Raw genomic sequence first — 141,493 nt, 5'->3', positions numbered from 1 at the left:
GGCTACTCCAGTAACATGAACAAAAATATGCACCGTCTGCTTATCAGTGGATGTTAAACGTGTTATTGTCATTCAAAACGCATCGGTCATTGCATGTTGGTGTCACGGTCAAAATTTGGGTCATTCCAAACATTCAGAAATTACACAACGGAGTTCATATTCTTGGTTCTTTCGGTAAAGTCACGTAGATCGAAAATAAAAGAAAAAAGAAAATGAAAAATGAAAAATAAAAATAATACTTTCAAAGTAACAAAAGAAAAAAACCCACGACGTTTCGATCAAAATGCAAACGGTCTTCATAATTTTTTTGATTTTCGATCTACGTGACTTTACCGAAAGAACCAAGAATATTAATTCCTGCAGTCACGAAAGCTTCAAATAAAGTTTAAACCACCTCTACGTGGAGGATTTAAGTAAAATGTTTTACCTACGTGACTTTACCAAAAAAAACAAAGAGTAGAAATCCTTGCAGTCACAAAAACTTCAAATCTAGAATGGATTCAAGTTTTTTTTCTATTTAATTTTTTTCTACGTAACTTTACCGAAAGAACCAAAGAGTAATTCCTGCAGTCACGAAAGCTTCAAATCAAATTTGAGGACTTGCAAACGCTTTCCCATACAGAGTGCACTTGAAGGGTTTATCTCCTGTGTGTGTTCTCTGGTGCTGATTCAAGTGTCCAGTGTGATCCATGCAGTAAGGACACTGGTCGCACTGGTGTTTTTTGTCTTGAGCTGTGCTGAGTGTCTTTCCTCCATCAGACCAATTCTGCAGATAAATGTGGCAGAGAAAGATTCAACTGCATAGATAATTTCAATATCCACACCATCTAAGTCAGCATAGCGGGACACAAGCATGCATATATACACAGTCACACGTGACTTACACATCTATATAGAGGCCGACCGAAATTCGGTTTCAGTTTCAGTTTCGGTGCTGAAAGTTGTCAAATGGCCTCTTTCGGCATACTTTCAGTTTCGGCCGAAAGTCAATTTTAAACTTTCGGTTTACTTTCGGTTTCGGCCTTACTGCAGGCTCTGAATGATTAGTTTTAGATTTCTTTTGAATTAAAGTAGCATTGCATCATGACATATTTCATGAATCTTGTGTTGAGTAACTTCGGTTATATACTTTTCTGTTTCGGTCTCGGTCGAAAGTGTAGTTAAACTTTCGGTTTCGGCTTCGTTTTCGGAAGTTAAACTTTCGGTTTTGGCCGAAACCAGAAATTCAGTTTCGGTCGGCCTCTGCTTCTATACGTATTCATAAATTCATGATATATTGAAAAAGCTTCCCTAATTCACTACACTGGTTGTTGAGGCACACAATGTGAGGGCAAGTGGCAAGAACTATGCCTGGAAGCCTTGGTATCTTCAAAATGTATGTCAACCCAGAACTCCACACATATAATTTCAGCTGTCTGGCTACAAAAGGAACATTCCTTTAAACCAAATTCAGCTAACATAGCAAAGAGTATTGAAAATTTAACTATTTGTACTATGCACACATTTAGCAAAATCCCAGGTTAGAATTGCTTGAATGCTCGGAGGAACAGAAGTAATAAAATAATAAAATAATAAAACATAATAAAACAATTCTCACGACGTTTCGGCCACAACGCAAGCAGCCGTCCTCAGGTGAAAACCAGGTCTGTCGAGGCGCCTCGACAGACCTGGTTTTCACCTGAGGACGGCTGCTTGCGTTGTGGCCGAAACGTCGTGAGAATTGTTTTATTATGTTTTATTTTTGTTATTTATTATTTTATTACTTCCCTTCTACGTGACTTTACCGAAAGAACCAAGAATATGGCAGAATAACTCTGGTCAAGACGACTCAGAGCTTGGTATGGACCAACAGTTCAGGCATCTTCCAAATGGTGTGATGCAGTCATCTCAACGATAACGTTTCTCGACTAATTTGAAGTGAGTCTTTGGTGGCCAAGTCAGAGCTGGTCATGAGCACAGTAGCCAAGAATGGGAGCTACTCCACTACCTGCAGAACTGCTCGATTATTCATGAAAAGTTGAGGTGGTGGAGTGTTGAATGACATGAAATACCAAGCAGATACTCTGTTTTAGTCGAATGTATAAAAGGTCCCACCTCTTAGTAGCACACTCCAGTGAGTAGCCATTACCAGATCATGAGCATACACATCATGGTGGACCAGTAGGGAATGGTCCCTTGGCTACAAAAATGCGAATTCTTCTTATAGTGACATTGAATGATGATGAGCATACCTGTCACACCACAAGTTGAACAGGAAATGGCCTACACTCCTGGTCACGAAGCTGTGGCCAGCCCTATCCACCACCATGCCAATCATGAATTCAAGTAAGTTTACATCACGGGTCTTCCCTCAAATACTCCGGGTGGCATGACGTCACTTTTCCTTGACGGCATTCCCCCCGAGGCGAGTATGACCTGGCGTCAGCACTCCACTCCTCAACATCACCCCCCCCCCCCCCCGTAAAAAAAACTCGGCCGACCCAGCTGCAACCACCTTGCGAGCGGCCCTGATGACGACCGACGCTCGTGACCCCAGAACGCGAAGCCCGACCGGCTGCTAGAAGAACAAAACATTAGGGCAAGCCGGTGCAACACAAGGCGGGGCATAGCCGCTACCCGGCACGGCGAGTGGTGACAAGCGGGACGGCCAAGGATGGTTCTGCCGTCCGTTAGCGTATGCGCCTGCCCTGCGAGCACGTGCCCGCCGCTGGGCCATCCCCGCGCTCGGTGTCGGCCCATGGAGCTGGCGGCCCAGATGGTCCGTGGCCAGGGCAAGGCGCCGTAGGTGACCCCTTCGGCGGCGGCGCAACAGGCGCCTCCAACGGCGGCCCACCGCTCCCTGTGGCGTCCATCCCTGTAACCGGCGGTGGTCCGGATGGAGACTGGGCCTCCACAAGGATCTCCCCCGGCGGGTCCACCGATAGCGGCATCAACGGCGGTAGCTCTGGGGGTATACAGGAGGGCAAGGTAACGGTGACATCCCCCCAACCCTCAGGACCCAGCCCGTCGGACGCGTCCACCGCTGGCCGTCCCGGAATTGGGAATGAATCAAGGAAGGCGGACGGAACAACCTGCTTGAGCCGCGACGGGTGCATGGTCCAGTGGTGCCGGCCAAACCGGATCCGGACACACTGAGGCCGGCGGACACCAACCACCTCAACGGGGCCCTGCCATGGCTGATGTAATTTAGGGGAGGTGCCTACTGGCACCTGAGGGCAGTGCAGCCACACCAACTGGCCCTCCTTCCATGACCGACCCCTCGCCTGATGTTTAGGCAAGCGCTCCGTGGCCGCGTGTCAGCTGGCCGAGTTCTCCAAGGCCGCTTGAGGTGCTTTGCACAGGCGATCAAGCGCAACCTTCATTGGAAGGGGAATGGAGGAACCCCTCTTGCCTGCACCGGGGTCCAGTTGGACAAGCACCAGTGGCTCGGGTTCTCTCCCATACATAAGGTAAAAGGGGGAGAACCCCGACGAGGCATGTGGGGCCATCCTGTACGCGGCCAGTACCTCTGGGATGAACAGGTCCCAGTCCGATAGGGACGTGCTCACGTGATGGCACAACATAGACGTGAGTGTGCGGTTCAAACGTTCTACCATCCCATCGGACTGGGGATGGTAGGGCGAGGTGCGAACCTTCTTCGTCCCAAGGAGGTCACAGACCTCCTTGGGTAATCGTGAAGAAAAATTCCGCCCTTGATCAGTTAAGAGTCATTCTGGCACCCCCTTATCAAGAACATACCCTTCTGCAAATGCCTCCGTGATGGACGAGGCCGATTGGTCCACCAGGGCCCACGCCATGCGCCAACGTGTGAGGTATTCGATCCCCACCAAGAGGTATTTATGTCCCCGTTGGGATGCAGGGAAGGGCCCAAAAATATCGAGTGCCACGAGCTCATTTACACGAAAAACCTGGATGGACTGCAGTGGGGCCCGATCCTGACCAACTGGGGCCTTCCTCCGCGCACAGTCGTGGCGACATCATCCTCCACGCCCGGCCAATAGTAGTCCCGCTTAAGGGTCAACAGGGTCTTGTGGTAGCCGAGGTGGCCCGGGTCAACTTACCTCACAAGCCAATGGGCACCACCACACAATATCGTTCCAACTGGGCATCCCAATGCATGAGGAGGCCGTCATGAATAGCGATCTCCGGGGCAGCCGACGGAGCCGAGCTCCGGGCCTTAGTCCCAACATGGCGTCGCAGCCTCAGCAGAGAGGAATCTTCCATCTGCATCTGGGACCATACCTCCCGGGAAAGCCCCAGGCCAAAATCCACAGGCAACGCCACACCCAGCGCGGGCGCCGCTTCGGCCGATGCGAACAACTGGGCCGCGGTATCAACTGGGGCCTTGCAGCGGCTGGAACCCAAGGTGCAGGTGCACTTGCCCTCGGGGGGCCGCCAGGAAAGGCCATCCGCATTCCCATGCAGAGTCCCCTTCCTATGGATGATATCGAAGGGGTACTCCTGGAGCACCTCGAGCCAGCGGGACAGCTGCCCCGAGGGCTGGTCAATTCGGAGGGAATATTGCAGGGCTGCATGGTCGGTCTGGATGATAAACCAGTGACTATACAGATATGGCCTGTATAATTGGACAAAGAAGACAATGGCCAGCAGCTCTCTCTTGGTCACACAGTATCGTTGCTCGGTGGGGGACAAAATGCGGCTACCATAAGCCACCACCCGTTCCACCCCTTCGACAACCTGAGCCAGGACAGCTCCAATGCCCGTGTCGCTGGCGTTGGTGTCGAGGAGGAATGGCCGGGAGAGGCGGCGCGTCCACTAAGGCTGTATGAAGTGCCGCAAAAACGGCCTCCTCCTCTTTCTCCCAGCGAAATTTCTATCCTTTGGCAGAGTGCATGCAGTGGCTTCACAATGGTCGCAAGATTCCGGACGAACCGGCGATAGTACGATGCGAAGCCCACAAAGCTACGCACCTCAGCGACAGATGTAGGAGTCGGCCACGTCCGGACACAAGCAGTCTTTTCTGGATCCGTGGCCACACCTGACACACTCACAATGTGGCTCAAATACTTCACCGATGGTTGCAGCAGATGGCAATTCTGGGATTTGAATTTCAAGCCCGCGGCGCGCACTTTGGTGAACACTGCCTCCAACCGCTGCAACTGTTCGTCAAATGTACGACCAAAAACGATCACGTCGTCCAAGTAAATTAAGCAAGACTCCCACTGCAGCCCTGCCAGGACCAATTCCATGAGGCGCTGAAAGGTGGCCGGGGCCGAATGAAGACCCATAGGAAGCCGATTGAATTGAAACAGCCTCTGGGGTGTGCGGAACGCGTTCTTGGGTTTGGAGGCCTCATCCAGTGGCAACTGCCAGAAGGTTGAAAATAATCGCGCACCCAAGAGGGCATCGAGGGAATCGTCCATGTGAGGCAAAGGGTACGCTTCGGCCACTGAAATCTTGTTTAACTTACGGAAGTCAACGCAGAATTGGAGACTCCCATCCCATTTTTTGACTAGCACGATGGGGGCTCCCCAGGGGCTAGTGGAAGGGGAGATAATGTCCGCCGCCAACATGTCATCAACTGCGAAGCGGGCACGATTTTTTTCCGCTGGGCTAAAGCAGTGTGAAATTCAGCCGAATAGGGGCGGAGTCACCCGTGTCAATATGGTGTTCAAGAAAAATGGTACGTCTCAAATCGAATTTACCCTGGCTGAACACATCGGCGAACCTGACGATGAGATCATGGAGCCGCTGGGACTCCTTGGAGGACAACGAGTTGTTTTTGGTGCACAACGCATCAATCCACGATGCGTCAGCCCTCCCCGCGGGCAGCACACCCACTACCACCCCTCCCGGCGGCCTCCGGACATCGGGAGGAGGGCCTGAGGTGGCATGAGCCAACACCGCACCAACAGGGACAGCGATCGGCGTGGGCTCAGAATTTAGAAACCTGCAAAAAAAGATCCTGACCCGCCGCCACTGCGGTAAAAGCGCCCACCAGCCCGTCGAACCTTGAAAAATAATTGGAGGAAGACAGGAGGATGCCTGTCCCCGGGGACTCCAACATCAGCTTGTCGCGCAGCCTCAGGGAAAGTAGGATCTGTGACCCGGGTGGGACTGTCACAGATTTCGTGGTCAGCGCACAAAGTCCGCCCAGTCCCCACCCTTAGCCACAAATGGCGTGACAGGGGGCAGCTGACGCAGCTGAAGGTGAGCCGCCCCATCCCCCGGCGCACACCCACCCATAGCGGCGGTTGCCGGCGCCAGCGCGGCCGCAGCCCCAGCACCCGAATGTGGAGCCCCGGTGGTCCCGGCAGGCAGCGGCAGCGTCGCCCCCCGATCAGCGTCTGCAGCCGCAGCCGCCCCCACCGCACCGGCCCGCGGCGAGCCCGCCGCGACGTCCGCTGCGACATGCGGAACGGCGGCCCTCATGGGCGCTGCCATGACAAGCGGCGTCGCATAAAACATGGCGCCCGACTCTGGCGACGCATGAAAAATGTCGCCCGACTCCAGCGACATATGAAAAATGGTGGCCGCCGGCGGCGTCGCGGAAAAAATGGCGGCGCCCTGCTCTGGCGCAGCGGGTGCGAAAATGGCGGGAGCCTGAGTTGCGGCGGCAGGGACAATGTCGACCAAATCACGACAATCGCGCGTCCCCCTCGCCCGCTATGTGTGTGCGCGCTCCCACCTCCGCCAGCGGGATGGTGAGCTGTGCCACCGACCACTGTAGCAGCTCCAACTGGGCCGCCATGCCGTGCCAAATGTCGGCTGGTGGCACCGCGGCTCCCCCAGTCGCCGCCTCCTCCGGCTCCAGCCGGGCCACCTCTCTGGGGCACGTCTCCGGGGCCCTGAACTCCGGGGTCTCCGCCAGGCCAGCCGCAGCTTCATCCTCCCCCACCGAAGGTACGCCAAGCGTGGTCTTCCATTTCGCGTCGGATTTTGACATTTCCGCGCGTACGGAAGCCACTTCCAACACCAGTTGTTGTGTGGTAAGAACGACGCTGAAGCCGGTCGTGTAGGGGCTGATGCCGAACTGTTTAGTAAGGGCTCGTGTCTAACTCAGGGGAAGGGGTTAACACAGAGTTAGTACTAATTCCCCAGGGGAAGGGTACTGGGAGTTCCTGACACCCTACCAGGCTAACAACACTGACCGAGGGTTCATCCAACTCAGCCAGCCGGGTAAAGCAGCCCTTTGGCCTGGCTCTCTACCCTCTATCCCGGAGCCCCCTACTCCCCTACCACTCAGTCTCCTGGCTCCCCGCGAAGACCCAGTCTACGTCACGGGTCTTCCCTCAAATACCCCGGGTGGCATGACGTCACTTTTCCTTGACGGCATCCCCCCTCCTCAACAGATGTACAAACAGTGCATACACAGTATTCGTACACACAGTGTATACACAGTAGACGTACACACAGTGTATACACAGTAGACATACAGACAGCGTACACACAGTAGTCATACACACAGTGTACATAGAGTAGACATTCACACAGTGCACACACATTAGACATACACACAGTGTACACACAGTAGACATACACAGTGTGAACGTAGACAAACAAAGCACACACACGGTCGACACACACAGTGTACACACGGTAGACATACAGAGTACACACGGTACACACACAGCGTGCACACGGTACACACACAGCATGCACACGGTAGACATACACACAGCATACATACGGTAGACATACACACAGCATACATACACACAGCATACATACGGTAGACATACACACAGCATACATACACACAGCATACACACGGTAGACACACACAGCATACACACGGTAGACATACAGAGTACACACGGTACACACACAGCGTGCACACGGTAGACACTCACAGTGTAAACACAGGACACATAACACAGTGTAAACAAAGTAGACATACACACAGCGCACATAGTAGACATACACACAGTGCACACACTGTACACAGAGTAGACATACACACCATACACACGGTAGACATCCACACAGTGCACACACACACAGTGCACACACAGTAGACATACACACAGTGCACACAGTAGACACTCACAGCGTATGCATAGCCGACATACACACAGCGTACGCACAGTAGAAATACAGTGCACACACAGTAGCCATACACACAGTGTACACACAGTAGTCATTCACACAGCATAGGCACAGTAGTCATTCACACAGCGTAGGCATAGTAGACATATACACAGCGTACGCATAGTCGACATAACACAGTGCACACACAGTAGACATACACACAGCGTATGCACAGTAGACATACACACAGTGCACACACAGTAGGCATACACACAGTACATATGTGTTATGGAAGAAAGACACATCTGATACAGCCGTTAGGATGCCATGGGACAAACACATCGGTTACAGCTAGCACCCTGGGGGGCTGTGGGTTTTGGATCCCTCGCGCCCCTCCCAACGGGTGGGGGCTGCGGGGTGTGTTTGGATCCCTCAGAGTCCCACCCCTCACTGGCCAATTCGTATAAAAGGCGGAGAGCCAGAGAGCTCGAGGTAGTGTTGGGGAGCCAAAGAGTGAAGAGCCAGTGAAGACTGAAGACTGGCCAGATAAACCCTGGAGCTCCTCTGACCCGCTGTCCTTCTCAGGGCCGGGCAGAGCAAGCCAGTGGTGCGGCCCCAGAGCCTCAGAGCCGATGTCCTTCTAAGGGCCGGGTCTGTCTGGCTGGGTATCGTGACCTGCGCCTTGGCTGGGCCAGGTCAGGTAGCCTCCCCTAGCACCTTTAGCGGAGGACCTGGGAGCATAATAGTTAGGCAGATAGCCTAGGGGTATATCCCAGTCCAGCACGGATGAAGGGGCCGTTGCCCCTTCGCAGTTTTGTATAATTCCGTTGAGTTATAATAAATAGTGCTGCCTCGACTACACTGTCTCTGTCGCTTGTGAAGCCACTACAACTGGGGTCAAATGTGGTTCTAACTGCACGCTATGGACACGAGGAGGACAGTTCGCGCGCACAAACCTGGCCAACTTGACGACTCTGCGGGGACGGGTCCGCTGGACTCGGAGACGGAGTCTGAGGCATCTGAGGCCTCAATAACATCTCGGTGGCCGATGAATACCCACTTCCTCGAATAGACGAATCTCTGGACGCTCTGGCAGGGGCACGATTCTTCTCCATATTGGACTTGCTGTCAGGGTTCTGGCAACTCCCTTTGGATGACGAATCCAGGCCAAAGACTGCTTTCCGTACATAGCACGGCCTATTTCAATTTAACCGGTTGCCTATGGGGCTCCACTTAGCTCCAGCTAAGTTATTGCTGGCTTACAATGGGATGTTTGTTTGATCTACCTGGACGATGTAATCGTCTTTATCAAAACATTTGAGGAGCCAGGAAGAGGGGGCTGCTTTTCGCTCCCTTCGCGACGCCCTGGTGGGTGCCCCACCATTGAGCTATCCCGATTTTTCCCAAACCTTTCTTGCTCGATACGGACGCCAGCAATACGGGCATTGGTGGCGTGCTCTCGCAGGTTGTCGGGGGAGTGGAGCGCGTTGTGGCCTACAGCAGTAGGGTCTTGTCTCCGGCAGAGCAGAGATACTGTGTCACCCGTCGTGAGCTGTTGGCCATTGTTTTTTTCATACAACAATATCTGTACGGCCGGCACTTCACCGTCCGTACAGACCATGCGGCATTGCAATACGCCTTGCGCGTTGAACAGCCATCGGGACAATTGTCTCGATGGCTCGAGGTCCTTCAAAATTTCGATTTCACAACCACATACCGTAAAGGTGTTCGGCACACAATTGCAGATGCTCTGTCACACCTGCCACTCACCACGGAGTGCGCCTATCTCCTGGGATCGGGGCATTGTAAACCTCCAGGTGACAGCCCTGCTTTAGTTCTTGCTGCCACCACCGAAGGACCTTCGGCCGGGGGCCCTATCGAGCAGGAGGGGAGGGACTCTTTGCTGGGGATGTTCGTTTCAGAATGGGGCTGCCACCAGATGGAGGACGCATCCCTCCTTGCGTTGCGGCATCGCGCAGGGGGATCCGTTCAGGGGGCGGCAGAGATTGACACGTTGGGGTTACGTCACAGTCTCCTCATGCATTGGGATGGGAAGACCCGCCGCCACAGGCTGGTGGTACCTTCTATTCTGCGCGGTAAGGCTGTGTGGGCTGCTCATGAGCGGCTCCTGTACCTGTGAACCCACAAAACCCTTGCCATGGTCCAGCTCGATTTCTTCTGGCCGGGCATGGCAAGGGATGTGGATGACCTCCTGGGGGCATGTACCCAGTGCGCTCAACGGAAGCCGCCAGCGAGGGGGGCCTGTCCGCCGCTATAGTCTATTACGGTCACCCGGGTTAATGAGCTCGTTGCGCTCGATATTTTGGGCCCATTCCCTGCAACACCTAGGGGTAATAAGTACCTACTGGTTGGCGTTGAATATTTTACTCGATGGCCTATGGCTTGACCCCTCGCCAACCAGTTGGTGCCAGCCAGTCGGCAGCAGCCATCACCGAGGCCTTTGTCCAGGGCTATGTCCTCGACAAAGGTGCTCCTGAATGGCTGATGACTGACCAGGGGAAGAATTTCTCTAGTTCCCTTCTACACGAGATGTGTGAGCTCCTTGGTATGAACAAAAAATCGCACCTCCCCATATCACCCACAAACTGATGAGATGGTGGAACGTTTTCATAGGACTCTCACGTCCATCTTGTGTCACCAGGTGTGTGACTCCCAGACCGATTGGGACCTTCAAATTCCGGGGGTTTTGGCTGCCTACAGGATGGCTCCTCATGCGGCAACTAGATTATCACCCTTCTTTTTGATGTACGGCCGCGATGTTGATCCGCCTATTGAGGCCCAGCTGCGGATCTCCAAGTCACACGCTAAATCTAAACTGGCCGACTACATCAAATTTAACATCTTAAAGTTGGCCGAGGTGCGGGAAGCAGCCGTTCAGAACTCCAACTCTCGCCAAAAAGTGAACAAAAGGTTGCGATCGCGCCAGTCACATACACATGCATGGAGCCTGGGCAACAGAGCCCGGCTACATTGTCCTCAGGTGCCGTTGGCAACCTCGTCAAAATTACTTCGGCCGTGGAGGGGTCCCGTGGAAATTGTACAGGTCATGCGGCCACAATGTGTCCGTATTAAGTGGGGAAAACGTCGTTGGTACGTGCACCCCTCGCGTCTGAAGCCGTTCGTTGCGCCACACACTTCTTCTCCACATAACAATAGCCGAGCATGTGATGTGTTCGCTGACTCCCTGACGGTGATTTCGGAGCCTACCCCTGACCTACCACTAACCGGTCCATCTTCCGGTGCCTCGGGAATGATGCCCTCCCGGGCGCCCACACCACCTGGCAGGGACAGCGATTGCGCTTCCAGGAAGCCGGATTTTTGCGCGCCTGAACGGACTGCATCCACCACCGGCCCGATCGGTTTTTGCCCCCTATGATGGACCTGCCACACGGACACACGCCAAAACGCGGCGGTTTTTGTAATGTTGTTCTTGTTGCACTCGTTTCGTTGCCGCTGTACCCACTTACCTGTTATGTCCCTTCTTGCTGCAGGCGACGGGCATGGCTGTGCTGACGGATAAATCCGGTCGAAACGGGGGGGGGGATGTATATTGTGTACATAATGTTTTTTTGTATAGGTGGGTTGGGTTATTTATTGGGGCATTCGGTTCTTTCTTGTTGTTATGACGCATGCACGGTTCGGTTTCTTGTTTGCATCTTTATTGTAAAGTATAGTTGCAGCCGGGACGGCTGTGGGCTGTACAGGGGGGGGGGGGGTAATGTAGGGGTGTTATGGAAGAAACACATGTGTTACAGCCGTTAGGATGCCACGGGACAAACACGTCGGTTACAGCTAGCACCCTGGGGGGCTGTGGGTTTTGGATCCCTCGCGCCCCTCCCAACGGGTGGGGGCTGCGGGGTGTGTTTGGATCCCTCAGAGCCCTGCCCCTCAGTGGCCAATTAGTATAAAAGGCGGAGAGCCAGAAAGCTCGAGGCAGTGTTGGGGAGCCGAAGAGTGAAGAGCCAGTGAAGACTGAAGACCGGCCAGATAGACCCTGGAACTCCTCTGACCCGCTGTCCTTCTCAGGGCCGGGCAGAGCAAGCCAGTGGTGTGGCCCCAGAGCCTCAGAGCCAATGTCCTTCTAAGGGCCGGGTCTGTCTGGCTGGGTGTCGTGACCTGCGCCTTGGCTGAGCCAGGTCAGGTAACCTCCCCTAGCGCCTTTAGCGGAGGACCTGGGAGCATAATAGTTAGGCAGATAGCCTAGGGGTGTATCCCAATCCAGTGTGGGTGAAGGGGCCATTACCCCTTCTCAGTGTTGTATAATTCCATTTAGTTATAATAGTGCTGCCTCGACTACACCGTCTCTGTCGCTTGGGAAGCCACTACACATACACAATAGACATACACACAGCGTATACACTGTAGACACGCACACAGCGTATTCACAATAGACACACACACACACAGCGTACACACGGTAGACATATAGAGTACACACGGTAGACACAGCGTGCACACAGTATACATACACAAAGCATTCACACAGTAGACATACGCACAGTGTACAACCATCTTCTTGGTTCTTTCGGTAAAGTCACGTAGAAGGGAAGTAATAAAATAATAAAAATAAAACATAATAAAATCAAATAATTCTCACGACGTTTCGGCTACAACGCAAGCAGCCGTCTTCAGGTGAAGAATGAGACACTGTCAAGCTAGGAGCTTATATATAAGCTGAGTTGGAGGTGGAAGAAGAAGAGAGCCTTAACAAAAGAATGTGCATATCAAGAGGAATTTAGCATATTCATGGGAAATGCGTAGGAGGTGGGCGGGGGGGTTTCAAAGTCATATTATGCCCATGCATTATGCAGGATCAGCAGCACCAAAGGGAGGGGGGGTAGCATTAATAAAGGGAGGGCATGTTAATAGTATGTAGAAGCAATGAAACATGTGAATGGGAAAACGGTGGCAGGAGATCCGCAGCGGAGCAAATAATGCATTCCCTGTGGAGAACACAAGATACACAGTTAATGCCAGTGAGTGGACTGCGGTCTGAAAGTCACCATAAACGTGAACAACAATCAGTTAAGATCCGAAGTGGTTTATTACGTCCTTCCAATGATTGCTGAGCCAGAATCCATCTTCTCGGTTGAAATTGTCTCTGTGTTTGTATATGTGGATCGCCTCATGAACGAATCTCTCATGGTAGCCAGATGGCTTGCAGAGAACCTCTGTCTTGGAGAAGTCAATGTCATGTGAACCCACTGAATTGTAACAGTGATCTGCCACGGCTGAGGTGTTTGTCCTACCGTGTTTCAGGTCAGCTTTATGTTCACGGATGCGGTCTGAGACATGTCGTTTGGTTTCTCCAATGTAACTGCTACCACAGAGGCAACTTAGTTTGTAGACGCCAGGGTACTGTATGTCTGGAACCACGTCTTTTACAGACGGAACCAGATCACGGATTTTATGTACGGTGTTGAATCGTACCTGAATCTTGTGTTTAATCAGGATTTTGGAGATCTTTTTTGTGACCCCAGCAATGTAGGGTAAGGTGATGGTTTTGAAAGGCTCCTCAGCAGGATCCTTCTTGACGGTTGGAGTGATGGCCTTGCGGATTGTGTAGTCGGAGTAACCATTAGCCTTAAGAGCTTGGCGTACGTGTTTGAGTTCACTGGCAATGTGTTCCTGGTCGGAGATGCATTGGGCTCTATGGTATAGAGTCTTGATGAGGAAGTTCTTCTGGGATGGATGGTGGTGGGAATCCGGTTTTAGGTAGGCATCCGTATGGGTGGCTTTCCTGTAGACAGAATGGCTCATTGAACCATCAGGTCTCCTTTTAATTAGGACATCCAAAAAGGGTAGCTTGCCATCTTTTTCGACTTCCATGGTGAATCTGATGGCTGGGTGTATGGAATTGATGTGGTCGAGAAATTGGTCTAGAGCAGGCCGGCCATGTGGCCAGATGACAAAAGTGTCATCTACGTACCTCTTCCATAAGGTCGGGTGTAGAGTGGCAGTCTGGATGGCGTCAGTCTCAAATTTCTCCATGAAAATGTTGGCTACAACCGGAGATAGGGGGGAGCCCATTGGGGTGCCCTCAGTTTGCTTGTAGAAGGTTCCATTCCAGGTGAAGTATGTATTGGTTAAGCAGTGTCTCACCAGGGGGGGTACCCCAGCATTCAGTCCTTGATGAACCAAGTCTTCAATGACTGCGATGGTGTCAGGCACAGGAACCTTGGTGAACAAGGAAACCACATCACAACTGACAAGCAGGTCGTCTGGGGACAGGGAAATCCCCTTGATTGTCGATACCAGGTCAGTAGAGTTTTGTACCGCAGAGGTGGTTTTTCCAGTGAAAGGCCGTAGGATTTCAGGCAAAAAACGAGCCAGTTTGTAAGTGGGGGAGTTGATAGTAGAGACAATGGGACGAAGAGGTGTTGTTGTATACTAACCCTTCTTCCATAATTGAGATTAATAATATTTGATGATTTTTATATATTATCTTTTTACTTGTTTTTTTTAATGAGTGAAACACACCAAGCGCAGCAAACTGCAAAACACCAGGTGTTGTTAAGTAATGAACCGGAGGAGGGCTAGGATGGCAGAATTTACAACGTTGCTTCAAGGGAAGATAAGGCCTGATGAACGGGCACATGTCACCCGTGCAGGCGGCAGAGACAGTGGGAGTGTCAGCCAGACATAGTTAAGGCAAAAGCCCAATCATCCTGCATGGTTTTAAAGTAACGTCAAAATTCGAAATTCAACAACAGAGTAGGCTAAATTATCGATCCTCGCGCTCGCTCAAATTGGAGACCAGGCTGCGAGCTACATCAATGAACCATTGCCCATTTGCTAATCCAATACTGAATGTTAATATTACTGAAGTCAAAACGAATTCTATGACCTCAGCACATAGGCAAATAATAGGGCAGTGTCGACTCAAAGGCAATGGAAGAAACAGAGGCGCCTTTGTCTAAATCACAACCACAGAAAGCCAGGAATCATCACTGATTGTGTGTTCAGGAATTCCGAGCTAGTTAGAACACGTGCACAGGGGGGGAGCTGATGTAAACAACCCTGCGCGTCTGGATGTGAGGGGGCCTTGGACCTGGAATCAAGAATAAACACTCCCAGAGCAGAAGGTGGACAGGGGGAGAGGTGATTTAAAAGAGGGTTGTATATCTCTCAAGGCACAAGACCCAGCTGAACAACACGGCTGCGGGGGTCACCAGAAGTTCGCATTCGCCTAGTTAAGACAAAAAGCTCAATTATTCTGTATTGCTATTAAAGTAACGTTAAAGTCGGAATTTAACAACAGGGTAGGCTAAAGTTATCGATATTCACACCCACTCCAATTAAACCAGGCCACAAGTTACGCCTACTGAACCATCACCATTATTAAGTCAATATGAAATGTTATTTCCATACTTCAATACTTTCTATACAATTCGACCCGAAGCATATGACAATCAGAACCTTCCTAAGTCAAAATTGAATCGCACCCAGACAGGAGCGAATAGTCAATATAAGGTTGAAGAGGGAAGGAAATCAAGAGCACGGCGAACTGCAAACGTAAGCAAAAAGCCGGGAACAACACCAGCCCAGCAACAGCGAGTGGGGCTTCGACAGGCCATAAAGTAGAATAATAACTCCCGGGGTCAGGGGACACAAGAAGAAGCAGGCAGACAAAAACCAGAACTGACTCCAAGGTTCAACCGCCCTCACCTACTCAGGGGTGACGGAAATTAATGAGGCCTTGAATTAACGGCAGGCAACAACAACGGCGAGCAGAGATAGGGTGGGGCAAAGACTGCAGGCTATGGAATGCAACTTCGTGTCAGTAAAGCCCTGACAAACAAGTTAAGTTAAAGACATCACAATACATAATATCGCACATAACATCAATGTTAACGCTATTCACCGTAAACTATATTCCGCTTATATAACCATCCAGGCACCAAGGAATACGAATTCCTAGGATCAAGAAACTTACCCCTTAACCTAAGATATCGGAAATAAATTAATAGTAATAAGTATATGCATGAAAGACAAAAGTTAAACTTATGGAAAAGCCAGGATAACGGGATGAATCACCACCAGGTCGAATATAAATACATAATAAAAAAAAAACAATGTTAAACCCAGGGTCGGAGAGAAAGGGAGATCCCGGCCGTCTTTGTATCCCCGCAGCGCGGGATAGGAGTGTGTATACGCTCGGGGAAACCTACACTTGAGTCAAGCACCACGATGGGAAACGACAGACCTTAGGTTACATACAGAATCATAACTGTGAAATAGTAAGGGACAAATGTTAACTTAAAACTTTTAACCATTTCTTTGTGCGCCGGGTCGGAGAGAGTGTTGCCCCCCTCCAGGTTGTGCAACACGAACAAAGACGCCTATGAGACGATTTGTAACGTCTGTGTTTTGGGTTCATGAAGAAGGCCAGACAAGAGATAAATTGCACCCAGACAGAGAGACGACTTCGAGACAATTTGTAACATCTGGTTGTTTGCTCGTGGGTTTTATGGAGGGAGTTGACAACGGAATATACCGTCAGTGATGCACACAAGGACATACGGACACACACATGGACACACCTGCCTACGGACAGATCCTGACACAGCAAAAATCGGAAGCCCCGCCTTGTGGGCGGGATCCAGGGGGATTTTTCAGCATAAAGGAACGGATCCTGAACATTGGAAACCAGTGCGACGGGAGGGTCCACTCAGAAGCTCGACCGGGAGGGTCGACTCAGGAACGAGTGCGACCAGAGCGGGTCCACTCAGGAGTGCGACCAGAGAGTCGACTCAGGAGCGAGGGCGACCAGCGGGTCGACCCAGGAGCGAGCTCGACCGGGAGGGTCGACTCAGGAGCGAGCTGCGACCAGCGGGTCGGCTCGACTCATCTTCAGCTCGTCAATCTCTGCTGCCGCCGGAGGTCTCCGCTGCCGCCGGTGGTGAGCGTCGCGACTTGGCGACGATCCAACGCTGCACGCTACGAGCGAGTTGTGGGCGCCACCTACCGACCGGGTTCCGAACTGCGACAGCGTATCAACAGCCATCCGAGCCAATTCACCACGGTGACAGGAGAGCGCCTGATACGTATGACGCGCACCGCCCCCTCACCACACGACCACCAGGCGTCTGTTTGACATAAAGAATCGACTCCGAACACTGACTATTCAAGACAACTCTTACCACTCAAACACACTCGAACCCATAAGTCATCCGTGGCTGGGAAGGCATCACAACGAGACCGAGTGGTGGCCTCCGTCGTATAAGAGTATTCTTAATTTTTATCTTTAATATTTAGTGGGCTGTACTCTTAATCGCATAAATTCCCAACAGATCCATCAATACGAACTGATTCTTGGCACCTCCTTCCGCCGAGCCACGCTCACGTGGGGAGTGGTGGCCACCGGATCCTTATCAGGTGATCTGGTCCCCAATTAGTAAACTTGGTATAAGATAACGATCTTCGGAAAAGGAGCACCGTCGCAGGCCCTTACTCCGAGCCGTTCTGCTGTCAGATAACCTGCCGATGTATCTGTTGAGATTGGTGCCTTTAAGAATAGTAACTGTTTTGATTGTGTTTTTTTTTTATCGCCGTATAATCTTTCAAGTATCTTTCAGTCATAATCGCCGCACGTACTCGCATCCTCTACAGAATATTCAACTGTTCCGTGACCCAAGGTGTTAACAACGTGATAAGGGTTGCGTATGATCAATAAGGAGTGCGGTACTGCGTGAACAATATTGAGTATAATCATTCATTAACGTTAAGGTTTTCTTAGCATAGTATTTGCATGTTTTAACGACTCTCTCTCTCACTAACAACCATCGCGTTATGCGGGATCCATGTGCCGTTGTCAAAGTGAAATCAGACAATCGTTGATGATACTGTATTGATGCCGTATTGACGTTCCGGGATTGAGAGTTCGCATACTATATCATAGTTAAGGTTGAATTAGTAATAAATTGATCAATACAGAAGTGGTTGTGTGATTCTTTCCTGAAATCTATGCATAAGATCTGCTTCTGCGTTGAGATTTGAACTTGGTGACCTTAATAAACACACTAATACATACTCAGTAAATGTTAAAGCGATAACGGGGTGAACCGGGGTCTGGTTATCATAACGACTTGCGTTATCATAATTACACCCACTCGCATAATTAATACGATTACCTCTCGAATTGGCATAATTAAAATGTGCGTAATTACATAAATTAACATATTTCCGGATAATTACACATTTGGCCAAATTTCATTTAATTATTATTATTTCCACTGAATATTCATAACCCACATATACAACATAATAATTTCACCCACGCACGCATACAACATAACAAATTTTCATAACCAACATATACAACATAATGGGGGCTCGTCTTCCGGGATCTCTCGCAGACAGTTATGCATGAATTCAGGAACGAATCACTGATGTGTTAATCAAAGTGTTGTGAACTAACGTTGCCTTGTGATTGTAAACGGGGGTATACAAACAAAACGCGCTCTGAAGGGAAATACCAGAGTAGCAGAGTAACAAAGACAGCTGGGCTGAGATTATTTGCTCGAGTTAAACTGACGCATCCTGTGATACAATTGTTTATATGTGCTCTGAAAGGGAATTCTAGAGTAACTCACGACGCACATGAGATGTTAGAATTAAGATACACTCTTAAGTCTATTAACCACACTACATAATAGAGATGGCACAGGATCCACAACATTCTGAGTTTGACACACCAACGCATAACACTGATACAGAGTGGACCTCTGAGGAGGAGATGGAATCTATGGAAAAACAATATCGGGAATTTGTGTTAAAACGTACTGGACGGACTGCTAGCCAGCAGACGGAGCAGAGAGATATATGGGAGGGGAGCCATACAGAAGATGTTAAGGCCCATAGAAGGAAACTACTTAAGGACGTGATGAAATGTGGCAAAGCCAAACGTGACGTAAAAATTGCAGAAATAGCGAGGGTAGACTCGTATCTCATCGCACAGACAGACAGAGAAAGATTATGGAATGAGGAAAAATTTGAAAGGGAGAGACAAGAGAAACTGTCCTTAATGGTGCAGGTAGAGCGTCTGCACGCCCTCGTGAGAGAGAAAGAATCCGCACTAAATGCACCAGTGAAACACCCAGACGTTGATACACAGAACACATACGGGAGTAACAATTTACCACACTCCGAGCCACGGGGACGTAGCCCAGGGCCAGATCCCACAATGAGTGTGGCTACTATGCAAAGCAATTTTGATAAAGTAACACCCTCGCAAATCGAGGAGAGAGAAGAGGAAATAATAATACAAACGGGAAAACATGAGGCCGACCACCCCAACGTTAGAGAGAGACAAATAATTAACCCTAAGTCATCAGGATACACTGTAATGATAGAGCGGGAAAGGGCGGAGCTGGTGCAAGACGGGAAACATGACATAAACAGAACACCAGGCAGACGCACGCTACGCAAGTATGACCGACATGATGCAGATGACAGAGACAGCTCACCAGAGAAACGCACCTCGCACAAACACGACCAACACGACACACGTAACAAGAGCTCACCAGAGAGACGCACATCACACAAGCAGGAGCCATGGGATAAGCAGAAATCACCGAGCCAAGTTGACCCACGTAACAGGTGCAAAAGGCACTACAAAAGTTATGTTAAGCAGAGCCATCGTGATGGTGACGGCTCATCTGACACTGACTTCTCTGACAATGACCAACACGACACGGATAACAGGAGCTCACCAGAGAGACGCACATCACACAAGCATGAGCCATGGGATAAGCAGAAATCACCGAGCCAAGTTGACCCACGTAACAGGTGCAAAAGGCACTACAAAAGTTATGTTAAGCAGAGCCACCGTGATGGTGACGGCTCATCTAACACTGACTCCTCTGACAATGACCAACACGACATGGGTACCAGAGAGAGCTCACCAGAGGGACGCATGACATGTAAAAATCACCCACGCAAAACCACCCGCACAAAAATCCCAGAGACAGGAATCCCGATAACCATGAAGCACGAGACAAACATAAATTCAACACCTCACCTAGCAGGCACCACACACGTAGTAGGCAGCATGAAGGTCGAGGACAAAAACACTCACCACATAGACACCGCTCAAGGAGATCACGCACACCAACCCACAAGCACGAATCACAAGACCCACATAAGGAAAACAAGAGACACAAGCAACGGGACAGATACGAATCCTCGGACAGAGGGAGATCACGACACAGACACGGGACACATGACAACAGTGATAGTGGAGACAAGGGTAGCTCAAGGGAGCACTCCTCAGGAACCGACACCACTGATGACGAACAACACACTTTTAACAGTAAGACACTAAAACTAATGGACAAAGCACTCGTGAGAATTCCCTATTTCGATCCACATAACAAAAACAGGGATATCCACACTCACATAACTACAGTAGAACAGGAGGCTAAGATCCGGGGTCTGGGTAAATCAGCAGAAAAGGCATGTTTATTATCAAGGAGCCTACATGAACCCGCCAGACCATGGGTAGCCTCCCTGCCAAATAGGGTGAAGAGTGACTTTAAACAATTGAGCCGAGCAGTAGTTAAGAGATTTGGGGAATACTCCACACTATCCGAGGGATTGAACGCGGCAAAGTTGATGACCCAGCGTGTAGACGAAGACCCACGAGATTATCTCCTGCGCCTTAAGAAAGCATATTACGCAGGGGACGTGGACAATGCCCAGGGAGATAAGACAGTCTTAAAAGTGATGTTCTTCCAATCATTGAGACCTGAAATAGTGAGAATAGTAGGAATGATGTTGGACCCCGAGACTGCCTCCCTACGCCAGATTGAAAGCAAGGCCCACACGGCCTGGGTGAACGGACGGAAAACCACTGGCATAGCCAAAACCCACATCGTCACCAGAGATAAAGAATGCCTCGATCTGGAGGGAAGCGAATCTCCAAGGAATAATATTAGCGCCACACGGGGTAGACATGAATTCCCCCAGGAGAGGGCGCCTAACCCAATAGAATCAACACCCGTCCACAACACGCTGAATAACGTTCCACGTGAGAGGAGGAACGAGGCCAGAGGAACATGGCACCCACAGCCGCCACCACCATGGAATGCAGAAGAGGGCGGAGGCTGGAATTATGGAGGAGGAGGAGAGAGTGACGGGCCATACCTACACCGCGGAGGCCGACACCCACCAAACCAGTCACCATATCGTCCCCTACTGCCGCCTCCACCAGCAATAGAGCATAGACCACCGTTAGCTAACAGGAATCGATATGCTCACCACATTAGGATGGAAAAAGAGCTCCTAGGGAGTATGAAGACTTCCATGCAAGTAGCGAAGGGAAGAATACCAACTATACCCACACAGGAGGAGGACACACCCAGAGCAAAGGTAGCCCAAGTGAACGTAGAGAAGACAAGAAGCCTCGAAGCAATCACCGAAGTGGTACCAGAGGGAAAAGGGTACCATCTGGGGGAATTGATTCCCGTAGGACCAGTCGGACGAGTCCACGTGGAAGTAATACTGCAAGACACCCTGACCAGCCAGGGCCTTTGTGATACTGGAGCAGAAATATCCATGATATCCAGAGAATTATTTGACGAACTCCAGACTGCCCTCCAGAGGAAGAATGAAACACTACAAATGATGCCAAGTAAACTTACCTACTCAGGATGTGAAGGGACCCACATGCGACCATTGGGCAAAGTTATGACGAAGTTGACGTTCAACAAAATCAACATGAACCATCCACTATATGTCGTACAATACCCAGGTAAAGAACTGATTTTTGGGATCGAACTACTGAATCGCCTGAAACCCATTGTGAACCTTGAATCCCGACAAATTTGGGCACAGTCAATGCCGGAGAAACAAAGGGACTCAGAAGATGAAGACGTTATGAGAGACTCCACGGGAATCCAAGTGATAACACAAGAGCTCGACGACCTATCAACGACAATCAGGAACGAAGACAAGCTCCCCGCAGGAATTCGAATCACTCAGCTAATGACTAACAGACTGAGAGAAGTCCGAAAGGAAGCCGACTTAGAGTCAGTATCACCGAAAGACCGTCCCCTCATGGAGTATATACCGCCCCCTGGAGGCCAAACCGACGAACTGCAAACTGATGAAGGAGAACCCAAGGGCAAGAGCGTATTACCCTCGGATGAAGCCAAGGCAACTCAACCGATAGTAACGCAAAAGGAACTTTCAATTGAGCCGCCCGAAACCACGAAGGCCCTAGATCCAAACCAAGAGGGAAGAGTCCTTACAATAGAAGAACAAATAGAACAACAAATTGAAGCAGCAGACGCCCTCGAGAGGGAGGAGAAGTCAAAGCTCGCGACACCAGCGAAACTCACAGACGTTGAGCCACAAAATAAATATGGAAGTAACATCAAATCACTCTCTTGGGTACGTGGACAGAGTCCAGGGATTGATCGCACAAAAGTTAAAGTAAAATCGCCAGGACATGGTACACTAAGGGCAGAGGCAAAAACTGAAGGGAAATGGCAACACGAGCGACACGGCACTGGGCGCGCACACAGAAAATGCACACCACTTAAACACAGGAGACACAGCACAGACCAAAGTGACAGATTGCCTGATGATAACTTGTTTGATGATGACGCTGTCAGCAATCAACTTTCGGAATACCTGTTCACCAGTAAAACCCTTAAGTTGATGGACAAGGCTCTAGTCAGAATTCCCGATTTTGACCCCCACAATAAGACTATGGATATCCACACACATATCGCGACAGTGGAAGAGGAGGCAATGATTAGAGGGCTGAGGAGACGGGATGAAAAAGCGAGTTTGTTGAAACGGACCTTACATAAAGAATCTATTCCATGGGTAAAGTCACTACCACACAAGGTTAGAAATGATTTTAAACAATTGAGCCTGGCAGTGATTCGGAAGTTTGGAGAATATTCGACACTCACTGAGGGGTTTTATGCTGTAAAATCGATGACCCAGGGCATGGACCAAGATCCACGTGACTACCTCGTCCAATTTAAAAGAGCGTATTACGCAGGCGATGTGAATCAATACCACGAAGGGGATAAAATGTTCAAAATAATGTTTTTTGAATCCTTGAGCCCAGAGATTACAGAAAGGGTGAGAATGGTTTTGAATCCAGAAACCGCATCCTTACGCCGCATAGAGAGCAAGGCGTACATGGCATGGTTATACAGAGCTAAGAATCATAATTCGGATCCAGAACACAGGGAGAGGGATGAGGAACCCAGCCTCTCAGAGAGGAATAAAAATCACCGAGCAGTCCCACCATGCAGAGAGCAGCAGAAACGCACGCACACATGGCAAAATAACCCAGAGAGAGGTTGGCACGAGAATGAGAGCGGCACAAAGCCGAACATTCAGGAGAATCGCAGGAGGGGGAGGTTCAGAATAGAACCATACCAACACCCCATGCCCCGACATGCGCAAGGTCAAGATTACCCACAGGGATGGCGAAGTAACAATCCAGGAAAAATTTGGCACCCAAATGGGAAAAACACTGGGCCAAGGGTGCAGGAGAATCGTAGGAGGGAGAGGTTCAGAGCAGAACCATATCAACACCCCATCCCACGACACACGCAAGGTTCAAATTACGCACAGAGATGGGAAGATAACCACCTAGCGGGAAGGTGTTACACATACCGCGGAGGTATGGATGCGAACATTCACGAGAATCGCAGGATGGGAGGTCAAACACAATCGATACAATTCCGACCAATTCCTCCACCGGCTATACCAGGAGGGAATAGAGGAATAACACAGAATACGGTCCAAATACGTGATGAACCATCCACAGTGATTGAGAGCGGGCAGCCCATACGCGCCACACCCGCCGAGGTGTTAAACCCGGCGCTCAATGTGAAATACAGGCAGGCTGCAAGTGACAGGGCGGGCAAAAACGTGGACAGTGCTCCCGTAAATGACGCGCGGATCGAATACAAGGACAGGGTTGCATTGAAGCGTGATCGGACAGTACAAAAACAGACAGCAGGGACACGCCCTGAGGAGCGCAGGCATGAGCCTTTGAATGGAAAATATCCAAGGGAAACCAAAAATTATGTGGATCGGAGTGCTAAAATGGAGACGAATGTCCATGACGTATCGGGAATGGTGTTGAAATCCAACACACTAGTAAAAACAAAGAGGGCAACATTACGAGGGACAGAATTAAATCGACACACGGACTCGGCAAATGTGCATGTAATCGCAGAGAGAGCGAATGCCTCGAACCAAGGGTCAAAGTGGGTCGGGTGCGCGAATTCTGGTTATGTGCAGCACAATTTTTCACCACACACTCCCACGACACAGAGAGTGAGAGAAGAAACTACAAAAACGAACCCCGAAAACCGTGATCGAATTATCGAAGTGATAAGTGGTGAACGAGGCAACATGAGGAAAGTAACGCATAAATGCGTTCGAAACCGCTACCTAGCGTTTCCCAGGATTTAACAAAAACAAAAATGAATATTCGTCGGAGTCATGATGTGTCAGAACCGATGTAACGCAATATCGATGTTTAACGCTTGTTTAATTTTCTTTGCTCAATTCAAAATAACCATGTTAAGTTGTGACACGTACGCGCGCGTTGTAAGGAATAGCAGCAAAACTTGAGGACAATCGATGGTTCATGATGGAAGAAGGGTATACATTTTTTTAAAAATAACCCGTGGCCATTTGACCACTGGTCATTTTTAAAAGGGCGGAATGTTGTATACTAACCCTTCTTCCATAATTGAGATTAATAATATTTGATGATTTTTATATATTATCTTTTTACTTGTTTTTTTAATGAGTGAAACACACCAAGCGCAGCAAACTGCAAAACACCAGGTGTTGTTAAGTAATGAACCGGAGGAGGGCTAGGATGGCAGAATTTACAACGTTGCTTCAAGGGAAGATAAGGCCTGATGAACGGGCACATGTCACCCGTGCAGGCGGCAGAGACAGTGGGAGTGTCAGCCAGACATAGTTAAGGCAAAAGCCCAATCATCCTGCATGGTTTTAAAGTAACGTCAAAATTCGAAATTCAACAACAGAGTAGGCTAAATTATCGATCCTCGCGCTCGCTCAAATTGGAGACCAGGCTGCGAGCTACATCAATGAACCATTGCCCATTTGCTAATCCAATACTGAATGTTAATATTACTGAAGTCAAAACGAATTCTATGACCTCAGCACATAGGCAAATAATAGGGCAGTGTCGACTCAAAGGCAATGGAAGAAACAGAGGCGCCTTTGTCTAAATCACAACCACAGAAAGCCAGGAATCATCACTGATTGTGTGTTCAGGAATTCCGAGCTAGTTAGAACACGTGCACAGGGGGGGAGCTGATGTAAACAACCCTGCGCGTCTGGATGTGAGGGGGCCTTGGACCTGGAATCAAGAATAAACACTCCCAGAGCAGAAGGTGGACAGGGGGAGAGGTGATTTAAAAGAGGGTTGTATATCTCTCAAGGCACAAGACCCAGCTGAACAACACGGCTGCGGGGGTCACCAGAAGTTCGCATTCGCCTAGTTAAGACAAAAAGCTCAATTATTCTGTATTGCTATTAAAGTAACGTTAAAGTCGGAATTTAACAACAGGGTAGGCTAAAGTTATCGATATTCACACCCACTCCAATTAAACCAGGCCACAAGTTACGCCTACTGAACCATCACCATTATTAAGTCAATATGAAATGTTATTTCCATACTTCAATACTTTCTATACAATTCGACCCGAAGCATATGACAATCAGAACCTTCCTAAGTCAAAATTGAATCGCACCCAGACAGGAGCGAATAGTCAATATAAGGTTGAAGAGGGAAGGAAATCAAGAGCACGGCGAACTGCAAACGTAAGCAAAAAGCCGGGAACAACACCAGCCCAGCAACAGCGAGTGGGGCTTCGACAGGCCATAAAGTAGAATAATAACTCCCGGGGTCAGGGGACACAAGAAGAAGCAGGCAGACAAAAACCAGAACTGACTCCAAGGTTCAACCGCCCTCACCTACTCAGGGGTGACGGAAATTAATGAGGCCTTGAATTAACGGCAGGCAACAACAACGGCGAGCAGAGATAGGGTGGGGCAAAGACTGCAGGCTATGGAATGCAACTTCGTGTCAGTAAAGCCCTGACAAACAAGTTAAGTTAAAGACATCACAATACATAATATCGCACATAACATCAATGTTAACGCTATTCACCGTAAACTATATTCCGCTTATATAACCATCCAGGCACCAAGGAATACGAATTCCTAGGATCAAGAAACTTACCCCTTAACCTAAGATATCGGAAATAAATTAATAGTAATAAGTATATGCATGAAAGACAAAAGTTAAACTTATGGAAAAGCCAGGATAACGGGATGAATCACCACCAGGTCGAATATAAATACATAATAAAAAAAAAACAATGTTAAACCCAGGGTCGGAGAGAAAGGGAGATCCCGGCCGTCTTTGTATCCCCGCAGCGCGGGATAGGAGTGTGTATACGCTCGGGGAAACCTACACTTGAGTCAAGCACCACGATGGGAAACGACAGACCTTAGGTTACATACAGAATCATAACTGTGAAATAGTAAGGGACAAATGTTAACTTAAAACTTTTAACCATTTCTTTGTGCGCCGGGTCGGAGAGAGTGTTGCCCCCCTCCAGGTTGTGCAACACGAACAAAGACGCCTATGAGACGATTTGTAACGTCTGTGTTTTGGGTTCATGAAGAAGGCCAGACAAGAGATAAATTGCACCCAGACAGAGAGACGACTTCGAGACAATTTGTAACATCTGGTTGTTTGCTCGTGGGTTTTATGGAGGGAGTTGACAACGGAATATACCGTCAGTGATGCACACAAGGACATACGGACACACACATGGACACACCTGCCTACGGACAGATCCTGACACAGCAAAAATCGGAAGCCCCGCCTTGTGGGCGGGATCCAGGGGGATTTTTCAGCATAAAGGAACGGATCCTGAACATTGGAAACCAGTGCGACGGGAGGGTCCACTCAGAAGCTCGACCGGGAGGGTCGACTCAGGAACGAGTGCGACCAGAGCGGGTCCACTCAGGAGTGCGACCAGAGAGTCGACTCAGGAGCGAGGGCGACCAGCGGGTCGACCCAGGAGCGAGCTCGACCGGGAGGGTCGACTCAGGAGCGAGCTGCGACCAGCGGGTCGGCTCGACTCATCTTCAGCTCGTCAATCTCTGCTGCCGCCGGAGGTCTCCGCTGCCGCCGGTGGTGAGCGTCGCGACTTGGCGACGATCCAACGCTGCACGCTACGAGCGAGTTGTGGGCGCCACCTACCGACCGGGTTCCGAACTGCGACAGCGTATCAACAGCCATCCGAGCCAATTCACCACGGTGACAGGAGAGCGCCTGATACGTATGACGCGCACCGCCCCCTCACCACACGACCACCAGGCGTCTGTTTGACATAAAGAATCGACTCCGAACACTGACTATTCAAGACAACTCTTACCACTCAAACACACTCGAACCCATAAGTCATCCGTGGCTGGGAAGGCATCACAACGAGACCGAGTGGTGGCCTCCGTCGTATAAGAGTATTCTTAATTTTTATCTTTAATATTTAGTGGGCTGTACTCTTAATCGCATAAATTCCCAACAGATCCATCAATACGAACTGATTCTTGGCACCTCCTTCCGCCGAGCCACGCTCACGTGGGGAGTGGTGGCCACCGGATCCTTATCAGGTGATCTGGTCCCCAATTAGTAAACTTGGTATAAGATAACGATCTTCGGAAAAGGAGCACCGTCGCAGGCCCTTACTCCGAGCCGTTCTGCTGTCAGATAACCTGCCGATGTATCTGTTGAGATTGGTGCCTTTAAGAATAGTAACTGTTTTGATTGTGTTTTTTTTTATCGCCGTATAATCTTTCAAGTATCTTTCAGTCATAATCGCCGCACGTACTCGCATCCTCTACAGAATATTCAACTGTTCCGTGACCCAAGGTGTTAACAACGTGATAAGGGTTGCGTATGATCAATAAGGAGTGCGGTACTGCGTGAACAATATTGAGTATAATCATTCATTAACGTTAAGGTTTTCTTAGCATAGTATTTGCATGTTTTAACGACTCTCTCTCTCACTAAGAACCATCGCGTTATGCGGGATCCATGTGCCGTTGTCAAAGTGAAATCAGACAATCGTTGATGATACTGTATTGATGCCGTATTGACGTTCCGGGATTGAGAGTTCGCATACTATATCATAGTTAAGGTTGAATTAGTAATAAATTGATCAATACAGAAGTGGTTGTGTGATTCTTTCCTGAAATCTATGCATAAGATCTGCTTCTGCGTTGAGATTTGAACTTGGTGACCTTAATAAACACACTAATACATACTCAGTAAATGTTAAAGCGATAACGGGGTGAACCGGGGTCTGGTTATCATAACGACTTGCGTTATCATAATTACACCCACTCGCATAATTAATACGATTACCTATCGAATTGGCATAATTAAAATGTGCGTAATTACATAAATTAACATATTTCCGGATAATTACACATTTGGCCAAATTTCATTTAAATATTATTATTTCCACTGAATATTCATAACCCACATATACAACATAATAATTTCACCCACGCACGCATACAACATAACAAATTTTCATAACCAACATATACAACAGTGTATCTTCTTTATGTATCTTTGGCAAGCCGTACAATCTTGGTGGCCTGGCTGCAGAAGGTTTCAACGAGAACTGTTTGGTCTGATCAATTAATGCGGTTGAAGCAGAAATGATTTTGTTGGTTTTGGTGACGAGGCTGTTGGTGGGGTCTCTTTTTATTTTTGTATAGCTGCCATCGTTGAGTAGTTCTTGGATTTTGGTGTTGTATTCTGTTTTGTCCATGATGACAGTGGCATTGCCTTTGTCGGCTGAGAGGATGACAATGTAATCCCTCTTTTTTAATTGAGCTAATTCAAAACGCTCATCTTTGCTGATGTTACTAGCTGGCATCTTAGCGTTTTTGAGGGTTGCAGAGATTTCAGATCTTGCTACGTCTGCAGCGATGTGACTCAGGCCCTTGAGAGCTACATCTATTCTTGCAATGATATCATTAACTGGTATGTGTCTAGGTGTGACTGCAAAGTTTAGTCCTTTAGCTAGAACGGATTTCAGACCTTCAGAAATAGAACTGTTACTGCGATTAATTACGACTTTGTTAACATCTAGCTTTTCAATGTGTGGGTCCGGTTTCTTGTTTGAGAGGCGGTTGAATTTGGAAATCAAGTTGTCCTTACATTTAGTCGACATAGCAGCAGCCGAAGACGTAGTAATTTTATCTACATGTTCCCAATCCGATGTGGACATTGTTGCACTCAAAGACAAGTGTGATTTGTAGAGTGTCTTGTCTAACTGATCTAGTTCGGTGCGCGAAAGTCTGATTTTCTCTGAGATAAGAGCTAAGCTAGTACTAGACAGAATTCGTTTCGCATTAGAAGAAGTTACAGCAGCAGATGTTAGTGTAAATGCGTTTGGTATTACCTTAGAGTCGCGGCATCTCTTCAGAAAGGTGAGAAACTCGATTAGCTGAGCCTTCTTATCCCGGAGCTTGTTGAAGGATAACCAGTAGACATACACAGTGTACACACGATAGTCATACACACAGTGCACACACGGTAGACAGTGTACACACGGTAGACATACAGTAGATATACACACAGCGTATGCACAGTAGTCATACACACAGTATACACACAGCGTATGCACAGTGGTCATTCACAGTGCACAGTAGACATTCACACAGCGTGCACACAGTAGACATACACACAGCATACACACGGTAGACACACACACAATGTACACAGTAGACATACGCACAATGTACAACCAGTAGACATACGCACAGTGTACACACAGTAGACATACAGTGTACACACAGGACACAACACAGTGTAAACAAAGTAGACATACACACAGTGTACACACACATTTGTCATACACAGTGTACACACAGTATACATCCACACAGTGCACACACATGAGTCATACACAGTGTACCCCAAGTAGATATACACGCCTTCACATTGTTATTGTTGCCTTCCACGGTCACTGCTAACGATTGTGTTGTTAGGGGTCGATCACACACATACGCGCATGCTTGTGTAGTGCTCGACTTGACACGACAGCTTCTTGCTTTTCCTCTTTCTTTATTTCACCAACACCGATCAACATTTCTCCAGCTAACACCGATCAATGTTTCTTCCGCGCGTTCTCCGCTCGCTCGCCGCATTCCGCCGGCCTCACTCGCTCCCCATCTCTCCTCCGTCGACTCTCCTCTCTATTCTCTCCTTCAGTTCAGCCGCTCTTTATTGGCTCCGCCGTCACACTCAGTCATAACTCTATCAGCTTCTCCTCCCACACTCCAGCCGCTTCCTACTGGCTTCGTCGTCTCACTCCAGCCGTTTCTGCTGGCATCTCCGTTGCCACCTTGTACCTTTCCACTGCTACCCTACACTTCTCCACTGCTACTGGCTCCGCTGCTTCAACTCCAACCGCATGCTTCTCCTCCCAGGCGCAAATTCTCGTCTGCTCCAAAACCCCCTCTCTTTATCCCCCAGCCAATTAATCCAATCAATCGGTGGCATCGCCCGCGACGCCCTTCGCCCCCTAGCCCCCACTGGCACTCGCCGTGTTTTCCCAGACAATGCGGCGCCACTCAGCGACAACTTCTTGGCCAATCAGCGCCCTCCGTCCTTAATTGCTCCCTGCCACCTGCTACCGTCCTCAGACAGCGTGGCCCCACATCTCGACAACAACTTCCAGCCAATCAGCGCCCCGTGTCCTTATTTGCTCCCTACCCGTCTTCGGCCCTCTCCTCACGCCTAGCAACAGCAACACCTCGATCTCGTTTGCTCCCACTGTACGTCGTGCGCGCATACATCGACTTCAGCGTGTGGCGCGTATCTCTGGCACTACACTTGCATAGATTTGACTGCCGGGACGGCTGCATTTTTATTCGGGGGGGGGGGGGGGGATGTAGAGAATACGCGGTGCGCAGTTAACCAGGTGCAACTGAGGGCAACAGGTGTGCGTGTTTGTAGCATGATGTTTGCACTGACAAACTGCCACTAATTAAGGGGAGAAGCAGGTGCAAACAGGGTCGACCAGGTGTGCACGTTGAGACTGGAGGTGTTGCCGGGGAGACGGAAGATGGGGAGTGATGATAAGAGATTGTGACAACTGGCGCCGGCCTGACAGGAGCTGAAGTGGAAGCACGTGAGACCTCGGGATGAGCGGGGAGATATAAGCGGGAGTGTGTGTGAGCGAAGGGGTTGTTGTTGCCAGGGACGAAGAGTGAAAACATCTCGCCGCTGTCGCTCCAGCCGTCAACGGGACCTCAACCCTCACGCCGTCGCCGGGCGGGTGCTGGCTGATCACCCTGCCCGGGACAGACGGGTGAGCGGGTCTGTGGGAGCGTAGGTGAGGGCAGCTGTGTGCGAAGCTGCTGTGTGCGGAGTCGCTATGTGCGAAGACACTGGGTGCAAAGACGCTGTGCGGAGACGCTGAGTGCGAAGATGCTGCTTGCGGAAGCGCAGAGAGCAGAGCTGCTGAGTGCAGGATAAGTGAGGTGCAAATAGATAAGAGTGGGGAGAAGTTAAATATAAATTACCATACAGTTATAGGAGTGCCTACAAGTGGTGCAATAATAGGTGAATAAAGTGAAAGCAGGTGACTTGTTACCACGTGTCGGTGTGAGTAATTTTTTAAGACACTACACAATACTATCATTCATGCCGACTAAAATCCACATGGTCAACATGAGTGCCACTTAAATGTGTAGAGGAGTAGAGGAGAGTGGTGGCGTCGTGTGCGCTGTCCGGTGCGATGACATCACGGGACTGTGGGGTCGCGCGCGCTGGGCAGTGCACGTGGCGTCACGTCTCCTAGGGTATTTAAGGGATACCCCGTGACGTAAGCGGGGTCACTGTGGGAACGGGGAAAGTAAACAGGGTGAAGAGGGAACCAGGGGTAGAGAGAGGGATCGAATAGGGAGTTTGGGGAGAAGCCGGTGGTAGCCGTAGAGGTACTTCTCTCTCCGGTCGGTGGAGTCGGCAGAGTCCACGATCCGACACGAGAGAGACCGGAGCTAGCTGGCAGGGACCCGGACTCAGAGTAGGACCCCTAGCCCCTGGGAGTTGTGTACCCTGTGTAGTATTGATAAGCTTTAATAAACCCTGGCGAAAGCCCCTAACTTACCTCCCGTCTCCGAGTACGTACGTCAGGAACTACTCAACAAATGCACTCACATCTGAAGTCGCTGCTATTCTGACTGCTGAACATGTCACTCGAGGCATCGTCTTGCAACTGAGGAACAATACCCTACACAGAAATGAAACACACCGATCCAATGATGCTCTTCAATGTCTACTGATTTTCTGGCAAGGTGATGTCTAGATTTTCCTACTTTGCCAAACTGCTGTCGACATGCATGCCAAAATTGAAGCTTCGTTCGATTAAACCCACCAGATGGCAAAACATTCAAAATTGTTTATCCTGAAGCTCTCCAAGGACAACGTATTTAAAAGCTGTCATTATGAAACAAACAAGCCCTGTGATTGTATAACACAACCAAAAAACCGTGACCATATACACACATTTAAACACTTCATTGGTAGGATTCAATAATTAGAATAAAGCCAGCATTGCAAGACATTACTCTTAATGTTTGATTACTGAGACCTGTGCAAAGCCAGGTAACTTAGCTAGTACTGAATACTATACTTCCAATGAAAATGTGTGCATAAGTGGGTAGCGGTAGTGCAACGGTTTCCATGCTGCGCTATAAACCCAGCGACTTGATTTATATTCCCACAAAACAAAGCCACAACATTTGGCTGTTGCCTGATGAAGCTGGTTGTAATTACTGGCGAACGTCGTACCCAGATTGTAAAATGTTGTGGCTTGGCTCTCCAACACACAACCGGTGTGCTGTACTAGTGACGAATGGCCACATTCTGTTTACGAGACAAACCATACTTATTGGCTGTCGGGTGGTGGCGGGTTTAAGGACACCTTTTTATATTCACGCGATCTAACCCAAACAAACCTGTATTACGGATGTATATTTGGAGTTTGCGCGTCTCTCTCCCCGTGGTCGCGTGGATTTTCCTCTGGATCCTCCGGGTTGTCCCTCCACATTTAGAGTCAACATCACCACGCGTTTAGAGTATTTGACCGCTATACATTTCCACACGTTGATAAGCCACTTTGTTGTGGGGAAGTCGCTCCTGAAAAAGAGCGATATAGCTCAAGTGGGCTATGCCTGGTAAAATAATAAAAACTGTATATTTAAAAGAAACAAAGTTTAAAAGTAGTGAGCCAGGTGAAGACAAATTAAACTTAAGCAGAGAATGAAGGCAAATTCAATCAGGCAAGGGCAGGAGGCAAGGCCCCGTATGGCTAGGCCCCACGTTGTAATATTCCAACCTGGACATCGATTCCATCCTTGCTGCTACTCAATTGATATCCCTACGAGAGAGAAAGAGCGAGGCTCTAACTGGGTAAACAATAACTACCACAACCACGATGTGAACTTCTCACCTCGGATCTCAGTGAGTGCGCGGAGCTGACGCTTCCTGGTATCTCGTGACGTCAGAAAGCGGGGTTAGAGTTTAAGTTTCTTTAGATGCCTATTCCATTGCTCACTCTCTTGAACATTTAACCCTTGGGTGCGTGAGCTCAACAACGTGAACATTGTTTGTACACTCACTGTGTATACACTGTGTGTACACAATACGTCAACACTGCGTATGTGTGTACAGTGTGTGGGTGGTCCGAATCAGTCGGGCGGCATTATCTTTTCATCAGCTGCGCAATGCTGTGTTGAAGCTACCTTCTCGGTAGCTCCGCATGAAGATTCAAGTTTTCTCGGCCAGTCATGCCCTCCCTTCTCTCGGGATGTGAAATGTGGACCCCTCTAAATGGAACATCTGCGCCGGTTAGAAACATTCACACTTGCATGCCATGAGGGAAGTGGTAGGGCATTCTCTATTTATTGCAGAGGTACACACCCCTGGCTAATACAGTAACATTAAACAAAATATGCACTGTCTGCTTAACAGTGGATATAAAACATACTATTGTGTCATTCAAAACACGTAGGTCATTGTATGTTGGTGTCATTGCCAAAATTTGGGCAATTCCAAATATTATCCAGAAATTCCACAACTGTGATTACACATCAATTATTGCCCCCTACTGACAGACTCATGCCCACATGCAGGCTGGTACTGGGCCACCTTATGCCACACAGAGGCAGCTGCCACCTGGGGGTGCTCTTCGAGTGTTTGTGATGAGATATAATACAAACTCCGAATTGCTGAGGCAATTAAGCAACTTGAACACGTAAGCTTTCGCGACAAATATCATCCATAAGGTTTTTGGGGTTAGATTGTGTAAATATAAATGCGCTCTCTCTAGTCGTCTAGCATAGCCTAAACACAACCCTGACCATGTAACACCGATGGCGCTGACTGAGACAGCCAACAACTATCTGGCCGTGGATTATCTAGCCAAGGCGGCGACATGACAGCGACGACGAGACGAGCCCATTCCCAGAACCGGCAGCCCTGAGCTCCTGCTCTCAGCTGATTTTATGCTACCCAGCATGGCCTGACTCCGCCCTGGTCACGTGTCCCTTCTTGAACCCACTAGCAGGTTCCAGGGGGTTCCAGATAGGGTCTTCCGTGACCCTTGCCCCAGTTCTTCCGCCCTGCCGACACACCCGTGAAAATGGTCACCGGCGTGTGCACTGTTTGTCCACTGCAGTTGCCGTTGCTGGACAACAGATGGATGACATCCAGCAACTGCAACCGGTGGACAGGCAGAGCAACCCCAAACCCTGAGGAACACCACCAACACGGAAAAAATATTCACCACAAAAAAAACCTTGGTTGCAACACTTCCCGCAAACCGGAACCACATAGCGCAACCACGGCACTCCCCAATGGACCACCAACAAAAAGGACAACCCTCGGTGCCCCCCGCAAACCGAAAACATGCAGCGCAACCGCGGCATGTGCAAGAACGCTGTCATGGACCGCCCAACCGCGATGCCCCCCCCCCCCCCCGAGAACTGATAACGCAACCCAAACAACATACACAACCCCCCCGAATCCCACCTTACAAGGAAGAGTCCGCCTTTACCAGAACATAGCTGACGTGAGCCGATCCTTGACACTGGTCACCCCTGCCTTGGCAGGGTCTTGCATTTCTTGAGATTCCGAGGTATGGAAACAAAAAAACAATGGACTAAAGGGCACGGCCTCTCCCTGAATTTCACAGAAGCATCTAATCGGATCCAGCCCCTGACACGTCGCACACGGCGGTCTCGGAAAGCATCAGAGACTCGGATCTGGTAAAGCATAGGAAGATGTTGCCGGCGGGTCGGAATGCGTCAGTGGCGCTGCCAACACCCTGGCATTCTATAGCGATGTGGCCCAGCTGACCACACCTGAAACGCTTGGCCGTGGGACCCCAGGGCAGAGGGGGCTGCCCCGGTTGCCAACCCACCCGCGGGGGCCTTCTCCCGTGCGTCCCCAGGCCACATACCACAGCCACCATGTCCTCCTCCCGCCACGGCCAAGCCGCCACTTTGGGCCAATGCTGGTGGGCCTCGTGGCCCTAAATTTCGTGGGCCACCTTCAAAGACGTAATCCCCATGCCTTTGGCGAAGAGCAGAATGATCCCCGACTCGCACGCCAACAGCCTTTCCGCCGCCAAGGAGTCGAGCGCCGTCTCACCCATCTGGGGGTACGCCTTCCGCCCCCAGCACCAGCAGCGTCTCCCAGAAAGCGAAGGGCATCTCGGCCTCCCCTTGCTTCCGCTGGAGAATCTCGTGCAGCCATCGCGCGGTAGGCCAAAAATTGCCCCTTGCAGCGCCATCGCCTCCGGCGCCCCTCCAGCGCTGTCCGGTGCTCTCTGGAAAATAGTGCCCACCGGCCATGCCAAGCCCTCCAACGGGCAAAATGGCGCCAACCACATGCAGGGTCTCCGGCCCGGGCTCCTCCGCTCTCCCGCACTGACGGGGACCGCCGCCAGGGTCCCCTCGTGACTCGTTTCCGCGCCGCTGGCCGTGGTGCGCCTCCCCTCAACTCGGCGGTCCTCGGCCATGCCGCGTGCTCGGCACATGAGCGCTGATTCGCCGCTGCTCTCCCGCCGATCGGCAGCCGCTCTGCTGATCCATAGCCGCTCTCCCTCCGATCCGCAGCCGCTCACCCGCCGATCTCTCTCTCCACCAACGGGCTTTGTAACCGGGGTCCTGGGGCTGCCAGAGGGATGAATGTTTCACTGTTCCCATCCTCCGATGACACTATAGGTGGGTTCTTTATTCACTCCACTCCTGACACCAATTGTAGTGTCATCGTGGCGGGAGACAAGGTTTCTAAGGGGGCACCTTCTTTATCAACACCTTCACAGTTTCGCCATCGCACTCTCCCTAGTCGTCTAGCCTAGCCTAAACACAATCCTGACCATGTAACACCGATGGCGCTGACCGAGACAGCCAACAACTATCCGGCCGTGCAATATCTAGCGAAGACGGCGGCGAAGATGACAGTAATGACGACAAGAGCCCACTCCAAGAACCGGCAGCCCTGAGCTCCCGCTCTCAGTTGCCTCCCTTCTCGAACCCACTTGCAGGTTCGAAGGGCTTCCAGATGGGGTCTTCCGTGACACTTGCCCCAGTTCCTATATTATTTTTCCACCGCAGTTGCCGTTGCTGGACAACAGTCGGCGTTATTACACTACACTAGTACAGCACACCGGTGTGTTGGAGAACAAATCGCGTGGTGGCGGGTTTCACAAAATATTCATATTAACGCGATCTAACCCAAAAAAACCTCTTATGGGCAATTAAGCACCATATAAATGCAAATATTATCGTAACATAGCAATTGCATTGGGAGCTTATTGGCTCTCGCTCTTGGTTAGACATCTACCCAACTCACAGGTCTACAAAAACTGGCCACTCTTAATCTGTAGGTTGTACCTAGGAATTGAGTGTTCAACTTCACGTTCTTTTCATTAAAGGACTGTGCCAAAGGTGAATCTACTGGGGCTTCATTGTCTCAAGGTTACACATCTACCGGGTCTCCATTTGACTTTGTATTGTCTAAGAAGTCCACCCACACCTCCACTTCCACAAACTGCTGGGAGTTGCCTCGCTCTGCCTCACAGTCATAATTCTCCTGCTTCACGATGCATCCATTGATGTGAAGGTCCGATTTTGGAGTTGAATCTTCATCTTCACATTTCACTTTCACTTCTTCACTCTTCACTGTCACTTCACATTTCACCTTTTCATATTTCACCTTTATACCTTTTAAAGTCTCCAAGCTGGGATTATCTTGTGGTTCCCTTATCATGAAGGATGGGAGCATTGCAGCACTTTGACTTTCACAAGCCGATTTCAGACTCCTCTCCTTGGGGATCTTCTGATGACTGTGTGTTCTCTGGTGTCTTTGAAGATTTGATGACCGTACAAATGCCTTCCCACACAGAGTGCACTTGAAGGGTTTCTCTCCTGTGTGTGTTCTCTGGTGATTTTGAAGAGCAGTAGAACCTGAAAATGCCTTCCCACACACACTGCACTTGAAGGGTTTCACTCCTGTGTGTGTTCTCTCGTGGCTCTGAAGAACTGATGACTGTATAAACGCCTTCTCACACAGTGTGCACTTGAAGGGTTTCTCTCCTGTGTGTGTTCTCATGTGTATTTTTAGAGTAAATGCCTTTGAAAATGCCTTCCCACAAACACTGCACTTGAAAGGTTTCTCTCCCGTGTGTGTTCTCTGGTGGTTCTGAAGGCTTGAGGACTGTGAAAATGCCTTCTCACACACAGTGCACTTAAAAGGTTTCTCTCCTGTATGTGTTCGCTGGTGTCTTTTAAGATGTGATGACTTTGCAAACGCTTTATCACACACAGTGCACCTGAAGAATTTCTCTCCTGTGTGTGTTCTCTGGTGTCGTTTAAGAGTAAATGCCTTTGAAAATTGTTTACCACAAACACTGCACTTAAAAGGTTTCTCTCCCGCGTGTGATCTTTGGTGGATTTGAAGACCTGATGACCATGCAAATGCCTTCTCACAGACAGTGCACTTGAAAGGTTTCTCTCCTGTGTGTGTTCTCTGGTGTTCTTTAAGATATGATGACACTGCAAACAGCTTCCCGCACAGAGTGCACCTGAAGGGTTTCTCTCCTGTGTGTGTTCTCTGGTGTCTTTTAAGGTGTGATGAATCTGAAAATGCATACCCACACACACTACACTTGAAGGGTTTCTCTCCCGTGTGTGTTCTCTGGTGTATTTTAAGATGTGATGACTCTGCAAATGCCTTCCTGCACACACTGCACTTGAAGGGTTTCTCTCCCGTGTGTGTTCTCTGGTGGCTCTGAAGAACTGATGACCATGCAAATGTCTTCTCACACACAGTGCACTTGAATGGTTTCTCTCCTGTGTGAGTTCTCTGGTGCTGTGTCAAATTTCCAGAATGATCCATGCTGTTTGCATACTGGTCGCATTGTTGACTTTTTGTACCAAGCTGGGCTGCGTGCTTTTGCTTCATCAGACCAATTCTGCAGAGGCAGCATCAGCTGCGGACAGAAAAAAACATCAATAACATCTACGTCATTGTGCAGTCACAGACGAATGCATATATACACAGTCACATATGACTTACACGTCTATACTTATTCATATATTCATGAGAGTGAAAGAGATTCCCCAAAACATCACACGGACTGTTAAGGCACAAAATGCCAGGGCAAGTGGTCAGAAATATGGCTGGAAGCCTAAGCGTTTTCAAAATGAACGTTTACTCAAAACTCCAAGCACACAATTTAGGCTATCTGGCTATGAAATAAATATTTATTTAAGGAAATTTCAGTTTACATAGCAATGGGTGTCCAAAATACTACTTATATTATGCATTTATGTATAATTTAATGTTCAAATGCAAATTCGGTAAAGCCAGGCTAGATTTGCTTGAATGCTCAGATGAACATATCTAACTTCAGCTGCATATGTGCTGTGTTAATTTTATGACAGTTACCATGCTCATAAAAGTTCCAGAGGAAAACTAAAATAATCTATTGTTTTGATTTTACCTCTGTGTTCAAGAGTTAATATACTTTACAGAAAATACAAAACTGACACTTGTCACACACTGGCATGGTAAAACGGTGGTGGTGTGTCCAGAAACATGCCTGGCCGCCTTCATCTGCTCAGTATTAATGCTTCCTCACTTCACCAATGAATTAATTGAGGATCATTCAACATAGCGGAGGGCCACAATAAGTTCAGATATAACTTATCAATCATGTTTGCTATCAGCGATAATCAAAATCTAATTGTTGAGTTCATAATGCAGTGAAATAACTGCGCCACCGCTCCCCACATAAATAACTCTTACATCCACATCCATTGCACATGAATCAGTAACAAATTTAATAAACAGCCACCATTCATCACTAATTGTAGTAACCTTTTCACAGTGCTCATGCCATGATCGGTATAATTTAATGCCATTTAAGTGTGGATCACTTGTCAGCATGTCATGGGAATGATCCAGGTGTTGAGTAGTAGACGGAGGTACTCGGAGACGGAGGTGAGTTAGGGGCTTCCGCCAGGGTTTATTAACACTTATCACTATCCCTGGTTCCCTCTTTACCCCTTCTATCCCCGTTCCTCCAGTGACCCCGCTTACGTCACGGGGTCTCCCTTAAATACCCTAGGAGGGGTGATGTCACGTGCACTGCCCAGCGCGTGCGACCCCACGTCCCGTGATGTCACCCCACCGGACAGCGCACACGACGCCACCACTCCCCTCTACTCCTCTACATCACCCCCCCCCCCCCGTGAAAAAAAAAACAGCCGACCCGGCTGCAATCACCCCGCAAGCGGGGCCCCACACCGGACTGAAGACCGAATAATCACGAGTTCGTGTGCCTGAAGGTAAAACCGGCTGCTAGAAAACTCAACCTTAGGGCAGCACGGCCCCTCAAGCAGAACAGCAACAACAACCACAACAACAACAAAACTAAACAAATAGAGCCCGAAGGCCTCATCCGCCGGATAGCGCCGAACGGGCGCCAGGGGCTGGGCCCGCTGAACGGCCATCAGGGCCGTCACCGGAGCCGCATCCCCCTCGAGCGGGTATGCGCTGCTGGCCCGCTCCCCCGTGCGGTGTCCGCCACCCGTGCAGGTGGCCCGTCAGCAGGCAACAGGCCCACCGCCGTGGCCTCCGGTGACCGGGGGGTCTCTGTCGGCCTCACTCGGGAGGGGCCTGGGGGCACACACAAGTCGGACGTCACCTCCGTCAACGAGACCCGGCCGGTCAGGCACGCCGGATACATCATCAGCCGGCCGCTCCGGAATTGGGGGTGGATCCCCCAGGGTAGATGGAACATAACGTTTGAGCCGGGACGGGTGCACTATCCACTGCCGGCAACCGAACCGAATCCGGACGCATTGCGGCCGGCGGACCTCTACAACCTCCACGGGGCCCTGCCAAGGGCGATGCAATTTGGCCGATGTGCCAACGGGGACCTGGGGACAATGCAGCCACGCTTTTTGACCCGCTACCCACGGGAGGCCAGCTGCCTGGTGTTTGGGCAGCCGCTCATTAGCTGCCTGCCGACTTGCGAAATTCTCGGCAGCGGCCTGTCGCGCCTCGCGCAGCCGGTCAAGCGCGACCTTCAAAGGGGTCGGCACCGCCGACCCCTTCTTGGAGGAGCCAACGTCCATCTGGACGTGCACCGGGGGCTCCGGTTCCCTACCGTACATCAAATAAAAAGGCGAAAATCCCGTGGAGGCATGAGGGGCCAACCGATACGCCGCCAAGACCCCCGGGACGAACAGGTCCCAGTCTGACTGGGACGTGTTCACCTGGTGGCACAGCATGGACGTAAGGGTGCGTTCAAGCGCTCTACCATCCCGTCTGACTGGGGGTGGTAGGGCGAGGTGCGGATTTTCTTGGTGCCAAGGAGGTCACACACCTCCTTGAGCAACCTAGATGAGAAATTCCGCCCCTGGTCAGTCAACAATTGTTCCGGCGCGCCCTTGTCAAACACGTACCCCTGGACGAAGGCCTCGGTGATAGAAGAGGCCGACTGATCGACCAAAGGCCATGCCATGGGCCAACGTGTGAGGTACTCAACGCCCACCAAGAGGTATTTGTGGCCCCGTTGGGATGCAGGGAATGGCCCCAAAATGTCGAGCGCCACGAGCTCATTAACGCGAGAAACCCGGATGGACTGCAGCGGGGCCCGGTCCCGGACAACTGGGGCTTTCCTCCGCACGCAGTCGTGGCAACCCTTCAAAATCAGTGCCACGTCACCCTCAACACCCGGCCAGTAATAGTCCCGCTTAAGGGTCAATAAGGTCTTGTGGTAGCCAAGGTGCATAAGCTTCTCGTGAATGGCTCGGGTTAATTTACCACGCAGGCTAGTGGGCACAACCACACAATAGCGTTCCAATTGGGCATCCCAACGCATGAGGAGTCCGTCATGCACGGCGATCGCCGGGGCAGCCGACGAAGCTGAGCTCCGGGCCTTATGTCCGACACGGCGCCGTAGCTTCAGCAGAGAGGAATCCTCCATCTGCAAGCTGGACCATACCTTCCGGGGAAGTCCAAGGCCGAAATCCGCGTGCGCCGCCGCACCTGGAGGGGTGGCCGCCTCGGCCGACGCGACCAACTGGGCCGCGGCGTCCCCTGGGGCCTTGCAACGGCTAGAGCCCAGGGCGCAAGCACACCCGCCGCCTGCCGGCAATCGGGATAAACCGTCCGCATTTCCATGCTGTGTCCCCTTCCTGTGGATTACATCAAAGGGGTAATCCTGGAGCACTTCGAGCCAGCGAGACAGCTGACCCGAGGGCTGACTAATCTTCAGCGAATATTGCAGGGCCGCGTGGTCGGTTCGGACCGTAAATAGCCTACCGTACAAATATGGTCTATACAATTGAACAAAATAAACTATGGCCAAAAGCTCCCTCCGGGTCACACAATATCGCTGTTCCGTCGAGGACAGAACGCGACTGCCATAGGCTACCACCCTCTCAACCCCGTCGACCACCTGGGCCAGGACAGCCCCAATTCCCGTGTCGCTGGCATCGGTATCGAGCAGGAAGGGTTTCGAAAAATCCGGGTACCCCAAGGGCGGCGCATCCGCCAAGGCCGTGCGAAGCGCCGCAAAAGCCGCCTCCTCCTCCGCGCCCCAGTGAAACCTTTGGCCTTTGGCGGAAAGGGCGTGCAGTGGCTTCGCAATTGTCGCAAAATCACGGACAAACCGGCGATAGTACGATGCGAAGCCAACGAAGCTACGCACCTCCGCGACAGATGTGGGAGTCGGCCACGTCCGGACACAAGCCGTTTTATCCGGGTCCGTGGCGACATCTGACGTGCTAACAATGTGTCCCAAATACCTCACCGATGGTTGTAGCAAGTGGCATTTGTGGGGTTTGCATTTCAAGCCAGCAGCACGCACTTTGACGAACACCGCCTCAAGGCGTTGCAAGTGCTCGCCAAACGTACGGCCAAAAACAATAACGTCATCCAAGTAGATTAGACAAGACTCCCACTGCAGCCCCGCCAAGACCATCTCCATGAGACGCTGGAAGGTGGCCGGGGCCGAATGGAGACCCATAGGAAGCCGATTGAACTCGAACAACCCCTGGGGCATGCGGAACGCTGTTTTGGGTCTAGAGGCCTCATCCAGTGGCAATTGCCAGAAGCCGGAGAGCAAATCTAAAGTCAAAAAGAACCGCGCGCCCGAGAGGGCGTCCAGGGAATCATCCATGCGAGGCAATGGATATGCATCAGCCACCGAGATCTTTGTTCAATCTACGAAAATCGACGCAGAACCGGAGACTCCCGTCCCGTTTCTTGACTAGCACAATGGGGGCACCCCAAGGGCTAGTAGATGGGGAGATGATGTCCGCCGCCAACATTTCCTCGACAGCCGAGCGGACATGATCTTTTTCCGCTGGGCTAAGGCGGTGGGAATTAAGTCAAATAGGGGCCGCGTCGCCCGTGTCTATGTGGTGGTCCAAAAGAGTAGTGCGACCCAGATCAAACTTACTTTGGCTGAACACATCGGTGAACCGCTCGATGAGGTCGCGGAGTTGCCGACGTTCCCCGGAGGACAACGATGCATTCTCGTCGCACAACGTGGCAATCCATGATGCGTCGGGGTCCCCCGTGTGCATCACGCCCGCCACGACCCCTCCATCTGGGGCAGCGCTCTCGGGTGGAAGAGCCGGGGTCGCGTGTGCCAGGACGGCGCCGGCCGGGACTACGACCGGCAAGGGTCCCGAATTGAGGACCTGCAAAAAAAGGTCCTGGCCCCCCGACACGGCTGTCAAGGCGCCCACCAACCCCTTCGTCCTTGAAAAGTAGCTTGACGGGGACAGGAGGATACCCGTCTCCGTGGAGCCCATTACGAGCGGTTTGCGCAACCTAAGGGGTATCAGGATTTGTGACGCCGGTGGTACGGTCACCGGCGCTTTATTCAAGGCCCGTACACCGGCAACCAAGGGAGACAGGATGGTAGGCGATTGTAGGAATTGCAGCCGCCTCCCTGATGGCATTTCCACACAGCCCTAGTCAACGAGAATTCGGATGGGCATCCTAGACAAAAAGTCGGTCCCCAAGAGGCATGGCACTGCCAAGGTCCTGGAGACCAAAATAGGCCCGGCCAACTCAATCTCGTCAACCCGAACCGACACTACAACGTGGCCCAAGATGCCCAAACTGCCGCCGTTCGCGGCGACACAAGCCCCGCGAACCGGCCATAACGGACCCACGCTGCGGGGTAGCAGCCCAAAAATGGCCTCAGAAATAATGCCAAGGAGGGTCTGGGAGAAGGTGGAGTCCCTTTTCCAAAGGCCCCCGGGGCATTCCGGCAGCCCCGCTCAATGTGGCCCCGCTGACCACAACTGAAGCAGGCCACCGTGTCCGCCTCCTGCGGACGGGAAGGTCCCGGCCGCCCCCGCTGCTCCGGATGGCGACCACCCGCCCCCCTTCCTCGACGATCGGGCATCGCCAGGGCCGCGAGGGTGTCCACCCCCTGAGAGGTGGCCCCCCTGTCCGGCGCCGGGACCCCCGCACACGCCGCCATCTGAGGCTGTTGGCGGAGGGAGAGGTGCGCCTGAATGTTTTCGCCGACCGCCAAGGATGTGATCTGCCGATCATTGTTGATCGACAGAGCAATTCCTAGCTCCCTTGCCAGGTCAAGCAGCTTCCCCAAGGCCATAGAATCAAGTGCCCGGCCGTACAGGTCAGGGTATGCAGCCTGCGCCAGGGCCAGGAGCGAGCAGCGGAAGGCCAGCGGCAGTTCCCCCTCCGCCCGCTGCCGCAATGAAAACTTTAGCTGCGCGGTGGACAGCGGCTCAAAAACGTTGGCCATTTGGATATAGGCCGCCGGGAGTGTAGCCCGATTGGCCGGATGGATGGACTTGAAGGCCTGCAGAGCTCTTTCGTCCAAGCAGGTCGGAAGCGCCGGCAAGGCCTCCTCCATGGACCAGCCGACCGACATGTATGCCGCGTCGAACCGGTCCTGGAAGGCCGACCAGTCGCCCCCTTGCGCGACAAACGGCGCAACGTCGGGTAACCGACGCTGCCATTGGCCGCGCGGCGCCGCGAGGTGTGGAAGCCAAGCGGCACCTGCGGGCCACCTGGCGGACGTGACGTGGTGCGGCGGTGGCAGCATTGCGGCTCCCGCGGGCCACGCCGAAGACGCGGAAAGGTGCGGTGGTGCTGCGGCCCCCATGGGCCACGCCGTAGGCGCAGCGAAGTGTGGCTGAGTTGCGGCCCCCATGGGCCACGCCGTAGACACAGCGAAGTGTGGCTGAGTTGCGGCCCCCATGGGCCACGCCGTAGGTGGAGCGAAGTGCGGCTGAGTTGCGGCCCCCATGGGCCACGCCGTAGACGCAGCGAAGTGCGGCTGAGTTGCGGCCCCCATGGGCCACGCCGTAGATGCAGCGAGGTGTGAAGGCGCCTGCGCTTTCGCGACCCACCTGTCAGCGGCGGCGTACGAAGCCACGGCGTCGTCCCGCGACGCAGCGAGGGACCACGGCGTTGCAGCCTCAACGGGCCACGCCGAAGACGCGGCGGTATAATTCGGGCCTGCAGCGGCTCCCGCGGCCCACCCCGCTGGCGCAGCGAGGTGCGGGACAGCGGCCGCAGCTGCGGCAACCTATCGCGACGCGGCGAGGCACCACGGCGTTGCAGCCTCCATGGGCCATGCCGAAGACGCGGCGGTATAACACGGAGCCGCGGCGTCATCCATGACAAGGGACGCAGGCACGGCGAGGTGCAGAGCCGCTGCATCGCCGGTGGCCGGCCCCGTGAGCGCGGCGACAGGTGGAGCCGCGGCAGCACCCGCGGCCCATTCCGGCGGCACGGCGATGTACGGGGTAGCGGCAGCTGCCGCTGCCCACCCCGGCGGCCCGGCGAGGATGGCACGCGCGTACTTACTCGAAGCCCCCCCGGCGGGCGCAGCTTGATGTGAAGCCGCGTCGTCGCCGGCGGCTGGTCCCGCAGGAGGGGCGTGCCGAGAAACCCCAGCCGCGTCGGTGGAGAGACGCGGCGTCGCGGTCGCCATGGCAGCCATGGCGCCGACTTGCGGCGTCGCAGCAACAATGTCCACCGGCCGCCGCGTCGCAGCCGTAGCAGCGGCCGCATACGGCTCCCGAGCCAACATGGCCGCCGCGGATTGCGTCGCAGCCAACATGGCGGCCATTTCCGGTGGAGCGGTCGCTGGGAAAACGGCGGCGGTTTCAACGTTGGCGGTTGACAGTTGCTCCCGTCCCGCGTGCGGGCCGGTTGGCTGCGTCCGCGCCTCCACCTCGGCCAACCTGACGGTCAACTGCCCCACCGCCTGCAGGAGCTGCTGCAGCAGAGCTGCGGGGACGCTCTCCGTCTCTGGCGGCGGCGGTGAGCTGGCACTCCCTGCAGCCGACTCCTCCCGCTCCGGCCCGCTCGTCTCCATGGGGACCGTCACCGGGGTCCCGGGCTCCGGGGTCACTGCTGGAGCCTCCTCTCCGCCTTCGGCACCCTCCAAGTGATGTGCCGGTGGGTTCTTACGCCGTGCGCCTGCTTTAGACATGTTGGCGACGGTGTAACTACTGACACCAGTTGTTGAGTAGTAGACGGAGGTACTCGGAGACGGAGGTGAGTTAGGGGCTTCCGCCAGGGTTTATTAACACTTATCACTATCCCTGGTTCCCTCTTTACCTACTATCCTCGTTCCTCCAGTGACCCCGCTTACGTCACGGGGTCTCCCTTAAATACCCTAGGAGGGGTGACGTCACGTGCACTGCCCAGCGCGTGCGACCCCACGTCCCGTGATGTCACCCCACCGACAGCGCACACGACGCCACCACTCCCCTCTACTCCTCTACACAGGTGTCAAGGAATGACTGACTGAGATGATTACAGATGTGTAATGAGAGCGCCATCTCCTGTATTACGTGGGGTGATATACAGTTATGGGTTGCCTAGGGGAAGGAGTACATCTTGGCCAAAGGTAAAAGGGAGGAGCCACCCAGGAAGCCTCTGGAACGCTCCCGAAGGTTCTATGAGGGGCTTGGCCAAAGGCGGGGTTTAGTCGCCGGCGAGCATATATAAGCAGGAGCTAGAGCAAGGTGCGAGGGGAGTGCCAGAAGATCAAGAGGAGCTCCCCGTCACTGCTGCCCCGCCATCTCCATCGGCCACGTGGTGGCTCGACCTTCAACCGCTTCCTAGCGCGCCGTCAGCAAGCGGCGTGCTAGAGAGTGGGTGAGCGCTACGTGGCGCGGGGCAGCGAAGCCACTTGGGCGGCGTGTATCCGTAGTGCGAGTGTGTGAAGAGACAGGAGACAACCAACTGTACCTAATATTTTTTAAAGAAACGTTTAAACTTTTTATCATGTCGGAGCCACTCATTACAGATGCACCAGCTGTACTCCCTGCTGTCTTGCTGCGTTTTAGGCACCCAGCGTTCCACCCATGCATGTGAGTATCGCTCCTCTGACCTCATTGTTGTTGCAGAGCAAATACCTGCAACTGCCTGGCAGCTGGGGGGAGAGAGAGGTGGGGGCTAGACGACGGTGTACCGTAGTTCGGCTATTATCTGCGCAGTGCGCAATCTACCAGTGCTAAAACTGTACTTACTTATCTACCAGTTATGTTACTTATTTATTGGATATTTACTTTTGTTACTTATTTACTGTTTTAAGTTCACTCGTTTCCGGTTAGTTTGTTTTCTTTGTGTATATATATGATGGAATTAAGCTGCGGTAATGACGTTAAATATATGAATGCATGCGGGGTATATGGCGTTGTGGGCTATCTGAATTTTTTTTTACACAAAATGCTATTTTTGCGGGGTATATGCGTATGCAGGCTATATGCGGGAAAATAAGGTAAATAGCGTGACATGAGCAATGGAAACAATGGAAATGCATAGAAAAACAAGCTAAAATAGGTGTAAATTAAAGAGCAGCAGTACGCACAGGTAAGTTGAGAAGCAGGCTATAGTCTAGATTATAGACTGCCAGTACGCCGAATCAATGACATAAGCATTGCTACAGTCAAAATTAAAAACTGGCACTACGGGCAGCAGCTGAAAAAGCAGGATAGAGTCGACATGAAAGGCTGGCAGTACACTGAGTGAGGTAAAGAAGCAGGCACCATATTATAGACTGGCATACACTCATAATGGCCAAAAGGCAAATTAGCAGTGTAGATAATAGAGTGTGAGTGCACTGACGTTAATTAATGAGCAGGCAGCAGGCCACAGCAGACTGACAGTACACAGTCGCAGCGTAAAAAATGACAGCAAAAAAAGGTAATTTTAGCAATCTAATAATGAGAAATAAGCTTTCTGCACGCAAACATTATTATTGTAATATCTGCCAATGTATTTGTTTAATAATAGTAAACAATAATACTACAATAATGCTATCAAAGCTCTGTAATAATATTAATATCTACGGACTTCATAGTAGTAACTGCACGCATCGTGTTGGGGGGGGGCGAAAAGGACATCACACTGTGAAGAAATAGCCCCAGCGTTATGTGTATATTTATTGCATGTAAAATGCGTAAAATAAAATGTTCCCCATGAGCTCGACCGAACGTGCATCACTTGGCAGGATCAGCCCCCCCCACGCAATTGGCGTGAGTTGGCACGGCCGATGTCGCGCAATAAAGAATAAATATAGCAAAATCCCACTAAATCCCAAATTTAACTAATTTAAAGGTGACGGACGTGAAAAAGGAATAGCCTATTCCCACTGCGGGACTTAGGACGTGCCGGCTGGCAAAAAAATGTCTATGTATAGCCCACCGTTCGAGAGCCAAATCCCTCGCAAGCGTGCGCGGAGACTTTTATATATAAAAAAAATAGGCCTTAATTAAATCAAGAATGCAGTGATCTAGTTTCTACTGAAAATCCATACTCCTCTGCTGTAGTCGATGGACAGAAAATACAGCAGCCCCTTGCATATCACGGAGATTACATTCTTCGAAAGTGCCGCGAGAAATTCTAAAAGCGAGTTCTTCAATACTTAAGCCTTACCTAATAAATGGCGTTAGGTAAACGTCAACTAAAATTTACAACATCCCAATTGAAATAAGTCCTGTACTGTATTCCAAATAAACTAAACAATTGAAATAAACACGGAGAAACCATATACAAAAATATTGCAAGACGAAACATTGTATAAATCTATATAAAGCAGACTTTGCGTTTGTGTAGATATTTTTGTTAACCAAATTGTGCCAACACACCCCAATCTTTCCATGCATACTCACGGGTGAGTTAGTGTGTTTTTCGCACTATTTTACACGCTTTTTATTAACTCACTGTCTGTTGTTGTTGTATCCTCAAATCTTCTAACTCAATTTTAACCCACTTACCAATGTGGTATCGACTGCAAACTTGGTATACTTATGTCATACTGATGACAATACAATATTCTATCATAAAAAATTCATGAAACATATATTTTAAAACATTTCTTTTTAAATGTTATGTTTCGGCTTGGGTCTAATTGTCCACGCTCAACTAGCGTTGGCTGTAAATCACCATGGTCCCTTACATTATGGCAAGCTTCGGGGCCACTTCCTGGAGTCGTGGAGTTCTTCCATTGCTAGTACAGTATATTTAATTAAAGCGTGTTTATTTTTTTTCTATATTATTTAGATTACCTGCTCAACTTCAACACCTGAAACACCTGCACACTCCAACCCCCCGCCGCTGCGTCCAACTCCCCCCTGCACTCCTCACCACTCCCCCTCTCTTTCTATTCACATGGTATAAAGCTCAGGGCATTCTCACTACTTCTGGTTTGCCATACATGGCTCACCTCTAACACACACTGCAATATTTAACAAAACAATTATTATTCTAAAATATCTATCAATACTACCGACCTCCTTCTACACAAAAAATAGATGCTATACAACAGCTATGACTAAATGCATCAAGTCGACATTGCCTGCTAAGGAATAACAAGCATGCAAAAACACACTCACTTTAAACTCATTATGTGTGCACACACCACCACACACATGCTATTCATACCCACTTCAAGCACTGCAAACAATTACTCCTTCCAACAACTTACAGGTCTTCACATTCATACAACGATTACAAATTCGAATATCATTTCATTAACAATCTCGATATAGTATTCAGTCACACTCACTATTTACTATTTTTTTTGCTCATTAACTTTTACCTCCACTTATAATTTTCCTTGCGGAAAACGTGCGCTTCTCTTCATCAAAAGCGATTACTAAAATTTACGTGATTCGTACAAGTGCTGCAATGGCTGCACCTGGAGCTAATAATACTCTTAAACACCAAGAAGTAAGACGGCATGCTGCCAGTGCTGCGATGGCTGTACCTACTCATTCCAACATCTGGATACATGCCTACATTTAATGTGCAGGGCCAGGTACATAATCGCATTGGCAGTCTGCTGCCACTACCTAACGACCTACCTACATTACCACAGATCTACTTGCATGTTTGACAATACTAGACAGTGACTTTACCGAAAGAACCAAGAATATGAATCCCTTCAGTCACGAAAGCTTTAAATAAAAAAAATACTAGACAGGCTCACCTGCATTGCAATGATGTCATTAAAACCAAGATGCAAGTCTTATTGCTGTTGCAAGTCACGCTCCATAAGCAAAACTCTCATGTTCACAGTTTCAAGCGTACGATAGAGAAGAGTGCTTCATAGTACAATGTCATTAATGCAGACTAAACTCCACATGGTCAACATGCGTGCCGCTTAAAAACATTCACAACATCTGAAGTCGCTGTCATTCTGACTGCTGAGCAACATGGCACTCGATGAATCGTCTTGGAACTGAGACACAATACCCGACACAAAATTGAAACACACGGACGAAATGATGCTCTTCAATGTCCACGGATTTTCTAGCAAGGTGATGATGGCTACAATTTCGTACTTTGCCAAACTGACCCAGCAACAGGCTTGTCGGCACAAAAGATTTCCGCCATGGACTTCTTTGCTTTCCAGATCATGGTGCGGAACAGCAGCTTCAATCTCTTCTTGAGATGCAAAGAGCTATTCCACCAATTGTCTGTCGACATGTATGCCAACATTTAAGCTTCATTATTAAACCCACCAGATGGCAAAACATCCAAAATTGTTTATCCTGAAGCTCTCCGAGGGTAACGAATTGAAAAGCTGTGCTAATTATGAAAAAAACAAGCCCTGCGATTGTATAACACAACCAAAAAAGTGACAATTACACACATTTACAAACTTCATTGGCAGAATTAAATGTTCTAATAAAGCCAGCATGGCAAGACATTACACTTAATGTTTGATTACTGAGACCTGTGCAAAGCCGGGTAACTTAGCAAGTACTGAATACATACTATACTTCCGATGTTGTTTGTGCATTAGTGGGGAGCGGTAGTGCAACGGTTAACGTGCTGCGCTATAAACATAGTGAGCCTTATAATATTCCCACAGAACCAAGCCACAACATTTGGCTGTCGCCTGATGAAGCTGGTTGTAATTACTGGCTTAACGTCGTACTCAGATTGTAAATGTTGTGGCTTGGCTCTCCAACACACACCCAACCAGTATGCTGTACTAATGACGAATTGGCCACGTTCTGTTTACATGACAAACCCTTCGCAATTGGCAGTGTCGGGTGGTGGCCGGTTTAACGACACATTTATATATTTACGCGATCTAACACTAACCTGTATTACTGCTGTATATTTGTAGTTTGCGTGTCTCTCTCCCCGTGGTCGCGTGGATTTTCTTCTGGGTCCTCCGGTTTTTCCCTGCACATTTAGAGTCAACATCACCACGCGTTTAGAGTATTTGACCGATACACATTTCCACACGTTGAGATAAGCCACTTTGTTGTGGGCAGGTCGCTTCTGAATAAGAGCGGTACAGCTCAAGTGGGCTATGCCTGGTGAAATAAAAAAAACTGTATAAATATTTAAAATAAACACATTTTCAAAGTAGTGAGCCAGGTGAAGACAAATTAAACTTAAGCAGAGAATGAAAGCAAATACAATCAGGCGAGGGCAGGAGGCAAGGCTCCGTATGGCTAGGCCCCGCGTTGTCATGCTCCAACCTGGACATCGATTCCATACTTGCTGCTACTCAATTGATATCCCTACGAGAGAGACGGAGCGAGGCTCTACCTGGGTAAACAACAACAACCACCACAACAACCACGATGTGAACTTCTCACCTCGGATCTCAATGAGCGCGCGAGCGGAGCGGCAGCTTCCTGGTATCTCGTGACGTCACGCGGCAGCAGGCGGTGACATGACGTCACTTGCAAGGTTCAACACAAAAGCCCCTCAAACTTGCGGCGGTCACTAAATAAAGTATGTTAATGAGCCGGGTCCATGTCGGATGATTGGGCTTGGCTGCTAAACCCGTCGCAATTAGCGATGGTATTTATGAATATTTTATGTTAATAAACCGCCAGTGACTGGGCGTAGCTTTGCCCAAATAAAGATTCTACTGGAACTAAAATCGGCTTTGACCAACCTGACGTGATGTCACGCTCAAAAGAGCGAAGAAGGGGGGGAAGTGAATACCTTGGTGACATGACGTCATTAGCGGGGTATACCTCCCGCTCGCGTATCACGCCGAGTTAATGAGTGGTGACGTCAGAAAGCGAGAGAGAGGTCAGGGTGAGAGTTGAAGTCTATTTAGATTCCATTTCTTTTGCTCCCTCTCTTGAACAGAGGACCTCTTGGCTGCGTGAGATCAACAACAACGTGTAGATCATTGTGTGTGTGTGTACACACTGTGTGTTGCCACAGTAGGGGGCACAGGTGGTGCATCGGCCAGTCATATCTTGTCAGTCGATTCTAGATTTGAAGCTTTCGTGACTGCAAGGATTCATACTCTTAGTTCTTTCGGTAAAGTCACGTAGGTAAAAAATGAAATTAAAATTAATAAAAATAAAACAATAAAAATCACGACGTTTCGGAGGCAACACAAGCTTCCGTCTTCAGGTGAAACCGTCACAGCAAATTATCTGTACCTTATATAGTGGTTAAGGGGAGAGGAACCAGGAAGGGCAGCGGGGGAGGAGGAGTTGTGAAGTGGTCAATTACTGCTTTTCAGTCGACCCATGGCACCTGCTTCGTCTGCCACGTGAATTACTGCCGGCGAGCGTTCGACACTTCACGTGGCCTTAACGTGCACATAGCCTGTCACTTGGGGGTGCTCTTCGAGTGTTTGTGATGACATATGATACAAAACTCCAAGTTGTTGTGGCGATTAAGCAAGCACCATATAAATGCAATTATTATTATAACAAAGTGAATGCTTGGGAGCTTAATGGCTCTCGTTCCTGGTTAGAGATCTACCAAACCTACAGGTCCACAAATACTGACCACTCTTACTCTGCAGGTTGAACCTAGGAATTGAGTTTCGATTTAAAGCTTTCGTGACTGCAGGGATTCATCTTCTTGGTTCTTTCGGTAAAGTCACGTAGAAGGGAAGTAATAAAATAATAAAAATAAAACATAATAAAACAATTCTCACGACGTTTCGGCCACAACGCAAGCAGCCGTCCTCAGGTGAAAACCAGGTCCGTCGAGGCGACAGAGTCTGAATGAAACAGCACACGAGCTTGGAGCATATATATAAGCTGGGCGCATTGACAAAGGAATTTGCATATCAAAAGGAATTTAGCATATTTATGGGAAATGCAGGAATGTGATTAGTACTGCATATGCATGTGCATTATGCAGGATTAACAGCATCACAGGGAGCTGCAGTTACTGCTGCTGCAGCAGTTGCTGCTGCTGCTGCAGTTTCTGCTGCTGCTGCAGTTTCTGCTGCTGCTGCAGTTTCTGCTGCTGCTGCAGTTGCTGCTGCTGCTGCACTTGCTGCTGCTGCTGCACTTGCTGCTGCTGCTGCACTTGCTGCTGCTGCTGCACTTGCTGCTGCTGCTGCAGTTGCTGCCTTATCCATTTTAATATAACACTATGTATTATTCTACCCACCCTAATGTGTATCATACTGCTATATGTTTACTGTACAATTACGACACCATACACCATACATTACTCTGCACACTGCACCATGCCAGTGAGTGGAACGCGGTCTGAAAGTCACCGTGACTTTCAGACCGCGTTCCACTCACTGGCATGGTGCAGTGTGCAGAGTAATGTATGGTGTCGTAATTGTACAGTAAACATATAGCAGTATGATACACATTAGGGTGGGTAGAATAATACATAGTGTTATATTAAAATGGATAAGGCAGCAACTGCAGCAGCAGCAGCAAGTGCAGCAGCAGCAGCAAGTGCAGCAGCAGCAGCAAGTGCAGCAGCAGCAGCAAGTGCAGCAGCAGCAGCAAGTGCAGCAGCAGCAGCAAGTGCAGCAGCAGCAGCAACTGCAGCAGCAGCAGAAACTGCAGCAGCAGCAGAAACTGCAGCAGCAGCAGCAACTGCAGCTCCCTGTGATGCTGTTAATCCTGCATAATGCACATGCATATGCAGTACTAATCACATTCCTGCATTTCCCATAAATATGCTAAATTCATTTTGATATGCAAATTCCTTTGTCAATGCGCCCAGCTTATATATATGCTCCAAGCTCGTGTGCTGTTTCATTCAGACTCTGTCGCCTCGACGGACCTGGTTTTCACCTGAGGACGGCTGCTTGCGTTGTGGCCGAAACGTCGTGAGAATTGTTTTATTATGTTTTATTTTTATTATTTTATTACTTCCCTTCTACGTGACTTTACCGAAAGAACCAAGAAGATAGGAATTGAGTGTTCAACTTCACATTATTTCATTAAAGGCATGTGACAAAGGTGAATTAATCTATTGGAGCTGCATTGTCTCAAGCTTACACATCTACCGGGTCTCCATTTAACTTTGTATCATCTAAGAAGTCCACCCACACCTCCACTTCCATAAACTGCTGGGAGTTGCCTCGCTCTACATCTCCTCCTGCTTTACGTTGCCTCCATCAATGTTAAGGTCCAATTTTGGAGTTGAATCTTCATCTTCACATTTTACCTTCACTTCTTCGCTCTTCACTGTCACTTCTTCACATTTCACCTTCGCCTCTTCATATTTCACCTTGATACCTTTCAAGTGTCCAAGCTAGGATTTTCTTCTGGCTCTTGTTTCATGAGGGATGGGCTCATTGCAGCACTTTGGCTTTCACAAGTCGATGTCAGACTACACTCCTTGGGGATCTTCTGATGACTGTGCGTTCTCTGGTATCTTTGAAGATTTGATGACCGTACAAATGCCTTCCCACACAGAGTGCACCTGAAGGGTTTCTCTCCTGTGTGTGTTCTCTGGTTTTTCTGAAGACCTGATGACTATGCAAACGCCTTCCCACACACAGTACACTTGAAGGGCTTTTCACCAGTGTGTGTTATCCGGTGCTTTGTCAAGTTTCCAGTACGGTCTGTTCTGTTTGCATACTGGTCACATTGTTGCCTTTTTGTACAGAGCTGCGCTGAGTGCCTTTGCTCCATCAGAACAATTATGTAGAGGAAGCGTCAGAGGAAGCGTCAGCTGCAGAGAGAAAAAAATATCCACACCATCTATGTCAGTATCGAGAGACATAGGAATTAATATATACATAGTCACACATGACTTACACGGCTATACTTATTCATACCTTCATGATATAGTGAAAAAAAAATCCCCAATTCATCACACGGGCTGTTAAGGCACACAATTGTAGTGACATAGAATTGGTCACTATGTGGCATAGCGCTGGCTGCTGGCAGGGAAAGGGATCTGCAGATTGAAGCAGCCCTGATTGAGAGCAGACCACGTGACAGACCAGAGAGGGATCTAGGGTAACGGTTACGGAGGGGACATGTCGAGATCCCGCTCGTAGGTTCCAGAAGGGGGGCTTGGCCAGGACGGAGTGAGGCCACGCTAACAGGATAAAAGGGGACCCCGAGCAAAGGCTCGGGGCCGTCGTTGGAGTGAGATCCCCTTGTCGTCGCTGCTGTTGCCTTCGCCACTATCGTCTCGTGCCTTCGTCGGTGACGTCGCCCACTTGATAATTGCACTGCTAGCAGTAGTTGGCTGTCTTAGCTCAGCGTCGTCAGTGTCAGATGGCTAGCGTTGTGTTGTAGGCTAGCAACCAGAGTAGAGTTGTGTTTAAGCGAGAGACAGAGCGTTGTGTAACAGCGTAGGGTGTGTATTGTATATATTAACAAAGTGTGCTCGGGGTTAAATTGAAGAATTGCCTCCAAGAGTTACGTCTCCAAGTCAGTCACTACACAATGACAGGACAGATGGTCTTCTTGGTTCTTTCGGTAAAGTCACGTAGAAGGGAAGTAATAAAATAATAAAAATAAAACATAATAAAATAATTCTCACGACGTTTCGGCCACAACGCAAGCAGCCGTCCTCAGGTGAAAACCAGGTCTGCCGAGGCGACAGCGTCTGAATCAGACAGATCCGGTTTTCACCTGAGGACGGCTGCTTGCGTTGTGGCCAAAACTTCGTGAGAATTATTTTATTATGTTTTATTTTTATTATTTTATAACTTCCCTTCTACGTGACTTTACCGAAAGAACCAAGAAGATGAATCCCTGCAGTCACGAAAGCTTTAAATCGATAAAAGGACAGATGGTCATAAATATGCCTGGACGCCCTAGAATGGAATGCTCGGATGAACAGATCTTACCTCAGCTGCATATGTGCCGTGTTCATTTCCTGACTTTCCATTCTTATCAAAAGTTCCAGAGGAAAACCGAAATAAACGATTGTTTTGATTTAACCTCCTTGTTCAAAAGAGTTTATATACTTTGCATAAAATACAGTACCAACTTGACACTGTCACACACTTGACTTAAAGCTTTCATGACTGCAGGAATTCTTATTCTTGGGTCTTACGGTAAAGTCACGGAGATAGGTTCAAAGAAAATAACAAAAAACTACGACGTTTCGATCGCAACACAAGCAATCGTTATCAGGAGAAAAAAAATGGGAAAACTCCTGAGGCAGGCTGTTTTTAAAGGTTTTAAATGGGTGTAGCCTAAGGGTCATAAACGAAGTGGGCGGGGCTAGTGATGTTAAAGTGAGAAATTTGCATGTAAATGTGTAATTAACGACTTCCACGACGACTCTGGACTGGCGTCTTTTATTTAACAGAATGTCTGCACAGCTCCGCGCTCTGTGTCTATATATATGGATGGCTTCATAAATTGATCTTTGTTGATAGCCAGTGGGCTTGCAAAGTACCTTCGTCTTGATTTATCTAAGACCTTCGTCTTATAAAAATAAATGTTGGTTCTTGCCAAAGGATCGAATTTTGCAGTCACCCCTAAACACATCCCAGTTGATGATATCATTGCCCAGGTCGATGTAGCCCTGAAGGGTATGGGACACATTACAGCAGACGTGGCAAGATCGGAAATCGCTGCAATCTTCAAAAACGCTAAGACACCTATTAGCAATATCAGTAAAAGATGAGCGCTTTGAGCTTTCTCAATTAAAAAAGAGAGATGACATCATAATCCTCTCAGCCGACAAGGGCAATGCCACAGTCATCAGGGACAAAACCACATACAATAACACAATTCAGGACCTACTTAATGATGGTAACTATACCAAAATTAAAAGAGATCCCACCAACCACCTCATTACGAAAACCAACAATATTATCACTAATTTGACATCTTTGATCGAACCAACCAAGCGGTTTTCCTTAAAACCCTCTGCTGTTAAACCACCGAGATTGTATGGCTTACCAAAAATCAATAAAGAAGGGACACCCCTTCGTCCTATCGTCTCCACCATTGACTCGCCCACCTATAAAATGGCCCGATTTCTGTCTGAGACAACTATTCACTGGTAAGACCACCTCAGCTGTACTCAACTCAACTCACTTGTTATCGATAATTAAGGACATCTCACTATCTCCAGGTGATGTGCTCATTAGTTTCGATGTGGCCTCTTTGTTTACCAAACATGGACCCACGCACACACATCGACTTACACACACACATACACATATGGACTCTCAAACACAGACATCTACTTTAGATACACACACATGGATTAACACACAAATATCGACTCACACACACAAACACATCGACTTACACATACACACACATAGAGTGACACACACATTGCCGTACACACACATATGAACTCTCACACAGACATCTACTTTAGATCCACATAAGTATACCCCACCGTCCGAGAGCCAAATCCCTCGCAAGCGCGCGTGCGGAGACTTTAATATATAAGAATATATAAGAAGGGATTTGGTTCTCGGACGGTGGGGTATATGTTGAAAAAAAATTGCCGGGCGGCACACCCTAAGCCCCGCGGTGGGAATAGGCTATTCCTTCCTCACGTCCGTCACCTTTAAATTACTGAAATGGACGATTTTGTGGGTTTTCTGTATATTTATTTATTTATTGCGCAGCATCGACCGTACCATCTCACGCCTATTGGGTGGGGTGGGGAGGCGGACCCTGCCAAGTGATGTGCGTTCGGTTGAGCTCACGGGCGACATTTTCTTTTACGCGTTTCACATGCAATAAATCTACATATAACGCTGCGCCTATTTCTTCACAGTGTCATGCAGTTACTGCTATAAAGTCCGTATATATTAATATTATTACAGCGCTTAGATAGCATTTTTGTAGTATTATTGTTTACTATTATTAAACAAATGCGTTGGCAGATATTACAATAATGTTTGTGTGCACAAAACACATTTTTCATTATTAGGTTGCTAAATTTTCCCTTTTTTAGCTATGCTTTTATGACACTGCGACGGTGTATTGCCAGTCTGTGCTGTGGAATATTGCCTGCTGATTAATTAACGTCAGTGCACTGCCACTATTATCTACACTGTTAATTTTGCTTTTGCCCATTATGAGTGTATGGCAGTCTATAAAATATTGCCTGCTTCTTTACCTCACTCAGTGTACTGCTTATGTCATTGAGTCGGCATACTGTGAGTCTATAATCTAGACTGTTGCTTGCTTCTCTACTTACCTGTGCGTACTGCTGCTATTTAATGTACAATTTTTTCAGCTTCTCTCATCTATGCATTGCTATTGTTTCGATTGCTCACATATTTACTGATACGTAGTACTGCGATGCTGATAGCTGTGCCATCATCGGGGATTGCTGTGCACGTACATGTTTGTTTGAGTCCATATGTGTGTGCGTGTAGGTCCATGCGTCTATGTGTAAGTCCTCGTGTGTCTGTCTTTTTAGAACGGACAACGCCCGATGTGTGTGTGTACAGTGAGGGAAAATGTATTTGATCCCCTGCTGATTTTGTACGTTTGCCCACTGACAAAGAAATGGTCAGTCTATAATTTTAATGGTAGGTTTATTTGAACAGTGAGAGACAGAATAACAACAACAAAATCCAGAAAAACTCATGTCAAAAATGTTATAAATTGATTTGCATTTTAATGAGGGAAATAAGAATTTGACCCCTCTGTAAAACATGACTTCGTACTTGGTGGCAAAACCCTTGTTGGCAATCACAGAGGTCAGACGTTTCTTGTAGTTGGCCACCAGGTTTGCACACATCTCAGGAGAGATTTTGTCCCACTCTTCTTTGCAGATTTTCTCCAAGTCATTAAGGTTTCGAGGCTGACGTTTGGCAACTCGAACCTTCAGCTCCCTCCACAGATTTTCTATGGGATTAAGGTCTTGAGACTGGCTAGGCCACTCCAAGACCTTAATGTGCTTCTTCTTGAGCCATTCCTTTATTGCCTTGGCCGTGTGTTTTGGGTCATTGTCATGCTGGAATACCCATCCACGACCCATTTTCAATGCCCTGGCTGAGGGAAGGAGGTTCTCACCCAAGATTTGACGGTACATGGCCCCGTCCATCGTCCCTTTCATGCGGTGAAATTGTCCTGTCCCCTTAGCACCTCCATGTTTGACGGTGGGGATGGTGTTCTTGGGGTCATAGGCAGCATTCCTTCTCCTCCAAACATGGCGAGTTGAGTTGATGCTAAAGAGCTCCATTTTGGTCTCATCTGACCACAACACTTTCACCCAGTTGTCCTCTGAATCATTCAGATGTTCATTGGCGAACTTCAGACGGGCATGTATATGTGCTTTCTTGAGCAGGGGGACCTTGCGGGCGCTGCAGGATTTCAGTCCTTCACGGCGTAGTGTGTTACCAACTGTTTTCTTGGTGACTATGGTCCCAGCTGCCTTGAGATCATTGACAAGATCCTCCCGTGTAGTTCTGGGCTGATTCCTCACCGTTCTCATGATCATTGCAACTCCACGAGGTGAGATCTTACATGGATCCCCAGGCCGAGGGAGATTGATAATTCTTTTTGTGTTTCTTCCATTTGCGAATAATCGCACAAACTGTTGTCACCTTCTCACCAAGCTGCTTGGCGATGGTCTTGTAGCCCATTCCAGCCTTGTGTAGGTCTACAATATTTTCCCTGACATCCTTGGAGAGCTCTTTGGTCTTGGCCATGGTGGAGAGTTTGGAATCTGATTGATTGATTTCTTCTGTGAACAGGTGTCTTTTATACAGGTGTAGGGGTGATACGCGCTGGCAGTAGGGATCGTGGGGCAGCGTGTGGTGATTGGCTATGTAGTGGTGACGCGCACTGACAGTGATGGATCGTGTGGCAGCGCGTGGTGATTGGTTGTGCGCGCTGACACAAGCTGGGAAAGGGGATCGTGTGGTAGCACGTGGTGATTGATCAACTAGGGTGGGTGCAATCGGTCTGTGAGTCCGAGACCTGTTGGGACAGCATCGACATGATGGTTCGATGCAGACGCTCGACCATCCCGTCAGTTTGCGGATGATATGGGGAGGTACGAATTTTTTTCATGCCCAGGAGCTCACAGACTTCTTGGAGAAGTTTACCAGAAAAATTTTTGCCCTGATCGGTCAGCAGCCGCTCCGGAGCACCTTTGTCCAGGACGTATCCCTGGACAAAAGCCTCCGCGATGGCTGCTGCCGACTGGTTGGGAAGGGGCCAGGCCATAGGCCAGCGCGTAAAATATTCCACCTCGGTCAATAGGTATCTGTTGCCCCTGGGGGTAGCGGGGAATGGACCCAGAATATCAAGCGCAACAAGCTCGTTGACCCTGGAAACCTTGATGGATTGCAAAGGCGGGTTAGACTCCCGTGCTGGTGGTTTATGTTGCGCACACCGAGGACATGATCCCAACAGATCCCCGACATCCCTTGTCATGCCCGGCCAAAAAAAATCTAGCTGGAGCATGGCGAGGGTTTTTTGAGTCCCCAGGTGGAGGAGGCGCTCATGAGCGGCCCACACCACCTTACCCCGCAACCCAGAAGGGACCACCAGCCGGTGTCGATGGGATCTCCCGTCCCAATGCATTAACAGACCCTGGACCATCTCCCATGAGTCGACATCACCCCTCCCCGCCCAGCACTTCCGACGCGACAACGCAACGCGAGGAGGGAGGTATCCTCCATCTGGAGGCGCCCCCATTCAGCAACAGGCAACCCCAAGAGGGAATCTTTTCCCTCTTGTGCAATTGAATCCGTCATCGACGTTGCGTCAGCGGCGGCTGCCAAGACCGGAACGGACATTTCACTCTGAGGCCTGCAACGTCCCGACCCCAGGAGGCATGCGCATTCGGAGGTGGTTGGCATCCGTGACAGAGCGTCCGCATTTGAGTGGCGAACGCCCTTACAGTACGTAGTTTCGAAGTCGAAGTCCTGGAGAATCTCCAACCATCGAGACAATTGTCCCGATGGTTGTTGAACTCGCAGGGTGTACTGTAGTGCCGCATGATCTGTGCGGATGGTGAAATGCCGACCGTACAGATATGGGCGATACTGTTGGATGAAGTTAGCAATTGCCAACAGTTCCCGACGGGTGACACAATACCTTTGCTCCGCTGGAGACAACACCCGACTACCATACGCGACTACCCGTTCCACGCCGTCAACCACCTGCGAAAGCACGCCCCCAATACCCGTGTTGCTCGCGTCCGTGTCGAGCAAAAAGGGTTTGGAAAAATCGGGGTAAACCAAGAGAGGAGCCTTAACCAATGCGTCCCGGAGGGATCGGAAGGCAGCCTCCTCCTCCTGGCCCCAGTGGAACCGGACCCCCTTTTGATGTCAAAGCGTGTAGGGGCTTCGCGATCGTTGCAAAATCCACGACAAACCGTCAGTAATACGACGCGAAACCAACAAAACTCCTGACCTCTCCTACAGAGGTGGCAGTCGGCCAGGAGCTGACACACTGCGTTTTTGCGGGATCGGTAGCAATACCCGAGCGTCCGACGATATGTCCCAAATAACGCACGGATTCGCGTAACAAATGACATTTTTGGGGTTTAAATTTCAAATTAGCAGCCCGCATTTTGAAGAAAACCACCCGCAACCTCTGGAGATGTTCGTCGAATGTTTTGCTAAAGACGATAACGTCATCCAAATAAATCAAGCACGAGTCCCATTGTAACCCAGCCAAAACCAATTCCATCAATCGCTGGAAAGTTGCCGGCGCTGAGTGGAGTCCCATCGGCAACCGGTTGAATTGGAACAGGCCGTGCGGTGTACGGAATGCAGTTTTGGGTTTTGAATCATCGTCCAGAGGAAGCTGCCAGAATCCCGAAAGCAAATCCAATGCGGAGAAGAATCGCGCCCCCGCCAAGGCATCAAGCGATTCGTCCATCCGTGGGAGCGGGTATGCGTCGGCAACCGAAATGTTGTTGAGGCAACGAAAATCGACGCAAAATCGCAACGAGCCGTCATGTTTTTTAACTAAGACAATCGGCGCTTTCCAAGGGCTGGTAGAAGGAGAAATGATGTCAGCGGCTAACATGTCATCAACGGCCGATTTGACATGGTCCTTTTCGGCGGGACTTAACCGAAAAGGATTCTGGCGAATTGGCGCGCTGTCACCCGTATCAATATGGTGACGCAGCAGATGAGTACAGCCCAGATCGTATTTGTTCCGACTGAAAACGTCGGAAAATTCACGCAGCAATGTCTTAAGCTTTTGACGCTCTAAGTCCGACAGGTCCGTCGATCCCGCACAAAGCGCCTCGAGCCACCCCTCATCACTGTCCGCATGTGGTCGCGGCAGCGCTCACGTGATTTACGACGGGCTCCTCACAGGGCACCGGCGTTGCGTGAGCAAGCACGGTCCCCTGTGAAATCACCACCGTTCGCGGCCCCACATTGAGGACCGTGATGAAAGGGTCCCCGTCCCCTTTAACGATGGTCTGGGCCGGAATTAAATGAGGTCCGCTAACCCCGACCCTAGATGGCCCCAGCAGAACCCCCTGGTCCCCGATCCCTTTAGCGATAGGCCGACGTAATTTAAGAGGCACCAGCATCTGTGCCCCCGGCGGTACGCGTACTGTTCTGTCAACGAGCGCCGGTACCGTTGCGAACGCCGTCCGACCCGCAGAGGGAGACGGTAGAAATTCCATACGTCGGCCCGACGGGAGCTCAATACAGCCCTGGTCGATCAGGATACGTATCGGCATTTTGCCCAGGAAGTCCGTCCCCAGCAGGCACGGAACCGCCAGCGAGGAGGAGACAAAAATTGGGCCCGATAATTTGATATCTCCGATACAAATTTGCGCTCGAATTTGTCCAATGATGCCCAGTGAGCCCCCGTTAGCAGCATAGAACGGAACATCAACGGGCAGCAAAGGACGGCTTTGAACGGGAAGAATGTTGTAAATCAATTCCGAAATAATTGTCGCCGATGCTCCCGTATCGACCAGGATGCGCACCTCAACCCCATCAATGTGCCCCACAACGGTTGACAACCCCGACGACGCGGCCACAACGCGATGGGCCAACACGGACCACTGGCTGGGTTGGATATTAGTCCCCACAGTGGTACGTGTTGGCGCGACGGTGTGCAATCTCGGCCCCCCGTTCATTGCGGTGCGTGAGTGTGTGACGGGTGTGTGCGTGGGCCAAACATGAGGGGTGCCGCGACTCGCCGGGTTATGTTGGAGCTTGGGAGGAGGCGCGGCGTCCTGTCGATGCGTCGCCCCGCGCTGCCGAGGAGAGCGGCATCCCGAGGCGACATGACCCCGGAGGCCGCACTTGTAGCAGCGCGGGAGCACTGCCGATGACGATTGCTGGTCGAGGCAGCTCGGTTCGTCCCGAGCCAGCCGTACTCCCGCTCTCCACTCCAGCTGACGGTCGACGGCGCAGATTTCCTCCGCCGGGAGGGTGGCTGCAGCCACGGCACGGCCGGTCGCCGCCTTGCTGGCCTTTCGTCGCTGCGATAGTAGGTTGGCGTGGAGGTGTTGTGCGGCCCGGAGGGAAGACATCTCGGCGTCGTCCTGCGCCACGAAGACGATGTCCAATTCGTCAGCCAGCAAGAGTATCTTTTCGGTGACCATGGCGTCCACTCCTTCATCGTCCATTCGCGGGAAGGCCGTTCTTGCTAGCGCCAGGAGACTCGTGCGATACGCCAGGGGCGACTCCTTTGCACCCCGCTGACGATCGTAAAATAGCTGTCTGCAGTCAGACGGTGGTCCGTAGACTGCAGCCAGCAACTGCAGTGCCATCTGCAGCATGGCGCGCTTGTCTTTCGGCGCCGAGGTGAGAGTGGCGAGGGCATCTCTGTCGAGCAGCACCGGCAGCCCGCGGAGAGCTTCGGCATCGGTCCACTCCGCCATCTCCTGGTGTGCGAGGAAGCGCCGCTGGAAGCCGCCCCAGTCTCCATCCTCGCCCACAAACTCCTTGAGGGGAGGCAGACGTTGGTGTAATGCAGCGGCCGCAGTGGAAGGTCGCCCCCCCGTTGCTCCCGTCACTCGTCTCGGCTTTGGCGCGAACGACGAGTGGCATCGCCGGTCGCAGCATTGGTGACGCGCTGGCCACTGTCGATGACGTTGCAGCCACTGTACGGCCGACGTCGGACGCGAGGCTCAGCCCGGCCACGCCCTCAGCAGCTGCTGCGGCGATGGCGGGAGAATCAAACTCCGGCTCCGTCGAAATGGCGGGAACCCGTGCTGGTCGTTGGCTGTTGTCGCTCCGTGGCGGTCCACCAGCCCCCAGCCGCCTAATTTGTTCGAGCATGGCGGCAGCAGCATAGAGCAGCTCCGCCAGTCTCGCGTGAGCCTGCCGCAGTCCATCTGCTGACGGCTCCCCTCCATCCGGACGCTGCGGTGTGGACGTATCCAGGCCCGGCTGCTCGGCGTCGCCTTCAGCCATCTCGGGCTCAGCTTCTGCAGCGTTGTCCTGCTCCCCCGGTACCCTGGCACGAGCTGTCCGTCGCGTGTCCATGTTCGTGGATGATCACTTCTAACACCAGATGTAATAATGTTCCAGGAGACCTTGACACCGGGGTTGGAGGCACACGTATTTATTCGTGTCGGTACAGTATAGCACTGACATACAACACTGGAGGGGGTATCGGCCCCCTCACCCGTCTAACTGGGGATACACTCTCTAGCTACACCTAGCCTACCTCTGGGTCCTCCACTAATGGGCTAGAGGAGGCTAGCTCGCCCGACACTGATAAGTCGGGCTCACGGTACCCAGAGTCCCAGACCAGCTCTGACAAGAGCACCGGCTCTCGGGACCACGCCACTGGCTCGATCCTGTGCGGCCCTGATAAGGGCGGCGATCCAGGGGAGTCCAGGGCTCTATCTATGACGATCTTCCGTCTTCACTGGTTTAGCTTAACATCTCTCCCTGAGCCCTCCGGCTCATCCCCTTTTATACCAAAACCCTCCCGCTCCGAGTCAGCCCCCCAGGCTGCCCGATGCGGACGTCGTTGGGAGCACCTTCCTGTGCACCGACATAGCCACGCCCACTGTGTTTCTTTCCCATCTGATCCCATTGTATAACAGCCCCTTCGTAACACCCCTACATGTGTAGTGACATGGGAGGGGAGGGGCTGCTGGGGGGCTCTGGGACCCTGGGCGACCCAGGCGCTTAAGCCCCTTGGCGCCGGGCGCTGGGTTCCCAGGCGGCCCAGACGCTTAAGCCCCTTGGCGCCACCAACGGGGGGGGGGGGGGGGGCTGTGTGTGCTCTGTGGGATATCTGGGGGCGCACACGGCCCCACCCCTCGTTGGGGACTAGGCATAAAAGGGGAGCTCCCTGGACGATCAGGGCCAGTTGTAGCTCAAGACCCAAGACTCAAGACCAGCCATCTGAGAACCCTGGGACGCTATGAGGGCCAGTGGTGGTACTCTGGAACTCCCGACTCTACGACCTTGTGAGGGCGAGTTCCAGGGCGTAGCCAGAGTAGTGTATCTAGGCTGTGTACCTAGGCTGTGTACCTAGGCTGTAACAGAGTATCAGGACTGTTGGAGAGTTGGAGAGTTGGAGAGTTGGAGTGTTGGATTGTAATAAAGAAGTTACCTCTACAAGTGTCTCCGGAACCCGTTACATATGTGTAAGTCGATGTGTTTGTGTGTGTGAATCGATATGTGCGTGTGTGTTAGTCGCTGTGTGTGCGTGCCTCCATGTTTGTCAGTGTAAGTCCATGTCTTTGCGTGTCTGTAGGTTCATGTGTGCGTCTTAGTCCCCGGGGCTGTTATAGGGATGAGTTCGTCGTCCTCGTTGTCATACATCATGGACGCTGTCTGCTGCAAGTAAATATAACCGAAGATGGCTAGCATACTAAATAAAGTTTGGCCACTTCCGATACCAGTTGTAGTGAGTTCAACTGAGTCACAGACACTCATTGGAGGCAACACTTTTGTTAATACCAACCATTAATAGAATAACACCTGATGGGGTGGACCACAAGGCTAACTGCACTAATTACACCATAGCTACCTACAACGGACCGGCCCACAGCTTGGGTCCCGGTCTATGTGTTGAGACTCTGTAGAACGTAGAACATAAAATGTAGATTTCTTCAGGATGAACAACAGCAGCCGGTCACTCTGGGGGACCCGGCTTATATCCTCTGTGGCGTGGCTGGCTCTACCCTTAGCCACAACCACCTTCGAGAATCCTCGAGCAGGATCTCGACCCTGACAAGTGACCACCCCTAGCCCCCACTTAGGGGCTCCTGTGTAGACTTAACTGGTCACGTGTCCTCTGGGGTCAACCAGAGTGCCACGGCCTTTAGTAACCCTATTTCCATGGCCGGCACATCCACACCTTATCCTGTAGGGGCCAGCACTACACGCTACGCATGGTGCTATCCAATGCTATCGATCAGCGCTCTCAGAGCCCCTCTAGGGCCGGTACTACACCCACATCCAAGAGGTGTCCCCGATGTCATTACATCGCACGCCATGACTCTCTAGGGCCGGCATTACACAGTGACATTCCACAATGTCACTACAATAGTATCTAAGCGCTATAATATTAGTAGTCATACCTCGGTATACGACCGCTTTGGAATACGTCGAATTTGGTATACGTCGTGTTATGACAAGAAAACAATGTCTTGGGATATGACGTCTTGCTTGGGATACGACACGCTTGCTAGAACTTGTATGGGTCGGGATGAGTCACCGCATACAGTACCCACGTACACAATACTGTTACGGCTCTAACAAGCCGTAACAGTATTGTGTGGAATGACCAGACAATGTCACACTTCAGGGAACATTCTTAGAAGGCAAAAACAAACTTCAATGGACAGGTTTTTAGTAAAACTCAAACCTGGTGAGCCTCAACCAGGTCCAAGATAAAGAGAAAAACCCCCAGAATTTCAGCTTCCTGAAGTTTTGAATAACATCTCCTCCTCCCCTTCCTCACCACCATCCTCCTAGGCTATCAACTCCTCTCAGCAAGGTAAAGTGATGTTATTTGTCGTCAATTTATTTTAATTTATTTATGCATTTATTTAAATCTATGTATGCATTTTAGTAATAAGTAGTGTCTAAATAATTTTATACAACCCCATGAAAGTATAATATGCCACAAAATATAATTTCTTATACTCTGGAACGGATTGTTTCCTTTCCCTTTATTTCTTATGGGAAAATTTGTTTGGTATACGTCATTTTCGGTATAAGTCCTACCTTCTGGAACGAATTAACGACGTATATCGAGGTACCACTGTATCTACTGACCCTATAGTAGTAAGTGCACACATTGGGGTGGGGGGGGGGGGGAGAAGAAGACATGACACTTTGAAGAATTTACCTCATCGTTGTACCTTTTTTTTGCATTTGTAACGTGAAAGATGATTGCCCCCCCCTCCCAACGAACACGTTTGCATTGCTAGGTGCAACACCCGGTCAGCTTTGTCGCGCATTCGCAAATGTGTGCTTAAGCGCAAGCTCAGCGGCATAAATAAATAAATAATACTCAATGCTTAATTTAACTAATTTAAAGTTGACGGATGCAAAATCGGAATAGCGCTGACTCACCACGGGGCTTATCACGTGGTACCTCGCTATTTTCTTTAAGCGTAAAACCCCACGGTTTGCGAGCCAAATATTTTGCAAGTTTCGTCCACACACAGACACAGACAGACAGATAGAAAAAAAATTACGTTTATAGATAAGATGCTATGTAATATAATGTAGAGGGCCAGATGGAATTCCTGTCACATGCAAAGTTGAACAGTAAATGGCTCCAACTCCTCGTCACACGCAGCTGTAGCCAGGCCTGCCCAGTCATACAAATCCTCAATGAATATCAGCAGAGCAGCAGTAACATCGAAAACAAACAACAACCCAAAGCCCCAAGCTTCTTTATGGTCAGTTAAACACGTAGGCTTTCGCGACCAATATAATCTAAAATAGAGGTTTTTGGGTTAGATCGCGTAAATATATAAAGGTGTAATTAAAACCCGCCACCACCCAACAGAGCTAACTAGTCACTAGTACAGCACACCGGTGTGTTGGAGAGCCAAGCCACAACATTACAATCTGAGTAGGACGATTTGCCAGTAATTACAACTAGTTTCATCAGGTGACAGCCTCGCTGTGCGCTGCGTTGCACCGCTAGTCGAGTAGACAACCATGTGTTCAATAAACCCTCGAAGCCAGGATGACCGTCCAACTCCGATCGTCATTTATTGATTGTAACAGGTAAAACTGGTGAGAAAACACAGATACAGCATCTGTTATAATTCGGAAACACCCACACAATGAACACCACAGCATCAGAACATTGTCTCAGATAACAATAGATCCTGGAAGGACCAGGCCCCCACATTACCCCTGAACAACTAGACAAAGGCACAAGCTGATGCGTTGCATACAGGCACAGTGTATTCATCCCACTGCACCCCAAATGTACAGCATTACACTTAACACTAAACTGTGGATGAGATACTTCGTCATCACTCTCAGGATCGCAACATAGCCACAAGTCTGACTCGACCTACTAAATCACAAGTAACATCCACAATAAGGAAAGTCACAGGCTCCGTTACTAACTAGGCCTCGTATTTACTACAACAACTTAACGGCACCATAAAGGCATTTACATTGCTATAACGGTCATTCCAACATTACAACAGCATTTCCAATATTAGAGGAATATAAACAACTTACAGATAATGCTTCTTAAGCTCCCACAATGGATAAGTGCGGCTGTGGTCTCACTGAGATGCGATGCGTGCCGCCATCTTGACTTATCTGAGTAATGGCTGAAGCCCGCGTGTTACAGTGGAAATCTAACATCGTCACTTCCTGGTCACGTGACCAACATTAGCATAAAAAAACAGGAACTTCCTGTTAACGTACGCTCCCCATCTGCCGTGAGGCAAGACACTCCCCGTCTGGTATCTAGGAGATACCACCATTTATTTCCTATCTCATAAACAAGTGTATAACAACTTCAACGGGTCGACTTATTTGTCCATATCTTTGCGAGAGAGAAGTAGTACTACTCGACTATGGGCCTGATGAAAGTTCTTGCGACACCTTGCTTCGCAATCATAACCTCGACCTTTCGAACTTTTCCATCGGCACTTGGAATCGACTTGAGGACGCGGCCCATTGGCCACTCATTCCGTTTGGCTTGGTTGTCCTTCAGTAGGACGAGGTCGCCTTCTTGGATGTCTGGTCTATTAGACTGCCACTTGTTGTGCACTTGGAGTGTCGTAAGGTACTCGTTTTTCCAGCGACGCCAGAACGTGTTCGCGAAGCTCTGCACTTGTCTCCATTGACGTCTGTAGAGGTCTGCAGTGCTGGCCTCCTCGGTAGGTGCTGTGAGCACATCTGTCTTCTGGGTAAGAAGTGTAGCAGGAGTCAAGATGAATGGTGACTCCGGGTCGGTTGAGACGGGAATCAGGGGTCTTGAGTTAATTATGGCTGAAACTTCGGCCATGAGAGTGGTCAAGACCTCGTGAGAGAGCCGTGTGGACCCGACATCACATAGCATGGAGTCGAGAATGCGTCGAGCAATCCCGATCATGCGTTCCCAGGCTCCACCCATGTGCGAAGAGTGGGGAGGATTGAAGATCCATGTGCAGCCTTGATCACTAAGGTATTTCCTGACAGAATAATCTTCGACATTCTCCGTATTGATCTTAAGCTCTTTACATGCTCCTATGAAATTGGTTCCACAATCAGAACGGAGTTGTTGGCTGGCCCTCTGATGGCGAAGAACCTCCGGAGTGCATTTATAAAACTCGAAGAGTCCATGGACTCGATGACTTCGATATGCACTGCTCGTGTACTCACAGGTGAACAGCACTGCCCAACGTTTGCTGTTCGCGAGCCCTCCTCTGGTGCGGCGGCAGATGACTGTCCACGGTCCGAACACGTCGATCCCTACAGAGGTGAAGGGAGGTTCCACACTGAGTCGATCGGCTGGGAGGTCTGCCATTTTCTGTTCTTCCTGTTTTCCACGTAGCTTGCGACACCGGATACACTTGTGGATTGTGCTGGCGATGCACCTCTTTGCTCCAACGATCCACAGCCCTGCAGATCGGATTGCTCCTTCTGTGAAGTGCCGACCTTGGTGCTTGACCTTCTCGTGGTAGTGGCGCACGAGTAAGATTGCGATGTGGCTCTGGCTTGGGATTATGAGGGGGTTTCGTTCATTCTCATCTAATTTTGCATTCCCTAGCCGACCACCGATCCTGAGCAAGTCGTCTTTGTCCATCCCGGGGTTTAGCTTCCTGAGGGTGCTGACCCTAGGAAGGTCTTCTCCCTTGTTGATGGCCTTGATCTCACTTGCATAAGCTGCCTGTTGCACACAGCGGAAGATTGATTTCCTTGCTCTGGAAAGCTCGTCTTCAGTGCGTGGCACTGTGCAGTAATGCCATCCATTGCAGCTACCAGTGGTGCCTCTCGTCGGGCGATGGAAGCAGTCTGCGATATGCGTTAAATGTGCTATCGCTCGCACGAGCGTCGTCCATTTCGAGAAATGTTCAAAATGGTGTGGACTCAGTGGACTTCTTGGTCGCACATTTGTTACGAAAGTTGTCACTTGAGGACGAATCTCCTTGTCGGACTCGGGCTCTATGAGTCCAAAGGTCTCCTTGGTAGTACATGGGCCACCGTCACGTCGTAACAGGAACGCTGGACCCGTCAGCCAGATGGTTTGATTCAGCAGAGATGCAGGGACGGACCTAGTTGCGAGATCTGCTGGATTCTGGTCAGTTGGAACGTAATTCCATTGCTCCGGCTGCGTCGATCTCCTGATGCGCTCCACCCGGTTGCTGATGTAGGTGTAGAACCTTCTGGTTTGGTTGTTTATGTAGCCTATTACGACCTTACTGTCCGTGTAGAACTTGACCGCGTCTAGTTTGACGTCAAATTCGTCTAAGATCAGTTCCGCCACCTCTGTAGCAAGAATGGCTCCACACAGCTCGAGCCTTGAGATGGTATGTTCTGGTTGTGGGGCCTTGCCGTGGAACTCTTTCCAGAATTCCCACTCGGACGATAGCTCCGAGTCGAGGAACGGAGAGGCCACGGCCGCAGCAACCACCGCCACGACCACCAGCAGAGCGACGAGCAGCGGCTTCACCTTAGTCTTCCTCCCGTCAGTCAGGACTGGCTTGGAGAAACGTGGAGGAACAAACTCCAGCGAAGACGGTGGATGTACAAGCGAAGTCGTGGTGGTTTCTTCGTAAGTCTGCACGGTACAGCCTTGACTTCTCTCGCCGAGTTTCTCTTTCAGCGTGAAGTGGTTGGGGCACGGTTTGAAGAGCGACGTGCGTCCATTCATGAGCACACTCGTTTTGAATGTGCTAATGTGGTCTGGTTTGAGGGTCCCATCGAGACAAACGTCACCCACGATGACCCATCCTAGATCGAGTCTCTGGGCGTAGGGAGCGTCGTGAGGTCCATTGCGTTGGTCGCGAACCTTGTGGACTCTCAGCATGTCCCTGCCGAGCAGAAGTAAAATCTGTGCCGCGTGATCCAATGGCGGGATGAACTCTGCTATGGGTTTCAGGTGTGGGTGGTGACGTGCAACTTCGAGCGTGGGAATCTCACTCCTGTCGTCCGGTATCTCATTGCACTCTGTCACCGTAGGAAGGGCTAGCTTCATGGTGCTATCTATGGTTTCCACCATGAGGCCGCTCGCTCTTCTACCCGCTGTCTCCATCAGTCCTGAGCATGTTCTGAGCGTGTATGGAAAGGAATTCCCACCTACACTTAGCTGATCAAAGAACTCTGACCTTGCCAAAGACCTGTTGCTCTGGTCGTCCATTATGGCGTACATCCTTACTGCCCTTTCAGGATGTCCTTTGGGATAGACTCGGACGAGGCATATCTTTGAGCAAGATCTTCCTTTGAAGCCTTCTCCACAGACTTCTGTGCATTTGGTTGTGATTGACGAAGTGAGTGCGGCGGTCTCGCCTTGCTCCCCGCCGTGCTCTGCTTCGGGATCGGAAGCCTTAGTGCTACTGGGTTTCGAGTAAAATGTGTGCAGAGCAGTTGCGTGTTTGTCGCTGCCACATTCCTCGCACTTGATATCTGCCTTGCAATTCCTTGCAAGGTGGTTTGTATAAGCACAGCATTTGAAGCACTCTAAATTCTTTCAGCATGTTCTTCCGCTCTTCCAATGGCTTCCTCCTGAACTCACGGCATTTCTGGAGGGAGTGAGGTTTATCATGCAATGGGAATTGCTTCTCTCGATCCTCTATCTTTTTCTTTGTGGTGGTTGCCTGGACAGAGTTTGCGAATGTCGTAGGAGAGACCTCAGTCTTGTGTACGGAAATTGGCACTCTCGCTGTTCCTCGTTTCGCCATTGCTCTTTCCATTTTTGGGAGATCTGGACTGGAAATCCCCGTGGTGCCAAACATGAAACTCGGGTCATTTCTAGTCTTAGCCAGGTTGCGGATAAACTTTGAGAAAAAAGAGAATGGGGGGAATGCAACCTGATGCTCTGACTTGTATCTTGAACCCGCTGTTCTCCATTTTTCCTGCACGTCAAATGGCAATTTCTCTACGATGGGGTTCACGCCATGGTAGGTATTCAAGAAAATGAGACCTGGTAAGTAGGGATCAGCCTGGGCTGATTCAAGCTCCATCAAAAGATCTCCAAGCTCCCGTAACCTTTTATTGTCTCGACCAGAGATTTTTGGAAAGTTCTGCAACTTCTTGAAGAGAGCCTTCTCAATGGTTTCTGGGCTACCATAGCACTCCTCGAGCCTCTCCCACACCGCATGCAGGCTTGAGGCGGGGTCGTCAATGTTTGCTGACCGGATCCTCTTTGCGTACTCTGCAGATTCATTTCCTAACCATTTCACCAACAGGTCGAGTTCTTCACTTGCAGAGATGTCTGCATTTCGTATTGCATTCCTGAAGGTAGATCTCCAGGCTCGATAGTTCTCAGAGTGGTCATCAAACTTAATGAGTCCTGTGTTGATTAGTTCGCGGTGAGCTAGGTACCTAGCAAAGTCCCCTAGTCCTGCTGATCCAGATTGTGTCCATATTGGCGCTTGTGAGGTGCTATTATTTGCTGCATTGCCTTGCATGCCGTCATTTGCGATGGCGTTGGACTGTGGGCCCAAAGGGTTTCGATCACGTTGGCTGGATCCCCTTATGTGACTGTCTGGAATGTGGGTCTGACTTGGTGCATCCACGTCTGACCCCACGTGCGCGACGCTGAGTTGGCGACTAACTGCCAGGGCAGGATATGCATTTTCACCATTCCTGTAGACAGCATTCATGTTCATTCGGTGTGGAGATGGCGATGCCTGAACGTCCACCCTTTGTTCAGTATCGTTTGGTGGAGGAGCATTGATGCATTGTTCAGACCAGTGCAAAATATTTTTTCTGGTGAGTTGATCACGGACCTTGACAGGTATCTGAGTGCCAAACTCACTCCAATTCTCTTCCTTATCCAGGTTGGCTGCTGCCTCGAGCACCTCTGCCTGGGCCATTGCAGCAGCTGCTTCCCTTTTGAGTTGTAGGGTGCTTAACTTAGCATCCAGCTCAATGTTCTTCCGCGTGGCGGTAGCCACTAATATACTCTCTTACTCTTCAAGCTCTGCTTTCTTCCGTGCAGCAGTAGCCACTAATATACTCTTGCTCTCGTGCGGCAGCAGTTGCTAATATACTTTCTTGCTCTGCTTTCCTCCGTGCGGCAGCAGTTGCTATGCTTGCTTCTTCTTGTATGTGGGCCTTTTCAATTAGCATGGCTTCCTCTTCAGCCATGTAGGCAATACGGGCGTTTGCTGCTTCTGCTGCTGCGCGTGCCTGAGCTGCTGCCATACTAGTAGATGATGTCTTTGAGTGTGCTGAGGCTTTAGATTTTGTGGTGGACCTGGATGATACAGAGTGCTGAGATCGTGTCTCTCTTAAGCCCTCCACACGGTCCATTGCATCTTGTATCACTGCCTGCACATTATCATCGAGCAGTTCGAGGAAGTGCTCTTGTCTGCGCACTCCCTCAATGCCCTCGTCTGTTTTCATCTTCATCAGGAGCGAGATGTATTTATTTGCCAGGAGCTTGTAGCTTGAGCTGCTCACATTAACTCGCTGGATGGCCCGCTGAATTGAGGCCACTGTGTCTGAGGCATTTGAAGCTTCAGATAAATCTGCTTCAACCCGGTTCCATGCCCGTTGTATCCTGGCATCCAGGTCCTGTTTCTCAGCCTCATAGCTTTCCAAGGCCCGTTGCGTCAACCTGACCTCCCTCTGGGGCCTTGAACTCCCTAGGTCCTCTTGAGGCAGGATGGGATATCCTGGATTGCTTGGTTCACCTTCTTCAGCATCTCTCCCTGCTGAACTGTGTCTTTCCATGCTGTGATGCTTGCAGCACGATTTTAATGTAGACTCGTTGCAGAGCTCCTTGCTTGCTGCAGGCTGACTGCTTGAGAGCTGGTTGCTTGCTGCAGGCTGACTGCTTGAGAGCTGGTTGCTTGCTGCAGGCTGACTGCTTGAGAGCTGGCTGCAGAGCTGGCTGCAGAGTTGACTTCAGAGCTTCTTGGGAGCTTTAAGAAGAATATCTTTTTACTTGGCTGCAGAGAGCTGGCTGCAGCACTAGTTGGGAGCTTCAGGAAGAATATCTTTTTACTATCTCGGCCTCGCTGTGCGCTGCGTTGCACCGCTAGTCGAGTAGACAACCATGTGTTCAATAAACCCTCGAAGCCAGGATGACCGTCCAACTCCAATCGTCATTTATTGATTGTAACAGGTAAAACTGGTGAGAAAACACAGATACAGCATCTGTTATAATTCGGAAACACCCATACAATGAACACCACAGCATCAGAACATTGTCTCAGATAACAATAGATCCTGGAAGGACCAGGCCCCCACATTACCCCTGAACAACTAGACATAGGCACAAGCTGATGCGTTGCATACAGGCACAGTGTATTCATCCCACTGCACCCCAAATGTACAGCATTACACTTAACACTAAACTGTGGATGAGATACTTCGTCATCACTCTCAGGATCGCAACATAGGCACAAGTCTGACTCGACCTACTAAATCACAAGTAACATCCACAATAAGGAAAGTCACAGGCTTCGTTACTAACTAGGCCTCGTATTTACTACAACAACTTAACGGCACCATAAAGGCATTTACATTGCTATAACGGTCATTCCAACATTACAACAGCATTTCCAATATTAGAGGAATATAAACAACTTACAGATAATGCTTCTTAAGCTCCCACAATGGATAAGTGCGGCTGTGGTCTCACTGAGAAGCGATGCGTGCCGCCATCTTGACTTATCTGAGTAATGGCTGAAGCCCGCATGGTACAGTGGAAATCTAACATCGTCACTTCCTGGTCACGTGACCAACATTAGCATCAAAAAACAGGAACTTCCTGTTAACGTACGCTCCCCATCTGCCGTGAGGCAAGACATGTGAAGAAGTCTTCCTGTTTTGTTTCTTATGTAATAAACGACTTCCACGACAGAATAGGATTTGTGTGGCTTTCTTTATTTTGACTGCTCGGCTCCGCATTCACTCCCGTTGGTTCCCTTTCTCTCTCCCCATTCACGCGTGGCCGCTCCCTCGTTCCACGCGGTTCCCTCGCTCTGCCTCTCTCTCTCCTGCACACCGCTGTACGACGGCATGCTGAGATGAGAAGAGCTTCGGCCCGAGATTGCCACGTGGCCGGTGGCGGGACGAGGCAACGGAGATACAGCCCGGACTCTTGCTCTTCACACCAACCCCGAGTCCTCCCGTTGCCTCTCCTTATATCCCCCTCGGCGGGGCAAGGCTCCGCCTCTAACCACGCCCCCCTCAGAATCTTCCCGATGGTTCCCGTGCCCTCCCCTGAGTTCCGCCCGTGAACCTTGACCCAGATATAATCCATAACCCTGATTGGCTATCCCCATTACAGCAGTGCCTATGCAGTCCTCCGACGCCCGTCGGTGTGCTCTCTCATTACATCACCCCCCCCCCCCCCCCCCACGGGTGAAAAAAACTAGCCGTCCCGGCTAGGAAGAGGGTATACCTAGACAATGGGAGAGCAGCACTGGCAAGCCAATGCTATGAGAACAGAACAACAGAACACGTAAATCGAACGCAACAAGCGCGACAAGCATCACCAGCATGAAAAGGGAGATTGAACAAAATTGGATCGACTTGGAACGGGTCCGTGACGCCGGACTGTCCCCGGCATCAACGTGCAGCCTCACCGGCTCCGGCGCAATGAGGCGGAAGCGCCGACGGTGCAGCGGTAGATACAGCTGTCGTAGGGCTGGATCGGGTGTGGTCGTCAAGAGCAGGATGGCTCAGGTCCCGGGTGACTGTGGGCAGCAAAACAGAGTCCTCTGGGGAATCAACCGTCAACTGGGCACGTGCGTCGGACGCATCAGAACCCAGCAAACCAATCTTTGGAGATGACGCATTGACGCGCAGGGGAACAAAAGGTTTCAATCGGGACGTGTGAACAACCCAACGACGGGATCCCGCCCAGAAGCGCACGCACTGAGGATGCAGAATCTCAATCAACTCCACAGACCCACGCCATGGCTTATGAAATTTGGGAGAGGTGCCCACCGGTACCTGAGGGCAATGGAGCCAGACTCGATCCCCCACAGACAACGGCATTTGGCGGTCGGATTGCCGCGCGCAACGCTTGTTACGAGCTTGCGTCTTGGCGGTGATAATGCGCGTCACCTCCCGCGCCTTGGCAATACGCCGTAAGGAGTCCCGGACGTGATCAGGAAGGGTCCGTTTAGGGCCCTGTGCCGGCGTCCCCAACTGTGCACCAATGGGCGGCACATTCTCCCATCCAGTACATGAGAAAAAACGGCGATTATCCGGTGGAAGCGTGCGGGGCCATCCGATAAGCCGAGAGCATACCGGGCATATGCAAGTCCCAATCGGCCTGCTTCTCAGCAACAGTATGGTAAAGAATTGTGGTCAAGGTATGGTTCAGTCGCTCAACCATCCCGTCGGTATGCGGATGGCAGGGTGACCGCCTAATCTTTTTGGTGCCCAATGCGTCGCAAACATCACGCAGTAATTTAGACAAGAAGTTCCGACCCTGATCTGAAAGCAACCATTCGGGAGCTCCCTTGTCCATAATGTACCCATTCAAAAACGCTTTCGTGATGGAGGATGCCGATTGATCTGGTAACGGCCATGTCATTGGCCATCGGGAGAAGTATTCGACCCCCACAAACAGAAATGTATTGCCCCGGTGCGTGGTTGGAAACGGGCTCAGGATATCCAGGGCCACTAGCTCGTTAATGCGTGTAACCGAAATGGACCGTAAGGGCAGAAGATATTGTTGCCGCTGCGGTTTTCATCGAGCACAGTCGGGACAGGCACAGATAGAGTTAGCGACGTCGGCCGTCATGCCAGGCCAAAAATAATCCCTTTGCAACGTGAGCAAGGTTTTCTATACGTCCAGGTGCAACAACTTCTCAGCATGCAACACACAAATCAATTCGTGCCGAAGCGCACCAGGAACCACGATACGCCACCGACCAACCAAATTCTCCTGCCACAGCAAAGGGCCGTGCTGCAGCGCCACCGGTGCAAAGGAGTCGGGCGAGCGATCAGCGAAACGGTGCAGGGAAACCAAGGAGTCATCCAGCAGTTGTTCGAGCGCCAACACTGAGCGCGAAGAAGCAAGACGTCATCAGTCGACCCCAAACTGGCATGCGCCGTGGGCTCAGCCACCGTGGACATGACAGGTTGAAGAGTTAGAGGAACCCGTGTGCATCGATTGGTGCCCGACGAACACGCACAAGGGGAACCGTGTGACAGTCTAGAGAAAGCATCCGCATTACTATGCCGAGAGCCCTTACGGTAAATGACATCAAAAGAAAACTCCTGTAAGGTCTCAAGCCAACGGGACAACTGGCCGGATGGTTGCTCAATTTTCAAGGAGTATTAGAGGGCCGCGTGGTCAGTACGCACGAAAAAATTCCTGCCATACAAGTAAGGGCGATACTGACATACGAAGTGAACGATTGCCAATAGCTCCCTGCGCGTCACACAATAGTGGCTCTCAACAGGCAACAGAACGCGACTACCATAGGCCACAACCTTTTCCACGTCGTCCTTAATTTGGGACAAAACGGCGCCAAATTCCTGTATCGCTGGCATCGGTGTCCAATACAAACGACAACGAAAAATCAGGGTAATCAAGCATCGGTGCAGCCGTCAAGTGATCGTGAAGGGCCACAAAAGTTGCCTCCTCCTCCGGTCCCCATTTAAACCTCTGATTTTAAGCAGCGAGCACATGCAGCAGTTTAGCGATAGTAGCAAAATGTGGAACGAACCGACGGTAGTATGACGCGAACCCGACAAAACTTCGCACGTCCCCGACACAAGTGGGGGTCGGCCAGTCGCGAACACAAGAAGTCTTTTTAACATGTAGGCTTTGGCGACCAATATTATTCATAATATAGGTTTTTGGGTCAGATCACGTTATTTATAAATATGTCGTAACCCTCCACCACCCGACACGGCCAAACAGTAAAAAATGTGTCACGTTTTTCAAAGGACAAAATAATTCACTTTTTTAGCCCACCGGTGTGTTGAAGAGAGAATCAGCAGAATTTGTAAATTTTGAGTACGACGTTTAGCTGATAGCTAGCGGTTAGTACCCGGCGTTGCCCGGGCAAAAAAGGCAGCCACACATGTAGTTACACACGCAAATCGACTAACACGCACACATAGAGTTACATGCACAAATGGACTCACACATACATATATAGACTGAACAACAACAACCGCCATTCGCCACTAAGTGGCGGTGACGTCACGACAACGCTTGTGCCAGGCTATGTGCACCTTGAGGCCACGTGAAGTGTCGAATGCCTGCTGGCAGGCGGTCACGGAGCAAACCCAGATGGTACAGGTCGACTGACTGAGACGACTGGCTGATGCACCACCTGTGGCCCCTACTGTGGCAACTTTGTGCTTTAGCCACGCGGCGCTCCGCTCATTGTTGTGAGCGTCGCTCCTCCGCCCTCTGTTGTTGTTGGAGGGTGACTGCCTCCAACTGCCCAGTAGCGTCCTTCAGGAGCCTCCTCCACAGAGGCCGATCTTGACACAGCTGGTAGCAGTCATCCGCAAGTGGACTCAGCTACAAATCCTCCTCTACCACATAACTCCATGTCTTCTCCAGCCCCCTGGATCCGGCCGAACAAAAGCTGTTTAGGCATGTGGTGGCTGGCCATGCGGGCTACATGACTCAAGCAACGCAGCCTTGCCTGCCGGAGGTCACCGATGGGACTTGGTCCACATCTTTCAAGGATTTGTGAGCTCCTCACACAATGCAGCCAGGTTAAACCCAGGATGGATCGTAGGCAGGCCATCCTAAATGTTTCTAACCGGCGAAGATGTTCCATTAGGGGGGTCCAAGTTTCGCAAGCATAGAGTTTGGAGGGAATGACCGTGGTGGCCGAGAAGACCTGAAGTTTCGTACAGAGTGATAGAGCAGGTAGCTTCCACACAGCGTTACGCAGCCAATGCAAAGATAATGCAGCTCGACTTATTTGGAGTAAGACCTTTGCTGTTAAACCGGAGCCGGTCATTAGCACACTGGCAAGGTATGGGAAACTCTCCACTGTCTCCACAACAGCCCCATCACCAATTGGGAGTTGTGGAGGTGAAATGTCCGATGGTATAAAATAGCCAGGCAGGTACTTAGTTTTGGTGGGGCTGATGGTAAGGCCCCACCTGTTGGTGGCAAGCTACAGGTTCAGCAGCAGCACCTCGAACTCCTCCGAGTGAGCAGCAATTAGCAGATAATTGGCATACATAACGTGGTTGAGCAATAGGGAGCCATCCCTTGACTGCACCTGGGCATCGATCAGCCTCTCATTGTATCTGTAGCAGATGGTAATTCCTCTGAAGTACGTGGTAAAAATATATGTAAAATAATGCGGGAGCCAGACATCCCTGTTGCACCCGAAGGTGTAAAGGGAATGTCTCTGACTCACGGCCACGTAGTTTGACACGGGGCCGCTCACCATCATGAAGGTCCTTAAGGATCGTGAGCAGAGGGTCAGGGACTCCGAAAGCACGAAGAACAACCCAGAGGCTAGGCCTACTGATGGTATCATAGGCCTTGACCAGGTCAATAAAGCACACACATGGACTAAGACGCACACAAGGACCAACAGACACGCAAATAAATGGACTTACACTAACTAACATGGAGCCACCCACACACAGCGACTAACACACATGCACATGGACTGACACACATACACTTGAAATATACACACACATGGTGTCACACACACACACATATCGACGTACACACAGCAACTCTCACACACACACATAGACTCACACACACATACATAGACGGACACACATTGGCGTACACACACATATGGACTCATACACAGACATATACTTTAAATAAAGACGCATGGAGTAACACACACATATCAAGTCACACACATGCATTGACTTACACACACACATCGAATGACACACACATGTATGGACTTATACACACATGTAGACTAACACACACACACACATATGGACTGACACATACATACACATGGACGTACACACACACACTGACTGACACACAATAACACACAAACGCACATTGACTTACACACTGACATGGAGCCATGCACACACATCGACTAACACGCACACACATATGGACTGAAACACACACATCGACTCTCACACACACATCGACGTGCACAGCAATCCCCGATGATGGCACAGCTATCAGCATCGCAGTACTACGTATCAGTAAATTGCAGGACGTGAGCAATCGAAACAATAGAAATGCATAGTAGAAATAATCTGAAATAAGTGTATATTAAATAGCAGCAGTACGCACAGGTACGTTGAGAAGCAGGCTATAGTATAATTATAGACTGGCAGTACGCCGACTCAATGACATAAGCATTGCTACAGTGGCGATAAAAAGCTGACAATACAGGCAGCAGCTGAAAAAGCAGGATACAGTCGACATGAAAGGCTGGCAGTACACTTAGTGAGGTAAAGAAGCAGGCAACAGATTATAGACTGGCATTCACTCGTAATGGGTAAAAGCAAAATTAAGTGTAGATAATAGTGGCAGTGCACTGACGTTAATGAATCAGCAGTCGACAGCACAAAATGGCAGTACACCGTCGCAGCGTCGTAAAAAGGAACACAAAAAGGGAAATATTTAGCAACCTAAGAATGAAAATGTGAGTTTTCTGCACACAAACATTATGATTGTAATATTAGGCAACGTATTAGTTTGATTCTAGTAAACAATGAAGCAGAATTGTTCTCTGCATAAACATAATGTTAGTAATATTTGTAAACTTATTTGTTTAATAATAGTAAACAATAAACCTGAGTTATTAGCGAAAGATTCAATAAAATTGTACTTTATATTGGCGTGGTGACGCCTCGTCCCGTGCAGAGCCCGCGGCCTCGCCTAGATTGGCAAGGCGGAGGAGGTGAGACATTGCCAGAACTTTATAGCAGTAACTGCACGCATCGTGTTGGGGGGGGGGGGGGTGAAGAGGAGATGAGACTGTGAAGAAAAATCCGCAGGGTGATATGTATATTTATTTCATGTTAAACGCGTAAAATAAAATGTCTCCCGTGAGCTCGACCGAACGCGCATCACTTGGCAGGGTCCGCCCCCCCAGGCAATTGTCCTGAGTTGGTATGGTCGATGTTGCGCAATAAGTAAATAATTAAAATAAGAATGCCACAAAATCGTTAATTAAACGACTTTAAAGTTTACGGACGTGAAAACGGAATAGCCTATTCCCACCGCAGGGCTTAGGGCGTTCCGGCTGGCAATTTTTTTTGTATTTAAAACCCACCGTCTGAGAGCCAAATCCCCCACAAGCCCGCGTGCGCGGAGACTTTTATACATAAAAAAAAGAAAAGAAGAAAAAGAAAATAAAAGAAGAAAGAAAGAAAGAAGAAAAGAAAGAGAAGATTACAATCAGCTTCATCGGGCAAGAATGGTGGAGCTCTCTTGTTGCTTCCGGTCTTAAATAGAGCAGTAGTAGGGTGACGTCATCATTTAATTCAATCTGGTGCAATGATTCGAGGCAAAGAGGGGGAGGGCATTGTAATTATATAGATTGGTAATCATTCAATTGTTATTCATTGGTATTTGTTTTCCTTATAAGGAATTGTAATTGTATTTATTTAATAATATGCTTCCAGGCCGCACTAATTCTGTAGCTGTCAGAGCGATTGAAGTTATTTCAGTTTCTCTCAATTTCAATGGATTTTATAATTAGCCTTGGCCAGTAATAATTAGTTTTACACAACACTTCAACGTTATCAAAATCAATTGAGTGTCCTTGTTGACAAGCATGCTCTGCCACTGCCGACAGTTGTGTTTGAGATAATTTAATGTTTCTTTGGTGTTCTTTTAGTCTTACGCTGATGTTGCGTCCTGTCTGTCCAATATAGCATGTGCTGTAACTGACAAATTAGCCAGGGTTTTGCAGAAGCAAAACATTAAAGTAAGATTTGGTACAGTACACAAAATTCAAAAATTGGTATCTGGCACTAAAGACGAATTGCCTAAATTATCAACAGAAGGTGTATATCGAATTAATTGTTTATGTGCGAGATGCTATATTGGACAGACGGGACGCAACATCAGCGTAACATTAAAAGAACACCAGCTATCTGAACGGTTAAAGTTATTTAAATTAAGATTTAAAGCTTTCGTGACTGCAGGAATTCATATTCTTGGTTCTTTTGGTAAAGTCACGTAGAAGGAAAATAATAAAATAATAAAAATAAAACAATAACATTCTCACGACGTTTCGATTGCAACACAAGCAATCATCATCAGGTGTGAAAACCACAGCAAAGCAATTTCTTGCTGTGGTTTTCACACCTGATGATGATTGCTTGTGTTGCAATCGAAACGTCGTCAGGTGTGAAAACCACAGCAAAACAATTTTACAGCTAAATTGCTGTTTTGAAGTGTGACGGTTCCACCTGAATACGGAAGCTTGTGTTGCCTCCGAAACGTCGTGATTTAATTTATTTTAATTTTTTTACCTACGTGACTTTATCGAAAAAAACCAAAGAGTATGAATCCTTGCAGTCACGAAAACTTAAAATCTAGAATTAACGACATGGGCCTGTTACACCGCTGCTTATTGGGAGAGGGGATTGTGTGTTGAACCCGCAAGTGACGTCATGTCACCTCCTGCTGCCGCGTGACGTCACGAGATACCAGGAAGCTTCCGCTCCGCGCGCGCTCACTGAGATCCGAGGTGAGAAGTTCACATCGTGGTTGTTGTTGTTGTGGTGGTGGTTGTTGTTGTTGTTTACCCAGGTAAAGCCTCGCTCCTCTCTTTCTCGTAGGGATATAAATTGAGTATCAGCGATTATGGAATCGATGTCCAGGTTGGAACATTACAACGCAGGGCCTAGCTGTGCGGGGCCTTGCCTCCTGCCACTCGCCTGATTGCATTTGCTTTAATTCTCAGCTTAAGTTTAATTACACGCTTTCTATTAACGCACTCTGTCTGTGGTTGTTGTTGTATCCTCAAATCTTGTAACTCAGTATTAACCCACTTCCCAATGTGGTATCGACTGCAAACTTGGTATACTTACGTCAATACTATATTCCAGCATTAAAAATAAAATATCTATATTTGTAAACAATCTTTTTTCTATGTTATGTTTCGGCTTGGCTCTAATTGTCCACGGTAAACTCACGTTGGCTGTAATTGACCACGGCCCCTTACGTTATGGCAAGCTTCGGGGCCACTTCCTGGAGTCGTGGAGTTTTCCCATTACTAGTACGGTACATTTAATTAAAGCGTGTTTAAAAAAAGTTTTTTACATTTGTCTTCACCTGGCTCACTACTTTCGACAGTTTTTATTTTACTTGAGCTATATCACTCTTTTTCAGAAGCGACCTGCCCACAACAAATTGGGCTCATCAAAGTGTGGAAATGTATATCGGTCAAATACTCTAAACGCGTGGTGATGTTGACTCTAAATGTGGAGGGAAGAACCGGAGGATCCGGAGTAAAATCCACGCGACCACGGAGAGAGAGACACGCAAACTCCAAATAAACATCTGTAATACAGGTTTGTTTGGGTTAGATCGCGTAAATATATAAAGGTGTCGTTAAACCCGCCACCACCTGACACAACCAATTAGTAAGGTTTGTCACGTAAACAGAACGTGGCCAATTCGTCACTAGTACAGCACACCGGTTGTGTTTTGGAGTGCCAAGCCACAACATTTATAATCTGAGTACGACGTTCACCAGTAATTACAACCAGCTTCATCAAGCGACAGCCAAATGTTGTAGCTTGGCTGTGGGAATATAAATCAGGTCGCTGGGTTTACAGCGCAGCACGCAAACCATTGTACTACCGCTCCCCACTCTTGCACTAATTTACCCGGCTTCGCACAGTTCTCAGTAATCAAACATTAAAAATAATGTCTTGCAATGTTGGGTTTATTTTAATTATTTAATTCTGCCAATGAAGTATGTAAATGTGTGTATATTGCCACGGTTTTTTGGTTGTGTTATACAATCACAGAGCTTGTTTGTTTCATAATGAGGACAGCTTTTAAATTCGTTGCCCTTGGAGAGCTTCAGGATAGACAATGTTGGATGTTTTGCCTTCTGGTGGGTGTAATCGAATGAAGCTTCAATTTTGGCATACATGTCGACAGCAGTTTGGTGGAAGAGCTCTTTGCATCTCAAGAAGAGATTAAAGTTGCCATTTCACACCATGATCCTGAAGGCAAAGAAGTCCATGGTGGAAATATCTTTTTGTGTTGGCAAGCCTGTTGCTGAGTCAGTTTGGCAAAGTAGGAAATTGTAGCCATCATCACCTTTCCAGAAAATCAGGAGACATTGAAGAGCATCATAGGATCGGTGTGTTTCATTTTTGTGTCGGGTATTGTTCCTCAGTTGCAGGGTGATGCCTGGTGCCATGTTGTTCAGCAGTCAGAATTACAGCGAATTCAGATGTTGTGAGTTAATTTAAGCGGCACTCATATTGACCATGTGGGGTTTAGTCAGTATGAATGACAACATTGTACGCTGAAGTCATCTTCTCCATGGCACACTTGAAACTGAACATTAAAGTTTTCCTTATGGAGCATGTCTTGCCACAGCAATAGAACTTGCATCTTGGTGTTGATGACATTTTAGCAATGTTAGTGAGCCTGTTTTGTATTGTCTGACATGAAAGTAGATCTGTGGTAATGTAGGTAGGTCGTTAGGTAGTGGCAACAGACTGCCAATGCGATTATGTACCTGGCCCTGCACTTTAAATGTGGGCATGTAGCCAGATGTCGGGATGAGTTGGTTCGTGCCAAAACACGTAATTTGGAAGCATGAGTTATATCTTCTATTGTTGTTTTGTAATTGGCTTGCATAGGTAGTGTTGGCAGGTATCAAAACATGAAGAGGCTCGGGATGGTCATTAATTGTAGGCAGCTGAACCATGGTACAGTTGCAGCATAGCCCTCTGGAGGGTGTCCTTTCCATGTCATTGCATGGCAGTAGCTGCAAGAAGTAGACATGGAACCAATGGCAACTAATGAATCAGAAGTGTAAATGAAGTGAGGAATGTGTGGAAAAGAAATACTTTTCCTTTTGGCTGCAGGGTAGGCACCTGGTTGCAGCCATTGTTGTGCTGTTTGCAAGCTGCCTTGCTTGTTGGTGGACTGGAGTTGGATTAGCTGTGGCAGCAGCCATTTGTGCTGTGTTGGTTTTCTGTGAATCACATTGCTGTTGAGGATTTGCATTCGCATTAGGTGCAGGCATAGCAGCACTGGCAGCATGCTGTCTTGCTTCTTGGTGTTCAGGAGTGTCATTATCAATATGTGCAGCCATCACAGCCCTGGCAACATGCTCTTGCTTCTTAGTGTTCAGGAGATTCATTAGCTGTAGGTGCAGCACATGCAGCACCTGTCTAACTTTTTTGTTAATGAGTTTTATTAGCTCTAGGTACAGCCATTGCAGCACTTGTCCGAATGGCATCAATTATTGTAATTGGCTTTGGTGAAGAGAAGCGCACGTTTTCCACGAGGAACATTATAGGTGGAGGTCAAAATTTATAAGCAAAGAAAATAGTAAATAGTGCGTGATATTCTTTGGGTCTTTCTGTAAATTCACTTAGAACAATAAACTATTTTTTTTAACTAAGTCAATGGAAAAAAATCATGACGTTTCGATCGCGGCACAAGCAATCGTCATCAGGTGAAGAAAGAGGGTGAAAGCTGCTGAGGCAAGCTGTCTTAAAGGTTTGAAGTGGGTGTAGCCCAAGGGTCATAAATTAAGTGGGAGGGGCTAGTGATGTTAAATTGAGAGAGATTAACATGTCAATGTAAGAGATTAGCATGTCAATGTAAACGGTGGCTGTGTTAGGGTGAACCTGTTAATGTAAAATCTGAGATTTGAAAATAACTTATAACATCTGAAGGTAGGATGGAAACATCACAGCCAGTTATTATTTAAACTGGTTAATAACGTCCTTCCAATGATTGCTCAGTTTGTAACCATTCCTCTCGGTTGAAGTTGTGTCTGTGTCTATATATCTGGATGGCTTCATGAACTAATCTTTGTTGATAGCCAGTGGGTTTGCAGAGTACCTTCATCTTGGAGAAATCCTATTCGTGTGAGCCCACCGCATTAAAACAATGATCAGCCACGGCTGAGGTATTGGTCTTACCATGTTTCAGATCTGCCTTATGTTCACTAACACGGTCCGAGACATATCGCTTAGTTTCCCAAATGTTAACTACTGCCGCATGCACAGCTTAGTTTGTGAACACCGGGATATTGCATGTCAGGGATCACATCCTTCAGATGGGATCAGATCAGAATTTTATGTATTGTGTTAAATCGAACCTGGATCTTGTGTTTGCTCATGATTTTGGAAATCTTTTTGGTGATCCCTGCTATGTATGGCAAGGTGATGGTTTTGATTGGGTCCTCAGATGGTTCTTTCCCAATGGTTGGGGTGATAGCTTTACAGATTGTGTAGTCTGAATATCTAGTCATCTTGAGGGCTTGGTGTACGTGCTCCAGTTCACTGGCTAGGTAGTGATGGTCGGAAATACAACAAGCTCTATGGTGTAGAGTTTTGATGAGGGAATTCTTCTGGGATGGATGGTGGTGGGAGTCAGGTTTTAGGTCGGCATCCGTATGGGTGGCTTACCTATAGACAGTGTCCCATTGAGTCATCTGGTTTATTTTCAATTAAAACATCCAAGAATGGCAACTTGCCATCCTTTTCCACCTCCATGGTGAATTTTATGGCCGGGTCTATGATGTGGTTGAGGAATTGGTTCAGAGCTGGTAGGCCATGTGGCCAGATGACGAACGTGTCATCTACGTACCTCTTCCACATGGACGGACATAGAGTGGATGCCTGGATGGCATCTGTCTCAAATTTTTCTATGAAAACATTGGCTACAATCAGAGATAAGGCGGAACCCATTTGGGTACCTTCAACTTGTTTGTAGAATGTTCCATTCCAGGTGAAGTAAGTGTTGGTGATGCAGTGTCTAACCAGGGCCGGTACATCAGCATTCAGTCCTTGTTTGACCAAATCTTAAATTATTGCAATGGTGTCGGGCACAGGAACTTTGTTTAACAAAGATAGTACGTAAAAACTAATGAGCAAATTACCTGGAGATAGTGTGATGTCCTTAATTAACGATACCAAGTGAGCTGAGTTGAATACATCTGAGGTGGTCTTACCAGTGAATAGTTGTAAGGTCTTACACAAATTGGGCCAGTTTGTAGGTGGGTGAGTCAATGGTGGAGACGATAGGACAAAGTGGTGTGCCTTCTTTATGGATTTTTGGTAAGCTATATATAATCTGGGTGGTATAGCAGCAGAGGGTTTTAAGGAAGACCGCTTGGTTGGTTCCATTAAAGATGTTGAATCTGTGATGATATTGTTGGTTTTCATAACCAGACGGTTGGTAGGATCTCTGTTGATGTTGGTATCTTTCTTCTTCTTCTTTCTTTCTTTCTTCTTTCTTTTTATATATAAAAGTCTCCGCGCGCTCGCGCTTGCGGGGATTTGGCTCTCGGACGGTGGGCTTTAGGTAGAACATTTTTTGACAGGCAGCACACCCTAAGCCCCGCGGTGGGAATAGGCGATTCCGTTTTCCCATCCGTAAACTTTAAAGTAGTTTAATTAACGCATTTGTGCCATTTCTATTATTCATTATTTACTTATTGCGAGACATCGACCGTACCAACTCACGACAATTGCGTGGGGGGGGCGGACCCTGCCAAGTCATGCGCGTTCACTCCAGCTCACGGGAGACATTTTATTTTACGCGTTTAACAAGGAATAAATATACACATCACGCTGCCGATTTCTCTTCACAGTGTGATGTCTTCCCCCCCACCACAATATGTGCAGTTACTGCTATAAAGCCCTCACATATTCATTTAATATTATGACAACGCTTACATCGTATTATTCTGCCTCAGGCGGGGGGATGGTGGGGGGGGGGTAGCGGCCCAGCGCACAGCCTGGCAACGTCTCACCTCCTCCGGCTTGCCAATCTAGGCGAGGCCGCAGGCTCTGCACGGGACGACGCGTCACCACGCCAATGTAAAGTACAATTTTCTTGCATCTTTCGCTAAGAACTGAGGTTTATTGTTTACTATTATTAAACAAATAACTTTACAAATATTACAATGATAATGTTTGTGTGCAGAAACTACATGTGTGTCCCTAAAGTCGATGTCTGTGCGTGTGAGTCCATATGTATTTGTGTGCGTGTAAGTCGATGGGTTTCAATGTGTGTGGCTCCATGTCTGCGTGTGAGTCCATGTGTGTGTCTGTCTTTTTCAACCGGACAACGCTCCATGTGTGTGTGTGTATGTACAAGTGTTTGTGTGTGTGTGTCAGTCCATTTGTGTGCATATCAGTCGCTGTGTGTGTGTTAGTCCACATGTGTGTGTAAGTCCATACGTGTGTGTTTCACTCGATGTGTGTGTGTCTAAGTGAATGCGTGTGTGTGTGAGTCGATATGTGTTTATGGCTCCATATGAGTGTGTAAGTCAATGAGCGTTTGTGTGTCTATGTGTGTCAGTCGATGTGTGTGTGTTAATCTACATGTGTGTATCTAAAGTAGATGTCTGTGTGTCACAGTACATATGTCTATGTGTGTGTAGGGCAATGTGTGTGTCAGTCTATGTATGTGTGTGTAAGTCCATGTGTGTGTGTCTTAGTCGATATGTGTCTGTGTAAGTACATGTGTGTTTACTTCAATGTGTGTGTGAGTCCACGTATGTCTGTGTGTGAGTCGATGTGTTTGTGTGAGTCGTTGTATGTATGTCAGTCTATGTCTGTGTGTGTCAGTCCATGGGCGTCTGTGTTGGTCGCTTTGTGTGCATGGTTCCATGTCAGTCAGTGTAAGTCCATTTCTTTGCATGTCTGTAGGTCCGTGTGTGTGTGAGTGAATGTATGTGCTTTATTGACCTGCTCAAGGCCTATGATACCATCAGTAGGCCTGACCTCTGGGTTGTTTTTCATGCTTTCGGAGTCCCTCAAACTTTGCTCACGATCCTTGAGGACCTTCATGATGGTGAGCGGCCCCGCGTCAAACTACGTGGCCGTCAGTCAGAGCCATTCCCTCTACACCTTGGGGTGTGACAGGGATGTCCTCTGGCTCCACATTATTTAACATATCTTTTGACCACGTAGTTCGTGAAGCCTTCAATGGCTGTACCCGATCAATTACCATATGGTGCAGATACAATGGGGGCTGATCGATGCCCGGGTGCGGTCAACGGATGCCTCCCTATTGCTCAACCATGTTATGTATACCGATGCTCTGGTGATTGCTGCTCACTGCTGCTGAACCTGGAGCTTGCCACTAAGAGGTGGGGCCTTACCATCAGCCCCACCAAAACTAACCACCTGCCTGGGTATTTTGTACCATCGAACAATTCACCCCCACAGCTCACAATTCGTGATGCACCAGTTGTGGAGAGATTGCCGAGATTCCCATACCTGCCCAGTGTGCTCATGACCAGCTCCGGGTTTAACAGCAGAAGTCTCACTTCAAATCAGTCGAGCGCCATTATCTTTTCATCGGCTACGTTATGCTGTGTGGAAGCTACCTGGTTTTTCGCTCCGCACGAAGCTTCAGCTCTTCTCGGTCATGGTAGTTTCCTCCCTTCTATACGCTTGCGAAACGTGCATCCCCCTAATGGAACATCTTCGCCGGTTAGAAACATTTAGGCTGGCCTGCTAACGATCCATCCTGGGTTTAACCATGTGTGTGTGCGTCTAAGTCGATGTGTTTCTATGTGTGTGGGTCAATGTCTGTGTGTAAGTCCATGTGTGTGTCTGCCTTTTTCCCCGAGCAACACCGGGTACTTACCGCTAGTAGAAGATATAACTCACGCTTCAAAATTACATGTTTTGGCACCAACTAACTCATCCTGACATCTGGCTACATGTCCACATTTAAAAGTCTCCGCGCACGCGGGCTTGCGGGGGATTTGGCTCTCAGACGGTGGGTTTTAAATACAAAAAAATTTGCCAGCCGGAACGCCCTAAGCCCCGCGGTGGGAATAGGCTATTCCGTTTTCACGTCCGTAAACTTTAAAGTCGTTTAATTAACGATTTTGTGGCATTCTTATTTTAATTATTTACTTATTGTGCAACATCGACCATACCAACTCACGACAATTGCCTGGGGGGGGGCGGACCCTGCCAAGTGATGCGCGTTCGGTCGAGCTCACGGGAGACATTTTATTTACGCGTTTAACATGAAATAAATATACATATCACCCTGCGGATTTTTCTTCACAGTCTCATGTCCTCTTCACCCCCCCCCCCAACACGATGCGTGCAGTTACTGCTATAAAGTTCTGGCAATGTCTCACCTGCGGCTTGCCAATCTAGGCGAGGCCGCGGGCTCTGCACGGGACGAGGCGTCACCACGCCAATATAAAGTACAATTTTATTTAATCTTTCGCTAATAACTCAGGTTTATTGCTTACTATTATTAAACAAATAAGTTTACAAATATTACTAACACAAGCAGTGAGAACCCAGCGTTGCCCGGGCGAAAAAGGCAGACACACACATGTAGTTATGCACACAAATCGAGTGACACACACACAAAGGGTTACACACACATATCGAATCACACATACATACATAGACTGAACAACAACAACCGCCATTCGCCAGTAAGTGACGGTGACGTCACCACAACGCTTGTGCCAGGCTATGTCCACCTTGAGGCCACGTAAAGTGTCGAACGCCCGCTGGCAGGAGGTCACGGGGCAGACCCAGATGGCACAGGTCGACTGACTGAGACGACTGGCTGATGCACCACCTGTGCCCCCTACTGTGGCAACTTGCTGTGCTTTAGTCACCCGGCGCTCCGCTCGTTGTTGTGAGCGTCACTCCTCCGCCCTCCATTGTTGTTGGAGAGCGACTGCCTCCAACTGCCCAGTAGCGTCCTTCAGGAGGCTCCTCCACAGAGGCCGATCTTGACACGGCTGGTAGCCGTCATCGGCAAGTCGACTCAGCTCCTCGCCTTCCTGTACCACATCAATTAATGTCTTCTCTAGCCCGTGCCAGGCCGTTTAGCCCTCTAGATCCGGCCGAACAAAAGATGTTTAGGCATGCGGTGTCTGGCCATGTGGGCTACATGACTCAGGCAACACAGCCTTACCTGGCGGAGGAGCTCACCGATGGGACTTTGTCCACATCTTTCAAGGATTTGTGAGCTCCTCACACAATGCAGCCTGGTTAAATCCAGGATGGATCGTAGGCAGGCCATCCTAAATGTTTATAACTGGCAAAGATGTTCCATTAGGGGGGCACAAGCGTAGAGAAGGGAGGGAATGACCGTGGCCGAGAAGACCTGAAGCTTCGTACGGAGTGATAGATCAGGTAGCTTCCACACAGTTTTACGCAACCAATGAAAAGATAATGTGGCTCGACTGATTTGGAATGAGACCTCTGCTTTTAAACCGGAGCTGGTCATTAGCACACTGGCAAGGTATGGGAAACTCTCCACTGTCTCCACAACTGCCCCATCACCAATTGGGAGTTGTGGGGGTGGAGTGTCCGATGGTAGAAAATACCCAGGCAGGTGCTTAGTTTTGGTGGGGCTGATCCTAAGGCCTCACTTCTTGTTGGCAAGCTTCAGGTTCAGCAGCAGCAACTCGAACTCCTCCTCCGAGTGAGCAGCAATTAGCAGATCATCGGCATACATAACGTGGTTGAGCAATAGGGAGCCATGCCTTAACCGCATCCGGGCATCGTTCAGCCTCCCATTGTATCTGTACCAGATGGAAATTCTAGCGGTACAGCCATTGAAGGCTTCACGAACTACGTGGTCCAAATATATGTAAAATAATGTGGGAGCCAGAGGACATCCCTGTTGCACCCCAAGGTGTACAGGGAATGGCTCTGGCTCACGGTCACGTAGTTTGACGCGGGGCTGCTCACCATCATGAAGGTCCTTAGGATGGTGAGCAGTGGGTGAGGAACTCGGAAAGCACGAAGAACAACCCAGAGGCCAAACCTACTGATGGCATCATAGGCCTTGAGCAGGTAAATAAATCACACACATGGACTAAGACCTACACATGGGCCTACAGACATGCAAAGAAATTGACTTACACTGACTAACATGGAGGCATGCACACACAGCAACTAACACACACGCACATGGACTCAGACACACACACACAGATATGGACTCACACACACAAACACATCGACTTAGACACACACACATATGGACTGACACACACGTAGACATCCACTTGAGATACACACACATGGAGTTACACACACATTTGGACGTACACACATACAGCGACTCACACACAGACATACGTGGACTCACAAACACATTGACGTAAACGCACATATGTACTTACACACATGGACTAAGACACACACATGGATTTAGACACACATAGACTGACACACACACAGCCCTACACACATACACATGTGACACACAGACATCTACTTGAGATACACAGACATGGATGAACACACACATATGGACTCAAACAAACGCATTGACTTACACACACATCGAGTGACACACACATGTATAGACTTACAAACACATGTGGACTAACACATACACATATGGACTCACACACACATACACATGGACGTACATGGCTAGATCACAGACTGGCAAACCGTCGCAGCGTCATAAAAGCGCAGCTTAAAAGGGAATATTTAGCAACCTAAAAATAAAGAGTTTTGTGCACACAAGCATTATTGTAATTTCTCCCAACGTATGTTTGATAATAGTAAGCAATCAACGTGAGTTCTTATCTGCACACAAACATTATTATAGTAATGTTTGTCAACTAATGTGTTTAACAATAATAAACAATGGACTTGAGTTGTTAGCGTAAGAAGCAAGGAAATTTGTACTTACCATAGGCATGTTGAGGCCTTGTGCGATGCATAGCCCCCGTCCTGGCCTATATTGGCAGGCGGTGGAGTTGGCACGTTGCCAGGCTAGGGGCTGGGCCGCTACCCTCCCCCCCCCAAAATCCGCCGCCCGTGCAAGAATAATGCTATGTAAGCAGTAAAATATTATCTACGGAGTCTGTAGTATAAACTGAATGCATCGTGTGGGGGGGGAGGGGGGGGGCGAAAAGGACATGACACTGTGAATAAATATCCGCAGCGTGATGTATGTGTTGGCTGTAAAACGCGTAAAATAAAATGTCTCCCGTGAGCTGGAGCGAACGCGCATGACTTGGCAGGGTCTGTCCCGCCCCCCCACGCAATTGGCGTCACTTGGTACGGTCGATGTCGTGCAATAAGTAAATAAAGAATAATATAAACGGCACAAATGTGTTAATTAAACTACTTTAACGTCAACAGACGGGAAAACGGAATAGCCTATTCCCACCGCGGGGCTTAGAGCGTGCCGCCTGGCAAATTATTTCGGTCTTAAACCCCACCGTCCGAGAACCAAATCCCCCGCAAGCACGAGCGCACGGAGACTTTTATATATAAGATTATGTTTATGCAGAGAACAACTCTGCTTCATTGTTTACTATAATCTAACTAATACGTTGCCTAATATTACAATCATAATGTTTGTGTGCAGAAAACTACATTTTCATTCATAGGTTGCTAAATATTTCCCTTTTTGTGTTCCTTTTTACGACGCTGCGACGGTGTACTGCCATTTTGTGCTGTCGACTGCTGATTCATTAACATCAGTGCACTGCCACTATTATCTACACTGTTAATTTTGCTTTTACCCATTATGAGTGAATGCCAGTCTATAATCTGTTGCCTGCTTCTTTACCTCACTAAGTGTACTGCCAGCCTTTCATGTCGACTGTATCCTGCTTTTTTAGCTGCTGCCTATATTGTCAGCTTTTTATCGCCACTGTAGAAATGCTTATGTCATTGAGTCGGCGTACTGCCAGTCTATAATCTATGCTATAGCCTGCTTCTCAACGTACCTGTGCGTACTGCTGCTATTTAATATACACTTATTTCAGATTATTTCTACTATGCATTTCTATTGTTTCGATTGCTCATGTCCTGCAATTTACTGATACGTAGTACTGCGATGCTGATAGCTGTGCCATCATCGGGGATTGCTGTGCACGTCGATGTGTGTGTGAGAGTCGATGTGTGTGTTTCAGTCCATATGTGTGTGCGTGTTAGTCGATGTGTGTGCATGGCTCCATGTCAGTATGTAAGTCAATGTGCGTTTGTGTGTCTATGTGTGTCAGTCAGTGTGTGTGTGTACGTCCATGTGTATGTATGTGTCAGTCCATATGTGTGTGTGTTAGTCTACATGTGTGTATAAGTCCATACATGTGTGCGTGTCATTCGATGTGTGTGTGTAAGTCAATGCATGTGTGTGACTTGATATGTGTGTGTTACTCCATGTGTCTTTATTTAAAGTATATGTCTGTGTATGAGAGTCCATATGTGTGTGTACACCAATGTGTGTCAGTCTATGTATGTGTGTGTGAGTCTATGTGTGTGTGTGAGAGTTGCTGTGTGTACATCGATATGTGTGTGTGTGACACCATGTGTGTGTATATCTCAAGTGTATGTGTGTCAGTCCATGTGCATGTGTGTTAGTCGCTGTGTGTGCGTGGCTCCATGTTAGTTAGTGTAAGTCAATTTCTTTGCGTGTCTGTTGGTCCTTGTGTGCGTCTTAGTCCATGTGTGTGCTTTATTGACCTGGTCAAGGCCTATGATACCATCAGTAGGCCTAGCCTCTGGGTTGTTCTTCGTGCTTTTCGGAGTCCCTGACCCTCTGCTCACGATCCTTAAGGACCTTCATGATGGTGAGCAGCCCCGTGTCAAACTACGTGGCCGTGAGTCAGAGACATTCCCTTTACACCTTCGGGTGCAACAGGGATGTCTGGCTCCCGCATTATTTTACATATATTTTTACCACGTACTTCAGAGGAATTACCATCTGCTACAGATACAATGAGAGGCTGATCGATGCTCGGGTGCAGTCAAGGGATGGCTCCCTATTGCTCAACCACGTTATGTATGCCAATTATCTGCTAATTGCTGCTCACTCGGAGGAGTTCGAGGTGCTGCTGCTGAACCTGGAGCTTGCCACCAACAGGTGGGGCCTTACCATCAGCCCCACCAAAACTAAGCACCTGCCTGGCTATTTTATACCATCGGAAATTTCACCCCCACAACTCCCAATTGGTGATGGGGCTGTTGTGGAGACAGTGGACAGTTTCCCATACCTTGCCAGTGTGCTAATGACCGGCTCCGGTTTAACAGCAAAGGTCTTACTCCAAATAAGTCGAGCTGCATTATCTTTGCATTGGCTGCGTAACGCTGTGTGGAAGCTACCTGCTCTATCACTCCGTACAAAGCTTCAGGTCTTCTCGGCACCACGGTCATTCCCTCCAAACTCTATGCTTGCGAAACTTGGACCCCCCTAATGGAACATCTTCGCCGGTTATAAACATTTAGGATGGCCTGCCTACGATCCATCCTGGGTTTAACCTGGCTGCATTGTGTGAGGAGCTCACAAATCCTTGAAAGATGTGGACCAAGTCCCATCGGTGACCTCCGGCAGGCAAGGCTGCGTTGCTTGAGTCATGTAGCCCGCATGGCCAGCCACCACATGCCTAAACAGCTTTTGTTCGGCCGGATCCAGGGGGCTGGAGAAGACATGGAGTTATGTGGTACAGGAGGATTTGTAGCTGAGTCCACTTGCGGATGACTGCTACCAGCTGTGTCAAGATTGGCCTCTGTGGAGGAGGCTCCTGAAGGATGCTACTGGGCAGTTGGAGGCAGTCACCCTCCAACAACAACGGAGGGCGGAGGAGCGACGCTCACAACAATGAGCGGAGCGCCGCGTGGCTAAAGCACAGAAAGTTGCCACAGTAGGGGCCACAGGTGGTGCATCAGCCAGTCGTCTCAGTCAGTCGACCTGTGCCATCTGGGTTTGCTCCGTGACCTCCTGCCAGCAGGCATTCGACACTTCACGTGGCCTCAAGGTGCACATAGCCTGGCACAAGCGTTGTCGTGACGTCACCGCCACTTAGTGGCGAATGGCGGTTGTTGTTCAGTTTATGTATGTGTGTGTGAGTCCATTTGTGCGTGTAACTCTATGTGTGCGTGTTAGTCGATTTGCGTGTGTAACTACATGTGTGGCTGCCTTTTTTGCCTGGGCAACGCTGGGTACTAACCGCTAGTAGCTAACATAATTAAGTAGGTCCCGAATTTTGTTATTGTATGTGGTTTTGTCCATGATGACAGTGGCATTGCCCTTGTCGGCTGAGAGGATGACCATGTCATCTCTCTTTTTTCATTGAGAACGCTCAAAGTACTAAGTCACGTTTTGCAGAGGGGTCAAATACTTATTTCCCTCATTAAAATGCAAATCAATTCATAACATTTTTGAAATGCGTTTTTCTGGATTTTTTTTGCTGTTTTTCTGTCTCTCACTGTTCAAATAAACTTACCATTACAATTCTAGACTGATCATTTCTTTGTCAGTGGGCAAACGTACAAAATCAGCAGGGGATCAAATACTTTTTTCCCTCACTGTATATTACTCTGTGGATGCAAAATATGAACTTATTTAAATGACCATCTGTGCTGGCTTATACAATGATGGCTGTCCTGCCTATGATTCATCCTCTTCAACCAGACTTGGATTAGAAGCTTACAGATCCTTAATATATCAATATAGAATATTATCTTGAGTATCTTTGGCAGGTGAGGCTGCATTGGTTCGGTCATGAATCCCGCAATCCCAGACACTGCATGCTCAAGCAGCTTTTATTTGTTAAGATGTAAGGGGCTGAACAGGCATGGCATTGGCCTGCCAATGACTGATGCCAGGCGTGAAGATCGGCCTCTGGAAGAGGCCCATGAGGTATGCTGCATGGCAGTTAAGAGATATTTGCTCTGCAACAACAATGAGGTCGGAAGAGCGACGCCCACATGAATGGGTGGAACGCTGGGTTCCTAACACCCAGCAAGACAGTGGAGCACAGCTGGTTCATCTGTCGGTCATCCCTTGACACCTGGATCATTCCCATTACCTGCTGACAAAGAATCCACATTTACATGGCCTTAAACTTCACCTATCATGGCATTAGCACTGTGATAAGGTTACTTCCAATTTGTGATGAATGGTGACTGTTAATATAATCTGTTACTGATCCATGTGAAATGCATTTGTATGTAAGAGTGTATCTATGTGGGGAGCAGTGGCGCAGTTATTTCACTGCATTATGAACTCAACAATTAGTGTTTGTTTATTGCCGACAGCAAACATGTTTGATAAATGAAAGCTGAACTTCTTGTGGGCCTCTGCTATGTTGATTGATCTTAAATTGCATAGTGTGAAGTCAGGAAGCATTAATACTGAGCAGATGAAGGCAGCCAGGCATGGTTCTGGACACACCACCTTTTTACCATGCCAGTGTGTGACAGTGTCAAGTTTGTATTTGCAGTAAAGTATATTAACTATTGAACATGTCGGTTAAATCAAAACAAATAGTTTATTTTAGTTTTCCTCAGGAACTTTTTGTAAGAATGGAAACAGTCAGCAAATTAACACAGCACATATCTTGCTGACGTTAGATCTGTTCTTCCAAGCATTCAAGCAAATCTGAGCCTGGCTTCACACCTCTAAGTTGCACTTGAATATTAATTTATGCATAATACAAATAGTATTTTCAACAGCCTTTGCTTTGTTAGCTGAGTTTAGCTTTTTTAAATATTCCTTTTGTAGCCAGGCAGCCGAAATTATGTACAGTGATACCTCGGTTCACGAACGCTTCTGTTCACGAACAACTCGGTTCACAAACATAAAAGTTCATAAAAATATGCTCCGGTTCACGAACTCCGCTTCGGTTCACGAACAGGAGCCGTGGCCATTTTAATGCTATTTCCAGGCTGTCACATGGTCGTGACTTCCTGTAGGAAGATCGTGGAGAGAAGAAGAGACACAGAAGTACTGTGAGTACTGTGAAGACACTTTCAGTGACTTTTTGGTGTGCTTTTTAGCACATACAGTACTGTACTGTACTACTGTACTGTACAATACTGTACTTACTGTATTGTACACTTCATCCGTTTGAGTGCTTACTGAAGTCATCTCAAGCAAGGTTAGTGTTCTCTCTTTATACATTACTATACTGTACAGTACTAATGTGTATTGTAATTTGTTTCATATTTTTGTGTTTCAAAAACCAAAAAAAAGGTCAGAACGGATTAACCGGATTTACATTGAACCCTATGGGAAAATGTGCCTCGGTTCACGACCAATTCGGTTCGCGACCAGAGTCAGTTCATGAATTAAGTTTGTGAACCGAGGTATCACTGTACTTGGTGTTTTGGATTAACATTTATTTCGAAGATACTAGGGCTTCCAGGCATATTTATAACCATTTGCCCTCTCATTGTATGCCTTAACAGCCCATGTGATGAATTGGGAAATATCTTGAATATATGAATAAGTATAGACGTTAGTCACGTGTGACTGTGTATATATTCATTCCTCTGTGCCTCGATACTGACTTAGATGGTGTGGATGTGTTTTTCTGCAGGCAGCTGACGTTTCTTCTGACACTTCCTCTGCAGAATTGGTGTGATGGAGCAAAGGCACTCAGCACAGCTCGGTACAAAAAGACAACAATGCGACCAGTATGCAAACAGTATGGATCTTACTGGAAATTTTACACAGCACCAGAGAACTCAAACAGGAGAGAAACCCTTCAAGTGCACTGTGTGTGAGAAGGCATTTGCACGGTCATCAAAACTTAAAAAACACCAAAGAACACACACGGGAGAGAAACCCTTCAAGTGCACTGTGTGTGGGAAGGCATTTTCAGATTCATCACATCTTAAAAAACACCAGAGAACACACACAGGAGAGAAACCCTTCAGGTGCACTCTGTGCGGGAAGGCTTTTGCACAGTCACCACATCTTAAAAAACACCAGAGAACACACACAGGAGAGAATCCTTTCAAGTGCACTGTGTGCGGGTATGCGTTTTCACAGTCCTCTGCTCTTGTAATACACCAGAGAACACACACAGGAGAGAAACCCTTCAAGTGCAGTGTGTGTGGAAAGGCGTTTGTATGGTCATCACTACTTCAAAGACACCAGAGAACACACACAGGAGAGAAACCCTTCAAGTGCACTCTGTGCGGGTACGCGTTTTCACAGTCATCTGCTCTTGTAACACACCAGAGAACACACACAGGAGATAAACCCTTCAAGTGCAGTGTGTGTGGGAAGGCATTTTCAGGTACATCTGCTCTTAAAAAGCACCAGATAACACACACAGGAGCTAAACCATTCAAGTGCACTCTGTGTGGGAAGGCGTTTGTATCGTCATCACATCTTCAAAGACACCAGAGAACACACAGTCATCAGAAGATCCCCCAGGAGAGGAGTCTGAAATCGACTTGTGAATGTCAAAGTGCTGCAATGTGCCCATCCTTAATGAAAAAAGAACCACAAGAAAATCCTAGCTTGGACACTTTAAAAGGTATCAAGTTGAAATATGAAGAGGCAAAGGTGAAATATGAAGTGACAGTGAAGAGCGAAGAAGTGAAGGTGAAATGTGAAGATGAAGATTCATATCCAAAATCAGAACTTCACATTGATGGATGCAACGTGAAGCAGGAGGAGAATTCCTACTGTGAGGCAGAGCTAGGCAACTCCCAGCAGTTTGTAGAAGTGGAGGTGTGGCTGGACTTCTTAGACAATACAAAGTCAAAAAAGACCGGGTAGATGTGTAGTGTAGCAGCGCCGAGTATTGACCAGGTGTAGCAATTGCGGGTGTACCCACCCAAGGGGAAGGGATCCTTCTTGTGGCTCCCAGAACCAGCTAGATTGTTGCAGAAGGGGGGTGTGGCCAGGGCGGATCCTGGAAGGATAAAAGCGGGATGGAGAGAGAGAGCTCGAGGCTGTCCGTGGTCTTCAGGATCGTCTCGTCGTTGCTGCTGTCCTTATCATCGCTGCCGTCTTTGCCATCGCTCAACGTCGCCATTGCTAGATAGTTATCCAGCTAACTAGTCCGTCAGCGCTGTGGTTGCTAGGCGGTCAGTGTTGTGCTATATGCTAGTGAGTGAAACAGTGTGAGTTATGAGAAATAACAAGCTCCCTCTGTAGTTTATTGTCTCGAGAGTCGTACACTACAGATGTGTAAGCTTGAGACAATGAAGCTCCAATAGATTCACCTTTGTCACAGGGCTTTAATTTAAATAAAGTGAAGTTGAACACTCAATTCCTAGGTTCAACCTGCAGAGTAAGAGCGGCCAAAATGTGTGGACCTGTGGGTTGGGTAGATGTCTAACCAGGAGCGAGAGCCAATAAGCTCCCAAGCATTCACTATGTTATGATAATAATATATGCATTCATGTGGTGATTTATTGCCGATAAGAGTTTCTTTTTGGGTTAGATCGCGTAAATATAAATGTTTCGTGGAACCCGCCACTACGCGATTTGTTCTCCAACACCGGTGTGCTGTACTAGTGTAGTGTAAAAACGCCGACTGTTGTTCAGCACTGGCAACTGCGGTGGACAAACAGAACACACGCAGGTAAGCATATACACGGGTGTGTCGGCAGGGTGAAAGAACTGGGGCAAGGGTCACGGGTCACGGAAGACCCATCTGGAAGCCCCTGAAACCTGCTAGTGGGTTCGAGAAGGGAGGCGCGGCCAGGGCGGAGCTAGGTGGCACTGGGTAGCATAAAAGCAGCTGAGAGCGGGAGCTCAGGGCTGCTAGTTCTGAGAGTGGGCTCGTCTCGTCGCAGTCATCTTCGCCGCCTTCGTCGCTGCCATCTTCGCTAGATATTGCGTGGCTGGATAGTTGTTGGCTGTTTCAGTCAGCGCCATCGGTGTTACATGGTCAGGGTTTTGTTTAGGCAGGCTAGACGACTAGGGAGAGTGCGATGGCGAACCTATGAAGTTGTTAATAAGGAAGGTGCCCCCTTACAAACCTTGTTTCCCACTACGATGACACTACAACTGGTGTCTGGAGTGGGATGAAGAAAGAACCCACCTATAGTGTCGTCGGACAATGGGGACGGCAAAACATTCATCCCTCCGGCAGCACCGGAACCCTGGTTACGAAGCCTGTTGGCGGAAAGAGAGCGGCTGCGGATCAGCAGGAGAGCGGCAGCGCATCGGCGGGAGAGCAGCCGCGGATCGGAGGGAGAGCGGCGGCGAATCTGCGGGGGAGGAGGTCGATCCTCCGCGGTCATGCGCTGAGCATGCGGCATGGCCGAGTCACAAGGGAGGACCCTGGCAGCAGTCCCCATCAGTATGGGAGAGCGGAGGAGCCTGGACCAGAGACCGTGCATGTAGTGGGCGCCATTTTGCAATTGGAGGGCTTGGCATGGCTAGCGGGCGCTATTTTGTGGAGAGCGCGGGACAGCACTGGAGGGGCGCCGGAGTCGATGGCGCTGCAAGGGGCAATTTTTGGCCTACCATGTGACACCCACATGAAATTTCTCCAGTGGAAGGGAGGGGAGGCCGAGATGCCCTTCACTTTCCGGGAGGCGCTGCTGGTGCTGGGGCGGAGGGCGCACCTCCAGATGGGTGAGGCGGCGCTTGACACCTTGGCTGTGGTGTGCAGCCTGGGGACGCACGGGAGAAGGCCCCCACGGGTGGAATGGCAACTGGGGCAGCCCCCTCTGTCCTGGGGCCCCACGGCCGAGTGTTTCAGGTGTGGTCAGCTGGGCCACATCGCCATAGAATGCTAGGGTATCAGCAGGGCGCTGGCAGCGCCACCGACGCACCCCGACCCGCCGGCAACGTCTTCCTCAGCTCCACCAATTCTGATGATTTCTGAGACCGCAGTGTGCTAAGTGTCAAGGGCTCTATCCGATTAGATGCTACTGCGTGCCCTTTAGGCCATTGTTTTTTTGTTCCCGTTCCTCGGAACCCCAAGGAATGCAAGACCCTGCCAAGGCGGGAGTGACCAGTGTCAAGGACTGGCTCACTTGAGCTACGTTCTGGTAAAGGTTGACTCTCCCTTGTAGGTGGGATTCGGGGGGGCTGTGTGTATTGTTTGGGTTGCATTGTCGGTTCGCAGGGGGGCGTCGCGGTTGTGCGGTCCCCGACGGGGTTCTTTCCCACGCTGCAGTTGCGCTGCGTGTTGTCGGTTTGCGGGGGCACTGCAGGTTGTCCTTTTTGTTGGTGGTCTGTGGGGGGCGCTGTGGTTGTGCAATGTGGTTATGGTTTGCGGGAGACGCTGCGGTTGTACTGTATGGTCGCGGGAAGTGTTGCAGCTAAGGTTATTTTTGTGGTGAATTTTTTTTGTGTTGGTGGTGTTCCTCGGAGTTAGGGGTTGCTTTGCCTGTCCACCGGTTGCAGTTGCTGGATGTCAGCCGACTTGTCCGGCAAAGGTAACTGCGGTGGACAAACAGTGCACACACCGGTGAGCATATACACAGGTGTGTTCGGCAGGGTGGAGGAACTGGGGCAAGGGTCATGGAAGACCCTACCTGGAAGCCCCTGGCACCTGCTAGTGGGTTTCAGAAGTAAGGGCATGACCAGGGCGGAGCCAGGCCACGTTGGGTAGCATAACTGCAGCTGAGAGCGGGAGCTCAGGGCTGCCGGTTCTGGGAGTGGGCTCATTTTGTCGTCGCTGTCAATCTTTGCTGCCTTCGTCGCTGTCGTCTTCGCTAGATATTGCGTGGCCGGATAGTTGGCTGTCTCGGTCAGCGCCATCGGTGTTACATGGTCAGGATTGTGTTTAGTCTAGGCTAGACGACTAGGGAGAGTGCGATGGTGAACCTGTGAAGGTGTTGATAAAGAAGGTGCCCCCTTAGAAACCTTGTCTCCCACCACGATGACACTACAACACGGTCACGGTTGTGTTTAGGTTAGGCTAGATGACGAGAGAGAGCGCATTTATATTTACGCGATCTAACCCAAAAAAACATTATTATGGATGATATTGGTCGCGAAAGCCTACGTGTTAGACTTGCTTAATTGCCTCAGCAATTCGGAGTTTTGTATCATATCTCATCACAAACACTCAAAGAGCACCTCCAAGTGCCAGCTGCCTCTGTGTGAAATAAGGTGGCCCAGCACCAACTTACATGTGGGCATGAGTCTCAGTAGGGGGCGAGAATTGATGTGTAATCTCAGTTGTGTAATTTCTTGCTATGACCCAAATTAGACAATGACACCAACATGCAATGACCTGTGTGTTTTGAATGACACTGTTTTACATCCACTGTTAAGCAGACGATGCATAATGTTACTGGAGTAGCCAGGGGTGCCTGTCGGATTTGTACCTTGCACCTCTGCAATAAATAGAGAATGCGCTACCACTTGGCTTCCCTCAATCTCAGTGGCATGCATGCAAGTGTAGTGTGCTAACTTAGGTGCTCACTTGTACTTGGAGGCAACACGTTTATTTAACACAACGGGTAACTCTAACAGGATAACAGCACGGTGGTGACCACCACGACTAACTAAACTGACACTCAGAGAGACAATTCTATAGTCGGACCAGGACAGCTAACTGGCTGCCTGATCCACGCGTGAAGACCGGAGACCGAGGACCCAGGATCGAGGATGGCGACTTAATTCCCAGGGTTGAACTCCCCGATCCCCCCCTCAGGACCCCGCTTATTTCCCTGGCATGGCTGGCCCCGCCCCTGGCCATGCCCCCCTTCCAGAACCCTCGTAGGGACTCTGGATCCCCATCACATGATCCTGTCACACCCGACTGGGGGCCCTCTGCCCCCTTCATCCGGTCTGTCACGTCCTGACACGGCCCCCTTCTCAGCAACACCCAGGCTCCGCTCTTAGAGTACCACCCCTCACACGGCACTTTCTCGGCACCGTGGTGGCTCCCATGAGGCCACCCCCATGAGGTCATCCCCCCCTTCGTAAAACACAGCCGTCCCGGCTGTCAAAAATCTCAACGCAAGGGTGTGCCTCCCAACCATTAACATCAATAAATATCCGAAGCCCGCAAAATAAATACAACATATACAACATGTATAGTCACTGAAAAAAATGGGGGGGGGGGGAAGAGAGATGGAGAAGAGGACTACAACAACAAGAAAAATGTTGGCAATGTACAGCACCCCAGCTACCCCCCCACCCCAAAAGCATGTCCCCACCCTGTGTGTGACAACACCCCTGACTACGAGAAGGACAGGTTCAGCCAATGACCCGATCGAGTGCGACAAGCAGCAGAACGATGCTCCAACAATGCACGGTGGAGGGGAGTTACTTGAATCGGGCAGTCCTCGAACGAGTCCTTGTAACCGGCGCCCCAGGTGAGGTGGGCCTGGGCTCCCTGGGAGACCCGAGGGAATTCAAAAATGGCCTAATGGGCGTGGCCCCTCCTGAGAAGACACAACCGTCGGTGGAGAATGAATGTTTGAAGGGCGATCCGCTACATGCTGAGCATCCGTGGTTGACTCGTCCGGCGACTGCGTGGCTATCAAGACCCTTCGGTCCTGTGGGTGGCACAGAATTCCCCTGAGGTACGACCTCAGCAGATGCCTTCCCCAGCTCGGCGGGCACACCGGACACTCGACCCTTAGGTAATGGAGATGAAGGGGGCACGCTCGGCGGAACAAATGGTTTCAGTTGCGACGGGTGAACAAACCAGGATCGTTGGCCGAACTGAATTTTCACACTGAGGCCTGTTTTTGTATCACGTCGACCGGACCTCTCCAAGGCTTGTACAATTTTGTGGAAGTACCCACCGGCACTTGAGGACACTGCAGCCATGCCTTGTCACCCAGAGCCCATGTCCTGCCCGACACGCGGAGTCCCCTCAACCTTTCGTTGGCCAACTGTCGTAAGGCAGAATTATGCCTGGAAGCATCACGTGCCTCCGTCACCCGCTGAAGGGTAAGGCACATGTGCTTGGACATGTTGACCTTAGACTTACCAGTCGACGCATGAGGGATTGTTCTGTTGGCTGCGAGCACCCCGGGGACATGTAAATCCCAATCGCCCTGGGACTTGCTGACCTGTTGACTAAGCATAGAGGTCAGGATCCTGTGTAGACACTCTACCATCTCGTCAGTCTGGGGTTGGTAGGGCGACGTACGGACCTTTTTGGTGCCCAACAGGTCACACACCTCCTTAAGTAATTTCGAAGAAAAATGTTTGCCCTAATCAGTAAGGAGGCGCTCCGGGGTCCCCTTATCCAACACGTACCCGTGAAGGAACACCTCCATAATAACCGCCGCCGACTGGTTGAGAAGCTGCCAAAGCCATAGGCCAACAAGAAAAATATTCGACACCCACTAATATTTATTTCCACGTGGCGTGGTCGGAAAGGGTCCGAGGACGTCAAGCGCGACGAGCTCGTTAATCCGGGAAACCCGAATAAATGGTAAGGGCGGGCAGCACATTTTTGGCAGTGGTTTCTACCGAGTGCAGTGTACACCCCTTCAGAACGTTGTACACATCACCCGACATTCCGGGCCCAAAGAATTTGAGCCTGAGGGTTGCCAGGGTCTTACGAACACCCAGGTGCATTAGGTGTTCGTGCATCGCCGCAATTTACCCCTCATCTCCATAGGAACAATACTATAGCGGCGCAACCCGCCATCCCAGCGCATCAGCAGACCCCCCTTTAGAATGAGCGGATCTACCCTGCGGCAGTCCCCCCCGTCCCTGGCATTCATGACGCGGTGTCGCATTAGGGAGGTATCCTCCGCCTGGAGGCGCCCCCATTCAGCATGGGACAACCCAATGGTGGAATTGCACGCTTCCGGAGCATCTGAACAGTCGTGCGGTGAAACATCCGCAGACGCTACAACAGAGGGAGATGACACCTCCGCAGCCGGTTTACAGCGGCCCGATCCCGTGAGACACGCGCACCCATCACCCAGCGACAGTCGCAACAGCGCATCCGCGTTTACACGTTTATAGTTTCCTATAAAGACCTCTAACCATCGGGAGAGCTGGCCGGATGGCTGTTAAATACGCAACGCGTACTGGAGAGCGGCATGGTCCATGTGTACCCCAAAAAGGCCCTGCTATCGAGGTACGGACGGTACTGTTGGATAAAAAAAACATGGCCAGCAGCTCCCATTGCGTGATGCAATAGCGTTGCTCGGCCGGTGAAAGGACTTTGCCGTCCACTACCTGCGATAGTACGGCACCGATGCCGGTGTTGCTGGCGTCTGTATCAAGAAGGGCAGCGGAAAGTCGGGGTATTTTTTACAACATTGCGCAGCTGATGAAAAGATAATGCTGCCTGACTGATTCGGACCACCCCACACACTGTGTACACACATAATCAGTGTAGACATGTATTGTGTACACACAGTGTACCTGCACAGTGTAAACAGTATGCATATACAGTGTATACACAAACACATTAACAAGAACAACAACCGCCATTCGCCACTATGTGGTGGTGACGTCACCACGGCGCTTGTGCCAGGCTATGTGACACACAGTGTTTTCACTGCTATGATTAAAGCAGTGCATACTGACTGTGTTGGTACATGCTATGATTACAGCAGTGAATACTGACTGTGGTGGGACCTGCTATGATTACAGCAGTGAATACTGACACAATACTATTCACGTTGTTGTTGTTGAACTCACGCACCCAAGGGGTCTCTTCAAGAGAGGGAGCAATGCAAAAGGAATCTGAATTAACTTAAACTGTAACCCCACTCTCGGACGTCACCACTCCGCATTACCTCATCGGCGTGAGATGCCAGGGTGGAGGTGTACCCCACTATCGACGTCATGTCATGTCTCTAAGGTATCCCCCCCCTCCCCCGTGCTTTTGAGCGTGACGTCACGTCTGGTCGGTCACTGCGGATTTCTGTTCCAGTAAAAATCCTTATTTGGGCAAATCTACGCCAAGTCACTTTCGGGTCATTAACATAATTTATTCATAAATTCACTCGTTCATTACGCCGGGTTCAGCATCCACACCCCATCACCCAACATATAGGCCTGGCTCATTAACATAATGTTTTCACTATGAGACCTCGTTTACCAGTGGGAAAATATAGTAATAGGTTTTTACCCTTTCAACTGGTACAAAAAACTGACACCTTTTATATAAGGGATCATGTTTGCAATAACCACAACACAAGCAGTCAAAATGCAATCAAAAAGAAACAACTGTGATAACAGTGCATATCATTATCAGAGTTGTTTCTTTTTGTTTGCATTTTGACTGCTTGTGTTGTGTTTTATTGCAAACATGATCCCTTGTATAAAGGTGTCAGTTTTTTGTACCAGTTGAAAGGGTAAAAACGTATTACTATGATTTTTCATGATAATTGGTTTTTTACCCTTCTATCTGGCACCAAAACTGACACCTTTTTACAAGGAGTCATGTTTGCATAGATCGCAATACCTGCAGTCATAATACAAACAAAAGACATAACTCTGAAAATGTGCACTGTCCTTGAAGTTGATTGATCCACACCCGAGACAGCTTTCCTTAGAGCCTAGTCTCATATGTGTTGGACCAGATGACGCCGAAAGGCGCACAACGATTGTGTCTAATGAAGGAATCCCAACCCCCTGTGAGCACAGGAGGCAGTGGCGCCTTTTGGCGTCATCTGGTCCAACCGATGTGAGACTAGGCTCTAAGGAAAGCTGTCTCGGGTGTGGACCAATCAACTTCAAGGACAGTGCACATTATCAGAGTTATGTCTTTTGTTTGTATTATGACTGCAGGTATTGCGGTCTATGCAAACATGACTCCTTGTAAAAAGGTGTCAGTTTTGTTGCCAGATAGAAGGGTAAAAAAACAATTATCATTTTTACTGGCAAATGAGGTTCCCATATTCTTCTTGGTTCTTTCGGTAAAGTCACGTAGAAGGGAAGTAATAAAATAATAAAAATAAAACATAATAAAATAATTCTCACGACGTTTCGGCCAAAACGCAAGCAGCCGTCCTCAGGTGAAGAATGAAACACCACCAAGCTTGGAGCGTATATTTAAGCTGGTTTGGCGGGGGGGAGGTGGGAAGAAGAGAGCCTTGACAAAATAATTTGCATATCAAGAGGAATTTAGCATATGGAAAATGCGTAGGAGATGGGCGGGGGGTTTCAAATTAATATTATGCCCGTACATTATGCAGGATTAGCAGCATCAAAGGGAGGGGGAAGGGGGGTAGCATTAACAAAGGAAAGGAATGTTAATAGTATGTAGCTGCAGTTACTAAACAACCACGTAGAAAACTAAAGTATAAACTACATAAAAAACTAAAGTATAAACGACAGCATCATCAGTATACTTACTATACAATAAGCTGAGTTACTAACAGTAAGTAATACATTACAATTGTACGTCGTAAAAATTATATAATATTCTTCCATCTAAACTTTATTCTCTTACATCACACGAGTCTACACCGTACTATATACTGCCATAGACAAACCCAACATTAAATTATATACTGTATTGCTATAAACCTTATACATTTTAATATAACACTGTATTATTCTACCAACCCTAATGTGTATCACACTGCTATATGTTTACTATACAATTACGATACTATATGTTACTTTGTACATTGTATTAAGCATATAAATGTTATACTATTTGTTATTATACACTGTACCATTGACCGTCGTGTCAATGGTATAATTTTTCAGTTACACCGCCGCTCATTGGGGGAGGGGATTGTGTGTTGAACCCCGCAAGTGACGTCATGTCACCTGCCGCGTGACGTAACGAGATACCAGGAAGCTCGGCGCGCGCGCTGAGATCCGAGGTGAGAAGTTCACATCGTGGTTGTTGTTGTCGTGGTGGTTGTTGTTGTTTACCCAGGTAGAGCCTCACTCCTCTCTCGTAGGGATATCAATTGAGGAGCAGCGAGTATGGAATCGATGTCCAGTTTGGAACATTATAACGCGGGGCCTAGCCATGCGGGGCCTTGCCTCCTGCCTTCGCCTGATTGCATTTGCTTTAATTCTCTGCTTCAGTTTAATTTGTCTTCACCTGGCTCACTACTTTGAAAATTTGTTTATTTTAAATATTTCTACTTTTTATTTTACCAGGCATAGCCCACTTGAGCTAAACCGCTCTTGTTTTCAGAAGCGACCTGCCCACAACAAAGTGGCGTATCAACGTGTGTAAATGTATATCGGTCAAATACTCTAAACGCGTGGTGATGTTGACTCTAAATGTTCAGGGAAAAACCGGAGGATCCGGCAGAAATTCCACGCGACCACGGGGAGAGAAACACGCAAACTCCAAATTTACATCCGTAATACAGGTTTGTTTGGGTTAGACCGCGTAAATATATAAAGGTGTCGTTAAACCCGCCACCACTTGACAGATAACTAGTAAGGGTTGGTCACATTAACAGAACGTGGTCAGTTCGTCACTAGTACAGCACTACACCAGTTGTGTGTTGGAGAACCAAGCCACAACATTTACAATCTGAGTACGACGTTCACCAGTAATTACAACCAGCTTGATCAGGCGACAGCCAAATGTTGTGGCTTGACTCTGGGACTATAAATCAGGTTGCTGGGTTTATAGCGCAGTACGCTAACCATTGCACTACCGCTCCCCACTCATGCATAAATATTATCGGAAGTATAGTATTTATTCAGTAATAGGCAAGTTACCCGGCTTCGCACAGGTCTCAGTAATCAAACATTAAGGTTAATGTCTTGCAATGCTAGCTTTATTAGAATTATTGAATCCTGCCAATGAAGTCTGTAAATGTGTGTATATTGTCACGGTTTTTTGGTTGTGTTATACAATCGCAGGGCTTGTTTGTTTCATAATGAGGACAGCTTTTAAATTCGTTGCCCTTGGAGAGCTTGAGGATAGACAATGTTGGATGTTTTGCCATCTGGTGGGTTTAATCGAATTAATTAATAATCAACGTTTTTGGGTTTAGATCGCGTTATTTATGAATGTGTCGTAACCCTCCACCACCCGACACGGCCAATCAGCAAAAAAGTGTCACGTTGACAAAAGACATAGTTCACAGCTTTAGCCCACCGGTGTGTTGAAACGTGAAACCACAACATTTACAATTTTTGAGTACGACGTTTTGCTGGTAATTGCATCCAGCATCATCAGCCAATTCGCCAGAATGGTGAGGCTCTGCTCTGTCTCCTGTTCTTATATAGAGCAGCAGCAGGGTGACGTCATCATTAACTCATCAACTTATCAGGTGCAACGATTTGAGGGGGGGGGGGTTATTGTAATTATATACTAGATTAGTAATCAGGCAATTGTTACGATGCGAGTTGTAGATTAGTAATCGGTTGGAATGTGTTTTATTGTGATTATGCTACGTTAGTAATCAGTTAGTGTTTGTTTCCCCTATAAGGAATTGTAATGTATCTTATTTAATAATATGCTTCCAGGCCACATTAAGCCTGTAGCTGTCTGAGCGATTAAAATTATTTCTGTTTCTCTCAATTTCAATGGATTCTCTAATTAGTCTTTGCCAGTAGTAACTAGTTTTACACAACACTTCAACGTTGTTAAAATCAATCGAGTGTCCCTGTTGGCAAGCATGTTCTGCCACTGCCGACAGTTGTATTTGCGATAGTTTAATATTTCTCTGGTGTTCTTTTAGTCTTACACTAATGTTATGCCCCGTCTGTCCAATGTAGCATTTGCCACATAAACAATTAATCCGATATACACCTTCTGTTGATAATTTAGGTAATTCGTCTTTAGTGCAAGTTACTAGTTTTTTTTATTTTGTGTACTGCACCAAATCTTACTGTAATGTTTTGCTTTTGCAAAACACGGGCTAATTTGTCAGTTACTCCTGAGATAAATGGTATTTTTATTGTTTTAATAATCTGATTGCTTTCAGCAGTGTTGCTTTGCGATCGTGATTTGGCATTTAGTGCTCTGTTAATTTGAGCATTATTGTAGCCATTCTGTCTTAGTGCTTTAACATGTTTAATCTGCTGCTCTATATAAGAACGGGAGACAGAGCAGAGCCTCACCATTCTGGCGAATTGCCCGATGATGCTGGATGCATCTTCTTGGTTCTTTCGGTAAAGTCACGTAGAATGGAAATAATAAAATAATAAAAATAACACATAATAAAATAATTCTCACGACGTTTCGGCCACAACGAAAGACAGCGTCTTTCTGACAGACCTGTTCTTCACCTGAGGACGGCTGCTTGCGTTGTGGCCGAAACGTCGTGAGAATTATTTTATGTTTTATTTTTATTATTTTATTATTTCCATTCTACGTGACTTTACCGAAAGAACCAAGAAGATGAATCCGTGCAGTCATGAAAGCTTTAAATCGAGATGCTGGATGCAATTGCTAGCGAAACGTCGTACTCAAAAAATTTAAATGTTGTGGTTTTACGCTTCAACACACCGGTGGGCTAAAGCAGTGAACTATTTGTCTTTTGTCAACGTGACACTTTTTTACTGATTGGCTGTGTCGGTGGTGGAGGGTTACGACACATAAATAACCCGATCTAAACCCAAAAACGTTGATTATGAATAATATTGGTCGCGAAAGCCTACGTGTTAAACTAATTAATCGAATGAAGCTCAATTTTGGCATACATGGCGACAGCAAATTGGCGGAAGAGCTCTTTGCATCTCAAAAAGAGATTGAATCTGCCTTTTTGCACCATGATCCTAATGACAAAGAAGTCCATGGTGGAAATCTTCTTTTGTGTTGGCAAGCCTGTTGCTCGGTCAGTTTGGCGAAGTAGGAAATTGTAGCCATCATCACCTTGCCAGAAAATCAGTAGACATTGAAAAGCATCCTAGGATCGGTGTGTTTAATTTCTGTTGCAAGACGATGCCTCGAGTGACATGTTGTTCAGCTGTCAGAATGCCAGCGACTTCAAATGTTGTGAGTGCATTTAAGCAGCACTCATGTTGACAATGTGGAGTTTAGTCGGCATGAATGACAACATTGTACTCTGAAGTCATCTTCTCCGTGGCATTAGTGAAACTGTGAACTTATGAGTTTTCCTTATCGAGCATGTCTTGCCACAGCAATACGACTTGCATCTTGATGTTGATGACATTTTTGCAATGCTGGTGAGCCTGTCTAGTATTATTCAGACATGCAAGTAGATCTGTGGTAATGTAGGTAGGTCATTAGGTAGTGGCAGCAGACTGCCAATGCGATTATGTACCTGGCCCTGCACTTTAAATGTGGGCAAGTAGCCAGATGTCAGGATGAGTTGGTTTTTGCCAAAACATGTAATTTTGAAGCATGAGTTTTATATTCTATTGTTGTTTTGGAATTGGCTTGCATAGGTAGTGTTGGCAGGTATCAATACATGAATAGGCTCAGGATGGTCATCGATTGTAGGCAGCTGAACCATTGTTCAGTTAAATCTTTACTTAAAGCTTTCGTGACTGCAGGAATTAATATTCTTTGGGGTGTGATTCCTGACATGTACCCCGGCGCCTACAAACTAAGCTGTGTCTGTGGCAGTAGTTACTTTGGGGAAACTAAGTGACATGTCCTGGACTGTGTTCGTAGACATAAGGCAGATCTGAAACAGGATAGGACCAATTCCTCGGCCGTGGCTGATAATTGTTTTAATGCGGTAGGCTCACACGAAATTGATTTCTCTAAGACGAAAGTACTTTGCAAACCCACTGGCTATCAACAAAGATTCATTCATGAAGCCATCCATTTCTACAGACAGACAATTTCAACTAAGAAGATGAGTACAAACTTAACAATCATTGGAAGGACGTTATCAACCAGTTTAAGTGATGTTCCCATTGTACCACCTTCTGATGTTAGCTGTTATTTTCGGCTCTCCATGTGTGTGTCTGCCTTTTTCGCCCGGGCAACGCCGGGTACTTACCGCTAGTACCTAATAAATTAAACTGAAAATGAAACTGAAAATAAGCATTAAAAAGAATAAATAGTGAGTTTGTAAGTGAATGTTATATAGAGTTAAGGAAATGATAGTTGAATGTGTAATCGTTGTAGGAATGTGAAGACATAGCCGCAAAGGAACGAAATAATTATTTTTAGTGCTTGATGTGGGTATTAATAGTATGTGTGTGGTGGTGTGTGTACATATATCATAATTTTTACCAGAGTGTGTGTGTGCATGCTTTTTATTTTTTACTTGGCGATGTAGACTTGATGTATTTAGTCGTAGCTGTTGTGTCGCATCTCTGTTGTGTAAAAGGAGGTCGGTAGTGTTGGTACGTAGATGTTAATATTTTAGAATAGTACATGTTTAAAAAAAAAATATTGCAGTGTGTGTTAGAGGTGAACCGTGCACGTGCAGAGAGGACATTAAGGAGCCGGAAGTAGATGAATTTGGCGGCAAAAACGCAGGGCTGATAATAGGGAAGGATAACATGGTAAATATGAGAACAAATATAGCAGTGCAGTGGAGACACTAATGTTATGGTGAGTACGTGGAATTGTAGTATATGAAATGTCATGTGTTTGCATGTGTGGCAAACCGGAAGTAGTAAAAATGCCACGGGCTTGAACACATGGCAAGAGACAGAGAGAGGGGGGAGGTGAGGAGCGGGGGGGGTCTGCAGGTGGTACAGGTGTGAAAGGTGAGCAGGTAAGCTAAAAATAGTGCGAAAGACACCCGAACTCACCCGTGAGTACACATGGAAAGTTTGGGGTGTGTTGGCGCAATTTGGTTCACAAAAAAATGTACACAAGCCCAAAGTCAGCTTTATCTTCATAGATTTTTACTATTTTTTGTCTTTTAATATTTTTTGTATACGGTTTCTCCATGTTTATTTCAATTGTTTAGTTTATGTGGAATACAGTACAGTACTTATTTAAATTGTGATGTAAATTTTAGTTGACGTTTACCTAACGTCATTACTCAGGTAAGGCTTAATTATTAAATATCACGCTTTTAGCTTTCGCGTGGCAATTTCCAAGAACGTAACCTCCGCTATATGCAAGGGTCTGCTGTATTTTCTGTCTATTGACTACAGCAGAGGCTTACTGATTTTCAACAGAAACTAGATCTCTGCATTCTTGATTTAATTAAGGCTGAAAGTACCATAAAGAGGCTTGGGGCTTTGGGTTGTTATTTTTTTTTCAAATCTATCCCTCTGTTTACATTATTTGAGGATTTGTATGATTTTGGGCAGAACGGTCTAGCGCTGCATGACCAGGATTCCGAGCCATTTCCTGTTCAACTTGGCTTATGACAGAAATTCACTCTGGCCCCATGCTTTACATTGCATAGCATCTTCAATGACTATGTCATATGAAACAATTGCATTCGTTACGGTTCCAGTGATAAGCTTATCGATGCCTGGTTATAGTTAAAGGATCGTTCCCTGCTGGTCAACCGTGTTACATCTACTGATGATCTGGTAATGGCTACTTAATGAGATGGAATTCGGGAATTTTGTGCTGTGACTTGATAATTCCATCATGAAATGGGGCCTTGCAAATGTTCTACAAAAATAAATCACCTGCCTGGGAATTTCATGTCATACAACACTGTACCTGCTTAAATCTCCATGAATAATAAGGCAGTTCTACAAGTGGTGGAGGAGCTCCCATACCTGGTTAATGTGTTCACGACCAGCTCTGGTTTGGCAGCCAAAGTCTCACTTAAAATTAGTCAAGCAGCATTCTTTCATTAGACTGTGTAACACTGTGGATGGTGCCTGGACTTTTCCTCCATACAAAGCTGTGATTGTCCATTGCCAACTGGGTAACATGCGTCACGTGGCCACAAGTCGCTTGTTGGCGAACACAACCCCTGGACCTGGCTCGAAAGGTGATATCAATATAGAATGTATGTAAGGATGCCCCCCAATGGAGTCCCCTTGGATCTCTACCACACATGTCCCACTGGACAAAGACCCCAGGGCTGGCCCAGGACACGCTGGTGGGACTATGTTGCTCGGCTGGCCTGGGAACATTTTGGAATTCCCCAGGTTGAGCTAGGGTCTGTCGCCAGGGAAAGGGGGGCTTGGACCGCCCTACTCGGTGTGCTGCTACCGCGACCCTCACCAGGACAAGTGTTCTTAGAAACGAACGAACAAAGCTGTGATTCTTCTTGGCGACATATATTACTCTTTGGATGCAAAATATGAACTTATTTAAATGACCATCTGTGCTGGCTTATACAATGAAGGCTGGCCTGCCTATAATTCATCTTTAATTCAACCAGACTATTTTGTATTAAGCTTGCAGATCCTTAAGATATCAATAATAGAATATAATCATGAGTCTCTTTGACAGGCGAGGCTGCATTGTTTCGGTCATGAATCCCGCATTCCCAGGTACCGCATGCTCAAGCAGCTTCTGTTCTTCCAAATATTACGGGCTAAACAGGCATGGCATTGGCGAGAGAAGAGATTGGAGGATGTGGAGGTGATTGGAACCGCCGATGACTGGGATCAGTCATGTCAATATTGGCCTCTGGAGGAGGGCCCGTGAGGTATGCTGCAGGGCAGTTGCAGGTATTCGCTCTGCAACAACGATGAGGTCGGACAAGCGACGCCCACATGAATAGGTGGAACACTGGGTCCCTAAAACCCAGCAAGACAGTGGGGAGCACAGCTGGTTCATCTGTCAGTCATCCCTTGACACCTGGATCATTCCCATTATCTGCTGACAAGGAATCCACACTTACATGGCCTTAAGTTGCACCTTTCATGGCATTAGCATTGTGATAAGGTTACTTCCAATTCGTCATGAATGGTGGATGTTTTGTTGATCTAATGTCAATGATGCATGTGAAATGTACATGTATTTAAGAGTTTATTTTTGTTGGGAGCTGTAGTGCAGTTGTTTCACTGCATTATGAACTCAACAATTAGTTTGATTATCATTGACAGCAAACATGATTGATAACAATGTAACAACCTTTTTTTGTCCCTGGGTAGTAAGTGTTATTTCCTAATTGCCTATGCCTCAAAAGTACAGAAAATGGCTATTATTCCCCACAAACTTTGCTTTTGTGACCAGGACAGTGATACTTTTGAAATTTACCTGCAAAGATTTTCTTAAATATTCCTTTTGTAGCTAGACAGCCGAAATTGTGTGCTTGAGCATCCAGGCATATTTATGACCACTTGCCCTCTCATTGCCTTAACAGCCCGTGTGATGAATTGGGGAATCTTTTTTACGATATCATGAATATATGAATAAGTATAGACATGTCAGTCATGTGTGACTGTGTATATATTCATTCATCTGTGCCTCGATACTGACATAGATGGTGTGATATGTTTTTCTATCTGCAGCTGACGCTTCCTCTGCAGAATTGGTCTGATGGAGCAAAGTCACTCAGCGCAGCTCGGTACAAAAAGTAAACAATGCGACCAGTATGCAAACAGCACAGATCGTACTGGAAATTTGACACAGCACCCGAAAACTTACACAGGAGAGAAACCCTTCAAGTGCACTGTGTGTGAGAAGGCATTTGCATGGTCATCAAATCTTAAAAGACACCAGAGAACTCACACAGGAGAGAAACCCTTCAAGTGCACTGTGTGCGAGAAGGCATTTGCACAGTCATCATATCTTACAATACACCAGAGAACACACACGGGAGATAAACCCTTCAGGTGCACTTTGTGCTCGAAAGCATTTGCAGATTCATCACATCTTAAAATACACCAGAGAACACACACAGGAGAGAAACCCTTCAAGTGCAGTGTGTGCGGGAATGCGTTTGCACAGTCATCAGATCTTCAGAGCCACCAGAGAACACACACGGGAGAGAAACCCTTCAGGTGCCCATTGTGCGGGAAGGCATTTGCACAGTCATCAGATCTTCAGAGCCACCAGAGAACACACACGGGAGAGAAACCCTTCAAGTGCAGTGTGTGTGAGAAGGCATTTGCAAAGTCATCAAATCTTAAAAAACACCAGAGAACACACACAGGAGAGAAACCTTTCAAGTGCACTGTGTGTGAGAAGGCATTTGCACAGTCATCAGTTCTTCAGGGCCACCAGAGAACACACACAGGAGAGAAACCTTTCAAGTGCACTGTGTGTGAGAAGGCATTTACAGAGTCATCACATCTGAAAAAACACCAGAGAACACACACAGGAGAGAAACCCTTCAAGTGCAGTGTGTGTGGAAAGGCATTTTCAAGTTCATTTTATCTTAAAATACACCAAACAACGCACACAGGAGAGAAACCCTTCCTGTGCACCGTGTGCGGGAAAGCGTTTACACGGTCATCAAGTCTTCAAAAGCACCAGAGACAACATACAGGAGAGAAACCCTTCAAGTGCACTGTGTGTGAGAAGGCATTTGCACGGTCATCAGTTCTTCAGAGCCACCAGAAAACACACACAGGAGAGAAACCCTTCAAGTGCAGTGTGTGTGAGAAGGCATTTGCAGAGTCATCAAATCTTAAAATTCACCAGAGAATACACACAGGAGATAAACCCTTCAAGTGTACTCTGTGCGGGAAGGCGTTTTCACAGTCACAACATCTTCATAGACACCAGAGAACACATAGGCATCAGAAAATCCCCAAGGAGTGTAGTCTGAAATCAGCTTGTAAAAGTCAAAGTGCTGCAATGAGCCCATCCCTCCTGAAAAAAGATCTAGAAGTTAATTCCAGCTTGGACACTATGAAATGTATCAAGGTGAAATTTGAAGAGGCAAAGGTGAAATGTGACGAAGTGATGGTGAAGAGCGAAGAAGTGATGGTGAAGAGCGATGAAGTGAAGGTGAAATGTGGAGAAGTGATGGTGAAGAGCGACGAAGTCAAGGTAAAATGTGAAGAAGCGATGGTAAAGAGCGAAGAAGTGACTGTAAAATGTGAAGATGAAGATTCAACTCCAAAATTGGACCTTCACACCGATGGAGGCAACGTGAAGCAGGAGGAGAATTCTGACTGTGAGGCAGAGCGAGGCAACTCCCAGCAGTTTGTGGAAGTGGAGGTGTGGGTGGACTTCTTAGACAATGCAAAGTCAAATGGAGACCCTGTAGATATGTAAGATTGAGACAATGAAGCCCCATTAGATTCACCTTTGTTACAGGCCTTTAATGAAAAGAATGTAAAGTTGAACACTCCATTCCTAAGTTCAACCTGCAGCGTAAGAGCGGCCAGTATTTGCGGACCTGTGGGTTGGGTAAATCTCTAACCTGGAGCCAGAGCCAATATGCTCCCAAGCGTTCACTATATTATAATAAGGGGAAAACATTCTCACTCGAAGAGCAAGTTGTATATATGCCTTTTCCAAAAAAATTATATTAAGAGTGATTCTGGCAAAAACATTTTTTATAATTTTGATCGGGATGTAGGGCTGGGGCATGGAAAGGGAGAGTCTTCCCCCTGCCTCCTGCCTTGCCACACAAAAGACAGCTGGAGGATAATTACTCACAAGCCTGTTTGGGAAGTCATAAAATTTAATTAAAAAAAACAGAAAACCTAAGGAGAGGGGCTAATGAGATTCTGGGGGGAAATCCCCAGTTGACTTCAAGAGAAGGCCGCCTTAAGGAAACAACCCACAATAAAACAAACAAGATGGAAAAAGCAGGGGTCACAAACCTCCCTTGGACAGCAAAATCCACCCAAGGGCAGTTAATCATTGAGGTTTTCAAAATACAACAGTAAAGTCCGAAGCTTAACTATATCTTCAACCTCAGGATATCAAAATATAACTTGAGAATGAGAGGCACGGATCCCTGGCGATACAGATGGGGAACAAAGATTATACAACCCTCGGAATATTCTTGGTAACAACTATGGTATACCACAAATCTTGGTTAAGCATGAACCAATAATAATTATGAAAGTGTTAGACTTAGGGTCATTCAGAAGAGATAGAATGCGAAATGTCAATCACACACGACCAAGATAATGTATTCCACGGGATCAGAGCCTCACCAACCGCCTTTGTCTTCCAGGAGCTAACAGCACATGGTATAGGTATAGTATGTATGCAGAGTGGCGCCTCCCCCTAATATATCAAATACCACGCAATAATTCCAAACCGCGACGTGAGTGCTGTGAACGCTGCTCAAAACGTACTTTGATTCGCTTGCTGAGTCAAAACTGTGGAAAGTGGTACGGTACCAAGCTATAAGAGGTGTAAAATAAAAAAAATGTTAACTTCCAACCCGTGGTGAGAGGGCGGAGAATATGGCAACAGCAGGCACAGCCGTGCACAATAGGTCACGACTTCAAAGGCCACCGCGCCCTTTTTTGAGTCGGAGGCGAAGAAAATGTAACACGTCCAACCCGTGATGGGAGCGTGGGGAACGCTGCCCAAAACGTGAACGGAAACATGGCGGTAATAAAGACATCCGGACAACAAACAGCCCAAGCAACAGAAATCAGTATTTTATACCTGCGTGACTTTACCGAAAGAACCAAAGAGTACAACTTGATCTGTAGCCTGTCTTCTGTGCAGCACGAGTCATACAGACAACTGGAAGAGGACTCTTGAAGAGGGGGGGGGGGGTGGGAGACAACAAGCGCTGTCTCTCCAAGTCGCTCCACAGTCTACAAGGATCAACAGTGTCTAGTGTCAAAGGAGGTGACGTACGACAACCAGCGGACAAGCTGCGAGTGGTGTCTGGACGACAGGATCTGCGCGCACATTGACGCAGACAGAGCTGGACCCATCATGCCTGCCAGAATGGGCACTGCCGAGAGCGCGACCAGCGTACCGACTTGGCAACCACCCCAGTGGTGGAGAGAGACTGACGAACCAGCAGAGAGTGCCGTGTGTTCGACACACGCGCCGACCTAGCACCCCCTGCTGGACCTGAGGTGTTTTCGGTACAAGGAATGCTGCACCTCGGAAGCCTCTAACTCAACAGTTAGCAAGAAGACAATACACACCCACACACATAGCGTGCATATTGGTACTAATAATATTGTTCCAAAAAGTTATCTTGTTTTGAAATGGGTTGCCATCCCAAGGTGGTGCGTTAGCTATTAGTTGATCGTGAAGAGCATTGTTCTGTCCATTGAGTTACATGAATACGGTCATTTTGAAGTATTTTAGTGATTCATTTTCGTTAATTTCATAATCTTACCAAGGAATGCATTGATGACACTAAACATAAGCATATATGTTACGAATCTACACACTCACAGGAATACTATTGAGTGGAGATTTTTCTTTTGGTCACAGAATCTTGCCCCCGAATTCATTGATGTCCCATTAGCCAATTGATAAGCATCTGTTAGCCAAACAGGCACACTAGCACGCACACTATTGTTTCGGGACATTTAGTCAATTACATAATCTTGCCAATGAATTAATTGATGTCTAATTTTCCCATTGGGCACATGTTTCTTTAGCATGTTACGTATGAATATATATTTTTAAAGGACTTTTCCTATCGCCGTGTATAGTCTCGCTACTCTGAGGAGTTAGCCGATTGTTCCGTTACTCAGTTTTAACAAACGTAACCATTGAGGGTTAATTGTACGGATCAATGAGTACTTCAGGAGTATGGTGTTGACAATTCCGATCGCATATTAGTGTTTTAGATATTAAAGTTGCTTAACACAGAAGTGTCTGAGTGGTTTACTTCCTAAGTCCATGCATAGTCTTAATTAAGAGAATGGTATCTTGCGGTGAGATGTGAATTCTGAGCCTAATTTGTATAATAAATACACATTTGCACAATTTTCTTTTATAACATTACACATTTTTTAATTGTATTATCACAATTGGTAATGCAATCCAAGACACCGAAGCTGCATAATTGTGTAGTGAGTCCAACTGAGTCGCAGATGTTCTTCAGATGCAACACTTTTTTTGTAACAACCCGTGAACACAAAGGGGTAACTGCCCCTTCACCACATGCAGCCTGGGGTGGTGACCACCCAGATAACTACTCTATACGTAGGAGTTACAGCTACGAAGGGTCAGACCCTCGGGTCCCCGACCATGTGTTGATGCCTCGTAGAGCTTCCAGCTTGTCGATGTGGAGCCTCCAGCTTGTAGAACGAAGAACCCCGGTCCCTCCCAGGGACCCACCTTATATCTCCCCGGGTCGGGGCCGCTCCGCCCTTGGCCCCGCCCACCTCAAGCGAGAGCTCTCCTCAGACATGTGGTCATTCCCTAGCCCCCCCCCCCCCCCCCCCACCTGGGGCCCTCTGTGGACACTTCGGATCATGTGTCTATGGGGTCAACAAGAATGCCTTGGCCCGGGGCAAACCTGCCCTTGGGCTGACACTCTCCCACTCCCCCAGCGCTCACCAAGCTCCGCTAGGGCTGGTACTACACCCGCCTACGGGGTGTACGCGATGTCGGGACATCGCACGCCACGGCCCTTTTGGGCCGGCACCATACAGTGACATCTGCGATGTCACTCCATCACCCCCCCTCCCCTTCATAGCATTCAGCCATCCCGGATGTCAACTCCCCCCTCCAAACGAACAATTACATGAAATGCAAGGAAAAAACACAGTGTACCTCAACAAGAACAAAAATAAATATTTTAACCCACTGGTACAAAAATCACACTATCCACAAATGTACAAACCAACAGGGAGAAGGCTGTAACCCAACGAACCCATAATAACACCACATAAACAAGCAATATAGAAAAACACGTAAACGATCGGGATCCCCCCTACCATCACATCTCCCACCTTCACCGTGTAACAACGCTCGTGAGCTCAATGGCGGCCAGGATCAGCCAATAACCACGCGACAAGCAACTGACAGTGTGGGAGCGTGTGTGCAAGGGGATTACAAAAACGAGTCTGAGCAAGTGCGTGATGCTGGGCCCCCAGGAGAGGTGGGCTCGCTCAACCCAGCTCCTCACGGAGAGCAGTAGGCCGGCTCGACGGATCCTCCGTGCTCAAAGCCTGCGAAGTCGGCATGTGCGGCCGTGCAGGGGACAAAAATTGTGCAGCACCTGGGGGCGAACAGAATTGCTCCGCTGAGGACCAACCTCAGCTGGCATACACCCCCGGCTCATCGGACACATTTGACACTCGGCCCCTGCGCGGCGCGATAAACTGTTTCGGCGAGAGGGATGCACGAATCAACTCTGCCGACCCAAGTTGATCTGGACACACTGTGGACGAACAACCCAAACATCATAGACCGGCCCCGGCCAGGGTTGGAGTAACTTAGGCGACGTACCCACCAGCACCTGCGGGACAGTACAACCAGGCCTTGTCCCCATGTGTCCATTCATACAGAGAAGCATGCACTCCCTTAAGCCGTTCATTGTCCAATTGTCGCCACTCAGAATTAACTCTGGAGGCTTCCCGTGCCTCGGAAAGCTTCTCAAGAGTGAAACGAATGGAGTCAGAAATCTTGGATTTATACACTGTCGGCGTGGCCTGTCACTGTATATCGATGGGGGGGGGGGTCGTATTCCCTTCCATACATAAAAAAACGGTGAGGAGCCGGTGGACGTGTGCTGAGCCATCCTGTAAGTGGCGAGGACCGCAGGGATATGTAAATCACAATCGAGTTGTGACTCATTGACCTGGTGGCTCAAAATGGAGGTCAGAGTCCTATGTAGCCGTTTGACCATACCATCTGTCTGTGGGTGGTACGGCGACGTGCACACCTTTGTTCCCAACAAAGCGCAGACCTCGTGCAACAATTTAGAAGAATAATTATTCCCTGATCAGTCAAAAGGCGTTCAGGAGCGCCTTTGTCCATAACATAACCATTGAGGAATGCCTTCGTAATAGTCACAGCCGATTGGTTAGGGAGCGGCCAAGCAACAGGCCATCGAGAAAAATACTCCACCCCCACAAGCAGGTATTTGTTCCCTCGAGCGGTAGTGGGAAACGGGCCAAGTATGTCCAGAGCAACAAGTTCGTTGAAATGCAATACCTGAATCCATTGCAAGGGGGGTCGTCAGGGTTTTCGATGGTGGCTTCCGCCGAGTGCACTGCACGCATCGTTTGATCAAATCGTCCACATCCCCGGACTTGGCCGGTCAATAGAAATCCCGTTTGAGCGTAGCCAGCGTCTTCTGCACGCCTAGGTGCAAGAGACGCTCGTGCACCGCCCAAATGACCTCGCCTCGCAGGGCAGTGAGGACAACTGTGGTATAACGGCATAGCCCCCGGTCCCAATGCACGAGTAAGCCGCCCCACAGAACCAACGAGGCGATGCCCCGTCGATCATCGCCTGCATCAGCTTCCCTCACACGACGCCGCAATTTGAGTAGCGAAGCGTCTTCCGCCTGAAGGCGTCCCCATTCCACGTAATCCAGACCGAGGACGGCGTTCCGTGCGCCCGGAGCGGCGCCCGTCCTGCCTGTCACCGCATCAGCAGATGCCGCGAGAGGTGGTGGCAAGGTCATATCGGTCGGTTTACATCGCCGAACCCGAAAAACATGCACAACCTCTGGTCATTAGTAATCACGACAGGGCATCGGCGTTCGTATGGCAAGAACCCTTGCGGTATGTAACATTGAACGGGAAGTCCTGCAGGTACTCTAGCCAATGTGATAATTGGCCTAACGGCTGATCCACACGCAGTTCATATTTGAGTGTTGCATGATCGGAGCGCACCACAAATCATCTGCCGTACAAGTAAGGGCGATATTCCTGCAGGAAAACCAAAATGGCTAGTAATTCACGGCGCGTAACGCAATAATGCTGTTCGGCCGGAGACAGCACTTTACTACCATACGCAAGAACTCTCTCCACCCCGTCAACAACCTGCGACAAGGCAGCACCAATACCGGTATTGCTAGCGTCTGTATCGAGGACGAATGGCAATGAAAAATCCGGATAACGCAGGGGAGGGGCGTTCACCAATCCATCGCGGATGGCACGAAATTCCGCCTTCCCCCCCCCCCCCCCCCCCCCAAGGAAATTTATGACCCTTAGCCGTTAACGCGTGGAGAGGTTTTGCAATTTACGCAAACCCGGCAACAAAACGGCGATAGGACGCAAAGCAGATGAAACTGCGCACCTCAGTCACTGAGGTGGGGGTCGGCCACGTTCGAACGCATGCAGTCTTCTCCGGGTCGGTCGCAATACCGATTTGTTAGCAATGTGGCCAAGATACCGAACTGATTTCTGGAGAAGGTGACATTTTTGAGGTTTAAATTCAAGGTTACCCGCACATATTTTGAGAAAGACAGCCATGCAGAGGGAGCAAATGGTCGTCAAAAGTGCAGCTGAAGACGATTACATTGTCGAGATATATCAAACACGAGTCCCATTGGAGACCCGCCAAGACCAGTTCCATCAACCATTGGAACATGGCCAGCGTTGAATGGAGCCCCATAGGAAGCCGGTTAAATTCGAACAATCCCTGGGGCGTACGAAAGGCCATCTTAGGTCTTGAGACATCGTCAAGCAGCAACTGCCAGAACCTGGATAGGAGATCCAGGGTGGAGAAGAAACATGCCCCTGCCAACGCATCCAGCGAATCATCCATGCGAGGCAAGGGATATGCATTCACAACAGAGACCTTATTAAGTTTTAAAAAATCGACGCAAAATCGTAAGCTACCGTTGTGCTTATTTACAAGCACAATCGGAGCTCCCCAGGGACTGGTTGATGGTGAGATGATGTCTGCGACCAACATCTCATCAACTGCCAGCTGAACATGTTACTTCTCTGTCGTGCTCAGCCGGTAGGGATTCTGGCGTATAGGGATCGCGTCACCCGTATCAATGTGGTGACTCAGGAGCGACGTGCATCCAATATCAAATTTACCCTTGCTAAATATATCCGAAAACTCACGAAAAAGCATCCGCAGCTTCCCTATCTGGTCCGCGGACAAGGTACCACTTTTAGTGCGTAGTTTTTCGATCCAGCTTTCATCCACATCACGGGATTGTCTTGTGTAAGGCTTGGCACCCACATTCACGACGATGCCCCCTTCCGGGCGTGCCGGTGACGCATGAGCCAACACCATACCCTCCTGGATGACTGTGGTGACCAAGCGAACATTAAGAACCTGAATAAAAGGTCTTTGAGCATTATCACCAAAGTCAGTCCGCGAGTGACCTTGTTGGAAGGACCCAAATAATTCCATTCTCCGTAGCTCCCAAATTCAGTGGCTTCCTCAAGCGGAGGGGAACTAACATCTGGGCGTCGTGAGAGATTCTCTCCGTCAGCCCGGAGGCGCCTGCACCATAGCGTTGGCCGTACACAATCGTGTGGGGGAAGGCAAAAATACCATACGACGGCCGGATGGCAATTCCAAACAGCCACGGTTAATGCGGATTTTAAATGGCATCCTACCTAGGAAATCGGTTCCAAGTAAACATGGAACAGCCAGGGACGTGGAGACAAGAATGTGCCCCAACAATTTAATGAGCCGCCGTTAGCGACAAAACACGGTGCATCAACAGGGTTTAGAACCTGACACTTGGGGGGCAAAATATTGTAAATTAACTCCAAGATGATAGTTGCCGACGCACCTCTGTTGACTAGCATCCTAATTTCCATACCCTCAATAAACTCAAGCACAGCAGATGAACCCGCGGCTGCCGCTACCACTCGATGGGCCAGCTCCGACCACTGATCCGGTCGGAGCTGACGAATCTCACGATTACGCATAGGACACCCCCGTACCGACGCGCGACCAGGATGCAAACCGAAGCGCCTAGATGGGTGAGATGAGGCCAGGGGTCAAGTGTGGAGTGCGTCGCGACTCACCTTAGGGCAGGCATGTCCAAAATCCGGACCGCGGGCCGTGATTTCATACGGCCCGCAGCTTCGGTCTTATAATGTGTTATTTATGGCTCGCTAGCTCTGTCAGAATAAATACATCATTAAACTCATGGAAATTTAAGGTATTCTGTACATATTCTTAGGTTTTTTCCGGTAAAGTCACGTGGGTAAAAACATTAAAAAGTAAAATAAATTAAAAAATCACGACGTTTCGGAGGCAACACAAGCTTCCGTCTTCAGGTGGTACCGTCACAGCCACGACAGCTGTATCAAGTAAATGAGAGATTGCAGGAGCTACCACTCCGTTTATATAATGGTTGGAGAAGGTGGTGGGGCAAGGGCCGCATAACTTTTTATTAATATGGTAAGGTGAGGCTTAAGACTAAGAATAGACTGCATAACAAAGGCTGAGCCTGAGCCTTTGTTATGGAGAGGTGCGGTTTGTGACTCAACCTGTGACAGGGAGACCACCACTAAACTTGGTAAAACAGTAATGGTTGTCTGTCAAAAAACAATCTCTCATTTACTTGATACAGCTGTCGTGGCTGTGACGGTACCACCTGAAGACGGAAGCTTGTGTTGCCTCCGAAACGTGATTTTTATTTTATTTTACTTTTTAATGTTTTTACCTACGTGACTTTACCGAAAAAACCTAAGAATATGAATCATTGCAGTCACGAAAGCTTCAAATCTAGAAATTATTCTATACAGTTTGTTCAGTGTTATCTGACTGAATGAAAGGCAGAATTGCGTTTTTAGAGTTGTTCACGTCTGCCTGAGTGGCTTATATTTGGTTACATTGTCATTTGAAAAATAAAGGTAATTGTGACAATGAAATTTGTTTTATAACAGTGTGTATGTACATGTAACTTTTGTGGTTAAAACAATGTCAAAAGGATCTATTGGCCCCCGGGCATCTTCACTTTATCAAATGTGGCCCTCTTTGCAAAAAGTTTGGACACCCCTGCCTTAGGGTGTAGGGAAGCATGGGATGGCGGTGATGCTGGGAGACGCCGCCTCTGGAACGAGACGACGATCTTGGCCGCCACTGCTCGTCCGTCCGTCACGCACCACCGTCACCCCGGTCGCCACCACCCCGAGTCAACACGCATGCCAACAGGGGCTCCCCTCCATCCGGCGGCCCTGGCTCCGTGTGGGACACGGCACATATCACCAGCGTCCTGTCCCATTATAGAAGTTGCTGGGCTTGGATGCACTTAGCGACTTTAAGAGACGAGACGTCATCATCTTTGGCTGGAAGGATGGTGTGAAGGGTTTTTGCCAAGGCCAGCAGTCTCTCGAGGATCAACGCGTCGATTCCATTGTGGTCCATTTTAGGAAAGGCGGCTTTCGCTAGCGCCAAAAGCACGTTACGGAAGGCGAGGGCTGACTCGTTCTCCCTCTTCCATCGCGTGGCGAATTTGTGGCACATTCGCGGGAGGCTTGTAAATAGACGCCATTTGGTCGAAAGCCTGCGTGAGGGTGGACCATTCTGGCGGCGGGATGGCGAGAAACACCGCAAGGGCGTCGTCGAGGGCAGCAGGCAGCGCCTGCAGCACCTCCGCCTCCATCCTGCCAAATCGGCATTCGTGAGGAATCACCGCTTGAAAACCACCCAGTTGCCACTGGTAGCCGCGTACTCCTTAATGAAGGGAAGACGACGTCGGAGAGCCGGGATGTCCATTGGCGCGGATGGCGCGCTTTCAATTTTGGTGGGCTGCACGCTCCGCGCCGGCGACAAAATGGTGGCCGAAAGCGTGGGCTGCGTCGCCGAGTTTCCCGCCTGCTGCGAAATGGCGGAGTCGCCATCCATGAGCGGCATCGCCGCTTCTTCCTTCACCGGTGAGATCACTGGATTGATCTTCATGAGGAGCGAAGCGGCAGTGTGGAGGAGCTCTGCGAGGCGACTTTGCGCCTCCCGGAGGGACGCTGATGGCGAAGTGTCAAGTGGCCAGCTGGTGCCCCGCTCCACCAGTAGCGTCACTACCGCATCCTGCGGAGCTGTAGGTGGCACGAGGTCCTCGTCCTCACTGTCCGACGTCCTGCTATGTGGTCTGCGACGTGTTGACATAGACGTTCTTTAGAAGCAACACTTTATTTGTAACATCAACCCATTAACATAAAGGGCCCCTTCACCAGATACACCCAGCTAACTACTCTATATGTAGGAGTTACAGCTACGAAGGGTCAGACCCTCACTCGGGTCCCCGACCACGTGTTGATGCCTCGTAGAGCTTCCAGGTTGTAGAGGTGGAGCTTCCAGCTTGTAGAACGAAGAACCCCAGTCCCGCCCAGGGACCCACCTTATATCCCTCCGGGTCAGGGCCGCTCCGCCCTTGGCCCCGCCTACCTTCTCGAGCGTTCTAACTCCCTCTTGATCCCTCTCGAGAGCTCTCCCTGGACACGTGATCACCCCCTAGCCACCTTACCTGGGTCCCTCTTTGTGGACACTCCAGATCACGTGTCTACGGGGTCAACCAGAGTGCCATGGCCCAGGGCAACCATGCCCCTGGGCTGACACTCTCCCACTCTTCCTGGTGGGAGCCCGCACTACACGCTATGCGTGGTGTCCATGCTATCCCAGCGCTCACCAAGCCCCGCTAGGGCTGGAACTACACCTGCCTACGAGGTGTACGCGATGACAGTACATCGCATGCCGTGCTGTGCTAGAGCCGGCCTCACACAGCAACCCACTACCCTCTTGGACCGGCACCATACAGTGACATCCCTGATGTCACTACATTTGCATAAATTTACAGAATTTATGCATTGTGTTATCACGATTGGTAATACAACTTCTTGGTTCTTTCGGTAAAGTCACGTAGAAGGGAAGTAATAAAATAATAAAAATAAAACATAATAAAATTATTCTCACGACGTTTCGGCCACAACGCAAGCAGCCGTCCTCAGGTGAAAACCAGGTCCGTCGAGGCGACAGAGTCTGAATGAAACAGCACACGAGCTTGGAGCATATATATAAGCTGGGCGCCTTGACAAAAGAATTTGCATATCAAGAGGAATTTAGCATATTTATGGGAAATGCAGGAATGTGATTAGTACTACATATGCATGTGCATTATGCAGGATTAACAGCATCAAAGGGAGCTGCAGTTGCTGCTGCTGCTGCAGTTGCTGCTGCTGCTGCAGTTGCTGCTGCTGCTGCAGCTGCTGCTACTGCAGTTGCTGATGCTGCTGCAGTTGCTGCTGCTGCTGCAGTTGCTGCTGCAGTTGCTGCTGCTGCAGTTGCTGCTGCTGCAGTTTCTGCTGCTGCTGCAGCTGCTGCTGCTGCAGTTGCTGCTGCTGCAGTTGCTGCCTTATCCATTTTAATATAACACTATGTATTATTCTACCCACCCTAATGTGTATCACACTGCTATATATATACTATACAATTACGACACCATACATTACTCTGCACACTGCACCATGCCAGTGAGTGGAACACGGTCTGAAAGTCACCGTAAACGTGAACACAATCAGTTAAGATCCGAAATGGTTTATTACGTCCTTCCAATGATTGCTAAGCCAGAATCCATCTTCTCGGTTGAAATTGTCTCTGTGTTTGTATATGTGGATCGCCTCATGAACGAATCTCTCATGATAGCCAGATGGCTTGCAGAGAACCTCTGTCTTGGAGAAGTCAATGTCATGTGAGCCCACTGAATTGTAACAGTGATCTGCCACGGCTGAGGTGTTTGTCCTACCGTGTTTCAGGTCTGCTTTATGTTCACGGATGCGGTCCGAGACATGTCGTTTGGTTTCTCCAATGTAACTGCTACCACAGAGGCAACTTAGTTTGTAGACGCCAGGGTACTGTATGTCTGGAACCACATCTTTTACAGACGGGACCAGATCACGGATTTTATGTACTGTGTTGAATCGGACCTGGATCTTGTGTTTAATCAGGATTTTCGAGATCTTTTTTGTGACCCCAGCAATGTAGGGTAAGGTGATGGTCTTGAAAGGCTCCTCAACAGGATCCTTCTTGATGGTTGGAGTGATGGCCTTGCGGATTGTGTAGTCGGAGTAACCATTAGCCTTAAGAGCTTGGCGTACGTGTTTGAGTTCACTGCCAATGTGTTCCTGGTCGGAAATGCATTGGGCTCTATGGTATAGAGTCTTGATGAGGGAATTCTTCTGGGATGGATGGTGGTGGGAATCCGGTTTTAGGTAAGCATCCGTATGGGTGGCTTTCCTGTAGACAGAGTGGCTCATTGAACCATCAGGTCTCCTTTTAATTAGGACATCCAAAAAGGGTAGCTTGCCATCTTTTTCGACTTCCATGGTGAATCTGATGGCTGGGTGTATGGAATTGATGTGGTCGAGAAATTGGTCTAGAGCAGGCCGGCCATGTGGCCAGATGACAAAAGTGTCATCTACGTACCTCTTCCATAAGGTCGGGCGTAGAGTGGCAGTCTTGATGGCGTCAGTCTCAAATTTCTCCATGAAGATGTTGGCTACAACCGGAGATAGGGGGGAGCCCATTGGGGTGCCCTCAGTTTGCTTGTAGAAAGTTCCATTCCAGGTGAAGTATGTATTGGTTAAGCAGTGTCTCACCAGGGGGGGTACCCCAGCATTCAGTCCTTGATGAACCAAGTCTTCAATGATTGCGATGGTGTCAGGTACAGGAACTTTGGTGAATAAGGAAACCACATCAAAACTGACAAGCAGGTCGTCTGGGGACAGGGCAATCCCCTTGATTGTCGATACCAGGTCAGTAGAGTTTAGTACCGCAGAGGTGGTTTTTCCAGTGAAAGGCCGTAGGATTTCAGACAAAAAACGAGCCAGTTTATAGGTGGGGGAGTTGATAGTAGAGACAATGGGACGAAGAGGTGTATCTTCTTTATGTATCTTTGGCAAGCCGTATAATCTTGGTGGCCTGGCTGCAGAAGGTTTCAACGAGAACTGTTTGGTCTGATCAATTAATGCGGTTGAATCAGAAATGATTTGCTTGGTTTTAGAGACGAGGCTGTTGGTGGGGTCTCTTTTTATTTTTGTATAGCTGCCATCGTTGAGTAGTTCTTGGATTTTGTTGTTGTATTCTGTTTTGTCCATGATGACAGTGGCATTGCCTTTGTCGGCTGAGAGGATGACAATGTCATCCCTCTTTTTTAATTGAGCTAATTCAAAACACTCATCTTTGCTGATGTTGCTAGCTGGCATCTTAGCGTTTTTGAGGGTTGCAGAGATTTCAGATCTTGCTACGTCTGCAGCGATGTGACTCAGGCCCTTGAGAGCTACATCTACTCTAGCAATTATATCATTAACTGGTATGTGTCTAGGTGTGACTGCAAAGTTTAGTCCTTTAGCTAAAACGGATTTCAGGCCTTCAGAAATAGAACTGTTACTGCGATTAATTACGACTTTGTTAACATCTAGCTTTTCAATGTGTGGGTCCGGTTTCTTATTTGAGAGGCGATCGAATTTGGAAATCAAGTTGTCCTTACATTTGGTCGACATAGCGGCAGCTGAAGAGGCAGTCATTTTATCTAAATGTTCCCAATCCGATGTGGACATTGTTGCACTCAAAGATAAGTGTGATTTGTAGAGTGTCTTGTCTAACTGATCTAGATCGGTGCGCGTAAGTCTGATTTTCTCTGAGATAAGAGCTAAGCTAGTTCTAGACAGAATTCGTTTAGCATTAGAAGAAGTTACAGCAGCAGATGTTAGTGTAAATGCGTTTGGTATTACCTTAGAGTCGCGGCATCTCTTCAGAAAGGTGAGAGACTCGATTAGCTGAGCCTTCTTATCCCGGAGCTTGTTAAAGGATCTCAAAGTTATGTGGAAACCCTCCCCGTAGAGGCGGTTAAATTTCGATTTAAAGCTTTCGTGACTGCAGGGATTCATCTTCTTGGTTCTTTCGGTAAAGTCACGTAGAAGGGAAGTAATAAAATAATAAAAATAAAACATAATAAAATTATTCACACGACGTTTCGGCCACAACGCAAGCAGCCGTCCTCAGGTGAAAACCAGGTCCGTCGAGGCGACAGAGTCTGAATGAAACAGCACACGAGCTTGGAGCATATATATAAGCTGGGCGCCTTGACAAAATAATTTGCATATCAAGAGGAATTTAGCATATTTATGGTAAATGCAGGAATGTGATTAGTACTACATATGCATGTGCATTATGCAGGATTAACAGCATCAAAGAGAGCTGCAGTTGCTGCTGCTGCTGCAGTTGCTGCTGCAGTTGCTGCTGCTACTGCAGTTGCTGATGCTGCTGCAGTTGCTGCTGCTGCTGCAGTTGCTGCTGCAGTTGCTGCTGCTGCTGCAGTTGCTGCTGCTGCAGTTTCTGCTGCTGCTGCAGTTTCTGCTGCTGCTGCAGTTGCTGCTGCTGCAGTTGCTGCCTTATCCATTTTAATATAACACTATGTATTAATCTACCCACCCTAGTGTGTATCACACTGCTATATATTTACTATACAATTACGACACCATACATTACTCTGCACACTGCACCATGCCAGTGCGTGGAACGCGGTCTGAAAGTCACCGTAAACGTGAACACAATCAGTTAACATCCGAAATGGTTTATTACGTCCTTCCAATGATTGCTAAGCCAGAATCCATCTTCTCGGTTGAAATTGTCTCTGTGTTTGTATATGTGGATCGCCTCATGAACGAATCTCTCATGATAGCCAGATGGCTTGCAGAGAACCTCTGTCTTGGAGAAGTCAATGTCATGTGAGCCCACTGAATTGTAACAGTGATCTGCCACGGCTGAGGTGTTTGTCCTACCGTGTTTCAGGTCTGCTTTATGTTCACGGATGCGGTCCGAGACATGTCGTTTGGTTTCTCCAATGTAACTGCTACCACAGAGGCAACTTAGTTTGTAGACGCCAGGGTACTGTATGTCTGGAACCACATCTTTTACAGACGGGACCAGATCACGGATTTTATGTACTGTGTTGAATCGGACCTGGATCTTGTGTTTAATCAGGATTTTCGAGATCTTTTTTGTGACCCCAGCAATGTAGGGTAAGGTGATGGTCTTGAAAGGCTCCTCAACAAGATCCTTCTTGATGGTTGGAGTGATGGCCTTGCGGATTGTGTAGTCGGAGTAACCATTAGCCTTAAGAGCTTGGCGTACGTGTTTGAGTTCACTGCCAATGTGTTCCTGGTCGGAAATGCATTGGGCTCTATGGTATAGAGTCTTGATGAGGGAATTCTTCTGGGATGGATGGTGGTGGGAATCCGGTTTTAGGTAAGCATCTGTATGGGTGGCTTTCCTGTAGACAGAGTGGCTCATTGAACCATCAGGTCTCCTTTTAATTAGGACATCCAAAAAGGGTAGCTTGCCATCTTTTTCGACTTCCATGGTGAATCTGATGGCTGGGTGTATGGAATTGATGTGGTCGAGAAATTGGTCTAGAGCAGGCCGGCCATGTGGCCAGATGACAAAAGTGTCATCTACGTACCTCTTCCATAAGGTCGGGCGTAGAGTGGCAGTCTTGATGGCGTCAGTCTCAAATTTCTCCATGAAGATGTTGGCTACAACCGGAGATAGGGGGGAACCCATTGGGGTGCCCCCAGTTTGCTTGTAGAAAGTTCCATTCCAGGTGAAGTATGTATTGGTTAAGCAGTGTCTCACCAGGGGGTGTACCCCAGCATTCAGTCCTTGATGAACCAAGTCTTCAATGATTGCGATGGTGTCAGGTACAGGAACTTTGGTGAATAAGGAAACCACATCAAAACTGACAAGCAGGTCGTCTGGGGACAGGGCAATCCCCTTGATTGTCGATACCAGGTCAGTAGAGTTTAGTACCGCAGAGGTGGTTTTTCCAGTGAAAGGCCGTAGGATTTCAGACAAAAAACGAGCCAGTTTATAGGTGGGGGAGTTGATAGTAGAGACAATGGGACGAAGAGGTGTATCTTCTTTATGTATCTTTGGCAAGCCGTATAATCTTGGTGGCCTGGCTGCAGAAGGTTTCAACGAGAACTGTTTGGTCTGATCAATTAATGCGGTTGAATCAACTCCCCCACCTATAAACTGGCTCGTTTTTTGTCTGAAATCCTACGGCCTTTCACTGGAAAAACCACCTCTGCGGTACTAAACTCTACTGACCTGGTATCGACAATCAAGGGGATTGCAGCAACTGCAGCAGCATCAGCAACTGCAGTAGCAGCAGCAACTGCAGCAGCAACTGCAGCAGCAGCAGCAACTGCAGCAGCAGCAGCAATTGCAGCTCCCTTTGATGCTGATGGCGAAGTGTCAAGTGGCCAGCTGGTGCCCCGCTCCACCAGTAGCGTCACTACCGCATCCTGCGGAGCTGTAGGTGGCACGAGGTCCTCGTCCTCACTGTCCGACGTCCTGCTATGTGGTCTGCGACGTGTTGACATAGACGTTCTTTAGAAGCAACACTTTATTTGTAACATCAACCCATTAACATAAAGGGCCCCTTCACCAGATACACCCAGCTAACTACTCTATATGTAGGAGTTACAGCTACGAAGGGTCAGACCCTCACTCGGGTCCCCGACCACGTGTTGATGCCTCGTAGAGCTTCCAGGTTGTAGACGTGGAGCTTCCAGCTTGTAGAACGAAGAACCCCAGTCCCGCCCAGGGACCCACCTTATATCCCCCCGGGTCAGGGCCGCTCCGCCCTTGGCCCCGCCTACCTTCTCGAGCGTTCTAACTCCCTCTTGATCCCTCTCGAGAGCTCTCCCTGGACACGTGATCACCCCCTAGCCACCTTACCTGGGTCCCTCTTTGTGGACACTCCAGATCACGTGTCTACGGGGTCAACCAGAGTGCCATGGCCCAGGGCAACCATGCCCCTGGGCTGACACTCTCCCACTCTTCCTGGTGGGAGCCCGCACTACACGCTATGCGTGGTGTCCATGCTATCCCAGCGCTCACCAAGCCCCGCTAGGGCTGGAACTTCACCCGCCTACGAGGTGTACGCGATGACAGTACATCGCATGCCGTGCTGTGCTAGAGCCGGCCTCACACAGCAACCCACTACCCTCTTGGACCGGCACCATACAGTGACATCCCTGATGTCACTACATTTGCATAAATTTACAGAATTTATTACACCTTTTTCATTGTGTTATCACGATTGGTAATACAACTTCTTGGTTCTTTCGGTAAAGTCACGTAGAAGGGAAGTAATAAAATAATAAAAATAAAACATAATAAAATTATTCTCACGACGTTTCGGCCACAACGCAAGCAGCCGTCCTCAGGTGAAAACCAGGTCCGTCGAGGCGACAGAGTCTGAATGAAACAGCACACGAGCTTGGAGCATATATATAAGCTGGGCGCCTTGACAAAAGAATTTGCATATCAAGAGGAATTTAGCATATTTATGGGAAATGCAGGAATGTGATTAGTACTACATATGCATGTGCATTATGCAGGATTAACAGCATCAAAGGGAGCTGCAGTTGCTGCTGCAGTTGCTGCTGCTGCTGCAGTTGCTGCTGCTACTGCAGTTGCTGATGCTGCTGCAGTTGCTGCTGCTGCTGCAGTTGCTGCTGCAGTTGCTGCTGCTGCTGCAGTTGCTGCTGCTGCAGTTTCTGCTGCTGCTGCAGTTTCTGCTGCTGCTGCAGTTGCTGCTGCTGCAGTTGCTGCCTTATCCATTTTAATATAACACTATGTATTATTCTACCCACCCTAATGTGTATCACACTGCTATATATTTACTATACAATTACGACACCATACATTACTCTGCACACTGCACCATGCCAGTGAGTGGAACGCGGTCTGAAAGTCACCGTAAACGTGAACACAATCAGTTAAGATCCGAAATGGTTTATTACGTCCTTCCAATGATTGCTAAGCCAGAATCCATCTTTTCGGTTGAAATTGTCTCTGTGTTTGTATATGTGGATCGCCTCATGAACGAATCTCTCATGATAGCCAGATGGCTTGCAGAGAACCTCTGCCTTGGAGAAGTCAATGTCATGTGAGCCCACTGAATTGTAACAGTGATCTGCCACGGCTGAGGTGTTTGTCCTACCGTGTTTCAGGTCTGCTTTATGTTCACGGATGCGGTCCGAGACATGTCGTTTGGTTTCTCCAATGTAACTGCTACCACAGAGGCAACTTAGTTTGTAGACGCCAGGGTACTGTATGTCTGGAACCACATCTTTTACAGACGGGACCAGATCACGGATTTTATGTACTGTGTTGAATCGGACCTGGATCTTGTGTTTAATCAGGATTTTCGAGATCTTTTTTGTGACCCCAGCAATGTAGGGTAAGGTGATGGTCTTGAAAGGCTCCTCAACAGGATCCTTCTTGATGGTTGGAGTGATGGCCTTGCGGATTGTGTAGTCGGAGTAACCATTAGCCTTAAGAGCTTGGCGTACGTGTTTGAGTTCACTGCCAATGTGTTCCTGGTCGGAAATGCATTGGGCTCTATGGTATAGAGTCTTGATGAGGGAATTCTTCTGGGATGGATGGTGGTGGGAATCCGGTTTTAGGTAAGCATCCGTATGGGTGGCTTTCCTGTAGACAGAGTGGCTCATTGAACCATCAGGTCTCCTTTTAATTAGGACATCCAAAAAGGGTAGCTTGCCATCTTTTTCGACTTCCATGGTGAATCTGATGGCTGGGTGTATGGAATTGATGTGGTCGAGAAATTGGTCTAGAGCAGGCCGGCCATGTGGCCAGATGACAAAAGTGTCATCTACGTACCTCTTCCATAAGGTCGGGCGTAGAGTGGCAGTCTTGATGGCGTCAGTCTCAAATTTCTCCATGAAGATGTTGGCTACAACCGGAGATAGGGGGGAGCCCATTGGGGTGCCCTCAGTTTGCTTGTAGAAAGTTCCATTCCAGGTGAAGTATGTATTGGTTAAGCAGTGTCTCACCAGGGGGGGTACCCCAGCATTCAGTCCTTGATGAACCAAGTCTTCAATGATTGCGATGGTGTCAGGTACAGGAACTTTGGTGAATAAGGAAACCACATCAAAACTGACAAGCAGGTCGTCTGGGGACAGGGCAATCCCCTTGATTGTCGATACCAGGTCAGTAGAATAATAGTAGGTTTTTACCCTTTTAACTGGTACAAAACTGACACCTTTATTCAAGGCATCATGTTTGCAATGACCACAACACAAGTAGTCAAAAAAGCAAACAAAAAGAAGCAACTCTGATAAGGATGATAATATGCACTGTCCTTGAAGTTGATTGGCCCACACCCGAGACGGCTTTCTTTAGAGCCTAGTCCCCATTGGTGTAGGGCCAGATGACACCAGAAGGCGTACAACTCAAACACAGTGCAATATCAGAGTATTGAGAGCTCGGGGTAAGCATTTACACTATGAGATCTCTTTTACCAGTGGCAAAATATAATAGTAGGTTTTTACCCTTTTAACTGGTACAAAACTGACACCTTTATTCAAGGCATCATGTTTGCAATGACCACAACACAAGTAGTCAAAAAAGCAAACAAAAAGAAGCAACTCTGATAAGGATGATAATATGCACTGTCCTTGAAGTTGATTGGCCCACACCCGAGACGGCTTTCTTTAGAGCCTAGTCCCCATTGGTGTAGGGCCAGATGACACCAGAAGGCGTACAACTCAAACACAGTGCAATATCAGAGTATTGAGAGCTCGGGGTAAGCATTTACACTATGAGATCTCTTTTACCAGTGGCAAAATATAATAGTAGGTTTTTACCCTTTTAACTGGTACAAAACTGACACCTTTATTCAAGGCATCATGTTTGCAATGACCACAACACAAGTAGTCAAAAAAGCAAACAAAAAGAAGCAACTCTGATAAGGATGATAATATGCACTGTCCTTGAAGTTGATTGGCCCACACCCGAGACGGCTTTCTTTAGAGCCTAGTCCCCATTGGTGTAGGGCCAGATGACACCAGAAGGCGTACAACTCAAACACAGTGCAATATCAGAGTATTGAGAGCTCGGGGTAAGCATTTACACTATGAGATCTCTTTTACCAGTGGCAAAATATAATAGTAGGTTTTTACCCTTTTAACTGGTACAAAACTGACACCTTTATTCAAGGCATCATGTTTGCAATGACCACAACACAAGTAGTCAAAAAAGCAAACAAAAAGAAGCAACTCTGATAAGGATGATAATATGCACTGTCCTTGAAGTTGATTGGCCCACACCCGAGACGGCTTTCTTTAGAGCCTAGTCCCCATTGGTGTAGGGCCAGATGACACCAGAAGGCGTACAACTCAAACACAGTGCAATATCAGAGTATTGAGAGCTCGGGGTAAGCATTTACACTATGAGATCTCTTTTACCAGTGGCAAAATATAATAGTAGGTTTTTACCCTTTTAACTGGTACAAAACTGACACCTTTATTCAAGGCATCATGTTTGCAATGACCACAACACAAGTAGTCAAAAAAGCAAACAAAAAGAAGCAACTCTGATAAGGATGATAATATGCACTGTCCTTGAAGTTGATTGGCCCACACCCGAGACGGCTTTCTTTAGAGCCTAGTCCCCATTGGTGTAGGGCCAGATGACACCAGAAGGCGTACAACTCAAACACAGTGCAATATCAGAGTATTGAGAGCTCGGGGTAAGCATTTACACTATGAGATCTCTTTTACCAGTGGCAAAATATAATAGTAGGTTTTTACCCTTTTAACTGGTACAAAACTGACACCTTTATTCAAGGCATCATGTTTGCAATGACCACAACACAAGTAGTCAAAAAAGCAAACAAAAAGAAGCAACTCTGATAAGGATGATAATATGCACTGTCCTTGAAGTTGATTGGCCCACACCCGAGACGGCTTTCTTTAGAGCCTAGTCCCCATTGGTGTAGGGCCAGATGACACCAGAAGGCGTACAACTCAAACACAGTGCAATATCAGAGTATTGAGAGCTCGGGGTAAGCATTTACACTATGAGATCTCTTTTACCAGTGGCAAAATATAATAGTAGGTTTTTACCCTTTTAACTGGTACAAAACTGACACCTTTATTCAAGGCATCATGTTTGCAATGACCACAACACAAGTAGTCAAAAAAGCAAACAAAAAGAAGCAACTCTGATAAGGATGATAATATGCACTGTCCTTGAAGTTGATTGGCCCACACCCGAGACGGCTTTCTTTAGAGCCTAGTCCCCATTGGTGTAGGGCCAGATGACACCAGAAGGCGTACAACTCAAACACAGTGCAATATCAGAGTATTGAGAGCTCGGGGTAAGCATTTACACTATGAGATCTCTTTTACCAGTGGCAAAATATAATAGTAGGTTTTTACCCTTTTAACTGGTACAAAACTGACACCTTTATTCAAGGCATCATGTTTGCAATGACCACAACACAAGTAGTCAAAAAAGCAAACAAAAAGAAGCAACTCTGATAAGGATGATAATATGCACTGTCCTTGAAGTTGATTGGCCCACACCCGAGACGGCTTTCTTTAGAGCCTAGTCCCCATTGGTGTAGGGCCAGATGACACCAGAAGGCGTACAACTCAAACACAGTGCAATATCAGAGTATTGAGAGCTCGGGGTAAGCATTTACACTATGAGATCTCTTTTACCAGTGGCAAAATATAATAGTAGGTTTTTACCCTTTTAACTGGTACAAAACTGACACCTTTATTCAAGGCATCATGTTTGCAATGACCACAACACAAGTAGTCAAAAAAGCAAACAAAAAGAAGCAACTCTGATAAGGATGATAATATGCACTGTCCTTGAAGTTGATTGGCCCACACCCGAGACGGCTTTCTTTAGAGCCTAGTCCCCATTGGTGTAGGGCCAGATGACACCAGAAGGCGTACAACTCAAACACAGTGCAATATCAGAGTATTGAGAGCTCGGGGTAAGCATTTACACTATGAGATCTCTTTTACCAGTGGCAAAATATAATAGTAGGTTTTTACCCTTTTAACTGGTACAAAACTGACACCTTTATTCAAGGCATCATGTTTGCAATGACCACAACACAAGTAGTCAAAAAAGCAAACAAAAAGAAGCAACTCTGATAAGGATGATAATATGCACTGTCCTTGAAGTTGATTGGCCCACACCCGAGACGGCTTTCTTTAGAGCCTAGTCCCCATTGGTGTAGGGCCAGATGACACCAGAAGGCGTACAACTCAAACACAGTGCAATATCAGAGTATTGAGAGCTCGGGGTAAGCATTTACACTATGAGATCTCTTTTACCAGTGGCAAAATATAATAGTAGGTTTTTACCCTTTTAACTGGTACAAAACTGACACCTTTATTCAAGGCATCATGTTTGCAATGACCACAACACAAGTAGTCAAAAAAGCAAACAAAAAGAAGCAACTCTGATAAGGATGATAATATGCACTGTCCTTGAAGTTGATTGGCCCACACCCGAGACGGCTTTCTTTAGAGCCTAGTCCCCATTGGTGTAGGGCCAGATGACACCAGAAGGCGTACAACTCAAACACAGTGCAATATCAGAGTATTGAGAGCTCGGGGTAAGCATTTACACTATGAGATCTCTTTTACCAGTGGCAAAATATAATAGTAGGTTTTTACCCTTTTAACTGGTACAAAACTGACACCTTTATTCAAGGCATCATGTTTGCAATGACCACAACACAAGTAGTCAAAAAAGCAAACAAAAAGAAGCAACTCTGATAAGGATGATAATATGCACTGTCCTTGAAGTTGATTGGCCCACACCCGAGACGGCTTTCTTTAGAGCCTAGTCCCCATTGGTGTAGGGCCAGATGACACCAGAAGGCGTACAACTCAAACACAGTGCAATATCAGAGTATTGAGAGCTCGGGGTAAGCATTTACACTATGAGATCTCTTTTACCAGTGGCAAAATATAATAGTAGGTTTTTACCCTTTTAACTGGTACAAAACTGACACCTTTATTCAAGGCATCATGTTTGCAATGACCACAACACAAGTAGTCAAAAAAGCAAACAAAAAGAAGCAACTCTGATAAGGATGATAATATGCACTGTCCTTGAAGTTGATTGGCCCACACCCGAGACGGCTTTCTTTAGAGCCTAGTCCCCATTGGTGTAGGGCCAGATGACACCAGAAGGCGTACAACTCAAACACAGTGCAATATCAGAGTATTGAGAGCTCGGGGTAAGCATTTACACTATGAGATCTCTTTTACCAGTGGCAAAATATAATAGTAGGTTTTTACCCTTTTAACTGGTACAAAACTGACACCTTTATTCAAGGCATCATGTTTGCAATGACCACAACACAAGTAGTCAAAAAAGCAAACAAAAAGAAGCAACTCTGAT

The 141,493-nt window shown here is 48.4% G+C and overlaps 2 protein-coding genes across 10 annotated transcripts; one reads left to right on the top strand and one right to left on the bottom strand.

Annotated features, from left to right (window-relative positions):
- Positions 1 to 34,006: 34,006 nt before the first annotated feature.
- On the bottom strand, positions 34,007 to 51,834 carry LOC133361606 (zinc finger protein 664-like). Its single transcript, XM_061580552.1, has 3 exons — positions 51,775 to 51,834; positions 51,269 to 51,352; positions 34,007 to 38,624 (listed from the first exon to the last, which is right to left on the bottom strand). The coding sequence occupies exon 3, from the start codon at positions 38,594 to 38,596 to the stop codon at positions 37,112 to 37,114; it is 1,485 nt and encodes a 494-aa protein (XP_061436536.1). The 5' UTR covers positions 38,597 to 38,624; positions 51,269 to 51,352; positions 51,775 to 51,834; the 3' UTR covers positions 34,007 to 37,111.
- Positions 51,835 to 83,493: 31,659 nt separating this feature from the next.
- LOC133361597 (zinc finger protein OZF-like) lies at positions 83,494 to 121,143 on the top strand. Of its 9 annotated transcripts, none has more exons than XM_061580534.1 (4): positions 83,494 to 83,533; positions 84,178 to 84,359; positions 98,715 to 99,412; positions 116,941 to 121,143. In XM_061580534.1, the coding sequence occupies exon 4, from the start codon at positions 116,969 to 116,971 to the stop codon at positions 118,652 to 118,654; it is 1,686 nt and encodes a 561-aa protein (XP_061436518.1). In that variant the 5' UTR covers positions 83,494 to 83,533; positions 84,178 to 84,359; positions 98,715 to 99,412; positions 116,941 to 116,968; the 3' UTR covers positions 118,655 to 121,143. The 9 variants fall into 9 exon arrangements, with proteins under 9 accessions (XP_061436518.1, XP_061436519.1, XP_061436522.1 ...); XM_061580535.1 differs by lacking the exon at positions 83,494 to 83,533 and adding an exon at positions 83,562 to 83,595; XM_061580538.1 differs by lacking the exons at positions 83,494 to 83,533; positions 84,178 to 84,359 and adding an exon at positions 88,785 to 88,871 and having other exon boundaries at positions 99,375 to 99,412.
- Positions 121,144 to 141,493: the final 20,350 nt, after the last annotated feature.

Source organism: Lethenteron reissneri, unplaced genomic scaffold (assembly GCF_015708825.2).
Source record: "Lethenteron reissneri isolate LAM-NWPU_2019-01 unplaced genomic scaffold, ASM1570882v1 scaffold_115, whole genome shotgun sequence".
In the NCBI taxonomy this organism is placed as follows: domain Eukaryota; kingdom Metazoa; phylum Chordata; class Hyperoartia; order Petromyzontiformes; family Petromyzontidae; genus Lethenteron; species Lethenteron reissneri.
The sequence above is the reverse complement of the archived record's forward strand: the minus strand, read 5'-3'. Positions and strand labels throughout refer to the sequence as shown.

Excerpts from the sequence above, each read along its gene's own strand:
- LOC133361606 (XM_061580552.1), bottom strand. The coding sequence starts at position 38,596 with ATGAAGCAAAAGCACGCAGCCCAGCTTGGTACAAAAAGTCAACAATGC.
- LOC133361597 (XM_061580542.1), top strand. The coding sequence starts at position 99,385 with ATGGAGCAAAGGCACTCAGCACAGCTCGGTACAAAAAGACAACAATGC. Across the intron at positions 100,122-117,033 it reads TGCACTCTGTGTGGGAAGGC|CACAGATCGTACTGGAAATT; the intron begins GTTTGTATCGTC and ends GTATGCAAACAG.